The 141,299-nt window shown below is 50.3% G+C and overlaps 3 protein-coding genes and 2 pseudogenes across 4 annotated transcripts; 1 reads left to right on the top strand and 4 right to left on the bottom strand.

Moving 5' to 3' along the window:
- Nucleotides 1–22,502: 22,502 nt before the first annotated feature.
- On the bottom strand, nucleotides 22,503–34,070 carry NPC2 (NPC intracellular cholesterol transporter 2). The gene is made up of 4 exons (XM_066273590.1): nucleotides 33,892–34,070; nucleotides 28,490–28,597; nucleotides 24,922–25,094; nucleotides 22,503–23,202 (listed from the first exon to the last, which is right to left on the bottom strand). The coding sequence occupies exons 1-4, from the start codon at nucleotides 33,971–33,973 to the stop codon at nucleotides 23,116–23,118; spliced, it is 450 nt and encodes a 149-aa protein (XP_066129687.1). The 5' UTR covers nucleotides 33,974–34,070; the 3' UTR covers nucleotides 22,503–23,115.
- On the bottom strand, nucleotides 26,027–26,145 carry LOC136336814 (U2 spliceosomal RNA; annotated as a pseudogene).
- On the bottom strand, nucleotides 26,544–26,688 carry LOC136336805 (U2 spliceosomal RNA; annotated as a pseudogene).
- Nucleotides 34,071–34,362: 292 nt separating the features above from the next.
- Nucleotides 34,363–36,855, top strand: ISCA2 (iron-sulfur cluster assembly 2). Its single transcript, XM_066277660.1, has 4 exons — nucleotides 34,363–34,459; nucleotides 34,704–34,806; nucleotides 34,919–35,034; nucleotides 35,473–36,855. The coding sequence occupies exons 1-4, from the start codon at nucleotides 34,389–34,391 to the stop codon at nucleotides 35,645–35,647; spliced, it is 465 nt and encodes a 154-aa protein (XP_066133757.1). The 5' UTR covers nucleotides 34,363–34,388; the 3' UTR covers nucleotides 35,648–36,855.
- Nucleotides 36,856–37,441: 586 nt separating this feature from the next.
- Nucleotides 37,442–138,016, bottom strand: LTBP2 (latent transforming growth factor beta binding protein 2). 2 transcript variants are annotated; one of them, XM_066277658.1, is made up of 36 exons: nucleotides 137,202–138,016; nucleotides 128,980–129,050; nucleotides 114,949–115,195; nucleotides 91,998–92,188; nucleotides 89,512–89,682; nucleotides 89,011–89,217; nucleotides 87,839–88,125; nucleotides 86,703–86,805; nucleotides 76,235–76,309; nucleotides 73,000–73,122; nucleotides 69,879–70,043; nucleotides 69,428–69,643; nucleotides 68,280–68,299; nucleotides 67,092–67,131; nucleotides 66,285–66,398; nucleotides 64,025–64,153; nucleotides 63,202–63,330; nucleotides 58,721–58,840; nucleotides 53,479–53,598; nucleotides 52,310–52,432; nucleotides 51,971–52,096; nucleotides 51,409–51,534; nucleotides 50,460–50,582; nucleotides 50,236–50,361; nucleotides 49,691–49,813; nucleotides 48,874–49,005; nucleotides 48,451–48,576; nucleotides 47,800–47,943; nucleotides 46,720–46,911; nucleotides 46,530–46,613; nucleotides 45,697–45,825; nucleotides 45,209–45,346; nucleotides 44,962–45,129; nucleotides 44,359–44,640; nucleotides 42,448–42,597; nucleotides 37,442–41,997 (listed from the first exon to the last, which is right to left on the bottom strand). In XM_066277658.1, exons 1-36 carry the CDS (start codon nucleotides 137,693–137,695, stop codon nucleotides 41,852–41,854), a joined length of 5,460 nt encoding a protein of 1,819 aa, XP_066133755.1. In that variant the 5' UTR covers nucleotides 137,696–138,016; the 3' UTR covers nucleotides 37,442–41,851. The 2 variants fall into 2 exon arrangements, with proteins under 2 accessions (XP_066133755.1, XP_066133756.1); XM_066277659.1 differs by lacking the exon at nucleotides 53,479–53,598.
- Nucleotides 138,017–141,299: the final 3,283 nt, after the last annotated feature.

Genomic DNA, 141,299 nt, shown 5'->3' with positions numbered 1-141,299 from the left:
GAACTCTGTTTCCTTCACTTTCCTCTGCATCCTCCTGTCCTCCCTGCCCTCTGCCCCTCTGCAGTGGGTTGGAGAATACACCTGTTTCATCTTCTTGACAGTACACGGGGGCTGGGGTGGGCCGTGTGTGAGTGTGTGAGTGCATGTGCCATGGGCAGCTCTTGAAAGATGGAATGAAATACCAGAGAATTTGTCTAGCAAGAACTTGTTTTACTCTCTGCTAACCTTGGGCCAAACAGATGATCTTCCAAAGCACACCTGGCACCCCGCATCCTCAGGCCACAGGGCCAGACTGGCCCAGGAGCCTGTGTGTGAACTGGAAGTCCCTTCCAGGCAGCCAGTGTAATTCCAGGCCTCTGCTAACTCCCTCCAGCCACCAGAGGCCACTGCTAGATCCTACACAAGCTGAGTCACTGCACCAGCCCGCTCACTAGGACCAGGGCTCCCTCAGAAGTAGGAAGAGGCCCTGGCTGGGTAGTTTAGTTGGTTAGCACATTATCTTGATGTGCCAAGGTTGTGAGTTTGATCCCTGGTAAGGGTACATAGAAAAATCAACTAGTGAATGCATAAATAAGTGGAACAACAAATAGATGTTTCTTTCTTTAAAGTCAATAAAGAAACAATGTTAAAAATAAAAGAAGCGTGAAGGATAATCAAGCTGCTGCTGACCCCTCAGCGAGGCTCTATTTCTCCCAGCAGTAATAACTCACTTTCTGAGGGAACTCCTTTAAAAACCGCAGCCCACTAAATCCACCAGGACGCGGTCCCTTCTGTCAGCTAGGCTTTCTTACTCTCATCCCATATCACTCTACGCGTCCTCTTCTCACCTCTCATGGTCTTCCTCCCTCCAAAATGTCCCCTGCCCCCCCCACACACCTCCCCTCTGTGGCCTGATGCACTGTGACGTGGCTGCCCTTTGGGTCGTCTCAGGTGGAAGCTGTCTTGCTCTCTCAGCCCTTGGCTCAGGCGACAGGATGGTGGCCTCTGGCTCAACAAACCATGAAGCCCTCCCTCTGTCCTGAAACCCGGCTGCAGTGGTTCCTGCTGCCTGCTCTGCACTCCGCTCTTCCCTGGCGCTGGCCTGGGTCCGCCTCACTCATGGAGGGTATCCCTCTCCCTCTTCTGGGGACAGCTTTACCAGCCGAAGGCCTAAATGTCATCATCATCTGGAATGACATCGCATCTTCAAGAGCCACTCCCTCAACAGCATGGTCTCTTGCTGCAGGACCCCCCCCCCCCGCCCCAATCACCCTCAGAACCAAATTGTCTTGGAAATGCCACACCTCTGGGACATTAAATCCGAACATCCTGTGGCAAGCCACAGTCCACAACCTTTGTACTCTCCATGGCCTTTCCTTTAACTGTCCTGTGATATCATTGGTCCTCCAATTTCTTGGCTTTTTATTTTCTCTCTGTATCAGTCCCTCGTGTTTTCTCTTCCATTTTGGGTCAGCCTGGGTTCCATATTCTATTTCTTACAATAGCTCATACATCAACAGCCCACCTCCATTGCTCCGTTGTCTTTTCGTGACTCTCTTTTGGCAAAGACTCAGTCCAAAGCTAATTCACTTATTTACCTTCTCTGCACTTCTAGCTAAGATACTGGGCGCTGTCAGAGAAAAGTCAGATGGCTGCACAGACTGAGGGGACTACACAAGTGAGCCTGCATCGCAACCAGGCCTTCAAATGGCCCAGAATTTTCTTCCCCTTCTTTTCTTTTTCTTTCTTTCTTTTTTTATTATTAAGTGAGAGGCAGGGAGGCAGAGAAACCCTAATGCACCCTAACCAGGATACACCCTGCAAGCCCCCTCGGGACGTATACTCTGCCCATCTGGGGCCATTGCTCCATTGCTCGGCAACCAAGCTATTTTAGTGCCTGAGGTGAGGCCATGGAGCCATCTTCAGCACCCAGGGCCAACTTTGCTCAAGCCAATCAAACCATGGCTGCAGGAGGGGAAGAGAGAGTAAGGGGGGGTGGAGAGGGAAGGGTAGAGAAGCAGATGGTCGCTTCTCCTGTGTGCCCTCACCCCTCACTGGGACTTCCACACTCCAGGCCAACGCTTTACCATTGAGTCAACTGGCCAGGGCTTCTCCCCTTTCTTTAGTTAACTCCCTTTCTAGAGCTCATCATCAGCTCTTTCAGACCTTTCCCACTGTCTTCAGATCATCACTTCGCCCAACATCTCCCTTTATATTCTCTGCAGGGAACCTTTGGGAAAGTAAGAGACATCTGGCAGAAATCTCATCAACATCCCAACATCATACAGACTTTATACTTTCCTTCTTTGTTCTCTGCTCACAGTGGAACAGGTAGGGGTCCAGATGTCCTCTTAAGAACTTGGGCTAATTCTTTTAAGTGCTTTGGACCCTCTCCCTTTCCACCTCCCTGAAACCTCATTCAATTGATTTTCCATGTACTTCTCTCTTATCTTGCATTTCTTCCTCTCTGCTGGCTCCTTCTCATTAACATTTAAACATGTTTGAGATTTATGCCTTAAAAACAAAACTAAACAAAAAATCCTCTCCCATATTCCCCACGTTCTATCTCAGTGCCCTGTATTCATTAGTCATTGCTCGTGTAATAAATTTACCCCAACATTTCGAGATTTACAACAGCCAACACAAAACAATAGCCATTTATTACTTCACAGTTTCTGAGGATCAGGTATCTGGGATCAGCTAAGCCAGATAGATGGCTTGCATCTCTCATGAGGGTGCAGTCGAGATGGGGCAGCGATTATCTGAAGGTTTGATGGGGGCTGGAGGACCTGCTTCCATTATGGCTCTCTCCGAGGTTGTTGGTTGGGGGCCTCCGTTCCTTGTCATGTCAGCCTCATGACGTGGCAGCTAGCTTCCCCCAGAGGGAGTGATCTGAGAGAAAGTGGCTACAATGAAAGCTGCAATGTTATTTGGGGTTTTTTTTGTACTAGAATCTTGGGAATGACGTTCCATCACTTCTGCGGTACTCCATTGGTCCCACAGACCAGCCCCTGATCAGTGTGGGAAGGGACGGCGAGGGTGAGACTGCCAGGGGGTGAGGGTCCTCGGGGCCATCGTGAACACTGGCTGCCACACCTCACTTCACAGCCAGACTTACCTGTGTACACTGGCTGTCCCCACAGTTTTTGGCCATCTCTTCACTCAGACTGCTCTCACGGAGTCCCCGGTGACTTCCTCACTCTGAAATCCAATGGCTACTTCTCAGTCCTTGTCTTAGGGGCCACTCTGCAGTATTCCATCTTGGTGAGCTTCTCCTCTTTCTCACACTTTCTTCCTTGGCTCCTGTGTTTCTGTTGTTTTTACATTTTGGCCCTTCTCGATTGTAGTCACAAGCTTCTTTTCACCCATCTGTCTTCTCTTTAGGTTGCTACACCGCAGGGTTCTGCGGGAATTCCCTCCTCTGACTATCATTTGGCCCCTGCTAGCCTTATCACCTGACACTCCTGGCTTCCCCACACCCTACACCCTACCTGCCAGCCCTACAGAATGTCCGGTGGCTCCTGCCCTCTGCCCACCCCTCAGGGCTCCTCTTTGTCCAGTCTTGGACTCCTCAAGGAAAGGAGGGAAAGGCCTGAAGGAAGGAAATATAAGGCCATACATTTTTAAATGGGTGTAGTGTAACTGAGATTCGTCAGCCTCAGATGGAGAAATTTTAGGGGTGATTTGATTACTGTTTTCAAGTCTACAGGCGCCCCTTGCTTTGAGAACTATGACCACTGCCCTCTCTACTCCTAAGACCTAATAGGAAAAGGTAAAGTCTTAGTAAGGACAGAAATGACAGATCTGGGTTAGAGACAGAGACGCATTAATTGCCGGGAATTAGCTAGAGCAATGTAGAATCTGATCAGCAGATTTTTAAAAGTAGGTTAGTCTTTTGAACATCTGAGATGACTCACGGGTAGACTGAGCTCGGGCTGGGCAGGTGGATTGGGTAACCCACTACACCGAGGATCCATGGCTGCATGAGGGGCAAGTCCAAGAACTGAGTTTAGAACCCAATCTCTTGCCTATTTCCAACAGTAGAAAGTGACTGTGGCAAGCCCTCGACTGCAGGGTGGGTTCATTCGGCCGGCAGGGTCAGGGCGCCCCAACTACGGCTGCCGGTTTGCACCAATCCTGAAAGAGGCCCGAGGTCGGGCTACAGGTAGGGAGAAGTACAGTGAGGACTGAGTTGGTCTGGTATTTATAAGAACAGCACACTCTCCCGGTCTCCCAGGAACACACCTGTGCCTTTTCTTTCCCCCTTGTCTCCCCCCTAGGCACATAGGCACATTACCTTTTCCTTCCCTCTCCCAAGCTCCAAAGGCCTTTATTTATTGATTTATTTGTTTGTTTATTTATTTATTTATGTTTTGCTTTTTTAATTTGTTTCCCGAGGCTATGCAGCCCAGCTGGCTTAATTCTACTACCTCTATAACTTTCTAAATAAACTTTCTCTTATAATTTGAAAAGAAAAAAAAAAAAAAGAAAAGCAGCACAATCAGAGAGAATAACCTTGGCTAAGGAGCTGGCTGGCGCACCACCTCCTTCAGGGAGTCCTGAGACCCCCAGGCTGGCTTACTACTTTTTCTCTGTGCTCTCAAACAGTCTGTGCTATCTTGGGCCTTACATTAACTTTGTGGCACTGAGATGGTCTAAGGGTTTGTCTCTCTCTTTATCAAACTATGAACCCCTTGATGGAAAGAAACTATGTTCTATTGATTGTTGTCTCTGGGACCTGGTACAGGACATAGACTGGGCAAACAAGCCTTGACTAGCTGACCTAGGGGACAGGCCTTGGGCGACTTTGTACGACACTGTCTCCAGAAGAGACCAGGATAGCCCAGGAAAAAGCCCTGGCTTTTTGGAAGGAACCACATTAAATGACTGAAGACTTAACCTAAGAAAATCTGGGTTCAGGTCCCTGCTCAGCCACTTATTAGCAGCATGACTTGATTTAACACATGATGATCCCTTCCCTATGCCTCAGTTTCCTCATCTATCAAATGGGGGTGATGATCCCACAGATTCAGAATTGCCTTAAATAAGCTAATTATTGTGCAGGTGGTGAAAACATCTAGAGAAAAGTCCTTATGACTTATACAGAGATAAGAAGTTATTAATAGCCTCATTATTATTCTTACCCAGAATGCCTATGGAAAAGCAGAATGTGGCAGCCCCTGTCGCTACACCCCACCCTTCCATACTACTTCTGTCCCTGGAAAGCAGGTTCTTAGAGTGGTAGTCCCCACTTTGCCACTGTGGGGCAGGGGGCGAATGTCAGGTAGAGCTGCCCCCCTCTCCAGCTCTGCAGCCTGCCCTCGCTAGTGGCCCTCACCACGACACTGGCCCAGCAGCCATGCGGAGGGTTGCAGGCAGCGTCTTGTCTCCATGACTGCATTTGATGCTGGCTAAGCTGGAGAGGGACTCAGGTGACCAGTTAGGCCCAGGTGAAAGGGGAAGCAGCTTTCAGTCCTCTTCTGCATTTCTAAGGAAGAGTGAGCAGCCCAAGGAGGTTCATTCTAGCTCTTCTTAATTTCCTTCCCATGGCTTCTCCACTGCCTGCAGCCTACCTGCCTGGGGAGCGGGGAGCTGTGGCCCAGAAGGGAAACGAATCTGAGTGCTTCTCCTCCCCACACACTCCTTCCCTGCCATCCAGTGGGATGCTTGCACCTATCAGCTGGCCCATGACGGGGGAGCAGCACAGAGAAGCAGGTGGCCCGAGGATAAGGAGAAGAAATCCATGTGTGTGGGGTCTGATGGTCACCCCATCCTCCATAAAGTTCTGGAGACAACATCCAGGTTCTGCCAGCGAGCAGACTCCTTCAGTCCAGGGGTCCCCAAACTTTTTACACAGGGGACCAGTTCACTGTCCCTCAGACCGTTGGAGGGCCGGACTATAAAAAAAACTATGAACAAATCCCTATGCACACTGCACATATCTTATTTTAAAGTAAAAAACAAACAAAATGGGAACAAATACAATATTTAAAATAAAGAACAAGTAAATTTAAATCAACAAACTGACCAGTATTTCAATGGGAACTATGCTCCTCTCACTGACCACCAATGAAAGAGGTGCCCCTTCCAGAAGTGCAGCGAGGGCTGGATAAATGGCCTCAGGGGGTTGCATGCAGCCCGCAGGCCGTAGTTTGGGGACCCCTGCTTCAGTCTGTAAGCCCAGCAGGCTCCCAGCAGACCTCCTGACCTCCCCATCCCTGGGTGTTGTCTTTCTGTCTCGCTGCTTTAACCTGTGAACATCAGCAGGAGGGGCAGAACAGATCTATAGAAGTGGGGTCTTCCTGGCTTTGGGAATAATCAAAGCCCCTGGGTCAGCAAAAGAGGGGGCAGAGGAGAGATATCAGGAGAAGATATCTGATGCCCAGGAAGGCTGGCATCTGGAGTAAGGTGTCAGACAGAGGCTCCCCCAACCCTGCTCAGTGCTCTGTCCGCAAGTGGAGGAGGACCAGCAGAGGTTCCTGCCAGTTTCACGGGAATGGGTCATTATCAGAGAAGTGCAGCCTGGCTGCTCTGAGGTCCCCTAACTCAGCTTAGCTCCTCCTCCCCCGCTTGGCCAGCCAGGTCTGCTCGCTGCTGACTTAAAACGCTGCCCTGAATTCTATCTTTAGCTCTGGCTGCTGGAAGCCCAAATGACAGGCAGGATGGGGGCTTGTGCAGGGGTGGGAAAAATTTGCACCTACCAGGTTTCCTGAGAAAGTGGCACAATTGTAAGGAGCAGGGTCCATGTTGTATTTATTGCTGCAGCTGTGGCCAGCACAGTGGTGTGCATGAAACAGGTCGTTTGTTTTTCAGATCTAAGCCAAGCTACAAATTACATAGACAAACTCAATACCTGGTTGGGAAAGTCCCTTCTTGCATCCCATAATATGTGCTGCATGATCCCAGAATGCTTTGTTTCACTGACATATACATCAGTGTTCGTATACCGGGATATCTGTGTTCCAAAAAAGAGAAGCTTACTAACCTACCCCTTAGTTAGTTAACCCCAGCAACTCCCGTGTCCCCAAGCCATATGACCCCTAAGTCCCACGTTCAGGGTGCAGAACCTGGGATCCGGTCTCAGTGTTTCTGCCCTCTGCAGAGCCCTCAATAAGTCTGCTTTTGCTTTTATCAGTGTCCCTGATCTAAATTCTTTTATATCAGGAGACAAGAACCCGAACTCATCAGTAATGTGCACAGAGCTCCACCAATAGTGGTTGAATGGATGGGTGATAAAGCAGAGGCCCCCAGAGGGGAGGGTGAAAGCAAGGCTAATGGTGCATAGACCAAGTCACAGACTTCTGTGAAGAAACTCTGTATCATCTTGGGCACATCACTTCTTCACTGGCCTCAGTTTCTTCATTTGTAAAAGGAAACTAGATAAGCAGTTTTCAGACCATCTCCACGGACCATCGCCACCACCACTTCTCATCCTCCACCCTATCCACATAAACAAGGCACTCTGCTGAGCTTGATGCGGACAGAAGAGAAATAATGGATTGACAGGCTCTCCTACCCCTTCCATTGGGGTTAAGTCATTTTGATCAATTCTGGGTAGTGAGCTTCCTGGAAAGAACTCTTTAGACAAAGGGCAGTTCAGTTCCCCAAGCGCTTCCAGACTTGAGAAGCCAGAATGAAATTAATTCTTGCAGCAGGTGGTAACAACAGCCCTCAACTGCCTCTCATCAGGACTGATATGAAAATCTCTAATCTAAGCCATAAAATAGCGAGTTCCTATGCAGCCAATTCTCTTTTCCGATAAGAGAAAATGAAGTGCACAGGAAAGGATGGCAGGGGCACAGGGCAAGGGGAGGCCCTTGCAAGGCAGTAGGAGGGTGGGTTTGAAGCAGCTGACCCAAGGATGAGCCAAACCCACAGCTGGACCTAGAGGAGAGAAGAGCTGTCACGGAGCTGGCAAGACTAGAGGCAGGGAGAGTTCAGAGGAAAGAGCCAGGGGTTACTGACGAGTTTGGGCTCTTATCTCCTGATATAAAAAAATTTAGACCAGGGACACTGATAAAAAAAAAAAGGCAGATTTAATGAAGCTCTGCAGAGAGCAAGAACACTGAGACAGGGTCCCAGGTTTTGCGCCCTGAATGTGGGGCTTTAGAGGTCTTATGGTTTGGGGACACAGAAGTTGCTGGGGTTAACCAAATAGGGAGTAGCTTGGCAAGCTTCTCTTTTTTTGGAACATAGATATCCGGTATATGAACACTGATGTTCAGGTATATGTTAGGGAAGCAAAGCATTCTGGGATCGTGCAGCACTTATTATGGGATGCAGGAAGGGACTTTCCCAACCAGGTATTGAGTTTGTTTTTGTGATCTGTAGCTTGGCTTTAGACCTGGGAAACAAACTTAAAAGGAGTCAGGTTAGTTCCTGGACCATTGTTTTATAGCTACCTATTGATAATTGCCATAGTTCCGGCAGGACTTGACTCAATGGGCAATTTGTTCTGGTAGGGCTAGACTCTATGAAACAATTTTGCGGAATATTTTATTCTACCTGTTTCAAGGGGAGGAAAATGAGTCAGAGCCCTCCTCCCCTGTCTGTCCTGAGGTGGGAGGGTACCGCAGGCCTTTGAGGTCCCGAAGGGGTTCTAGTAGCCTAGTGTCCCAGGACCTGGATATCTGGGGGTGCTGGCCCAGTGAAGCCCAGGAGGAAACGTTATTAGCAAGGCACGAAGGCCTCGTGGAAAGGGAAGCCTAAGCATGGATCTTTCCATTCTTCCATTTGGCCTGCCTCAAGAAAGGAATGGGCCTGACCAGGCGGTGGCACAGTGGATAGAGCGTCGGACTGGGATGCCGAGGACCCAGGTTTGAGACCCCGAGGTCACCAGCTTAAGCATGGGTTCATCTGGTTTGATCAAAGCTCACCAGCTTGGACCCAAGGTCGCTGGCTCGAGCAAGGGCTTACTCGGTCTGCTGAAGGCCCGCGGTCAAGGCACATATGAGAAAGCAATCAATGAACAACTAAGGTGTCGCAACGCGCAACGAAAAACTAATGATTGATGCTTCTCATCTCTCTGTTCCTGTCTGTCTGTCCCTGTCTAAACCTCTCTCTGACTCTCTGTTAAAGAAAAATTAAATTAAAAAAAAATAAATATAGAAAGAAAGAAAGGAATGGGTGTGACTGGGACCTCAAGCAAGCTGCTTTAATCCTGCAAGCCTCCCCCCACCCCCTGTTGTATGGAGATAACCTTTGACCTACATCAAGGAGCTGTTCTGATCAAATCGCATTAAGATATGAAAGTTTTTCTTTTTAAGTGTTGAAACTGCTCTTTAGGTATTATTATTATTACATTTTTCTTCTACAGGGATTACTCACGGGCTAGAGGCTGTGGTTTAGCTGGCAGGTCTGTTCCTCTGGGCTCTTCCTCCTCTCTTGGAAAGTTGCTCCAGTGCAGCCCAGGGCTGCCTCTCACCCCCCTTTGAACTTCCTTCTCCCTTCCTTCTCAGAGGCATCCTCCTCCCATCCCTGTTCTTTCACTCGCCTTTATCCTGGTGTGGCTTCTGACTGAGCTTCCAATAAGACAACGTTCCTGTTTGGACTCCCTGTTCCAACCTCCCAGCTCCAGCTCATCTTGCATAGTTGGGCTGGAATCATCTCCTTCTTGGAAACAGGCTGCGTGTTCAGGTGTGCATCCCACACAAGCCCGAGCTCCTCACTGGGGACTGGCCGAGGCCCACTCGCTTCTCACTGACCTGACCTCCCAGGCACCAACTCTGCCATGGCCCCTCTGTAGACAGTCAGTTTTCTATACCCTCCTGCCTCCAAGCCATCCCCTCATCCAGTACCCGAATTTCCTCCCCATTTTTCTGCTAAATCAACCAAATACACTTTGACTAATTGGTCAAACATCTCCTCCACTCCAGGAAAGCTCCCCCAAATAACCTCATGAAATCTTGACCTCCCTTCCCTTGAACACTTTCTAGAATAGAACAGGATTGGCATCTCTGTAGTGTGTGCATATTGAGATATATGTCTCTGGGTTCTGGTAAATTCTGAGAGTCATCCTTCCCAAAGGCACCATACCTACTGGTTCCCCATGGTGCGATTGGTACAGGCTACTAATTAATTAGCAGACTCATCATGTAGGAAGATGACCCGGTCAGGCTGGGTGGTGGGGAAGATGACTGACAGCATCAGGCGTAGAAGCCACAGTGACTATCACAGCAAGACTTCCCAGAGCCTTTTCACTAAGACAGGGTCACAGGGTGTCCTCTAATGCCACTCGCAGCACTCATCATCTACACCAGTGGTAGTCAACCTGGCCCCTACTGCCCACTAGTGGGCATTCCAGCTTTCATGGTGGGCGGTAGCGGAGCAACCAAAGTATAAATAAAAAGATAGATTTAACTATAGTAAGTTGTTTTATAAAGATTTATTCTGCCAAATAGCGAAAATCTGACATAAAGTACTGGGTAAGTAATTATTATTATATGCTTTAACTTGCTGTAACTCTGCTTTATACATTTTATAAAGTAAAGTTACTTCCCTACTTTATAAACCACCATTACTGTGGAACTGGTGGGCGGTTAGAAGATTTTACTACTAACAGAGATACAAAGGTGGGCGGTAGGTATAAAAAGGTTGACTGCCCCTGCTCTACAAGCTGTGGCCGGGACTGCAGCTGAGGTGCAGACACAGCAGCCATCCCCAGAATGGAGGCTGGTTGGATCTGGCTACTGCACATTGCGAAGGGGTGAAGGTTCGGGGATAACTTACTTGCACACATTGGGCTCAGCACATAGTCCTGGCCCATTCTGTGATCTTAAATTCAGAGATGGCAGGAAGAGTGCTTTTTTTTGCTGCTAGGCCTGGCAATTTAACCCAGAGTAACCTTTGGGTGCGTTCAAATTCTGCAATTTCTTTCTGTATTGTTCTGTTTGGAAAACTACAAAGCCCACTCTGCTAGCAATTTACCAAAATAAACAAGAATTCTGCTTTCCGTGACAAAGATGGTCCCTGAATGCCAGTCTCAGGGCTGCCAGATTGCAATCTCAAGTGGGTGCAGCCAGCGCGGTTATAATGTGCAAGTGATTTATCATAGAGATGCGAGAACAGCAGAAAATGCAGTCAGGAGGGAGTGGAGAATTGTTGTCTAGTTCTTGCTTCATCTCTAACTTCTTTGACAACAAATCTCATGCTTTTGACTCTCTCTACCCCCCTTTAACCGCAGATGATTCTTGGTTTTGCATTCTGTTCTATTTGGCTCATTTTCATTTCTTTGCTGATATGAGAGTAGCCTGGCCGGCTGCTTTCAAACCACATCGCTGCCCGCCGGCACATCCCATGCCAGGTCATTCAAGACCTTGGGCTTGCGGTCGGTCTGATCCCTTCACCAGAGAGCTGCTTCTGGGGTGATTGATTCGATATTCTTTTGGAACAGTATCCAGATTACAAAGATGCAACCTTGCTCCTTCCCCTGTCCTGAACACTGAATGAATAGGGTCTCTGATTCTTTGGAAAGGTAGTGGGCAGGCTTGGATCTGACATACAGAGTTGCTGAGAAGCTGGAAAGAATTTTTCTCAGGTAGGCAGAGTGGGGGGTCTGGGAGTGGAGGCTCTGAGTGGCACCAGCCAGGGACCATTAGAGATTACATTAGGGGAGTTAAAAGCAGCAATTAAGTCTGAGTACATTGTCTCCCTCATCTCAGCCGCTGGGGAGAATGGGTCCCAGTAATCACCACTATTCCCACTGCTGCTCTCCAGCCTTCCTCACTCTCCTACTCTTCCGACTTCCTGCTTCCTACTGCCTACCCCTGAGAACTGTGCTTGTCACGGCTTTGCAATTTGGATGGTTATCTTTGCCAAGATTCTATCTACTCTGATCCCAGGGATTCCCTGGGCTGGACAGTGAGCATGTACTTGCTGTGCATGGTTTCAAGGTGCCTCGTTTTAAAAGCACACCCAGCTCTGACTTCAAGGAGCTCATAGTTTACCTGGAGTCAAGGTAAACAAGATAGCAATGGAAACATGCAGAGAAGCTAGGGAATAATTTCCTTGCAGACAATGGCAGGAAGTTCAATTCTCTTTGTACTTGGGGCTTTCATCCCACTCATGTCTCTCCCTCATAATTTCTCCCTGGAATGGTTTGGACACAACACCACATGAAGCCTCTTTATTTATAGAGTCTCTCCAAAGAGAAACAGAAATGGTCCTAACTCTCTCTGGGGGAGGGGGTAGGCAGAGTAATCTTGATAATAAAATCCAATTAATTTACAGACCAGACTAAGAATTGTTTGCTATGGAATCAGTTCAATACTCAGTGTGCAACTACTCTGCCTACAGGACCCTGTGCTTGAGAGGTCTTTACAGGAGTGGTGAGCGGTACAAAAACGAACAAGAAAAGTCCTGCTTCTGAAAAGCAGGTCCTCCATGCATTTCTGGTGATGACTTATAAAACTTCAATCATACAGAATCCTTTGGAATCTAGTACTTTGAGTTATTAATGCTTCTCAGACTCTTTCTTGGCACTACTGCTAAAATCATTAATGTCTTTAGAAGTCTCATCAGTTTTTGCCCTGGCCGGGCCGCTTAGTTGGTTAGAGCATTGTCCTGATACACCAGGTTGTGGGTTTGATCCCCAGTCAGGGCACATACAAGAATCAACCAATGAAAAAAAAAATAATCAAACAAGGAATGCATAAATATGTGGATCAACAAATCGATCTTTTTCTTTCTCCCTTCCCCTCTCTCTAAAATCAATAATTTTTTTAAGAAGTCTCATGAATTTTTATAATCATATGAAATGTATATTCTACTTATATCAGTATTGGTTTTAATATAAAATGATGCTCCAGCTTGACCTGTGGTGGAGCAGTGGATAAAGAGTTGACCTGGGACACTGAGGTCGCTGGTTTGAAACCCTGGGCTTGCCCGGTCAAGGCACATTATGGGAAGCAACTACTATAAGGATGCTTCCGCTTCCACTTCTCTCCTCTCACTCTCTCTCTCTCCTTTACCTAAAAATCAATCAATAAAAAAAAATTTTTTTTAATGATGCTTCTTTCCTCCAATCCCATTTTCCTCAAAGTCTAGTTACAACTGCAACAGTAGCAAAATGGGACAGTTATCCTGTTTTTATTTTAATCTTTTAATTTATTGATTAATTTTAGAGAGACAGGAATGGGGGGAGAGAGAAAGAAAGAGGGAAAAAGAGAAACATCAATTAGTTGTTTGATTCTTGTATGTGTCCTGACTGGGGATCGAACTCACAACCTTGGTGTATCAGAACAATGCTCTAACCAACCAAGCTACCCAGCCAAGGCTATCCTGTTTTTATGTACCCCTGCACATTATCTTATGCCCATACCTAAGAACACAAGTACCTCTGAGGGACAATTAGGGTAACAGTACTTATTTATCAATTCTCCCTCCTTCCCAGGACACCTCCTAGGTCTGACCTTGCCAGGCAGCTCCAGACTCTCAATATTCCTACCTTGATCCTCCACTCCTTCAAACCAGGAGCTTCCTAGTCCTGGGACCTCCCATCCCAGCCCACCTTCCTTTGTGCTTCTATTAGAGGAGGCCCCCTCTTTCAGTTCTGGTCCTTGTTTTTATGATTTGTATTGCTTTTAGTTTTGGACACATAACCATTTAGGCCCAAAGGCAAATAGTGCCACAAAAAGAAAGTCATTAAGTCATTAATCATTCCATTAATTAATTCATTCAAAAAATATTTATTGGCCACTTTCTCCTTAGACACTGGGAATACAGTGTTGAGCAAAGTAGAAATGTCTTCTACCCCAGTGATGTTTACAAGTTTCTGGGAGAGACAGACATGAGTCAAATCATCCTATCAGCATGGAATTCCAAACAGTGCCATGAAGGGAGAGGACAGGAGACTGTGAGACGACAGAGCCAAGTACTGGTTCTGATGTGGCCGAGGTTGTCGGGGACGGCTTCCCTGAGGAAGAGGCATTGCTGCAGAACTGTGGAGGTTGAGTAGGAATTCACTAAACGAAACTTAACTAAGTGAGGGGAGGCATGCCAAGCAGAGGGAACAGTATGTTGTTAGAGTCCCGTGAGCAGGGAACATGACCAACTTGAGGAACTGAAAGGCGACGAGTGTGGCTGGGACAGAGACACAGAAAGGAGAAGTGGGTCAGATGGGCTGAGTAGGTGGGGGCCAGAACTCTACAGTCCACATAGATACTTTTAGCTGGGTACTTATGTATACATACTGGGTATACACTTAGGGCATAACCAATTATGCTTATTTATTTTCACAGAAAATTAAGTAGGAGGAACTTTAAGTAAAAACAAATGAACTAAGATCAGTAGTTCAAGAGGAAGTAAATTCTACAATAAATATTTTCCCTCAAATTTCAGGGAACTATTTGTCGAATGAATGAAAGAATCATAAATGAAGGATGAGTCAAGACCTAGGACAGTATCGGACATCTCCATTTACAGTCATGAGTCTAGCAGAAGCCCCTGACCTGGCTCTGCCTCTTCCAGAACAAATCACCCACAGTGCTCTGCCTCTGGTTGCCATGGCATTCAGCACACATGACTGTCATGACATCATCCCACTATATTCCAGTGATGGTTTGCTGCTTGCCTCTCTCACTAGCCTCTGAGCTCCCTGAAGGCAGGGATGTTGCCTTACTCATTTTCATCCCCAGGGCTCAGCACAGTGCCTGATACAACATAGCAGGTGCTCAGTAAGTGCTGTTTGGAGGAATGCACACTGTCCTGCCCCTTGTCAGGACAAAGAAGTGAGCAGTTGCCCAAGCCTTCTATACCCTCAGGGCTAACAGCAAACATTTCAGAAGAGCCAGCTGCATGAGACATCTGTTTTGTGGTCAAACTTTAAACTTAACTAAGGTTAAGGGATCAAGCCTAGGACCTTGCTTTTCTTGTGGGTTTTTCTGTGGGTGTGTTCAGCTTATCAAGTCAACAGGAACTAAGCAGGGAAATCCAAAGGAAGAATTGTCAGTCTTCTCTGCTAACCTATGATATTAATATTCTGAGTGTGAGTAGCCTTTGTTTTTCTAACCTACAGGCACACACCTGTCATTTCCTTTTGTTCATGCAATATTTCTATGAGGTACTAAACTAACAGAGGTTAAATGATTCATCCAAGGTCATGGCAAATCAGTTAGGCCTAGAGGCTTTTCTCCTATATTCATTCCACTGCCTTCATTTCCTACCCAGCACTTTCCCTGTTAGCCACCTTGCAAGAAGACGGTTATCAGTGGCCATAGTCTGGGAGATGCTCCGGATAGTTCCCTGGGCCTTGTTCCTGCCGATACAGTTATGGTGGGAATCTGAGGGGATTCTGCCAGGGGCTGCAGAGATTCAGCACACCAACGAGGGGAGAGAGTTGGGTAAACTGAATCTTCTTTCTCCCACCCTCTCATACAATATGCAGCTACAGAGCCATGACCCAGGCAGGAGCAGGGAGGTGAGAGGCTAGAGACAGACAGCAGCCAGGAGGGAGGGGGAGCCATTTCCTCCTGAGCCCAGGGCCAGGGAGCCTGCAGGCTGGAGACAAGCTAGGATTGTCAATGAGTCCTGGGCACAGATGACAGCTGGCTTCTTCAAGATGTAAGCTCAAGTCCTGTTCTAGAGCTACCTACCCAGGATAAAGTACTATGTGCCTTTTTTCAGAAGAACGAAACCAAATCAACCATTAGCTTCCTGCCCCTTTGGAGACCAAGACTACCATAGGGTTAAGTGAGTCAGATTAAAAACCTCAAGAATCATGACATTTTTCTACATTAAAAAAAGTTTACTTTGCCTGACCAGGTGGTGGCGCAGTGGATAGAGCATCAGACTGGGGTGCGGAGGACACAGGTTCGAGACACCAAGGTCGCCAGCTTGAGTACGGGTTCATCTGGTTTGAGCAAAAGCTCATCAGCTTGGACTCAAGGTCACTGGCTCAAGCAAGGGGTTACTCGGTTTGCTGAAGGCCCGCAATCAAGGCACATATGAGAAAGCAATCAATGAACAACTAAGGTGTCGCAACGAAAAACTGATAATTGATGCTTCTCATCTCTCTCTGTTCCTGTCTGGCTGTCCCTATATATCCCTCTCTCTGTCTCTGTAAAAAAAAAAAAGGAAATAAAAGTGCTGAGTTCTAGGCATTTACATAAAGATGTAAGTGCAGTCTCTATTAATATGTTTACAGTCTAGAAGGAAGGTGAGCTGACACACAAAAGTTATACATGAAAATGAACATGGTTAAGTGTCATAAAGAGAGGGTTAGAATCTACCTTGATGGAGGATGGAGGAATCCCACTGGGAGGACCATCAGAATGGCTACCACTCTTTTTTTTTTTTTTTACAGAGACAGAGAGAGTCAGAGAGAGTGATAGACAGGGACAGACAGACAGGAATGGAGAGATGAGAAGCATCAATCATTAGTTTTTCGTTGCGCATTGCAACACCTTAATTGTTCATTGATTGCCTTCTCATACATGCCTTGACCGCGGGCCTTCAGCAGACCGAGTAACCCCTTGCTCGAGCCAGCGACCTTGGGCTCAAGCTGGTGAGCCTTGCTCAAACCAGATGAGGCCGCGCTCAAGCTGGTGACCTCGGGGTCTTGAACCTGGGTCTTCTGCATCCCAGTCCAACGCTCTATCCACTGCGCCACCGCCCAATCAGGCTGAATGGCTACCACTCTTGACTGGCACCTGGAATTAAATCTGGAGGACAAATGTGTGGCCAATGCCTGAGATTCTGGGCCACTGAGTAGTTTCCATGGCTGCAACCTTCTTTTCTTATCTAGGAGGCTAATATTAATCAGGTGCTTATTAGAGTCAGGGACTGCACTGAGCACTTTGCACACACCTCCTCAGGTCATCATGAAATCGCCCTGAGGCGGGTATTTTTACCCTATTTTACAGCTGAGAAAACTGAGGCCTTAAGAAGTTCAATAAAGAGAGAAGATCTTAAAAAATACTCATCACACACATAAAAAGATGGTCAACTGTAATTGAAAAAAAGATGCTGAATAAGTGCCCAAAGTTAATCAGCTAGAAACTGTTAGAGGCAGTATACAAAGCCAGTTTATATTAAAAAATTTAAATGTTACAGAGATCTATAAACAACTACTGTGATCCCACAGTGAAAACCTCCCCACAGACCCTGGGGCAATGCTCAGCTGCCTTTGGAACAGTCCAAATTCTGGGTGGCATCTCTGTCTCTCTGGTACCAGGCTCACAGACGCTAAAGCTCACTGGAGGGGCAAAGACCAACTCCAGGCAGGAGAAGGCAAGATTAGGAGGAAATGTCAAGACCATAGATTTCAGAATCCTGGAGACTCAGGTGAAAGTCTCATGGGCCAAACATATCTGAGATGGTCACTAACTGGATGTCTAGGCCTTTGTCTCCATCCTAAGGCCCCTAAGGGACTTCAGAGGTTTTCCTTGCTCTTACAGGTATAAATAGTCTGTGTCTGTTTCCCTGTGGTATCCAAACTTCCCTGTCTTGTGAACAAAAAAAGGGACTATGTAGCAAACCTGGGGACTCAGACCTGACAAGCCCAGTGACCTAAAGTAACCACCCAGAATTGTCTGATCATAAACTCCTAATTGGGCAGACCAGGCAGGAGTCAGGTGCCAGGCCTATAGCTTCCTTAGCAAAAGCCAGTCTACCTTAACTGAGCTCCGTTCATTGTTCTTATGCAGCTAAGATAACATAACCTTTGAAATGTCAGAGTGATTTTCTTTTCTAGACCCCTCAAAGCATAAGCACGAGACTACAGAACCCCTCATGGTTATCTCATTCCCCACACACCATCTCTGTGTGCTGTCAATGACCCACCAATGCAAAGAAGCATATGTCTATCCATTTTCTTTTTTATCCACTTCTACTGATTCCCTCACTTTGTTTTCTCCTGCTTCTTTAACTTACCACCAACGTATTTCATATAATCTGCCTTACATTTCTTTGAGACTAATGTATAAAATAAGCTGTAAATATATAAAATAAGCTGTAAAACTGCCATTTTTGGGAGCACTTTCTCTACCCTTTGTCATCTTGCTTCTGGGTATGTCCTCAAAATTTGGCTCAAAGGAACTCAATCAAAACTTTTCCATAGGCTGGGCATTCTTTTGTTGATACTGCCAATGAATCATAAGCTGATAGTTCTGACAGAGACTTAGGGATTGTCTGGCCAGTCCCTTCAATGTGTACATTCCACATTAACAGTAGCTCATGGCAGAGCCACGAGAATGTTTTCTGTGTTTCAGTAGGTCATCTAACCACGAAACAGTGATGTAAGCTACTTCCCTGGCTTACAGAACCCAGACAAGAAACTTGTAACTGTTGTGCGCATCCATGGAGAACCTCCCCTTTCTATTTACTCCATTTGCCATACCCCCTTTTGTGTTAGAGACATGTGGTTGGGTAGGGGTGGGTAGGGGGTTTGAGAGGGAAGTAATGCATTTCTCTAACGCAGCAAACAGAGCTACTTTAACTGAGCTCTGTTCATTGTTCTTATGCATCTAAGATAATATGACCTTTGAAATGTCAGAGTGATTTTCTTTTCTAGACCCCTCAAAGCATAAGCATGAGATTATAGAACTCCTCTTGGTTATCTTGTTTCCCACATTCCATTTTTGCATTGCCCACATTCCAGAGACTGCTGTTGCCTCCTGCCTCTCCTTCTGCTTCTTCACCTGGAATCCCCGGCATCTCTGCCATGTTCAAGGCCAGCAGCCATCCATTTTGTCTGCCAGGCCCTTATCGGCCTGACCCACTGGCAGTCAGAGCTGAGCTGATTCTCTCACCTGCCAGCTGCTTATCTGAGACACATACAGTGTGGAGAACAGCCTGCCATGCAGAGAGGAGCCAAGACTTTTCCGCTCTGGGCCCAACCAGATGAGGGGTGGCAGCACTGACATGCTAGGTCTGCCCCAGGACCTCCTGTCCTTACTCTCCATCTGGGACAGCAAACATCTGTGCTCTGTGGCCACCATGGGGCCGGCCATGAGCAAAAAACAGGTGGGGAATGCCTGCAGAGTGGGAGAAGTTACTGCTCTTCTGCCACCATCCTAAGGAGCTGGCCAGGCTCACCACACTGCTCACTCTCTTCCAGGACCCTCGAGCCAACAGTGCAGCCCATTTCCTGGGCTTCTACCCTCCCCTCCACTTTTTAGGAACCAAACCCCAGGTTTGGAGAGCATGGTAGGTTTCCATAGCAATGAGCCTTTTAACTGTTTCCATGGTAACCAACACCCAGACCATTTAGTTGCTAGTCAACTGACAGCTGTAAATGAATAGGCTTCAGTTTAGAATCTGAGGCATAGGCCAGGGGATTCTCTTCATAGAAAAAAATACAACCACCCTAGATATTCTTTTAGGCAGCATTTGAGGAGATCCAGTGCCACTTCCAAACTCAGGTCACATGACACTGCCCATAACATTCCCTACACACATATACACACCCCTGAGTATCCCAGGACTTTAAATCCTCCAAGCCCTATTTCCTGTTCTGTGTCCTTCCCAAAGGGCCCTCGGGGAAAAAAACAAAAATAAAACAAACAAAAAACCACCAGTTGTTCAGGTGACTATCACCATGGTGACGTTTCTCACACAGAACCCTTTCCACTATGTCAACGCTCTTGCCATGCACCCCAACCCTGTCCTCATACCAACCCAGTCATGTAAGCAACATCTGCTTTGCTGATTATCTGATGTGAATGGCTACTTCCAGGTCATCTACCTTTGGCCTCAACCTCACCTATGTCAAGCTACCCTTCCTACATCCGTGGGTGTTCTCAGAGAACAGACTGTTTTATCAACCTTTGCAAAGCATAATTAAGATCAACCTGTTTCTTTTAAAAAGTCAACTAAGATTTTGAATCAAAGAGGATTGGAAATTACTCCATGCTTTTTGCTTTTTATTAGCCTAAATGCCAGGCCTCCCACCTAGCCCTCTACCAAACTGGGTATACTAGGTACTGTATTCCCTTTACTCTGCAAATGGGGGTACCGCTCATGATTTTTCTTTATAAATAGTGACTAGAGTCTGGAATTCATGCAAGAAATATGTCTAAGCCTCCATGGCCGGCTCAGTGGACTAGAAAAGTATGAGACTGTTGGAGGAAAGAACATGACCTTTTTTATACAGCCTAAGATCTGGCGCTTCTCATTGTTCTAATGACTGGGGAGGGGGGCTGTGAAAGTGTACAGAAAGTGACCTTTCAAACTAATCCCCCCGCAGGAGCCCTAACTAGCTCACTGCTGCAGGCTCCAGCGAGCCTCACATTGGCCAGAAAAGAAGCTGCGGCGTTACCTTTCGGCTCTGACTGAAGAGTACATGCTAGCTGAACCATTTTTCTTCATTTCACATATGAGGGCAGATGTAGGAAATGCAGAGCAGGCCGCTGTTAGCCTCAGAGGAGCTCAACGACATGAGGTGTCCCTGGGGACAAGGAGCGAGCGGAGCGGAGCTCTTCCAGGCACCTCAGGCAGTTCTGCACAGAGGGTAGCCTCATTTTTCTGAGGCGACATACCACACACCAGGTTGAATTTTGATTTTTTTGATGTTTCCAGATGAAGAACGATGTCTCCTAGAATAATTGCTAACATTTACTGAAGTGATGCTATGTGCCAGGGGTCTTTCTAAATGTTTTTCATGCATCATCTCATTTAATCCTGAGCCCTACTGTTACTATCCCTGTTTAATAGCGAAGGAAACTGAAGCACCGGAGAGGTTGAAGGATTTAAATATAGCACCTCTCCAGTCCTATTAATTGGTGAAGGAATTCATACAAGTCTGATATATCTAGGGCCCATCATAGGGAGATAAGAGTAATCTGTCCTCCAGACACAATGTGATGGGATACATAAACGTTCTCAGCTAGAGTCCAGTGGTTGGGCCCTGGCCAGTGGTGCAGTGGGTAGAGTGTTGTCTTGGAGTATCAAGGTCTGCCGCTTAATCCTGGGGGCTCTGGTTTGAGCCCTGATCAGGGCACGTATGAGAAGCAATCAATGGGTGCACAACTAAGTGGAATAAGGATTTGATGCTTCTCTCTCTGCCTCCCTTCCTCTCCTCCAAATGAGGAGAGGAAGAAATAAAAAGTACAGAGGTGGAATGGCTCCAGGAGTTAGCTAGTAAATCTTGGCCTGTTCATAACTTTATTCCCAATCCACGGCTGTCCCCTGGTGGTGGAAAACTCACAAGCCAAAGAAATCCAAGATTGGTGAACTTAGCAGGATGAAAAGACCTGGATCAAATGACTTATTTGCTGTATAAACACCCTAACCAAAAAACAGATAAGCCTTTCAAGGTCCATATTACCCAGCTCACTTGTGAATAAGATTGTAATCCCTGTGACAGCTAAAAGCTGATTGACAGTATAAGTGATTAAATCAGGTAGCAAAATATATGCCCCATGATTATACTTGTACTTCAAAAGCAGGAAATTCCAAGATATAATTAATTAGCCATTACTTAAAACTTCACTTTTTTTTTTTAGCAAGACAGACAGACAGACAGGAAGGGAGAGAGATGAGAAGCATCAACTTATAGTTGTGTCACTCTAGTTGTTCATTGATTGCTCCTCATACGTGCCTCGACTGGGGGGCTCCAGCTGAGCCAATGACCCCTTATTCAAGCCATCGATGTTGGGCTAAAGCCAGCAACCATGGGGTCATGTTGATGATCCCTTGCTCAAGCCAGTGACCCCTCACTCAAGCTGGATGAGCCGTGCTCAAGCCAGTGACCTTAGAGTTTTGAACCTGGGACTCAGTATGCCAGGCTGATGCTCCATCTACTGTGCCACCACCAGTCAGGCTCACATTTCATTTTTAAGCTTCTAGGCTTTCCTTGTGGCAGAAGAAAAACTATTAAAACTACTATGCTTCAGGACAACTTGTAACCTTGCACCCCTCCCCCACCTCAATTCAGTTTCCTCGACTTTTCAGATGTTATTATCAATTAGGTAATGTTTGCTTTCACTGCTTATTTCAAGCATGCTTGGTGGTATAAGATTCTGCGCAATAAAGCAAAACAAGGTCATTTCATATATATAGGTAAGGTCTAACAGGGCAGAAAGGGGAGATAGACTCACGCATGCATCCAGGTCATGATCCATCCAGGATCCCGTTTGGGGCAGAAACTCTGCACATCTAGGACCTTGCTCGCAACCGAGCTATTTTTAGCACTTGAGGCAGGCTCCACAGAGCCATCCTCAGTGCCTGGGGCTGATGCGCTGGAACCAATCAAGCCATCGCTGTGGGATGGAAAGAGAAAGGGGGAAAGGGATGGAGAAGCAGATGGTCGCTTCTGCTGTGACATGACCAGGAATCAAACCCAGCACATCCACACGCCAGGGCGAAAAAGCAGTTTCTGAAAGAGTCATGTCTTTGCTGTACTCTGGGACCATGGGACTGGGTATCTACCTTGCATGGATCTGGGGGATATACTCTGAAAGTAGCACCTGACCTAAGCACAAATGCAGAAGACTGCCAAGTTTTTATTTATGCAAAGGGACATTTCCAGGTGTGTAAAGAAGTCACAACTTGAAGTTCAAAACAAAACAAAACAAAAAACAAACATCTGCTAATCAAGTATTGCATTTAATGAAAACCGCCTAAGACAGAAAAGGAGACATGAGAACCAGTCACCCAGAGTTGAATTCTGTCACAGACCACCTCCCCCTCCACTGAAATGCTGGAGAGCATTGTTGAAGCGGCTGAGCCGAACGTACTGTCGAGTCAGCAGGCTTGCTGGCCAGATGCACTGCACTCAATGAGGCACTTGGGAATGTAATATCCCAGGTAGAGGAATGTGGTTTGGAACCTGTCCTCCACTAGCTTCAAGGGCCAAGAACCCCAGGGCAAGTTATTCAATATCCCTAAGCAGCCTCATTTGGGTCCTGTCTGGCTGGACCCTCTTTATTCCAACAGGAAAAAACACTGAAGACAATTAAATCCATCCCTACAGTCTCTCTCTTCTTTCCTTCAACCCTTTTACAAAAGATATTACAAGGGCAGCAGTTCTGGGCTCCCAGGAAACAGGGTCTTAGATGTGGTTGGAGGCTGAGAGGCATAAAACAGCAGTCTAGAAATTCCTTTCATCTTATGGCACTGATTTAGTTTAGACTTGATTTCTCCTCCCTTCCCCTGCCCGTGTCTCTACTCCCCAGACGGACACACTGGCACCAAATGGCTCTAGTTTTCAAGCTGCACTGGGATTTCCCAGCAGAAGAGACTTTGGTTTTTGTCATCCCGAAGTTCCCACTGCACCACCAGTTTTATCTGGAGAAAGAGAAAAGAATTGGGAAAAATGAACCTGGGACCTCACATTGTCACAAACTACCTAATTCTTCCTGTGTTTTTTATTTTTATTTATATTTGTTTATTATTTTGTTTTTTTTAGAGAGAGACAGAGACAGACAGGAAGAAGAGAGATGAGAAGCATCGACTTGTAGTTGTGGCACTTTAGTTGTTCATTGATTGCTTTATTGTATGTGCCTTGACTTGGTGACTCCAGTCGAGCCTGTGACCCCTTGCTCAAGCCAGCGACCTTGGGTTTCAAGCCAGCAATCTCTGGGCTCAAACTAGCAACCATGGGATCATGCTGATGATCCCACGCTCAAGCCAGCGACCCTGTGCTAGAGCTAGATGAGCCGACACTCAAGCTGGCGACCACAGGATTTCAAACCTGGTACCTCAGTGTCCCAGGTTGATGCTCTATCAAAAATGCCACAACTCGTCAGGTTCAACTGTTTCTTTACAAGACAATATTTGAGTGATAGTGATACCCAGGCTTAATGAACCTTGTTTTATAAGTTTTTCAAGACAAATACACATTAACTACTGCTTCACTTAGTGCTCAATTAACATAGTTTAAGCTGTTTTTCAAATGTACTATAATTTACTTAATAAATAACTACCATATATAGAGTGCCTACCATGTATCAGGGCCTATCTAGACACTCTGCATATGTAACCGAGGCTCTGAACACCCATGATTATATGGCTACTCTGCAAATTAATCTACAAACCTGTCCCTGACCTTTAGGGCGTCTGACATCCCTTAAATGCAGACTCTCTACATTAGAGACTCTTCACAATGTTTTTTAAGTACTTGTCATTTCTAGAAAATAAATGGCCAGACTGCTCCTAGGTTCTATTTGATTGGAAAAAAGTAATTCCTTTACTTTCTCCTTCTTATCAAGATTTATATTTTTAATACAGGCTCATTCCAGCAGGCTCTATCCCATAAATGTTTGGTAGAAAAAGAAGTAGGTAACCCTGGCTGGGTTGGTTAGAGTGATGTTCCGATATGCCAAGGTTGCAGATTTGATCCCTGCTCAGGGCACATACAAGAATCAACCAATGAAGGCATAAATAAGTGGAAAAGCAGATTGATATTTCTCTCTCACTCTCTCTAAAATCAGTAATAATAATTAAAAAGCAGGTGTAGCAGGGTGAGTCAGGGGCAAAGGTGGGGTCAGAGTGGGGTGAAAGGGAGAAAAAAGAGTGGAGAAAGCGACCTCTCTGCTCTGGAGCTAACAAGCTACTGCTCTGTTGTTAACAGAGTAATGGAGAAACCATGATTTCCTGATGACAATACTATGACAAATCAAACCATCTGATATCTGGCTAAAATCCTTTAACACTGTTTTGGAGTCACAAGACCCACCTCTGAGTCTAGGCTGTACTATTTCTTAGCAGGGTGGACTCTGCTCATATTGCATAATATTGGAAGCTCAAATTTCTTTATCTGTAAAAAGGGGATAATATGCCCTCTACAAAGGGTGGTCATGAGACTCCAGTGAAATGCATATAAAAATGGCTAACCATTGGGCAACATACAAAGAACAAAGGGACACTAAAAACTATTTGCTGGACATCCTGACTCCTAGAAGGCTAACTTATCTCCTTCCCTCAGGCTCCTTGCCCGCAGAGATGAAGGGCTCCTGCCCCCACCTCAGAGACCTAATCTAGTCCCAGGTCTCCAGCGCCACTCACCGGGGGGTATTCACTCTTCACTGGGAGTTTAGTCACGTAGTTGTAGGTCTTGTTTTCTTCTATGGGGCAGCTGACTCCACTCTTACAACCATCGGGCTCAGGAATAGGAAAGGGAACCGCGGCGCCCATCACGATGCCATGCACCACGGCTTTGCTTCCTTGAGACTGAGTATCTAAGGGGAAAAGACAAAGAGACTCAGAGAGGGAAGGAAATAGCCTATTTCCAAACTCTAAATAAAAACCTGATATATCTCAAACAACAGCATTGCTATGACGGCAAATCATGAGTCTGTACCTTTAATTCCTAGGGTCTGTTTCTCTTTGTAGTTCTGCTTTGTACCTCTGTGAATGCTGCAGAGCAGGCATGCACTCCAAAATTTGAAAAATTACTGAATTATGCAAAAAAACAGTATCAGTGGGGTTGTTTTCTTTGCTCTTAACCCTACCTTGCTCTTTACTGCCTTAAAATTTTTTTAAAATTTACTGATTGATTTTAGAGAGAAAAGAAGGGAGAGAAACATGATTTGTTGTTCCACTTATTTACACACACATTGGTTGATTCTTGTGTGTGCCCTGACTGGGGCTCAAACCTGCATTTTTGGCATTTCAGGACAATGCTCTAACCAACTGAGCTACCCAGCCCGGGCTCTTTGCCACATTTTATAGTTTTTCAGGAGAATCAGACCTACTTGGATAAATAACTTCTTTCAATAAAGTGACTGAAATTTGGCCATACACTTTCTTTTACTATTTATGTTGGCTTCTGTCAGAGTATATTGTGTATCTTTAAGAATTTTACGAGACTGGTCTCTGAATTCTCAAATACTCTGGCACAAAGGATTCCACGAGAAATTACAAAGGAAGTACTAGGCACTGTGGAAAGAAGGAACGAGTCTACACAGACATGCCATGGACTGTGACAGTAGAGAAAGAGGTAAGCCTTTATAAACTGGTCAAGATTAGAAAGAGGTAATTTTCTTGCTAAGTTCTACCCACCATATGACGAGATGGGCAGGAGGAAGAATAAATATAATAAAATTGGGGTAACCGGAGTTAGGAGCCGTTAGGTTACTCTGGAGATCTGAAGTATTGGCTCTGGTTTTGGTGTGTGTGCACCGTTCCCGGAGGTACTGCGATACCGGGCTGATGCACGGAGTGGGTGGAACAAGCTCCTATTCCATCTCCCTGCTCCAAAAAAAATCCATTTAATGTACTAGAAGATGTATCAGGGGCCTGACCTGTGGTGGCGCAGTGGATAAAGCGTCGACCTGGAAATGCTGAGGTTGCCGGTTTGAAACCCTGGGCTTGCCTGGTCAAGGCACATATAGGAGTTGATGCTTCCAGCTCCTCCCCCGCTCTTCTCTCTCTGTCTCTCCTCTCTCTCTGTCTCTCTCTGTCTCTCTCTCTCCCTCTCCTCTCTAAAATGAATAAATAAATAATAAAAAAAAAGATGTATCAGATATTAAACTGGTAAGAACAGCCCTAGATATTAAACTGGTGGCACAGTGGATAGGGCATTGTCCTGAAGCACTGAGGTTCAATCCTAGGGTTGCAGGTTAAAGCCTAGGGTCGCCGGCTTGATGTCGTTCAAGCCCAGGTTAGGGTGCGTATGAGAAACAATCAATAGCTGCACAACTAAGTAGAACAAAGAGTTGATGCTTCTTTTTTTCTCTGTCTCAAAAACAAACAAACTTATGATTATAAATAAAAATAAATTGGTAAGAACAGATACTATACTTGATCTTAGCCAAAAAGCCGAGAAGTGATGGGCTCTGTTTCTTTCTGCCTGGGTTGACAATTATTTTTGTTTAGAAAGTACTTCTTTTTAGCAGGAACAATGAGACCAGGGTATCATCCAGTAGAGAAAACAACTCTAGTACTTAGAGCTATCTTTAGGCTTAAGAGCCAGGGATGCACACTGACCGGGTAGCTCAGTTGGTTAGAATGTCGTTTTGATATGCCAAAGTTGTGGGTTCGATCCCTGGTCAGATGGGCACATACAAGAATCGACCAATGAATGCATAAATAAGTAGGATAACAGACTGATGCATGCTGCTCTCTCTCTAAAGGCAATCAGTGATTTTTTTAGAAATGTAGAAAAAAGCCCTGGCTGGATAGCTCAGTTGGTTAGAGCATCATCCTGAAGCACAGAGGTTGCTGATTCGATACCTGCTCAGGGCACATACAGAACAGACTGAAGTTCTTGTCTCTCTTGTTCTCTCCCTTCCTCTTTCTAAAATCAGTAAAATAAATATATTTTTAAAAATGTAAATAAAAAAAATAAAATAAAAAGGAACAAGAGATGACAGGAACTTTGAGATTTCTTTTTTGGGGGGAGCAGTGAAGAAGGAAACTTTATTCAGAACAAAATAGCTCAAGTGTATACAGCATGGCTATGAGGCAGCCCTGGGGCCAGGCCCCGCTCTGCTAAGTGGCTCTGCTCTGCTCCTGCTGGTCTGGTCTGCTCTGCTCCTTCAGCTCAGCCAGGGAGACACTTTCTTCAGCCGTTGTGGAAAAGGAAAGGGCACTCTAAGACAGCGGTTCTCAACCTGTGGGTCGCGACAAGAGGATCAAGATAGATGCCCTTTCCAGAAATAAAGACTTTGTATTTGTCTAGATTCCTGGAAATCTGAAGGTAATGAATGTAGTATCAGAAACCAACAAGTCCTAATAATATTTCTTCAAGTTGAAGAAAGTTCTGAGATTTCCTGATTGCTTCTTGGATCCCCAGTGAATTCCCTAATCCTTAAGGGGCTAAGTATTAACTGCTCTTATACTTTGAGGCAGAATACAGACTTAGTAGCTGGAAGGTATAGTGCTTAAAATAGTATTTTGGAGGAGTTCCAAGGTCTACAGAACTGGGGTCTATACTGATACTCTGCAGTTTGTAGCTAAGCAGAGCTGACATTCCACAAAAGCCTATTGTGCAATATAGTGCAAAAGAGGACATAGAGAAGCCCAGTTGTCCTCTCTCACCTGTGAACACATGGACGTCTCTCTTTTGCTTAAAGGGAGTCTGGATGCTAGCAAAACAGGCTGTGGGAACTCTGTATAAGAAGCTGTCTAAGCCTGACCAGGCGGTGGCGCAGTGGATAGAGCGTTGGACTGGGATGCGGAGGACCCAGATTCAAGACCCCGAGGTTGCCAGCTTGAGTGTGAGCTCATCTGGTTTGAGCAAAGCTCACCAGCTTGAGCCCAAGGTCGCTGGCTCGAGCAAGGGGTTACTTGGTCTGCTGAAGGCCTGCAGTCAAGGCACATGTGAGAAAGCAATCAATGAACAACTAAGGTGTCACAACGAAAAACTGATGATTGATGCTTCTCATCTCTCTCTTTCTGTTCCTGTCTGTCTGTCCCTATCTATCCTTCTAACTCTCTTGTCTCTGAAAAAAGAAAAAAAAAAAAAGAAGCAGCTGTGTAAGGGTATAGTGAATCCTAGCTTTACACAGGTTGGAAGGGAAGGCACAGATTTCTTGACTGCAGTTCCCCTGCTCCGCATTTCCATGCTCATTCCAATACTCGAGATTGATGTTATGCTTTAAGATAATTTCAAAGAGCCACATTTACTCACAACTGGTGAAGGTGACATTGACAGTGTATGACTGTCCTTTCTGCAGATGGCAGGGCTGAACAGGGCATGGGATCACATTCACTTCCTTTATAACTCCAACCCCGGAACCTGTAAAAGAAGAAAAGTTGAGTTCAAATAGGTTGTCCCTACCTAGTGGAAAGACACTGCGCTCTCCCAATTACGGTGAGCTCTTTCTCCTGACCATCAGTGGTCTCCAGGAAACCGTTCATATTTGATGAGAGAATTAAAACACAGCCAGTTCCCCTAATCTGTAACCCGAGAGGGCTTCACCATGGAAAATCATTCTCACCCCCCTCCCCTTTCACCCACACACAGGATTTTAAAGCAGCAAACATATCGTACAAGTGATGGCTCAAGTCCCAGCACTTATCTCCATTTGGAATCTTGACACGGGCTGCTCCCAAACTGTTCTCTGCCACCATCTTCCAATCCTGTCCTGATACCTCTCCAAATTAGTGGTCTCCAAGCATAGTATACCTCACCAATGAGAACAACTTTAAGTACTCATCGGCAATATATATATGGAGTATATGTATACTCCACTTTGGACACCTATGTTCTTCAAAATAAGTATCTTTGAAGCAGAGTGTGTGTCCTTTCTTTCTTTTTTTTTTCAACTTTCTTTTTTTTTTTTTTCTTTCATTTTTCCGAAGCTGGAAATGGGGAGGCAGTCAGACAGACTCCCGCATGCGCCCAACCGGGATCCACCTGGCATGCCCACCAGGGGACGATGCTTTGCCCCTCTGGGGCGTCACTCTGTTGCGTCCAGAGCCATTCTAGCGCCTGAGGCAGAGGCCACAGAGCCATCCCCAGCGCCCGGGCCATCTTTGCTCCAATGGAGCCTCGCTGCGGGAGGGGAAGAGAGAGACAGAGAGGAAGGAGAGGGGGAGGGGTGGAGAAGCAAATGGGCGCCTCTCCTGTGTGCCCTGGCTGGGAATCGAACCCGGGACTCCTGCACGCCAGGCCGACGCGCTACCGCTGAGCCAACCGGCCAGGGCCTTCTTTTCTTTTTAATTTATTTATTGGTTTTAGAGAGAAGGAGGGGAGGGAGAGAGAAAAATAACAACTTGTTCCACTTATTTATGTATTCATTGGTTGATTCTTATATGTGCCCTGGCTGGGGATCAAACCTGAAACCTTGGCATATTGGGGACACTCTAATCAACGGAGCTACCCCACCAGCCTCCCCCCCTATTTTCTTTTTTTTTCTTCTTTCAGCCCAAAACAGGACAAAAGTGCTTTTTGTTCACGAAAAATGCTTGACCAAAGAAGGTTAAATACAAATCTTATTAATCCCCGTATCTCATCCAGGCCCCTGACACTGGACAAGTGGATGAGAGAGAATGCAAGTGAACTGCTGGTTAGCACTACCTGTAACAGGGTAGGCTTAAGCTCTGCAACTCAGCCATCGCTGGTGAGAGGAGGGCTCTGAGACCTGATGCCTAGGCTGGAAATCTCACTGGCTTCATACTTTCTATGTAACCTCAAGGCAAGATACTTGCCCTCTCTGGGGATAATAATAGCACCTATTTCATAATGTAGATGAGCTAACACACATATAGTTCCAAATGCTTTGAACATAGTAATGCTACACAGTAGCCCCCTTCTCTGTGGTTTTCCCTTTCTGTGGTTTTAGTTACCTATGGTCAACTGTGGTCCAAACAGATTAAATGGACAATTCCAGAAATAAATAATTCTTAAGTTTTAAATTGTGAGCGTGATGAATCTTGCACCATCCCACTCAATCCCGCCCAGGACATGACTCACTCCTTTGTCCAGCAATGCATTTAGTAGTTGACTGTTCCAGCATTACAATGCTTATGTTCAAGTAATCCTACTTTAATAATGGTCCCAAAGAAGAGTAGCAATTCTGGCACTTCAGATATGCCAAAGAGAAGCCGTAAAGTGCTTCCTCTACGTGAAAAGGTATGTATGTACAGGAAAAATAGTATTACAGTGTGTCCGTAAAGTCATGGTGCACTTTTGACCGGTCACAGGAAAGCAACAAAAGACGATAGAAATGTGAAATCTGCACCAAATAAAAGGGAAACTCTCCCAGTTTCATACCTATTCAGTGCAGTTCGATGTGGGCTCATGCACAGATTTTTTAGGGCTCCTTAGGTAGCTATCCCGTATAGCCTCTACAGACTCGTCACTGACTGTGGCCTACCAGAACGGGGTTTCTCCACCAAACTGCCGGTTTCCTTCAACTGCTTATCCCACCGAGTAATGTTATTCCTACGTGGTGGCGCTCTGTTATAAACGCGCCGATATTCATATTGCACTTTGGTCACGGATTCGAATTTAGCGAGCCACAGAACACACTGAACTTTCCTCTGTACCGTCCACATCTCGACTGGCATGGCTGTGGGCTGCTCCATTGTATACACGGTATCACGTCATCATCTGCACATGTGCACATGCTGCCGCATCATCCTACAGAAACTGGGAGGGTTTTCCTTTTATTTGGTGCAGATTTCACAATTCTATCGTCTTTTGTTGCTTTCCTGTGACCGGTCAAAAGTGCACCATGACTTTACGGACACACAGTATATAGGCTTCAGTACTTTCACAGTTTTAGGAATCCACTGGGGGGGTGTCTTAGAATGTATTTCCTGTGGATAAGGGGGGGTTACGATATAAATGTTCACTTCTATTGTCACCATACCAGGATTCAGTCCATAAATTTAATCTGGAATAGCTGCTCCTGGGTTGGCTATAATGTTTGCTTTGGACACACAAGGTGGGTCTCCCATATCAAATATACTTTTTGGGTAGAAATTACAGATCCAGCTGATAGAATGGATTCTGTTTCAAAAATAGGACCCATCTGAAGATAAAAAGGAACTGAAAGGTTGAGAGCACGTTATGTGCTTTGTAGTCACTAAGCCAGCTCCCTCCTACAGGACATGAACAGAGAAGCTCTGGTGGATGCCCTGTGCTTTTCAAGCGTGCAACTGCTCTTGGGAGAACAGGTTCATCTTACTGACCAACACTGCTCCAGCGAGCTCTTTAAACACCTTGTACTCACTTATGCCCGGCTTACTTCTCCATCATGGCAAAGTTCTCAAACTATATACTCAAGAATTCTCTTCTCTAAGCACTCTGTTCCACTCTGTTCTATCTTCCATGGAGACGAAAAAAAATCCAGAACTTTAACCAACAACCTACTGAAAACCAGTGCTTATGCTCAAGTTTCCACATCTGGCTTCTACCTGCTTTTTTTCAAGGTTGGGTCACCTGATCTAGAAGGAAATGAGTCAAGGGTAGTACTTGTAGCTCCTTCATCCAGTTTTTTCGGCTGACAAGAGGTTCTTGGACTTCCAATGTCAATAGAACAAACTCCTCAATCCTAACCTCCAGAAATTGCAAAACTAGTTTGCTTGGCCCTATTTCTCACTTGAGGCAATGCCACTCCAGCAAAAAGGGGGTGTATACCGGAACTCAAAAAACTTTTGATGTGGGCACTGAAGTTTTTACATTGCATTTCCCAACTCAAAAGTAAATTGGAAATCTGTTAACTGAAGCCCTCCTTATCCAAAGTTTTTTAAAAAATAAATCAATCTTGTTATTTATTCATTTTTTTTTAGAGAGGAGAGAATGAGAGAGAGAGAAAGAGAGAGAAAGGGGGGGGGGAGCAGGAAACATCAACTCCCATATGTGCCTTGACCAGACAAGTGCAGGGTTTCGAACCGGCGACCTCAGCATTCCAGGTTGACGCTTAATCCACTGCTCCACCACAGGTCAGGCCCAAAAGAGTTCTTGCCACAGGTGTACACCTGCTTTTTCAAATGAATAGAACAATGTCTGCTAGATTTAGTTTCTTTCTTTTTTTTTTTTAATGTTTCCACTGACACCCAAAGTGGCTCAAAATCACTCACTAGTTTCCTACTGTTTATTAGCTGAGAGCTTGGGCAAGGTACTCTATGTGCCTGTTTCCTCATCTGTAAAACAGATTGTGAGGGCTGAGTGAGTTAATACACTGTCTTTATCCAAATGTTGGCCACTAAATTTAATGAAGGGAAAGGTGGTAACTTGAGGTGATAATAGCACCTTTCAAGTGCCAGTCTCCATCTGTGGAACAGCGTTTGTTAGGTATTAACAGGCCAGCCATCTTTATTCCTTAATCTGTCCCCTGGACCCCAACTTTGCTTTTGCTTCAATATGAATTTTTTGTGTGTGTGACACAGAGAGAGAGACAGAGAGAGGGACAGATAGGGACAGACAGACAGAAAGGGAGAGATGAGAAGCATCAATTCTTCATTGTGGCACCTTAACTGTTCATTGACTACTTTCTCATTTGTGCCTTGACAAGGGGGGGTTACAGCAGAGTGAGTGACACCTTGCTCAAGCCAGTGACCTTGGGGTCATGTCTATGACCCCACACTCAAGCCGGTGACCTCGGGGTTTCAAACCTGGGTCCTCCATCTCCCAGTCCAACGCTCTATCCACTGTGCCACCACCTGGTCAGGCCAATATGAATTTTGATGACATAGTGGAAAGAGTATTTATTCCCTCATTTACTTTTTCAACAAATATATTTATTGTGCACTTACTATTACTTGTAAACTGGATAAAAAGGAGCAAAATTCTGCTGTGTGACTTTGGGCAAGTTTCCTAACATTTGAGGAATTCCATGACTGACTACATGATCTCCAAGTTTGCTTCCAGCTTGTAAATTTTAGAAAAATCAGTTTCACGCCTCTTTCATTTATCATTAAATGTCTTCACTTCAAAAAAGTTTGATTCGAACAGTTAATTCTACAGACTTGACTGAACGACCTCACAATTTCTACACCCCACCCCTGGTACTTCCCAACAAAGATTCCAACCATAGCGGCAACAGGGGGTTATGTGTCACCGGCTGCGATCACAAACACGAGTTATATAGATAAGAGGGGTCATAAATTCCATAGCCCAAGGGACACACTAACGGAAAGAATCATGAAAAAGAGAAATGACTTTTCACTTGGCAGCAAAAGGTAAATTAAAAGAAAAAACAAACAGAGTGGGATGAGAGGTCATCCAACATACAAGGCAAAAATGAAAGTTCTGCGTCGCACCTCTCACCCCCCGCGCTGCCTATGGACCTTCGGTTGTCTGCCCTACACACTTTAGTAAACTTTAGCAAAATGTCCATCCATCCCCAGGAATGTCCAGAGACCACCACACACTCTTTCCACGGGCAGAGGAAAAGTCTGTGAACTGTAGAGTTTCCTCAAAGCCGGCACCTTCACCCCTACCCGAGCCCACCCACGGGGGTCCAAGGCTGAGCCTGGCCACCGACGAGGCCCGCCCAACCTAGCTCGGGGTCTCAGCGCCAGGTTCCGGCGGAGACTCCCACCGAGAGCGCGGGAACCTCAGGCTGGTCCGGGGCTCACCGCAGTCCTTGAAATGCACGGGCTCCGCCAGGGCGTAGGCGCTGAGCGCCAGGAGCAGGAACGCGGCGGCCGAGAAACGCATCGCTGCTAAGGAACTTCCAAGAGCAAGGAAGAAAGAAGTTGCCGCAGCAGTCACAAAATAAACCTGCCGGGGCGGGGTCGGGGAGGGCTCAGTCAGGCGACCGGAACCAGTAAACAAGGCCGAGTCCTGCCCTCGTCCCGCCTCCGGAGCTTGTCGGTCTCCGCCCACCATGGTCACTTCACTGCCCCGCCGCGGGCTGAGATACATCTCGGGCCCCGCCTCTCTCTTCAGCTCTTGGTTTTGTTGCTGCGCCCTCGTTTCCGCAGTGGGAGCATTTCTAGCCAATAAAATCCCTCTCCTTCTCTCACCACCCTATAGGCGTGCTTGGAGGCGGGGTCTCTGTGGGTCCCGCCTCCCGAGGCTCACGAGGAAAAGGGGATTGGGGCGACGCGAGGGGTGGGGTTTGAGGGGGAAGATGGCGGCCGCCAGGGGTTTATCCCTAACTTCGGCGGCGCTGAGGGCGGTCGCCCCGTGGTGGAGGAACAGGTACCAGGCCTAGAGGGCACTTGGGAAGTGTGTTAGGTTTTGCGCCTTCCATAAATAAGTGGAAACTAAGGTTCGCGGGAGAGGTGAGGGTGTGGCGTGAGGCTGTCCTGTTGGAGTTCGTCAGGTTTGGCCTGAGGCAGTGCAGGTGGATGGATGGTCGTCAGGTTTGGCGTGAGGCCGTCCAGGTGGGGAGTCACCAGGTGCCCCCTCTTCTCCTGGGCTCATTCTCCTTTGCGCGCGACAGGCTCCTCGCGGCCTACGCCGGACCCCGGGTGCATCGGGACGTTTCGTCCTCCAGCGCTGAGGTTGGCGAAGGGCAGATTCACCTCACGGACAGCTGCGTCCAGGTAAGCGGGTCAGCGGTGCCCGGACTGGAGTCGGAAGTGCAGGGACCTTCCTTTTCTCCTCCTTCTTCCTCTCCTTGCCTGGCATTCCTGATCCCCTCTTCCTGCATTTCAGAGGCTTCTGGAAATCACTCAAGGGTCAGAATTCCTCAGGCTGGAGGTGGAGGGAGGTGGTTGCTCCGGATTCCAGTACAGATTTTCACTGGATACAGTTATCAACCCCGACGACAGGCAAGGAGGAAGGGGTGGATGCTCAGAGAATGTGCGGGAGGGATCAGAATGTCTCCAGGTTAAGGTGCACTTTTATTCCAAATTTAAAAGGTTTGCTAGGATGCTTAACACCACCCTTCTCTCACATTGGGGATACAGCGAGGATTTGTTGTCTTGATTCACAGTAACTAAGTTATAGGAGGAAAGTTTGCCTGCCTGGATCCATAGGGTAGTTGATAGAATTAGGATGGACTAGATCCCAGGCCTAAATCTCTCTTAAACATTTACCAGTATTCATTCTGTTGACTCTTTTTGCCTCAAAATCAGCACCTTTTGGAGGTAAGGAATGCTTCCTCTATTTCAGATAACTCAGGATGTGCACCTCTCACGTCAGGGCCCAGAGGGTGTCATATTTTTGGTGTTTATGATATTAATGTTTTTCTTCTTTTTTTTTTTCAGGGTATTTGAACAGGGTGGGGCAAGAGTGGTGGTTGACTCTGATAGCTTGGCCTTCGTGAAAGGGGCCCAGGTGGACTTCAGCCAAGAACTGATCCGAAGCTCATTTCAAGTGTTGAACAATCCTCAAGCGCAGCAAGGCTGCTCCTGTGGGTCATCCTTCTCTGTCAAACTTTGATTAGATGACAGGTGACCCAGAGATTGCTACCATTGGTACCAATTAGAAGAACCTGGGATTAGTAGGATTTTGGTGGTTTTCTTCCTATCATGTACCTCCATTAATTTTATTTCCCACAATTTAGGAATGTTGTGTTTTGCCACTATTATTCTCAGAATGTGAAGCTTTTACTCCTGACTTAGTTTCTCCTGCACAATTCTAAGGCCAAGGCTCTAGATCTTGTTACCTAAAATTTAATAACTAGTTGAAACCCAGTATAATCTGTAGAGTCTCCAAGAGTCCAGAATTTGAGTTACTTTTCTGGCCTTCAGAACTGCTTTACAAAAGTGTATAGTTATGTATAAAAGCTTCATTTTAAAGAAAATCCTTGTTACTTGTGTTTTGGAGTAGAGTCACAGATTAGGAAGCTTGAACACTCATCAGTAGGCCAGAGACGACGAGAAAGGCAGATGAAATGTTCTCGTTTTCATCTCACCCTTCCTAAATGTGCTAGTTGATTTGTCCTTATTTTTTCTGCTGCTCATGCTCTGCTTCCCAGTTGATAAGACTTTTTCTCACACTCAGGAATCTTCTGGGTTCACAAAACCAAAAGCCCATCACTCAGAAAACGGACCTAACACCTACTGAAAACTGAATCACTTGAAAAATAACCTCTAAACTCCCACAGACATTTCAAGATTCTGTGGTCCTTTACTGACTCAATCTTTTAAGGATATGTTGCTTCATTTACATTATGGTGTAAACTGTTTCGGTCTTATGTATAGCAGGAACTGGTCCCTTTGTTAGAATAGATAGTGGATACTGTAATTAGGGATCTTCTTTTAGGTGGGATTACCAGATAAAATGCAGGATGCCAGTTAAATGTGAATTTCAGGTAGATAATTTTAGTATAAGTGTGTCCCAAATATTGCATGAAACGCACTTATACTAAATATGATTTATCTGAAATTTAAATTTAACTGGGCATCCTATCTACTTGTTATACCTGGAAACCTTACTTAGGATCACTGAAGGAAAAGTGTTTTAAGCCACAGGTTCTAATGAATTTTAAAGTACTTGTTTTGGGTATGCATTTAGATAGGCTATAGAGCTAGAAATACACTGCTCGCAAAAATTAGGGGATCAGGGAATGTGCAGATACTCCAGTACTTCCAGCCTTTTGTATAGTGCATTTTCACTAATGAAATAAAAGTTGGTTTTGCATCTCATTTGCATTATTGAATAACTTTCTTTGACTTGTCATTTGCTTTTCTGATGTTTAATTTTAAAAAATGCTTTTTTTTTTATCACTTCATATTCATTTTGAAATATCCCCTAATTTTTGTGAGCAGTATAGTTACGGTAAGTATATGACTGCTAGGGGAGCCAGAACCGCATGGACAGACAACTAAAAAAAAAAGACGAAAAGACCACCACCATGACATGATTTATGAAAGCTAATGATGGGGGAACCACAACCGACTTGATTCTGGAAGAAAAAGGTAGTTAAACCTGTCTTTTTTCTCAAGAGCCTAAAAGTTTACTATGGCAGAAACTTGTATTTCTGGATTGGACTAGAACATTTCTAGACTGGATTAAAATTAAGGTTGTTCAGTAAAAAAATTTGCCATTAAAAAAATGGAAAGAGTTCAGAGACAAAGGATCTGAGATAGAAACCTAGATGTTTACATTTTAACTCTGGAAACTCTAGGACTTAGAGAAAACAAACCTCATGTGGATACAGTGCATACGGAGAGGAAAGAAGGAGGCACTCGGAAACCTGAGCAGATTTCTTAGTAGATTTTCATGGAAGGAGATATAAACCAATCCACCGTGGAAGCGTCTGTTTTGCCGGCAGTAACAGCCTAATAATGTTCAGTTCAGGCTCAGCCTTTTTGTCCTCCTCAAAAAGATATTTTGCTGCACTTTAAGTGTTAGGAATATTCTTCCAGAATATTTTTGTGGGTTATTGATTTGATGATTTAAAAACTCATAGTGAGCATCAGCATAATAGTTTTAGTAGCTAAATGTACCATCCAATTGTGATCAATTAGGAAGGAACAGGGTCCCTTGGAATGCCTGCGTGTGAAGTACCTACTGTTAATGGGGAAATGGAATTTTGTGTTTGGAAAGGGTGGATTTGGGAGAAATCACCTTATGTTACACCACAGACTTGATGGGGGAACCTGAAGTAATGAGAAGTTTCCACTGGAGGTGGGTGATGGCAGACATTTTAAGAACACAGGACATGGGGAAATGATAGTGTCAAGGTGATAGACAGTTGGCAGTTTGCTTGGAATAAACAGTAAACTGTGAAACAGGTTTGAGATCTTTTGCAGGCACTATCTGACCAGATGCTTCCTGGCAGGCAAGAAAAGCCAGACATTTCCACAAATTTTGCTCACTGCAGATTTGTTTGGGAAGACTTTATACTCTTCTAGTATCAATTGGAGGATTTTTTTTTTTCTTTTTGCCTCCCTTTCAAGAGGAGGCTATCAAGACCCTGTTTGTTGTGGAATTGATGTTACTGAACTGTATATGCAAGCTAGTGAGTGCCACCTTTGTTTTAGCAGAACAGGGCAGGAACCACAGGCAGAGAAGCCCTGGCTCTGCTTTATGTTGGGTCCAAAGAGGGGTCCTCTTGGTCAATGTATACATATTACCTTGATATGGAATAATGCTTTAGTTGTATGACTGACAGTGACTAGTAGAATGGAAACTATAGGTGTCTAACCACCCTTCGTTTCTTTCATGTTAGGAGAATACAGGTTCAGAAGTAAGAGATTAGGAAGGACTACTAAAGTAGGTGTCCAAGAAGATGCTTTATTTTCTCTTCTGAGAATTGAACCTTATTCTTTTGGTCTTTTGTTATATGTTGGCTTTAATTGTAAAATATAGTCAGGTAAATATAGAAATAAAAGGAACATTTAAACAGTCTATGGCCAGCAGCTGTATTTAAAAATATTTTATTTTTTTGAATAGGCAATACATATGGTACAAAATTCCAAGAGACACAAAAGGGGATACAATGAAAAGTGTCCCAGTCCTGTACCCATCCACCCTGTCATCCTCCCCACAATTTACCATTGTCTCTTAAGAATTTAGCCCACAGATATAATCCCATAGATATAAAATAACATTTGCACAAGAATATTCATTATAGCAGTTTTAATAGTAAAAGATAGGAAACAATGGAAATGTCCACCAGTAGGAGACTGATTAAATAAATTATGTTTTATCCATTCAATGGAATAGTATACATTTATAAAGCAGAATGAGACAGCTCTATGTGCAAGTATGAAGTGAAAAAAGCCAAGTGTAGAACAGCATGCATAGTATGCTGTTTGTGTTTTTAATACATGGAAAATGTGCATATGCATGACATATCTCTGGAAGGGCAAGCAGGAAGGCAGCAAAGGTTAGGAACGGATAATGAGGACAGCATTTAAGAAAGCACAGTGCCAGCAGAGTATATTGAGGAGTGGTAAGACATTCTCTGAAATACAGGGTGGAAGGTGGAGTTAGAAGATATCCAATTTTCTTTCCCCTTTAGACAAATAGCAGCATGTGTTACACTTTGTTATACAACCCTCCTTTCCCCCTCCATCTATTTTGGATATCTTCCCAGTAGAGGTCTGCTTTACCTTCCACTAATAAGAGGTACTTAGGTGAGACGTGGAAGGTGCTGACTGCAGACTGACCTGGACAACCACACCTTCCTTAGACTTGATGTTCTCATTCAGATATGTAGAGCTTCGGTTCACCAGCAGTCTCCTGAAGTTACCTGATTTGGGGCTTAATATCCTTCCTTGACTGTTCCTCTAGCACTTGCAACAATTTTGTAAGAATTTATTTTTCTGCATTTCTGCTAAAAATACTGAAGAGTTATTTTGGATATCTTAACAAGGCATTTAGAGTCACTTTTTCTTTTAAAGGCTCCATAGCAATGAATTGTTTCTAGTCTTTTGCTATTACAAGTAATGCTATAATAACCTCTTAACATACACCATTTCACATTTGGTGAGACTATAGCTGAAGATTAAATTTCTACAAGTGGAATTACTGATTCAAAGAGTAAGTGCTTTTATAATTTTGAAAAACATTTCCATATCCTCTTTAGAAGTTATATCAATTTATGCAGCTGTCAGCTATGTATGGAGTGCCTCTTTCTCCAGATGCTTGCTAACTGACAAAGTGTCTCCATGTGGTGTAACTTGTATTTCTTTTATTATGAATGAAGGTCATGGCCATGGCTGTTTGGCTCAGTGGATAGAGCATCAGTCCAGCGTATGGACATTCTGGGTTCAATTCCTGGTCAGCGCACACAGGAGAAGTGACCATCTGCTTCTCTCTCCCTCCATCCCCCCTTCCCTCTTCCTCTATCACAGCCAGTGGCTCAGTTGGTCCTAGCATCAGCCCCAGGTGCTGAGGATAACTCAGTTGGTCCAAGTGTGTCAGCCTCCGGCTCAGTTGATTCAAGCATTGGCCCAAGACAGGATTGCCAGGTGGATCCTGGTCAGGGCACATGTGGGGAGTCTGTCTCACTATCTCTGTTCCTCTAAAAAAAAAAATTAAGGTCAGAATATTTTCATAAGTTTAAGAACTATATGCTGAAAACAACTAGTATAGTGACCTAGAGCAAATTGAACGGTGTGTTTCCATTTCCTTATGTCTAAGTTGGGAATAAAAGTACTAAAGAGGATTGTTGGATGAATAAATGAAACGTGTATAGCACTCCACACTGCCTAGCACATAGCAAACATTCAATAAGTTATGTGATGGCTGACAATCAGAGCAGCAGGTAGGACAGGACAGATTAAATTAAGAAAATAGCATTCATTTCCTTGTCTCCAGGCACAGGGAGCCTTGTTCATTTACATTGCTGTTCATCAGAAAAAAAAAGTCAGAGCTTTTCTTGTCTTAGAAGAGGAAAGAACCTTTTCCCATTGGAGCCCAACCATAGGCTATTGGCAGAGCTGGCGAGGGTTAGGCACAGCCTCCTTTTTAATATTTAGCCTTAGCCAGCACGGTGAAGAAATTTGGTTTCATGTGAAACAGAAAAGCCCAGGTCTACATTTCTTTCCGCGGTGGTTCTAAATTCCCCTCTAGCCAAGGCTGGAGTGGGCCTCTGCTTGTAAACTCGGAGGAATGCCAGCCAGCCATTTTATGAAGGAAGAGGGCAGAGGTTTCTGAGGAGAGAGGTGAAACAACATAGGAATTTTGCTTCTAAAACAAGATTACCCTGTACTTCACAAGCTAGAAAATAGACCTCTTTATTTTTAGCACATCAAACTGGTGTCCACAAAAGAAGAGCTCAGGAGAAGTTTATTTCCTGTAAGAAGTATGTCGTTAGTACAGGTCTTCAGGGACAGGCCCCCTGTCTTGCAGCAGCCCTTGTTGCGGAGGAGCTACCACTGGATATATTCTGAATGTTTAATTACTCAAAGATACTGAATATTTTCTTTAGACTTGTATAAAGCCCTGGCTGCCCCCCCCCCCCAATCAATTTCCCATATTTTTAATAATGGCCCTCATGCTTTCTCAGGCTCCTTGCTCCTCTTCATTTGTGTTTCTTACCCTCAGCAAGCTAGTATTAGTTTTGCTTCTCTGAGATGAGGGGATCTTCTTCCCCTCCCAGGGCCTCAGAAGTGGCCACAAGATGACGTGGCAAACCCTGGTCTAGACCAGACTGGCCAAGTGGCAGTGATGGTTCTCGGGAGGAGGTTTTGGAGTCGCTCCCCAAACGTTCTCCAGTTCCTTTTTTGCTCCATAGATTCTGAAAGACCATTTGAGGACAGATGTAGCCTCTGACCCAGTTTTAGAATCATCAGGATGATAGGTGGATCACGGCTGGAAGAGGGTGTCTGCAGTGTGAGGCCGAAGGACCTTGCGTGTTTGCACAGCTTGAGGGGGAGAATGAGGGCTATCCTTTGGTAAGCACCCCATAGCAAGGTCAGGACAGATGGCAGACTGGGTCTCATGGCCAGTGGCTGAAGCATTAAAGCATTTGGTGGTGTCTGAGCCAAGCAAGGGCATGGCGGCAGTGACGAGCTCACAGCCCAAACCTAAGCTGGGCGAGATGAAAAGAAGGCAAGGCTGGCTGGGAGTGGGGCTACAGGGCCTCCTGCCTGATGTCTTCATGTTGTCTTCCCAGCTAGGAAGCGTCCTCGAGGCCCCCTGCCTGAGGCCCATTTCTGGGTACCTGCCCACACTGACCTCTCACTGCTACTCCTTGGCAGTGCAGTGGGGGGGCCCCGCCTCGGCCACATAACCTGGGGAACAGTGGCAGCGGTAGGAGCCCTCCGTGTTCTCGCAGTGCCCATGGGCACAGAGCGCAGCAGGCCCATTCAAGTCATCACACTCGTTCACATCTAAGAGAAAGGAAAGCAGGAGAGAGCTGGTGGGAGCTGAATGCCCTCTGGCCTCTTGCTTCTGGTCGCTAAGCCCTGGCCCTGGCCTGGAGTGGAATCCTAGGTATGGCAGCCAGAGGCTGAAGTAACTGCCCTAAACTAAGGACACAAAGCTGACGGTAGGGAGCCTATACTGTGCCCAGGAGAGTGATCAGACTTGTCCTGGCCTTTTTTTTTTTCTGTCTAGACACCTCCATGGAAAGGGCTTTCCTAACAAAGCATTTGACCTTTCAGAGCTTTCTTACCACCCGACCTGGTGCTGGGTGCCCTCATCAGGGGCAGCAGTGGATATCCCAGCAATCCTGCTTGGTCATGCACCCATAAAGCAGACAATGGGTCAGCCTGGCTTTTCCACACACAGCCATCAGGGCCAGTCTGCTTCCCAGGCGTTCCCACTGATGCGAAACTTACCCACGCAGGCCATGTGGGCCATGTCCAACTGGAAGCCCTCAAAGCAGTCACAGGTGTAGCCCTCCCGCACGCGCACACAGCGGCCATTCTCACAGCCGTTCAGGATGCCGCACTCCTCTGCCTGAAGCCCTTCGAAGCCGGCCTGGTGTTCTGGTGGGAGGAAGTCAGAAGAAAGCTGGGGCCTGCACCCCCTGGACCCTCACCAGGGTCCACTACAAAGGTTTGCCCCAGTTGAATTCCTGGGGTTAGGGGGAGGGTTATAAAACTCATACAGAAAGATGCTAAAACAAAAGGCAATATTCTTTTTAAAATGAGTCATTTTAGGTGGGTTAGACCTTTAAATGAGGCCCCTGAGAAAGCTGGGATTCACTGCTTTCACAGTGCCAGGGCTCCTCAGCAGTGGGGTGTCTATATAATTTTGGTTTTGTGGTTGATGGGAGAATGTTTGGTAAAAACTTTACTTTTTTTTTTTTTTTTCTGGGAGGCAATTGGCAGCAAAAGTGGGTTACCCTCACTCAACACAAAGCAAAACTACCAGATCTGCCAAACCCTCGTCTCTCTAAGCAACTCCCACCCCTGGAAAAGACCCCATTCCTGACCCCAGTGCAGTCTTTATCAGTCTGCCAAGGTAGCTGTGCCTATGGCCAGTAATTGCAGGCTCCAGGCCTAACTTCCTTATTTGAATCCAAGTCCTGCCTGATCAGGTGGTGGAGCAGTGGATAGAGCATTGGACTGGGACATGGAAGACCCAGGTTCAAAACCCCAAGGTTGCTGGCTTGAGTATGGGGTCGCTAGCTTGAGCGTGGGATTATAAACTTGACCCCATGGTTGCTGGCTTGAGCCCAGAGGTTGCTGGCTTGAAGCCCAAGGTTCTGGCTTGAGCAAGGAGTCACCCTGCTGTAGCCCCCTGGTCAAGGCACATATGAGAAAGCAAGCAAAAAACAACTAAGATACTGCAATAAAGAATTGATGCTTTTGGCCCTGGCCGGTTGGCTCAGTGGTAGAGCGTCGGCCTGGCATGTAGGAGTCCTGGGTTCGATTCCCGGCCAGGGCACACAGGAGAAGCGCCCATCTGCTTCTCCACCCCTCCCCCTCTCCTTCCTCTCTGTCTCTCTCTTCCCCTCCTGCAACCAGGGCTCCACTGGAGCAAGGTTTCCCCGGGCACTGAGGATGGCTCTGTGGCTTCTGCCTCAGGCGCTGGAATGGCTCTGATTGCGGCAGAGCAATGCCCCAAGATGGGCAGAGCATCGCCCCCTGGTGGGCATGCCGGGTGGATCCCGGTCGGGTGCATGCGGGAGTCTGTCTGACTGCCTCCCCGTTTCCAGCTTCGGAAAAATACAAAAAAAAAAAAAAAAGAATTGATGCTTTTTATCTCCCTTCCTGTCTGTTTGTTCCTCTCTCTGACTCTCTCTCTGTCTCTGTCAAGAAGAAGAAGAAGAAAAAAAGAATACACATACTAAATGCTGGGGTCATTGTCACTTACAAACCAAGTCACCACACAGGGCCTTTAAAGTGATTAGAGATCCTTAATTAACATTTCAGGCCACAAGTTTGAACTTGCAGAGCAGGTTATTCTGCATACTCAAAGTGGAGAGGGAGAAGAAATGGACAGTACCAGAGTGTACCTGCTCTCTCTGTCCGCTTTCACTCTCAACTTCCTGCCACAGGGCAGCTTCTGAGGGTGGGCAGTGGTGTCCTGTACCTCTGTGTCCCCCGTGCTAGTTTATCTGGGGGAGTTGTTGGGGTCTGACTTGGGCATTTGGAGTTGTATCTGCAGTGACCCATGAGAGGGCTTGGTGCATCTTTCCCCTTTCCTGTCCTCACCCTGCTGGCAGCGATTAGCAGGTGGAGGAGACGGAAGTGAAACAACTTTGGTGCCCACCTCTTCCCTATTTTTGCAGCAACACAGACCTGGATGGCTGGCCACGTAGTGGGGCTGCAGTTCCGAGGGCTGCAGGGGAGACTCTAGGCCTGGTGCGTGGTCCCCTGCGCGGCTGGCTGTGTTCGGGAAGGGCGGCTCAGGGACGGTGTCCTCAGGGCCCAGGTAGTTGTAGAAGGGGGCCCCATCTGGGCCATAGAGGCCGTAGTGCAGGTCATCGGGCCCAGGGCCATACTCATAGCCTGGCCGGAAGTGGACCCCAGCTTCCCGCTCTGCTTCAATCCGGGCCACGTTGCACAGCTGAGCATAGACCTCTGTCAGGGAGGAGGGAGAGCAAGCTGGGCCCAACTCCTGGTAACTAAAGCCTGGTGTGCTATCCCCTGGCCCAGTGCCCCAGGGAGAGGGAGCATGTGGGACTGGTGCCCTCCGAGAGTCCCTGGCAGGGCAGCTGTCCCCAGCTCACCCTACCGCCTGCCCCACTTGATCCCCAAACAAGACTGAGGACAGGGGCACTACTCTGATACTCACTCCTGTCTATATCCCCTCCTTCCAAGGTGAGGGCATTCTCGACCCTGAGGCCCAGCCCAACTCTGCAGGCGTCTGCCCCGCTCCACTCGCCTGGCCACCCCTCTCACCAGAGCTCCTGGGGGGGCACAGAGCACACTGCTGGCTCCAGGCCTCGCCGTCCTGGCAGCAGCATTCCGTGTAGGTGGTGCGGCGCCCGTGCAGGGGTTGGCTGCACACATAGTTGGTGACTTTTTTCCAGCAGATGTCCATGTGGATGTCGTGGTCAGGCAGGTCCTCTGGTGGCACAGACAGAGACATGTGAGCCCCCTGTCCAGGCGCAGCGCCCCGGCTGCCCCCCACCCCAGGCCCACGGACCCATGCTGCTGGTGCTGTTCACGCAGCGCTGCTGGCTGCGGTCCAGGGTGAGGGGAGGGCTGCAGAAGCAGTGGAAGGAGCCTTCCGTGTTCACACACTCGCCGTTCTCACACGCCATGTCCTGGCACTCATTGTGATCTGTGGTGGCAGGAAGACGGGAGGAATGTGTGGGCACTGCCGAGGCAGCCTGCCCGTGGTCTACCTTCATCAAAAGGAATTTGCTTGTAACTGACATCGAAGAGGTAGCACCCTTCTCCCCCTCCCCTGCTGCAGCCCAGCCTCAGGCCCCTCCCCAAGGATACTCTCCTCACAGGTCCCCACGTCCAGTTCCTGACATCCCCACAGCTCCCCTCACCTCAGACCTGCCTGCTGCAGCTGGCATCTGTCCCCAGGAGGGGGACTCCCAGCAAGAAAGGGGCTGGCTGGCAGGGCTGGGTGAGCACTCAGCGGTGCCCCTGGGGATGGGGAGGGGCAGAGTGTGTCCTCACCCTCACACTTCCTGCGGGCGGCATCATAGTGGTAGCCAGGATTGCACAGGCAGATGTAGCCAGGAACCGTGTTGAGGCACCGGCCGTTCTGGCAGAGCCCAGACCCGAACATCACACACTCATCAGCATCTGTGGGAAGGCAGGGCGGTGAGGGGACAGTAATAAGCAGAATGAGGCAGTCCCAGACAGAGACTCAGGACTCTGAAGCCAGACTTGCTGGGATCGAATCCTGGCCCTGCCATCTGCTAGTTGGGTGACTTTGGGCAACTTGCTTAAGTTCTCCTTGCCTCAGTTTCCTACCTAAAAATTGTAGATATGACTACTTAACCTCTTATAGTTGTGACGAGAATGAAAAGATTAATACATTGTAAGGTGCTTAAAATAGTGCTTGGGACACAGCAAGCACTTGAGGAAAGCTACTTCATTTTCTGTTATTTCCTTCTCCAGCTTTAGGGTCAGGGCACTCATACCTACACTACCCACGTTGAGCATGACTTCCCCAGTCACTGGCTCTGTAAGTGAGGCCAGGGCCCTAAGCAGCAGCTCTGGCCTCTCGCTCTTTCCCTATGCCTGTGACTAGCTAATGAGGGCATCATGGTTTGCTCTTGGAGGGTTCAGCTGTGGGGGATCAGAAGAACCAAGGTGGGGTAATATGGACATTCCTGGAGGCACTCCAGTCAGAACTTCCAGCCAAAACTCTGCGGGTCGTCAGCCCTAGGACAGGAATGGGAGTCTGGGACAGCAGGCAGCGTTTCCCAGGGGACTCCTGGAGAACCAGGCTGGGTCAGCTCAGCTGTGTGGAGCCCGGGGAGCAGGGTTTGTGAGGAGGTTACCTGTGTATGTGGTCTGTCCAAACATCCAGGCTCCTTCCACAGGGATGTAGCCTTTACCACTAGGGCAGATCTCACTGAATTCAACTGTAGGGAAACATTCAAGGTCAGAGACAGGAGGGTTCTGCCCCCATTCTCTCAGTGTGCCCTACAGAGCGACCCTGAGAGGATTTGGGACCCCTAGGGGCTCTACCTGAGTCCTCAGCTGGGCACAGGTCACAGGCGTCTCCCCAGCTGGCACCCAGGGTACAGCAGCACTCGGCCTGCGTGGTGTTCCGGCCCAGGAGGCTGGAGCAGGGCGGCTGGCCTTCGTGCCCAGAGTAGCATTCCATGCGGATGGGGCCTGGGACGTGGTCCTCTGGTGGGGCCTCGGGGATACTCTGACCTGTGTGCGTTAGATGCCCCTATTATCGTCTGTTCATGGCCCTCTGGGACAGCCTAGCCATTACAAATTTACCATTTATATACTACTTTACAGGGTACAAAGTGTTTTTATCTATTGTATCTCACGAGAAGTTCTCAACAACTCTGTGTGGTGTGCATTATTATATCAGTTCCCTTTACAGACAGGCCATGGAGACTTGGAAGAACCAAGCGACTTGCCACACCACCAGCTATTCAGTGGCACAGCAGGGGTCAACCCCAGGTCCTCAGGTGCCAGAGCCCCTGCTCTTTCCAGCGTACCACCCCGCCTTCAGCCATTCCAGTGGGGTACCCCCAGTAATAAGAGCACCCCTCTGCCCATTCCTCTGCTTCGCACTCTACCCCATTCACTTCCACCCTTCCTGTTCTAGGTCCTGCTTGCTTTTCCCAAATCAGAGAAGATCCCTGAGTACCAATTCAGCGTGGGGTGAGAGGCTGACCCCACAGCTCTGGGGTGGGGTGGGAGAGGGGAGTTCGGCTTAACTCTTCCTCCAGGCCGCCCTCACCCAGAGGGTTCCCTGGGGTTGGATTGAGGGTCCCGCCAAGGCTCGATCTGTGGCCCCTAGGGCCATCCTAAATTGGCTTCTGAGCTTCCTGAGCCCCTGTAGGGTCCCTCTCAGCCCTGTGGCCTCTGGGCTCTTTCCTGGCCTGGAGCAGACCCCCCCCCCCCCGTCTTGACATCTGCTGCACTCTCAGACTCCTTGCCCCTCCACACTTCATTCCTAAGCTGCACCCCTGCCCACCGTGCCCCAGTCCTGGCCCGGGCTCCCTCTCAGGAGCTGGAGCAGTGGCGGAGTGAGCCATAGAGTGGTGGTACCTAGCGGCTGGGAGGAGAACAGAGCGTGCTCACCTCCGCCCCCTCGCGGGCGGCAGCGTCCCTCCTGAGCGTCGTACTCCTCCAGGTCGCTGGCGCAGAGGCACAGGAAGGAGCCCTCCACGTTCTCACAGAGTGCCGCCCCACACACGGCCAGCATAAGCTCACACTCGTTCACATCTGACAGACATGGGGACAGGCTTGTGGGTGCAGAAGAGGCAGCCAGCCCCTGCCCTATGCCCCTGCCTCCAGCCTGGAGGGCACATACTCATCCCTTCAAAAGAAAGGTCTTGGGGGCAGAGCAGAAGTGAGTATGAGTCAGCAGGAAGGAGGGACAGATGACAGAGGGCATGGGGGGAGAGAGAAGGATGGCAGGCAAGGGTCACTAAATGGTTCCTCCCTCTGCACATTCTCTGAACCAAGGTGTCTCTTGAGACCCTGGGGTCTCTAGAGAAGTGTGGCGCCCTCATTAGTTTGCCTGCTCCCCCTGCTGGTCGAATGTGGCCATGCTTCCCCTAAATCTCCCTGTCTTGCCCACTCTTATGAGGACCCATTATGGAGCCGTGTGACCATGAACATTTCAGGAGGAGGGTCCTGGGACAGCCAAGCTCTGTGGAAATGGGATAAAGGGCCCAAGGTCCTCCTCCCTCCCTGGCCCAGAGCCTAGCCAGCCTTCAAGCTTCTCACCAACGCAGTCCCAGCCGGAGGACGAGGTCTCAAAGCCCTGGTCACAGAGGCAGCGGAAGGAGCCCTCTGTGTTGTCGCAGAAGCCGTGGTTCCCACACAGGGTATCGTTGACACACTCATCTATGTCTGTGCGACAATGGAGACTAGAGTATAGGGTGTGCTCTCACTTTATTTGCTGGGAATGTTTATTTATTTGGTCTATTAGCACCAAGATTGGTGAAAAGTAACTTCTAAACACAGGACAAGAAAGAACTCTAACATTCCTGTCCAATTTTTGTGCAAGTCCTGCTGTATAAAAAATATACGAACTTTCAAACAGCTGCAAAACTAGTGTCCTCGGGACAAAATAGTTTGTAGTCGGACACATGAAAATAGGTGTCCCTATTTTCCGCCCTCCCGCCTCTGACTGCCCTCCCTACTCACCAATGCAATCTCCCGCTGGGGCCGTGTGGAAGCCAGGCTGGCAGCCCAGGACACAGCGGTAGGAGCCAGGGCTGTTCTCACACCTCCAGGCCCCACACACCGGGTCGCCGTAGTCCTCACACTCGTCAACATCTGTCCTCAGAGCCACGAGAAGGAACAGAAGTGTCCAGGTCACTGCTCTGGCCCCACCTCACTGGTATTACAAGGCTATGCCCACAACCTCCAGGTTCTTGATTTGTTCCAAATTACTGTGATCATCTCAACCCCAAAATATCAAGCTCAGGGTCGTTTCCCCTGACCCAGCAGGGATGAACGTCTAAAAGACAGCTCGATGCTATTAGGAAAGCATTGAGCTCTTAGCCGCCTTTCTCCCACCCCCTTCTCCCTATAGCAGAGCACTTTATACTTTTCTTTATAGAAAACCTTCACCAAAGTGTATTACAGGGAGTTATTTTCATATCTGTCTCCCTTGCTCAATTTCAAGATTGCCCATAACTGTCTGTTTGTCCTAGCAAAAGACATTGAAACTAGCAGGTGTTTAATAAATGTCTATTGAATCAGTTTGGCTTTAAAAACTAGATGGTGTGCTCTGCTAGCACAGGGATGAGTATTGTGTTCATTTTGTCATCCGCGCACAGTCCCTGAGTCAGCAGAGGCTCAGTAAATGTATTATCCATTGGGTGACTGATGTGCGGAAAGTGCTCTGCTTCCTGGAAGCTGCCGTTCCTGGTCCCAGTGAGTGGAGGACCAGGCTGGGGTGGAGGTGGGCGGGAGTGGGCAGAGCCCTGTCCCCCCCCCCCCCCCCGGAAACGCTTACCCACACACTCCCCGCTCTCTGGGGAGGGCTGGAAGCCAGTCTCGCACAGACAGTTGAAGGAGCCCTCCGTGTTGACACAGTTCCCTCCCAGACACCGGTCTGTGACTGCACACTCGTCCACATCTAAAATGGAGACATCTGTCAGCAGCCCCAGCCATGGGTCCCGGGGCTCGGGGCAGCTTCCTGTGGGCCCCGAGTAGCTCATAGGAGGGCCAGGGAGTGGCTCGGGGTAGGAAAGGGCTGAAGATCCGAGGAAGAATTCAGAGCTGGAGATCAGAGGCCAGGCTGAAGGGAAGAGCCCTTGAACGGGGGCTCTGCCAAGGGGAGAACGATGACACTCAAATAATTCAAAGGGTGCATGCCTGCTGTAGACATCGTAGAGGCCCTGGGGAGAGAGTCCCTCCCTGAGACTCAGCCCCTCTCCTTACTGTCAGCCTCCCATTCCCAACCCCGGGTGGGACCAGGAGCATTTTCTTTCAGTACTCTAGACAGAGCCTCTAACGCCCCCTGCTGCTGACAAGACCATGGCCAGGCTGACTCCTCACCCTGGCAGCTGGTGCCTCCCTCTGCGCTGACAAAGCCAGGTGCACAGAGACAGAAGAAGGAGCTGTGGCTGTTGAGGCACTCGCCATGGGGCGCGCAGTGTGCCTCTCCTACGCACTCGTCCACATCTGCAAGGAGAAGACAGGCAGCGGTGTCCCCTGTGGATGTTCCGCCTCCCCACACACTCACTGCCCCCTGTCCCTGTGGGGGGACCTAAGCCGCTCACCCTCGCACACAGTGCCATTGGCCAGCTGGAAGCCCAGGGGACAGAGGCACTGGTAGGAGCCAGCCATGTTCTTGCACTCGCCCCCAAGGCAGTTGCTCTGGAGGTCTGCACACTCGTCCACATCTGCAGGGTCACATGGGAGGAAGGAAGCCGATGGCAATAGCTCCCAAGGACAGGAACCAAGGGGGAGGTTCCCAGAGGGCCTGGCACCTGCCTGAGGAGTCTGGCTCCATGGAGGCATCACCCCCTTATAAAGCAGCACTGCGTGGAGAGGCTGGGGAAGGAGCCTTCGGGGAGCAGGATGACCGATGCTCCCTCCCCTCTGGCCCCAGCCCAGCAGGCTCCCCTGCCTCTTGGCTGGGCTTCCCCAGCTCCTCAGACAGTGCCCACCTTGAGGACACTTGGCCCTCTCAGCAACACTGGCCTAGGCTGACCAAATCACACTGCCCTTGTGGCTGAGATGGCTTAGATTTTACTGAGAAGCAATAGGAAAATAAATGGGAAAGAAACCAAGGAAACAGATACACAGAACTGAGAAGATAACAGAAACTAGATTCTTCAAGTTGGCCTACAGGTTTCCTGGTACAGCCAGTGTTTCTTAAAATACAGCTCCAGCACCCACCCTATGAGGAGCCCTTGGGGAGCGTGTCAGAAAACAGATCCCAAGTCCGTTCCTCCCCCAACGGCCTGCCCCAACAGAGGTGAAGTTAGCAGGTTTGGGACAAGGCCTAGAAAGCCACACTATCCTGGCGGTGCGGCTACACACTGAAGCTTGTGATCCAGGGGTGTATTGGTTCCTAAACCCAGACCTGTACGTGTCTGCAACTAACCCAGCATTCGAAGTTGGCGGAGGGGCCTCTGGTCTGGGAACAGCCTCTGCTGTGTCCTGGCCACTCCCTTCTCTAAGGGTGAGAGGCTGGTCTTCCTCATCTGCCACAAGGGCTCTTACCTTCACAGGTGTGGCCTTGGGGGCTGGGCTGGTAGCCCTGGTCACAGTCCCTGCAGGAGAAGGAGCCGGCAGTGTTGGTGCAGACTCCTGAGGGGCAAACTCCCGGGAAGGCGCATTCATCTAGGTCTGGGGCAGATAGCAGCTGGTCACCTGGGGGCTCGGGAGGGCTCCCTCTACCTGGGGAGGCAGGAACCTCCTGCACTTCTGGCCTCCCTCTCTGAGATGGTAGAACTCTCTCCAGACCCCTGCCTGGGGAGGGGCAGGCCCTGGCTGTGGACCTCTAAAGCGACCCTGGCACCCTTCCCTGGAATGCTCCTTGGGCAACCTACTGTAAGCTGTCCTCTTGTCTCTGTGGCTCCCCTTTGCTTCTGTCCTCACTTCTAAACTTGGGGATTATGACAACAGATCTCTTTGGGGCCAAGTCCATGTATAGAGTCCTCTGGCTTAGGCTGGAGACCCTCAGCATTAGCCCAAAGGTTGGGGACAAAGCGAGTATTCTTTGGAAGGTAAGAGGGCCTATATTATATTCTTGGTCCCTCTCTGCCACCACCCCCCTGGTTACCTTCACAGGCAGTGCCGTCTTCATTCACCCAGTACCCACTCTCGCAGGCTGAGCAGGCGAAGGAGCCCTCAGTGTTGAGGCAGAGGCCTGTGGGGCACGAGGCCCGGCTGGCACACTCATTGACATCTGAAACAGGTCATTGAGTTCTGTGTGGGCCTTGGGCAGCAGAGACTGACAGGTGGGCGGGGCTAGGGGAAAGGAGCAGTCTCAGCAGTGATGTGCGTTGGGCAGAACAGTTAGGGATGGGGATGCAGGGACCAGGTTGGACTGGGGGTGTGCGCGGGGGGGGGGCGCTGCAGACGGGTGTGTTGTGGAGGAAGGTGCTTCAGCACCTTGTACCTTGGCAGCTCTTCCCATCTGCGGTGACCTCATAGCCCTGCTCACAAGAGCACCTGAAGGAACCCTCCAGATTGTTGCACCTTCCATGGGAGCACACCCCGGGGCTCAGACACTCGTTCACATCTGGGGGAGGCAAGTCCAGGAGAGCGAGCTGGCCTCCTCTCCTTTTGAAAGCGCCGTTGTCAGGCTAAAGCATCTCTAGTAGGAGGCCAGGAGTCACCCTTCAGAGGACCCACAGGCCACTCTGGGAAGGCCGTGATCGCTCCTGCTCCTGGCCCCACTCACCCACGCAGGGCCGGATGCCTTCCCCACTGAGCTCCTTCATCTCTCTCTAGTAACACCAAGGGCCCTGCATATGCTCTAGAAAGGGGTGCCAGGTCCCTCATCCCTGAGACTGGCTTGGCCCATCCGAGGACACCCAGAGAGAAGTGTCCCAGGCCCTTGACTCCTTACAGTGGCTCTGAGCCCCTCTGGCTTCCTACCTGCCAGCCAGACTCACATTCTCAGCCTCATAAACAGCTTCAATAGGTGAGTGGGCAATGAGAAGAAAGGCCTAGCTATGCCTGGATGGCTGAAGGGCAGTGCCAAGGGCCTGGGAAATGTCTGCCCACTCCAGACCTCAAAGCGTCTATTCACAGCTCAGTACCCCCAGCATTCTGAACCCTGGGCCCTTCTTCCTGCGGGGGCTTAGAGGAAAGAACATTCCTCCTACAGCTGACAAGCAGGCGCTCTGGTTCAGTTAGGCCTTGCTGCTTAGACACTGCTGATGGGGTACAAGAGGACTAGAAGGTCCTCCTCCCAGGAAATTCAGGCAGGGCCTGGCTGCTAGCTCATGCCACCAGAGTCGGCCTCTCCCTAAGGCGCTTGGCACCTCACTCCACCCAGGAGCTAGCCACAGAGGCTTCTGGGACCTTCGCCTCTAGCTCCTGAATGGATATGACCCAGGAGCCAAAGCGGCCCCTGCCCTGGCTGATTCAGAGAGCCAGCCCTCAGTAACTGAAGCACACCCATCTCATGCCCAGCGTCATCTGGGAAGCCAGCTGGCTCATGAAGAACAATGGCCTCCAAACCACTTCCCTCTGCCCACTTCTCTCTCTCCCTGTGTGTGGGTGCAACCAGAGGTCCCAAGGCCAAATGGTCCTCTCAGCGCCTTGGCAGGCAGCCCTCACCTACGCAGCTCCCGCTCTGGCCCCTGTAGCCCTTCTCGCAGGCCAGGCAAGTGTAGGAGCCAGGGGAGTTGACGCATCTCCCATCAGGGCAAGTGTCAGGGTGACGGCATTCGTCGATATCTGCAAAATAACAGCCGCCGCCTTGGTCATCCTTGGGGACCAGAGCGCTCGGTATGTCTGTAAGACAGCAAATCCTGACCCTGCCCTTGGCTGGGGAGAGGGAGGAATGTCAGTTTTCCTACGGACGGAAAATAGGAAAAAGTGAGTATTGTCTTGTATTCCCAACTCCACCTCCCACCCGCTGTCCTGGACAAAGAGGAGATGGAAGCACTTTAGTAGGGAAAGTCCCTGGGTGGGCGTGAGAGGCTGAGGTGACCGCCAGCTGTGTGTGTGTGTGGGGGGGGGGGTGAGCAAGTGCCACTTCATGAGCTGGACTTCTGGGAATGGCCTTCGTATCTCCCTTGGTGACCTCCTGTTTTTGTTTTGTTTTGTTTGTTTGTTTTGTTTTGATTTACAAGTGGTGATAATTACTGGGATTGTACGTGCTGGGCCCAGTAGGCCTCAGAATAGATCACCAGCTAGGTGATGAAGGCAACATGGGCTTCCTGCACCAGAAACTGAGGACGGAAGATGACCAACGGGCACTGAAGATGGTCTTGGATGTGGCCAAGACCGGCCCCGAGGCTGACGCAGAGCTAAGGGTGCACACTGGCAAGGTTTCTCTGCTGTAGAGAAGACTTTTCTTCCAGCCCAGGCCCACGGAGGGCTCCCAGCACCCACTCGACTGAGATCCAAAAGAATCCACAAGAAAGAATGAGCTTGAGCACCAACCAGACAAGCAGGGGAGGAGGGGACCCAGGAGGGAGAGGAGGAGAGTGACAACAAGGAGGATGGGGATCTTGCTTTCAGGAACCGCACACAAGTTTTTCCTGATGTGACCTGGCATTGTGGGGAGCCCCTAGCCAAGGCCCCAGAGGATCTAGCTGAGTTAGGAAGGCCATGACCCAGGAACGGAACTCAGGCTGGGGCTGCGGGAAAGCACTGCATCTCCCAGACTGAGCTCCAGAGGAAACAACAGATTTTATTTATCTTCTTCTTCTTTTTTAAATTGATTGATTTTAGTGAGAGAGGAAAGGAGAGAGAGACAGGAATATTGATCTGTTCCTGTATGTGCCCTGACAAGGGATTGAACCGGCAATCTTGGTGCTCTAGGACAATGCTCCAACCATCCAAGCTATCTATCCGGCCAGGGCTGTTTTAGTCTTCTTAAATGGGTAATTGTCATTGTCTTGGAGGAAGTCTACCCACTTAGGCAGAGTCAGAGGCCCTCTTGCTCAGGAGGAACACCTACTTGGCCTCATGGGAGGAAATATAGGAGGCCGAGCCAAGGGTCAGAACACAGGGTTTCTACCTGGGACAAAAGCCAGAAGATATTATTATAGAACAGGACACAGGCCCTGCCTTGGAGAGTGAAAATGAGTCTCCCCAGAGATTGTTAGCAGGAGACAGGACACATCAAAGCCCTCTGTCCCAGGGAACCAGGGCCTTCTCAAGGCTGAACTTTCACCCTGAGGGTCCAGACGGAGAGGAAGACATTCACAGGGAAGGTGGTTAGTCAAATGGGTATCTGCCAGAAAACACAGAGAACTCCCTGGGACACTGAGATAAGGCTCATCTCTGGGAAAAGGGCAGCCCAGAGCCTCTGGTTGGGTGTGGTGACACCAAGCCGAACTGTTCTGAGGGTTTCTGTAAAAACAGAGATGGAGAGAATGAGACAGAGATGGAGGGAATGAAGGATTTAAGACCACCACTGCCTGACCTGTGGTGGCGCAGTGGGTAAAGCGTTGACCTGGAAATGCTGAGGTCGCCGGTTCAAAACCCTGGGCTTGCCTGGTCAAGGCACATATGGGAGTTGATGCTTCCTGCTCCCCCCCCCCCCTTCTCTCTCTGTCTCTCCCTCTCTCTGTCTCTGTCTCTCTCTCTCTCTCTCCTTTCTAAAATGAATAAATAAATAAATAAATAAATAAATAAATAAATAAGACCACCACTGTGGCCACCTAGGAGACAGCAGCCGGCACCATGGCCTGCTGGCATCGGCCGAAGTACGGGCGGTGGGGGGGGGAGGCTGGACAAAGCCATTGAGAATGATAAGCCACCTGCTTCAGAAAAGTGAGGTTTTGGGGATGAAGAAATGAGGAACAAGGAGCAGACAAGGATCCTCCTCTAAGACCACACTGAGAAACAACAAAGTCTCTGGATCTCTACCACAGGAATCAGGCTGTGTAGCAAGGAGATTAGATTTGCCAGGAGCAAAACCCCTGAGGTCTGTCCTGCCCTGAATTATCTGGACACATCTATGGAGGCGGTGCACGAGGGGGTCTCATGCTGAGGGTTAGGAGACTAGTGGCCCTAATGCTGTTCACGAAAGTTCTAGCTCTTTCTGGGCCACAGAAGGCTTGTGCCTGCCTCCTGGTCCCTTGAGGTTGGGTGGGACCGGGGGACTGGACATGTGTGATTAATGAACCAAAGCCTTTAATTGAGTGTGGCGCTGCCGAGTGCTCTCTGTTCCACGGAGACTGCCACATTCAAGACACTGGCTGTCCCTCCTGCCTGGTTCTAGAGCTGGGCAATGTGGGGCGGGACGCCCGGCTGACCCACGGTGGACATGCCGCATCGGCCCGATAGAAAGTTTGTGTGTTCTGAGAGCATTTGCATAGGTTATCAGTTTGGCTCAAATAAACTTATAAAATTATTATTTTTTTTAAGTTGCTGTATTCTAAGTCATTAGGCTGGGGGTTGTTTGTTAATGCAGCGAAACCTAGTTTATCCTGGGAGACCCCTGCTGACTTCCTTCCTCAGAGCCCCCGCCAGCGATGACCGCTCATGAGAGGTTTGGCTGCCTGTGGCAGAGTGAAGGCAGCAGAGCAAAGCAGCCCTTAGTCTCCACCTGAGCCAGGAAAGGCCCCTTCTGAATGGGAGCTATTTGCTAAACCAATCAAAAGGACCCAGATAGACTGCATGAAGCGGAAGCAGGCCCTGGTAAAGGCACCGGCTCTGCTGTCACCAGACATCACGAGGCTGTTCCACCGGTCCTTTGGTGCCTGGAGTGCAGCTAGATTTTTCTGCCTAGTCTAGGGCTTGAATTTTGATCTCAGATCATGGTAGGTCTGGGTAGGTTTCCCTGGTCACGAGGGCGAGAGCTGTCATTTTTATTGCTGTATTCCTGTGACTGGAACACAGCTGGCACTTGGCCAATGTTTGTTGATCAAACAGTGAGACCATGTGACTAAATATCTGAGGCTGCCGCAGAGACCCCAGGAGACCCATGAAAACAGGCATTTCAGGGACCAGCTCTTCAACCAGCTGTCTATATGGAGAGAATTCAGGAGCTCCTCCACCAGCGTTTAGCCTTTGCACGAGGAAACAGAAGGGCACCCGCCTCTCTGTTCCTTGTGAGAGCACAGGGTGGGGAGGGTGCTCAGTCAGGGGCCAGAAGCTAAGGTGACCTTGGATGTGGGTGGGGGACAGCAAAGCCCTGGCAGTCTGCAGGGCAACAGCCCCTCTCCGTGGGAACCCAGAGTCCTGGTATGACAGACATGCCATTGAGACTTTGGATGGGCTGCTGTCCAGACCACTCAGGCCGTTCACCAGAGACTCTGAGTTTCAGTGGAGAGAGTGGTTTCTTAGCTGGAAAAGGAAGAAAGAGGGAGAGGAAGTTGACTGGGCTCCCGGGGTGATGGGCCGGTCTGTGGTTACTGATGGAAACCTGGAGACGTGTGCAGGCTGCATCAGTCTTTCTTTCAGCAGGTTCAGAGTGCCCGCCCTGGGCCGGGAGCTCAGCCTGACCTCCCAGCGGGACGTGCGTCTGGAACCTTTCCTCCGGAAGGGCATGGGAAGTCTAGATTTGGATAAGAGTGGGGCCCTCAGCTGGTAATACCTCCCCGTGTTCACCGAGCATCGCGTGTGCACACAGTATGGCTTGATCTAGCGAGGCCCTCACAAGAGTCTCTGAAATGGGCACGATGGTTTCTATTTTCAGACATTGAGACAAGAGCCAAACACAGGTCTGTCTCTGCCAGAGCCTGCGATCTTAACATGAACTAGGTAGGATAAATCTGATTTTTTTAATGTCCTAGTGTTGGCTTGGTTCGTGTTCTTTAGTGTAGTTTTTCTTTTTAATAACGTCTAAGGTAATATTCATCATGTTGTGATGTTTAAACGAGGTAATTAATCTACCTGGTATCTAGCACAGTACCTGGCACACAGCAGGCGCCCTTCACATGCTAACTGCCTTCACTCTCCGTTCTCCCGGAGATGCCAGGCTGCCTGTCTCCATCATGACAATAAAAACAAGGGGCTCTGGCTTTCATCACACAGGCTTGAGTTTTAAAGGGGGAGCATCAAGAGGTAGGCGTTGAGAGGGGAAGGTGACATGCGGGGTGGGGCTGCAGATAGAATTTTCTGTCCTACAACCAAGCCACCTTTTGCTAGAACCTTTTAGGACTCTGGACTTTGCTTGTGTGGTAGTGGCATTGGGAAGGGGGGCTCACCCTTCACAAATCCCACAAGCTCATCCACAACACTCTCACTCATTCCAGGCAAGTTCTGGCTAGGAAAACCTGGGAGCTGGGAGGAGACTGGGCCTAACCTCTGACCTGGGGCAGGATTTCCCTCCAGAGAGAGCCTGGGTCTACCCTCATTCATTCCTGTCCCAGCCAGTCCTGGGAGCACACAGTGATAGGGCTGCCAGGAGGTGGCGCCATAGTGGCAATTTCATGCCAACTGGCAATGTGTCAGCCATCTTTTTTGGCCTGGAAAAGGTAGCAAGAATTGGGGCTCATTCATTCATTCAATTAGAATATGTTAGCGGTTTCCAACACACAGATGATTGTCATGGGCCATCTAGGATATGGTCCAGTCCTAAGGGGCTCACAACCTAAAAGGTTTAGCAAGAAGGCAGAAGAAGAGCGACATGGCTCAAAGTGAGAAGCACAGGTGTACTGAGGCATGTCACCGGGGCCTCACGTACATAAAGTTGCTTGTGTTTTCTGCTTCAGAGGCTAGACAGGATACCAAAATATCATTGAGGGGATGGAAGGGCTTAGAAGTTCCAAGACAGGTCTCTGTCCATAGGCGTGGGCTTGGCATCAAGGGGCCCAGTCAAGGACAAGCTGGAAGGGGAGTCAGAGGCAAGCAGTGCATGGGGAGGGACCAGTGCATGGGGCAGCACCCAGTTCCTTACCTTGGCAGAGTCCCTTCCTGACCATGACGTAGCCCTGATCACACTCGCAGTGGTAGGAGCCCTCTGTGTTGGTGCACCGCCCCCCGCGGCACGCCTCCGGCTGCTCGCACTCATCTATGTCTGCAATCACATGGAAAAGGCTGCTTGCACTTATCTATGTCTTCAGTCACATGGGGCCAGCCCTGCAGGGGGTCCTGGGGCATCCCTTCAGAGGCCAAGAAAAAGGACACCCATGCTCAGGCCCAGGAGGAGAAGGCATCCTTGCTGTGGCTATGATTGGCAGGGGGTTTCTATGCCAGGTCAGAGACTGACCTAGCTCAGGCCCCTGCCAACCCCTGAGTTCATTTCTCCCAAGAAAGTTACTTTTGGGGCCCATGGGGACCCTCACAACTGTCTCCTCACCACAGTGCAAGGGCTGGTCTTGAGGTCAGGTGGCAGTCCATAGGACATGATCTGAGAAAGCCAACAAAGTCCCCCTTCTGGCCCCAATACATCCCCCGTATTGGTTTGGTCCTAGAGGTCTTACAGACCTTTTTAAAGGTTAGGGATAGTAAGAGACAGCATGTTGGGCAGCTGAGGAACTACCAGTGAGGCTTATTCCATTGTCCCAAAGCGCACTGGTGCTCCATGATGGCTCAAAAGCCGAACCGTGGCCACGCCACTCTCTTGCTTAGCCCATACCAGGGTTCCCCACAGCTCAGCCTGCCTCACACGGCCTCTAGCCCCAGGCCCCAGTCTTGCTATATTCCCTGATCCCCCCTGGTCCACCCTCTAAGCCACTGGTCCCCAACCTTTTTTGGACCACAGACCAGTTTAATGTCAGATAATATTTTCACGGACCAGCCTTTAGGGTGGGATGGATAAATGTATCTCATGACCGAGACAAGCATCAAGAGTGAGTCTTAGATGGATATAACAGAGAGAATCTGGTCATTAAAAAAAAATAAAACATCGTTCAGACTTAAATATAAATAAAATGGAAATAATGTAAGTTATTTATTCTTGCTCTGCGGACTGGTACCAAATGGCCCATGGACCGGTACCAGTCCGTGGCCTGGGGGTTGAGGACTACTGCTCTAAGCCTTTGCTCACACAAATGCCTCTGCCTGGTTTGATGGCCAGCAGAGTTCTCTCATTTTGAAGACTAGGTCAATTAATCAACTCTGTGCTGCTCTGGCCATGCCCCACTCCCTGCTCCACAGTCAAATTAGTGCAGGTCTCACCTTTGCCCCCATCCCCAGCACTGGTTCAAAGACTTCACAGAGTCCTCGTGCAGATTAAGTGAGATGAAGGTGAAGAGATTAGCTAGGGCTTGTTTGGCACAAGGAAGGCACTGAAGAGATGTCAGCTGTTGTTATTATCACTATAGCATTTAAACGACCCCATTAAATCTAAACTCCTCAGCTGGGAAAGTAAGATCTTTTATGAGCTGCCCCCTGCTCTTACCTACGTTTCTGCCCCCACACACCTCCTAGCTTCACCCACACAGGAATTGCTTCTGAGCTTCTGCACATGCTGACTCCTTGCCTGGAGTGGTCTCCCAACCCACCAGCAAGGCTGTCTCTAACTCATCATGCAGGTGAATCTGACTTCCCTCCAACCCATATGGCTCTTCCCAGAGTTCCCTTAGGACCCAGCCCTAACTGTTCATTTACTTGCTTTTTGCTCCCTGACTACCAAGAATATGCCTTATCATCCTAGTGTGCCCAGTGCCCAGCACAGGACCCTAAAAGTGTATATTACGTCAATGTAATGATAATAATTTGCTTGTGGACAGTGTTTTCCTCTGATCAAGTACTTCATAACACTTTAGTACACAGCGGAGTCCCAGTCAGAAGGTGTAAAATGCATACTCCCAGGCTCATACCTGGAGATTCTGACCCAAGGGTCCTGGATGAGTCCAGGAACCTTCATTTTAATAACTCTCCAGGCAATTCTGAAATAACTGGTCCTCACTTTAGAAGCTCTAATCCCAATGGAAGAGAAAAGGGAGCTCAGAGGCAGAGCCCTGTGTGGGACCTGGAGGAAGGGTCCACAAACTGGTGGAGCAGGACTACTGTCTGATAGATGAGGCTGGGAAAACTGACGTGCCCCATGGAGGAAAATGGAAATGGGAAAAGCCGGCTCTTAACATACGTACAGAGATGGACTCCAGGTGAGTGAAAACGTCGCGAGAGGCAAAGCTACAACTCGAATAAGTGTAGGAGGCCTTGTGACTTAAGGGTGCGAAAGGACTTCTTAAAGCCCACAAGCATAAAAATAAGGCAAAAAGGTGAATTTGCATACATCAGAATTAAGGATTTCTGTTAAAAGAGGGCATGTGAATAAGGAAAATGAACAGAGGACAAAATGGGGGAGTTGCAGTATCTAAACGCAGCAAGTATCTGGGATACAGAAGGAACTCCACAAGACCACCAGGGAAACCAGCTACCGCCATTGGAAAGTGAGCGAAAGACGGGAACAAGCAATTTCCAGGTGAGGAGACCCACAGGCTAACAACCTATGAAGAGAGATACTCATACTTACTACTAAACTAACCTTAATGGTCACATAATTTATATTAATCACTTAGACTTCTATTATTTGAATTCTAGAAATTATCAACTAATGAAATAATCCATAAAGTAAGTAATGAAAATAGTGAGATTTTGTTTTACGAGATGGGTCAGCTTCGGACAGCGGATGCTCCCCTGGATGAGACCTCACTGAGTGGCAGCCAGACCCCACTGAGAGAAGTCCTGACAGCTGACCCTGAGCTCCCTCCTCCTCCCCCAACTGTGGGGTCTGGCAGAGACATCCCAGACACCCAGGCTGGCATGCAGCAGAACCGCTTGTTTGGGCCAGTCCTGGCGACACCATTCCCTGCAGCAGCCACTGCTGGTCCCGGGCCAGCACTCAGTGTCTCTGGCCCACACACTGGCCAAGGCCTGGGAACCCAGAGCAGCCCCCTGCCCCCAGGCTCTCCCCTCGCTAACTCAGCTTGTTTGGAGCACTGCTGCCTGAGTCACTTCCTTGAAAGCCACTTGACCGAATCACCACCCTCTGCTTACAGATCCGCAACTGGCTGGCACTGCTTGCGGGACCACGTCCAACACTCCAGACTGGCAGGCGAGACACTTCCCAACTGGCCCTGGCCCCTGCCCCCTCCTCACATGCCCCATGCTCCAGTCACACTGGGTTTATCATCACTTCCAGAGTGTGCCAGGCTTGCTCACTGCTCCGCTCTCTGCAGAAGTGGTTCTCTCCCGGAAACAACCCCTGCTCCCTCCAGGCCTTCATTTCGCTTGTAAGGGAGTGTGTTGTTGGAAGCAAACCATGGTTTGGGGCCGAAATGACTTGGATTCTGTTTCCAGCACTGCCACAACTAGGTGTGAGGTCCCTGGGTGTTTCAGTTCATCGCTCTGAGCCTCAGTTTGTTAAACTATATAATGGGTATAAGTATCTCTATTGCATGGGCTTGGGATGATGAGCTTCATAAATAAAGTACTTAGGACAGTGACAGTGTGCAATAAGTGCTTGTTAATTGGTACCTATAATTATTCTGCCCCAGCTCAAACACCCCATGGGGAAGCCTTCCCCCATTCTTCCACATAGAACTGTCATTTCCTCATCTCCCGGGGCCACCATCAGGCTGTCCCCAGTGCTTACACAGTTCCTGGCACATAGGTGCCCAATGCTTGAGTGCTGAATGAATGATGCCACCTACCATTAAGGTAGTGGTTTGTCTTCCCTACTCTGCTTCCCCCCACAATCAGATGAGGGGGCCTGGGTGGCTTTGGTCTCTGCAGATCAGATCCTTGGGGGTTAGAACCCAAGGGGACCCTGGCAATGGGAGAATACACAGCTCCCTGGCTGCCCCAGCCAGAACCACAATGTGAGCCCGAAGAAAGCAGTGCCATTCTCCAGGTGAAGAGTCCAGCTGGGTTACGAACCTTAAGGCCCTGCTTGGAAAGTGTTGCACCATATTCTCTGTGAACTCTTCTGTAAAAATGAATGCAGCACAGTACGATTGCTGCGTTTGGAAGGGTTCGCGTTGGAGGCACCCTTACCCATGCAGAGCTTCCTTGGGAAGCTCAAAGCCTCCCGAGCACCAAGCCGCAGAGGACCCATGCTCCTCCCACAAAGGCATGCTTCTCCCCTGTCTGCCAGGACTCCCAGTCGGCATCCTCACGGGTCGCCCTCCTTACCCAAAATGAAAACAGCTCCTGTCACTCAGGATTTGGGGACCTGGTGTTTAGTCCTCCTCTCCAGCCGTGTCCCTGGACCCTCACACTCTTGGCTTGAGCCACAGTTCCCTGAAGCCTTTGTGAACATTGCTGCTTTGTGCATTTGCACCTCCCGAATTCGGTGCCAGGGTAGGTCGGCTTCCTGCCAAGTCCAGCTCAGAGCCCTGGTCTTGGTTCCCTGGGCCCCTGGACTTCCCACCCTGCAGAGCTGTGACTGAGTACTGTGAACACCTGAATCCCAAGGCAAGGGCTTACCTTGGCATTCCTGTGTGGTCCCTGCGGTGGCCGGTGTGTAGCCAGGGTAGCAGAGGCAGGAGTAGGAGCCCACGTGGTTGACACAGCGCCCTTTGCCCATGCAGGGGTCCCTCAGACACTCATTGTCATCTGAGCAGAGGAAGGTAAGGAGAGAGATCAGGGAGGCTTTTCTTTGAGTGCCTGCCAGCAACCCCCCCCCCCCCATGCTAAGGGCTGGACAGGGGCTGATGCCATGGGACAAGGAGGGGACGAGGGAGCAGCAGCCAGAGAGATGCAGTATCTCTAAGGCCAGGAGCCATTACGTCAGTCCATTGGGCCCCTCAGGCACCAAGGGGCTGGGGCTGCTGCCACACACCTCTTCCCTGCCCCAGAGTGGGTGGGTCTGCTTTCTATAATAATATTTGGGGAGGGGCAGGAGGGATCAGGCCCACACTTGATTTGTCTTGGCCCCAATCCTCTCTCCCATGGCCCTGGTGGGGACATGTATAACGAGGGCAGACCTTGATCCTCTCTGCAGATGGCAAGATGGCCAGTTTGAAGCGAGGGCTGAACTCAGAGCCGAAGGCTCCAGGTGCCATCAGGGGTCCCTGGGGTGGCTTCCCACTCTCCTGAAGTCCTGGAGACTTATCAAATGCTGCTCCCAGAGATTGGTCTCCCCCAGGTTAAGGTCAGCTTTGTCCACAGGGACTGTGCTCCTCCTCAGCCCACTAAGCACACGGCACTGCTTAGACCTTCTGCTGCTGGGGCTCTTGACCCTGTCCCCTAGCACCCTGCTCCCATCCACCCCAGAGCCTGAGCGAGCTCAGGACTCCCAGGTGAGTACCTGTGCAGTAGGCCTGGCTGGGGTGCAGCCGGTAGCCGGGGCTGCACACACATTTGTATCCATCTGGGAGGTTCACACAGGTTCCAGGGCCACAGATGTTGGTGGCTCCAGCAGCACATCTGTCAATATCTGTGGGAGACAGAGCAAAGCAGGGGTTATGGCAGGGTGACGGAGGGACAAAGGCAGTGGAGCAGGGTGGGAAGCGTGAGGGAGCAGGAGACAGGGGCCTCAAAGGACACACAGAAGCCTCATCCCACCCTTAGCCGGGCCCTCCCACATCCACATATATGGCATAGCCGGTATAGCCTGCCCCTCCCCCACACCTCTCCCAGGGCCCTGCGCCCCACCAGGACGGAGCTCCCAGGAGCACATCGCTCTGACCCATACCAGCAGATCCCAGCAGCCCACGTCCTGAGTCCCAGCAGGGCCTGCCCTGCGAGGCCTCCCGCCTGACTTTACACTGAATACGGGCCTGGCTCTCACCATGCTGCCCAGTAATTCCCTTCTCTGGTGAATCCTGCCCTGTTTCCCACAGACAGAAAGACAGACAGACAGACAGACAGATCTGGCAGGCAGGGTGTTTGGGAAGAACTGGCAGGGGAAGCAGGGACAGGGGCTGGGGACAACCGAGCAGGTCCTTGAATGCCACGTTGCGACACAGAAGCAAGGGGGTCATGCAAGGCGGGGTGTGCTCAGAGCTGCCTCAGAAAGACCTCTCAGCTTGCCGTGCGCCTTGCTCAGAGGGGGTGGCAGGGGAGGCACAGGGGTCCTTAGAAACCTGCCTAAGTAATTTAAACAAGGACTACTCTGGGTGGTGGTAACGGGGTGAAAAGTGGGAGACAAGCGCTGAATTCAGGGACAGTTTGGAGACTCACCAGGACTCAGGGCTGAGGCTGCCTCAGAGCAGAGACTCTAGCTTTTTTGAACTGTGTCCTCAGTGCTAGAAAATTACCTCGCACTTAGAACATGCTGAATGGGAAAACCACGGACTGGATGAATGGCGCATTTGGCCTCTGTGTCCACTCCAATGTCTTAGCGGGAAGCCCACATACCCTGGGCTCCCCCACCCTGCCCCAAGAGAAGGGGTGGGGGTGTAGCCTGTGCTGGGGCGCAGTGGGGCTTCAGCGCACTAGCTAAATTGGACTGAATTGAACATGTACACTGATCTGTTTGCAAGGCTACCCTGTCACTGGCCTGGCTCCAAGTATCGGCCTGGAGGACCCCCAGCCAGGTTCTAAAAATCCTCCTGGAGGGATGAGGCTGGGGGATGGCAGGGAAGACGGGGATCGGGCAAACGGCTATTGGTGGTGGCTGGGGGGGTCCTGTCCCCCTTAGAGCTGCGACTGAGCCTGGGCTGTCAGAGACTCGGACTCCTGAGCGAGCCCCGTGCCCCTGCTCCTCTCGCCTACCGGAGGGAGGAGATGAGCAGTGCGCTGAGCCCGGAGGAGAGAGCTGCTGGTAGAGGCAGCGGGGTGCCCTGGCTCAAGCCCAGGAAGACAAAACCCGACCCCCACCCCCACATTCTCCGGACTGTTCCACCGGACTGCAGCGTCTCTCCCTTCCCTTTGCCAGACGAAATCCAGAAAGACCCGTCTCCCCCAAGATGGCCTCCATCTGTGAGGTTAAGAGATCAGCAAGCCCCGGGAGAGGGCGCGTGTGAGGGCACACACGAGAGCACACAGGAGCTCACACGTGCACAGGGAGCAGCAGGGTAACACCGGCCTGGCTCCTCTAGAGCCAGGTCCCCGAACAATGAGCCTTGAGAAGGGCACATTCCAGGGCAAGGTGGATTTGCCCGGAATCTCCCCACATTGCACCCCCTCGCCATTGTAGCCACAGGCTCCCAGGCAATTAAACAACCTTGAGAACCAGCACCGTTTTCCTTCCCGAAAGCCGACCCCCCCCATGGGCAGGAGGTTGCCCGCTGCCAGGGCACTCAGGTGACTCAGAGTCAACAGCCTGGAAGAGCCAGGCTCCTGGGGGCTCTCCGCGCTCCCTTTCCTCTGGAGCTCCCCTGGATTCTCCTGGAAGGTCTCTGAGGAAGACCCTCTCCCAAGGCGTCCCTAGTCTTTCCCTGCCCTGGCGGGACCCTTGCTCCAGGAAGGACTCCTGGGTTCACTAGGCGCGCTGTGGTCTCTGTAAGAGGCGGTCAGGGCACTGAGCTTGTGTGAGGCTTCACTGGACACTGTTAGTTCATTTGGTTGAGAAACCCTGGATTCGGCTCTGGGCCGTCACACCTCCCAGGGCTGCCTGCAGGTACCTGGGAGGCCCAGGGTCACCAGCACGTTGGTCGGGGTGGTCACTTGCTCTTCTCCCTGGTTCTCTGGAATTCCTTGTCCAGGCAGCGGTGGCATTGGCCTCCCTGTGGCATCTCCTGCAGGGGCAAGAGAAGAGAGGAAGCAGGTGGGCATGGCCCCTTGGCCTCCCGCCTTCCCACGTGGGACAGTCCTCCTTCCACAGTTGCTGGCAGAAGCCCCTCCCTGCTGTTCTGAAAGCCAGGCGTGGAGCCTAGGGCAGGTCACCCCTTCCTCCTCCTAGCCTCCTGAGGCCTGACCTGGCCCCACATGCAGTCAGATAATCTGCGAGCTCACTGGGTCTTGGAGCTCATCCAGTCTCACACTCCACTTCACACGAGGGGAGACTGCAGCTTGTAGAAATGACCACGTATCCAAGGCCACCTAGCTTCCTGGACACAGAGCCAAAGCCAGGTCTTCTGGTTCCTGCTTCAGCATTCTTCTTCTGTTTGCAAAGCGCTTTACAGTTTGCAGAGCTCTGCCGTGAACGTCAACATCTCATCTGCCTCGAGAGGCAGAAGGGCAGGTGTTTGTGTCCATTGTAGGAGGAGAAGAAGCAGAGCCTCTGACCTTGCAAATGTCCTGTCCCCAACCCCAGCTCCTAAGGTATATGGAGTCCACAGAAAAGCCTTCACATGTCACACTGTCACCCATGACCTCATCTGATTTGAGCCCCATGTATTAGCTCATGCATGCTAACTCCACTACTAGATGAAGATCTCCCCTTTCTTCCCTTCTCTGTTACCTGGGAGTCTATGGGAGGATGGACTCACCTGGGACCCAGGGAGGTACTTGGGTAACACTGGTTGTGACCTGCACAGAAATAAGAGAATGTTTCTCTGTCTCCCCCATGACGCACTTCCTTCTACGAAGCTTCCCATCCAACTCGCTCCCTCACTTTTTCATTCATTTTTGGTATTGAAAGTTCTTACTACATGCTGGGCATTTTGTGAGGCACTTTATGTCCACCTATTAGTCAATCTCCACTATCCTATGATAGGAAGTTGAAATGATTAAATTAACCGATGTATATAACGTGCCAGCTCAGGGTCATATCAGCAAGTATCGTATCACTGCTGCGACCTCAGACGCAGCAACAGAAGCTCCAGAGGTTAACTAGCCTACCTAGTGTCACAGGGCTAGTGTGGCGGAGCTAGGACCTCAGGCCACAGCTGCAGTCCCTCATCACAGCTGAAGACAGAGGCAGATAAGCCACAGGGGGCCAAGAGGATCGCAGAAGATGGCAGAGGATGACAGACGAGCATGGCTCAGGACTGTGAGGACGTGGAAGTGGAACTTCGGTCTGGGAAGAAAATGTGCTTTTCCAGAGGAAGGAGCAGCTCTTCAGAAAGACAGTGCTGGGGACAGTCAGGGATGCGAGCTAGGGGGTGAGGGGAGGAACTGGCAGACCAGCGAGGGAAAAAGCAGATTCACTCTCCTGGGATGTGTTTCTAGGAGGACACTCAGTTCTTTACAGAGGACTCCTGGGCACAGGGAAGCGGGTAGGATCCCTTTTCTCCGTGAAGTGGATTGAGGCTACCCACAGCTCTGCCTCTATTGCCCCATGAGCCACACACAGAGGAGACCTTGAGGTTTAAGCAAATCAAGCTCAGAAGGTGCCAAATCTGAAATTGATCTAGAACCAGTTCTAGACCTCGCCTGCTTGAATGACAGACAGCCCAAACTGACAGGACACAGTCCTACTGCTGTTCTGAAGGGGCCCCAGACCGTCCCAAGTGAGAAAGCATAGAAGCTACTTGATAAACAATAGCTGTTGCTATGACTTCCTTTCAGATAAAACTGGGTCTTTGGGCCCATGTCAGTACCTCTCCAAGTGAAATCCCGCATACTCTACACCGCCCCCCCCCCCCGCCCTCCCTCACAGGACACTGCGCCGCCCTCGGTGGCTACTGGGTCTCCCTCTCTCCATGCTTGTCCAGCTGGTAGGGGGACTCACTCACCTGGCCAGCCTGAGAGCCACCTGGGAAGGAAAGGAGAGAGCATGAGCCCGGTGTGTGTGGGGGGGTAGGCTGGCTGCCTTCTCCCCTCACCAAGGCCAGGGCTGGTTCGGTCTGCGACCTCCTAACCTTGTCCCCCTCAGGTCAGCAGTGGAGAGAGTTCGAGCCCTTCTTGCCTGACTTTGTCCCTCCTACACCACTGGGACTGGCCACCGCAGATCCCAGAATCCCAGGAGGGCCTACAAAGTGTCACTTGGTGAAAGGAAACCGGCTGTCCTTTCAGGTATCTCATGACAGGAGCCCCACCCCACCTGGGCCAGACCACCCAGTGGGTGCTGGAGGTAACCCTGCTCCTCACACTGTCACCTCCCCCCTCCCAAGCCTCCCAGTCTCATCAGGTCACTCCACCCCTCGCCCCTGGCTATGGGCCAGGCCCGAGGGGAACAGTTCTGGGAAGGAGAGGGCTTGCTCCTGGCTTGGCCGGTGTCCAGTTCCCATGACAACTAGGGCTCTGTCCTGACTTCCCTATCTGTCTGTCCCAGAGTCCTGGAGCAATCACGGCCATCACCTAGTTCTCCCGGTTCTCGTACGCCCTTGGCCTCCGCACTCTGTGTCACCAGTAACCGGGCATGCCTCCTGCCTGGTTTCCCAGGGCACCTGCCAGGGGGCCTCGAGCCCAGTCTGCTCCCAGCCACATGCCTCCTGGGCCTGCGGCAGTTGAGCTGGAGTTAGTGCTCTGACTCTGAGGCCAGCACTGGAGATCCGGAGCACCCAGACCCCCCAGGATCCACCTGCCAGCGCCCCAGGCTTCGCGGCAAGCACCAGCCTCAGAGGCTGCACGGCATGGGGCAGGGGGCAGACAGGCATGGTCAGCTGGGGCGGGAGCTGCTGACCTCCCCCACCTCCACCAGCGACTCCCTGGGACGTGGGCACCTTTGACCCCACATGGGAGAGGAAGCGGGTGAGGCCTTCCTGCCATGTCATGGCCAGCAGAGCAGGTTCCCAGGGCTGGGTGTTGTGCTCCAAACCCCCTTCCCTAAGGCTCCAGAGACGAGATGCCATGCATCCAGGATAAAATCCCAATGGCCCTTTGAGGTATTGTAATCCAAGGGGAAGGGGAATCTCTTGGGCGTTTCCCCCAGCCCAGAAACCTGTGTCAGGGATGGTCTCAGCCTCCAGCCAGGTGCTGGTGGCCTCCCGGAGTGGCTGCTTCTCGGCTGGCCTGGGCAGGGTCCCATCGCTCTTCTGCCCTTGCTCCCTCGAGGGCCTGGCCAGCTCCTCCTCCTCGGCTTTCCTCATGGTCAGGCGGATGTCCGAGCTCGAGTAGGTATAGCCGTGGCCGGCAGGGCAGATCTCCCTGAAGGCCTCTGCAAGTGCAGTGGTCAGAGGACACGCTGAGAGAAGCAGGGCCCGCCCTTCCCTCCCTTTTGGGTCTAGGCTACTGTGGCAGCAAGGAGGAAGGGACCCCAGGTTGGGTTAAGGAGTTGAGCAGGAAGGAAGATCAGGGTCTTTGGCTTGAGGTTAAGTTCAGGTGAGGGAAAACAGCACTGGGTTAGAGGAAGCCCCTTAGTGGCCAGAGCTGAGAGGCAGACGGGGGGTTACCTGTGCCAGGCAGGGGGCATTTCTCACACTTGCTGCCCCATGCTTTGCCCACTCGGCTGCAGCAGCATATCTGCTTGGTGATCTTCTGGATCAGAGGCAGGGCGCAGGTGCCGGGCCCCAGTGACCGATAGCACAGTCCCTGCTGCATGGAGACAGCCTTGTCCGCTGCAACAGACACAGGGGGTTGTGGGTGGGCGGCCGGGGGGAGGGAAAGCGCAGGCGAGGGAGCAGAGGGTGGTGTGGCCGGGCGCGTGCACTCGGATTGGCCGGGCCTGTGTCACAGTCTGGAAGTTTGGGGCCCTGAAAATGCTCGTGACAATATTAGGAGGATCAGTTGAGTGGAATGCATCAGCACCTACTCACATTACATGTTTGAGGGGACCGGACTCCCACCCCCACGGAGAACCTGAGAGCAGGAAATGGGGATGCACCTGCTTGTCTCCACGTGCTGAGTGAGATACACGTGTTTACCAAAGCCCATCACGGGTCTGGGCCTAGTGGGGAGCAGTGGGCTCTGAGGGCCACAGTCTCCTTGGGGAAATGAGACAAGGTGAGAACGAAAGGCCTGATGGGGAACTTTCAGGACAGGGACCTGTCATCTCTGTACCCCAGGGACTCCGCACAGCGTCTGATAAAGGCCGATGCCCGGTACATGCTGATTGGATGGATGGATGGCCAGATTCATGGATCAGAAGCCAGTGGACCACAGTGAGTGTGAACTAGGCTGGTTTCGATATATATATAAATATAATGTAATAACAATGCCACTGCCAGTGTCCCCTTGCTTGCACTTTGACAGTAAATATTACAGATTATTTTCTTATAGATTACCTCAGCAGAAGATGAGGAGGCCATGGCTCATTGAAAGAGACTGAAATCTTCAGAGGGCCAGAGGAGGGTGAGCGGTGGGGTAAGAGGGCCACACTCAACATTGAGGAACTGGTGACTCTGGGGAGTCCTGGTCAGGACTCAGCAGCCCAAGTTCAACTCCCTGCTCCATGACCTCCCAGGCCTTATCTCCTTTGTGTGTGAAATAGGGTGGTGATGAAAATCCCATGGGCGTTGGTGCCTGTATCTCTGCCTGTCCCTTGTATTCTGGTAACAGCATCCCGGTTTTCTGGTAAGATCCACCCCTGCCCCCAGTCTTGGTCCCCCACTTCCTGGTTGAAGGAGGGTAGTCCATATCTCTGGTCACAGTGATTGAATACGGATGGACACTTGATAAGTAGCCCAATGATGATATTGGGCTAAATAAAGTCCCAAAGTTTTGGGACTTTCCTGGATTATTGGAAAAGAGGGGTTTTTATTTTCTGATTTTTGTTGTTGTTGAGTTTGTAAGGCTGGGAGGATGTAGACCTGGAATGTCTGGGGGGTACCTTTGAAGGAACAAGAAATCAACACCAAGGAAAGAGAGCAAGAGACATCCTAAATATTTGCCCCAAAGCATGGGGCAGCAAGTGTGAGAAATGCCCCCTGCCTGGCACAGGTAATACCAAGGAAATGTTTTTGCTTGCAGTGGTTTGAGTTGGGTTTCTGTCACTTGCAACCCAAAGACTACTGACATGTAAATCTTCTCCACAGTGATATATGAGAAAGGGCCTTGTCAAAGGTCATATGCTATACACAGGTCAGCTATCAGCCAGGGGCCGTGAACCTGGGTCTTCAGGTTCAATCTCTGCCTCCAGCAGCCACTGCCCTTGGGATACTGTAGGGAAGAATGTGGCCCCTTGGAGCCCCAGGGCGAGGTGACACAGCTGGGAATGTCAAGAGGCTTGCCCAGCCCAGGGCAGGCACCCTTGTAGCTGGTCTTCTAGCCCTGGTCAGGTAACAGGAAGGAGGGCAAAGCTCCGAAACGAAGGGGAGAGAAACGTAGTGCTTTCCCCTCCCACCTCCAGGGAGATGAATCATCAGGGGAGGCTGGAGGGAGGGAAAGAAAATACTAAGGAAGGAGGAAAAAAAGAACACCCAAGGGCCACCTCTGCTTCCCTGTATTAAGTATCTCTTTCTGGCACTAATAAATATGTCACCTCAGACATTAAACACACCTGCCTAGTGAAGGAATCTTAAGTGGGGGTGGGATGGGGAGAATCAAGGCCTTGATTACATATCTCTGTCACCATGAGGTCTTCCTGAGAGCAGCCTGACATGTCCTTCCCACCCTGGGCCCCCTCACTCTCTCGGTGACCCCTCTTAAGACTTTTACTATCTCCTCTCTCTGGAGACACACACTGGGTTGGGTCCTCCCTCCACATGGGGTGCTCCCTCTGGATGGTGCTGGAGTCGTGCTCATTTTGTGGCCACCTCAGACCTAGCGCCTGGCGGTTGGCAGACCGAGGGCTTTAGTGGCCACAGGGAGCTCTGCTGAGCAGGGGTAGCCGGCCTAATCTGGGCTGTCACTGGGCAAAGGCCAGTCAGGACTGGCTTCATTCAGCTCTGGTCAGGCCTCCCTGCCCCAGGAAAGCCCCGTCCGGGCCTTGGCGTCAGCTCTGCCTTCTGGGAGCTGTCAGCCTGGGCCTGTCCCAGCGGGAAACCACAGAGGTCACTGGAAACAGCTGCCTGGCTGTGCACGCACATGCACACACACGGGCACAAAGCTAATAAGACTCACGCACGTATGTGATCACGTCTGTATGTGACGCAGAACCACAAGGGCCCAGAGGATTACGGAAAGGCCGGGGCTGGGCCGCCGTGGTATTCATGCTATAGTCGGGCCCCTTTCAGAAAGGCCTGCAGCTAAGTGAGCAGGCTGCTAAGCTCAGCTGCTGGAAGAGGCAGCTGCCGCTCAGCCAGCAGTTAGAGCAGAGGCAACACATATCCCCCCACAGTAAACGGGGCCACAGACAGGACAGAAATACTTAGAGAAAAAAAAATGAGAGTAGAAAATCCCAAACTGCAAAGTCCCCAAAGAAATGCCTAAAGCCCAAGGTGAAGTAGCAGTTGTCTGTCCCAGCAGGGGACAGAACCATTTGTGTACTCTGGGCCCAATTCCAGGTTGAGTAGCAGACACTGGGCCCTGGGATAGGGTCTGGGGGAAATTTCTGCCCCAGACCTGGCCCATGGACCCTGAGAGTCCCAGCTTGCTTCCCAGTGTTCCCCACCCCTGCTCCTCACCAGCACTCACACACACAGCGGCTCCTCGATGGATCCAGCATGAGGCCAGGCCTGCAGGTGCACAGGTAGCTACCCCTGGTGTTCACGCACTCTGAGTCCTTGCACAGGCCCAGGGTCAAGCACTCGTTGATATCTGCAGAGTTAAAGGAGATGACCATGTACCCGCCGCACTGAGGCCTGGTGGAGGAGAAGGGCTGGGGCAGAGATCTTCAAACACTTTCTCCAAATTAAAGGACAACAATGAGAGAGCTGCTATTTGTTAAGTTGATCCCACTCTCTGTACCTCAATGTCCTCATCTGTAAAATGGGGATACTAAGAGTAACTACCAGAGTCTTGAACAGGAGGACAAAATAAGATAAAAATGGCAGATCTCTTGGTCCTGTGACTGGTAATAATGATCATAATAACATCAAAAGCCAATGTTTACTGAGTGCCTAATGGCATGCTAGGTACTTTACATGTGATGTTTCATTTAATTTTCACAAACAATTTTATTCAGTAGGTCCACATGACCTTATTTTCTAGGTGGGAAAACTGAGGCTCCAGGGGTGACTTGCTCAAAGTCACTCAGCTAGAAAGTGACACGCTGGGATGCAAACAGGGGGAGCAGATAAGGGGGACAGCTGGAGTTGAAGGGCAGAGAGAGGAATTCCCAGACGCTCTTATTCAGCTTTCCTTGAGAGAGCCCGAGTCGTCTCTGCAGGACCCCCGGACTGGGGACATGTGCGCAGCGAGCGGCAGGATGGAGGGGCCCGATAAGGAAGAAGAGGCAGGCACTGGGAGGCTGAGGGCTAGGAGGGCCCGTCTCCAGGGCCTTCGAGCACCCCAGCCTCAGGCAGGCCTCATCATGCCCTGCCACCAGTGGCTGCTCCAGCTGCTGTTCCACCAAGAGAGCCCCCTTAGCTCCCTCCGGGATCTCAAAAGTGTGTCACACCACAGCTTCTTCCTGCCACGAGGAGGCCCCAACTCTCACACTCCGAGCTCCGAGAAGTCAGGGCCCCTCTTGCTGAGGGTCCCGTTGTGGCTCGGGGTGGCAGCAACAATGGCAAGCAGGAAGATCTGTGAGGGCCACCCACCTCTGAGGCCAGGAGGTGACACAGGGCAGCCCGGCCTCATCAGAGCTGGCTGCTCACCACGGGCTTTGGGGAATTTGGCACTGAGCACAGGAAGAAAGGGCTTGAAAGATGACCCAACTTCTCGTCAGGACTCCCTACTGGGAAGGAGAGCTGAGAAGGGAAACTGGTCCATGTGCCTCCGGACTGTGGCCAGAGCGGTACATCTGAACAACAATCTGACTCACTTCCCCTGAGCTTGAGAAGCCTCCAGGCCCCCTCTCGCCCCCAGAGGCAGCCCCTTCCCCTGACATGGTAGCCAAGGCCCTCCACCGTGTTTCTCCAAAGCCTGTGGGCGATCGGGAGGCTCCGATGAGAGCCTGGGGTGCCTGAGTTCTCTCCTGTGTGTACCCAGGCCTGGACTCCCAGTCAGCCCAAACTACTCCTTCGCTCACGCTGTTCCCAGTGCCTGGAATGTCCTCTCCCCTTAGCTGGCCAACTCGCCACATTCTTTAAGTCTAAGCCAGGTATCCCTTGAAGACTTCCTGGATTCTCCAGCCTGGGAAGGCCCCCAGCATGTGGTCCCATAGCACCCCGTCTTCTCTCTGTCCCGAGCACTGCTACCATTGTGTGCAATTATTTAGGTGTCTGTCTTCATCTGGGGCAGCAGCCATGCCTTACCCGGCCCTGTGTACTAGCACCTGCACAGTGTATGCAGCTCACAGCACCCCCACATTACTCTGTGGATGTAGAAGAGAAGGATGGAGAGAGGGGGAGGTGGGCACAAACAGATGCAGAGTTGCGTGGGTCCCTTTGCAGACGTGGACACCTGGCTACAGACACGTGAAGGGTTGGTTTCGGGGGCAGGGCCCTCTGGGGAGGGCCCTTGGCGTCCTGTATCTTGGGGGCTCAGTGGATAGAAGACAGAGCCCATTTGAGATTCTGGAAACTACTTTAACCTCCAGGCTGGGAAATCTGCCAGGAGGAAAGGCCACCGGAGGCAGTTTAGCTATGAGCAGCCTTACCAAACCCTTCAGGGCAAAACTAGACATCTCTGCATTACCGCTGTCTGCTAGGCCCTCAGCACATGGCCCCTGAGGCTGCCCTTTTGCTGGTCCAAGCACCTTTTCTTATCCACAGGCCAGAAGTCCTCCGTGGAGCCTGGCTCCCCACAGGCGCAGAGCCCAGCCACCCCAGGGCTTCCTCGGAGGCCATCTAGGTCTATCCCCTGTTTCTAACCCAGCTTCACCCCAAGTAGCCACACAGACAGCAGTACGTCCAGTTCTCAAAGCTTTCCGAGGCGGAAGCCGCCTCAGTTCCTCACTGACTTCTGCAGCCTCAGAAGCCCCTCTGGCTGACAGGCCCCACTCGTATCAACCTCTCACCAGGCCTGCAGCCGGCAGAGGCTCCTCACTCAGAGCCTGAGCCACCGAAGGCAGCTGCTGCCACCTCGGTGAGCCCTCTGAACCCTCAGCCATTCTGGTCTCACCCCCACCCCCACTGGGATTCCCTGTAGTGACAAAGCCATAACTGAGCCCCACCTCCCACCCGCTGTCTCAAAGTGCCCCTGGGCCTTGCCCTTTGGGGGCTTTCTCATCCAGAGCACCCTGGTCCTTGGCTGGCCTTACAGAGCCTGTCAGCCAGGCCAGCAAGGCCAGGGTTTGTGCTCTATGGTCCCCCCTTCTTCCCCTGTGCCCTCCGCTCTCCTGCTCCTGGCTGTGGGCTGAGGTGGTGGCGGGTGTGGGGGTGGGGGGACAGCTGAAGGTGCTTGGTGGGTAAAGTCCAGAGGTCCGCACTGACTCAGGCTGCCTCGATCTCCCAGCCTAGAGTCAAAAGTCTCCCATTCCAGGGAGATCAGCCCCAGGAGGTGAGCGGATATGCGGGAAACGGGGTGGTACTTCAGACACGGCATCACACATTCCTACAGAGGCACCTGGCCCTGGTCCGGGAAGGGGCGGGTGGAGATGGGGAGGCCGGGAAGAGCTCAGCCACCAGGTCCTTCCTCAGCTCACTGTCACTGTGCCCTGACCTCCTCAGGCTTCCGGAACCAGCAACCCCCAGAGCTCCCCCAAGCTGGGGCATAGAGGGGCCCAGTGGAGACCACGCAGGCAGCATCACCAATGATGCGGGGAGGGTGGGGGTGTCCGTCACTTCCCTTCCCCAAGTCCAGCCTTGGCCGAGGTCATCCTTACCTTGGCAGTGAGTGAGGTTTAGTCTCCTGTACCCCTGGGGACACTCCAGCTGGCCATTTTCAATCACTGGGGAGTCTGAGGAATAAAAATAGGGACAGGTCTCAGTGAGAGCCCTCGAGCTCCTCTGTCACCCATGCTGGGAAGTAGGGGGCCGTCTGGATGGCCAGCCCACTCTGCAGCTGTGAGGCCCTTCTCCCCAAGCCATCACCTTGGGCAGCTATGCCCTCTTGGCTGAAATCCTCTCTCTGACTCCAACCAGGCTACTCAAAGTCCACCTTGCTCCTAATAAAAATGATACTAAGTAACTATATCTTGTATATAATTATAATATTATAAGAGTAGTATATATTTATATATATTGTAGAGTATATTTTATACTGTATCAATGTAATACGATATCAGACAGGATTGAACATATTTTATTACTTTTTTAAAAAAAATTTAGTTATAGATGTGCCAGAAGTTGCAGAAAATAGTACCCGAGTGTCCATCACCCAGTTTCTCTTAATGGTTACCTCTTACGTAACTACAGTTGCTTTATTGGTTTTTAAACATCTGATACAACAATTCACACCCTGGCTAAGGTCAGTCTATTTGGATACTCGGTTTTGATGCTGCCGTAGCTGACAGTTTCCTAGATCAAGAGGGAGGAAACTCATCAGTCATTGCACTTATAAAGCCAGGACATTTATTTTTCACTCACATTCACCAACCATGGGATGCTGTTGAAATCAAGCTTGTAAATTTCCACTTTCCCATGGGGGGGCAGCGATTAGTTGTTCTTACCGATTCTAAGCTAGAAAATTCCAGTTTCCAAGTGCACAAATGGAGATGGTTTGCAGCATCTCATAATGAGGAAATAATTCTCAGGATGTCAGTGCTGGTACATCTCCTGCCTTGATTTCACAACAATTCCCTTTACTTTTCAGAGAAATGGAAAACTATCTACATGAAAGAAAACCAGGGAAATATCTCTGTTACTTTGGAGGGACAAACTCGTATGTCAACCTTGTGGAAAAGCTCTAGCAGGTAGCGTACTACTGACAGCCTCCTGTCATCACAGAAAAGGGCAGCAAATGTGGAACACCCATCTCTTCTTTAAAAAAGAATAGCTCCTCTTCAAGTTTGACAATTCCTCTACCAAGAAGGGCATAGCCAGCAATTCTCAGAGCATTCAAGGGGTTTTCAAAGACACTATTTCAACACAAAGCTCCATAAAGATACTGTCACACTTTTAAAGGTGTCATTTTGTAAAGTTAACTGCATGTGACCTCCTGTTGCAGTTGGTCTTTTTCTTCCATTGGCTCCTTTGCGGCCACAGCTTGCCCACGAGGGCTTCGGCGAGGGAACTGCGCCTCCAGTGCTCTCCAGTGCCATTGCTGGTCGTGGCATCGGCGGATGAACTTCCACAGCTGTTTAGTAACGCTTATTTTATTCTAGAAGTCATTTACCATTGAGAATACATGCCCTCTGGTTCACCCTTTCTTTGGCTTACAAAAATAGAGTTCTACAAAAATATATTTTATTGTTGAAATACAGTCTTGCAAGTACAAAAAGACGTTAGAAATCCAGTACAGCAAAGTTTGTGTCTTGATGTTTCTAAATTTTTTTTAATCAATACAGCTTTGACTCTGTCATTAGCTGCTATCTCTGGGCACCTTAGGCACTTAAGGCAAAGTTTATTATTAATAGCACATGTAAAATATAATTCGTGTGGCTTTCGTGATCATTTGGATCCTGGGCTTCACTTTGGGTCACATCTGAGAGGTCATCATTATTTTCACCTTGGACTATGGCTGATTAATGGTAGGAGACAAGTGTTAACTTTGTTGTTTGTTTGTTTGTTTATTTATTTATTTATTTTTAGTGAGAGAGAGAGAGAGAGAAAGAGGACAGACAGGAACAGATAGACAGGGAGAAAGATGAGAAGCATCATCAATTATTTGTTGTGGCACTTTAGTTGTTCATTGATTACTTTCTCATATGTGCCATAATCAGTGGGCTCCAGCCAAGCCAGTGACCTTTTGCTCAAGCCAGCAACCTTGGACTCAATCCAGTGACCTTTGGGCTCAAGCTAGCGACCATGGGGGTTATATCTATGATCTCATGCTCAAGCCAGCAACCCCATGCTCAAGCTCATGAGCCCACACTCAAACTGGCAACCTCAGGGTTTCGAACCTTGGTCCTCAGTGTTCCAGGCCAACACTCTATCCACGGTGCCACCACCTGTTCAGGCTAGCTTGCATTTTTAAATGATTACTTGCAATTATGTTATGAGTATGATTTTAAATTCTATTTCTTTGCAGGGATTTTAAAGAGTTGCTTCTCCCCTTGGTGATGGTTGCTTTGGTTAAAACTATACATATACATAACTGAAAAACCCCATAAGCCAGGCATTGTTACATGTTGTATGTTGTGGGACACCCAACAAACACGAGAGGCGCCATCTTTCCTTGGAACCCCACTCTTCCCTGCACTTTGTATGCCAAACATGACAGGTGACAGTCTGATACATGGATCACATGAGGACATAAATTAGTAAAGCTCAATTTTTTAAGGTTAAAAGGATGAAAATTTGTTCCTGCTGTGGAAGGTCTTGCTCAGGATTTGTATGCTGTACCTCCATGGGGACTAGGCTCCAGCCTAAAAGCACTTGAGCTGTGTGATTCATAGCGACGGGGAAAGTTAGGTGTCACCACCCCGGCACCCAAGCCAGGCACGCCTCTTGAGTGCTCCCAACACGCGCAGGCCTTCCCTTGTCATAGCACTTACCATGACAGGCTGTTTGCTTGCCTATCTCCCCTGATACAGCATAAGCTCCATGAGGGCAAGGACCTTATGGAAGACCACAGGTCTTCTTCATTGTTGCTATGTCTCTAGAGCCAAGCATAGCACTTGGAACAGTGTAGACAGTCAAAGTGGAATGAATAATAACAGCACACACTAAAACAAAACTCACTATGGGCCACACCCTATTGTGAAAGCTATACACAGATTAATTTATTTAATCCTCATAGCCCTTGAAGGTAGTTACTAAGATTATCCCCATTTTACAGGTGAGCAAACTGAGACACAGAGTGTTTAGGAAACATGCCTAAGGTCTCTCAGCAGGTGGTTGGAGATGAGATTGCGACCCCAGGCATTTGCCTCCAGAGGATAGAGTCTGAACCATTTCTCTCTACTGCCTCCAAATAAATAAATGGTTGAGTTCATAGCGAGCCTTAGGAGATGTCTAAGATGAGAACCCCAGGGTCCTGAGGTCATAGGGAGACACCTGCCCGCAGGAAGAGCATCGCCCTTTCTGGGAACCTTCCCTTTCCCCTGTCCCGCTCAACTTCTCTCCCCTTTTCTTCTTTACAAGAGATTAGGAGAGTGAATGGGAATAAAGAAAAAGACAAGGATACCCAGAGGAGTTCAGACGAACTAATTAGATACTGGGTAAATGTTCCACAATGCACGTAATCAAAGTGCCATGCAGAATCAATAAAGGAAATGGTGACGAACCTGTACTACCCCTCATGGCCTTGCAACCGGCTCGGGGATCAAAGAGTAGAGGATTTGTAAGATCTGGAGGGAGAGAGAGTGGCTGCTAAGCTGTAATTTCCACAGGTGCTTCAAGGAGATACTTGGAAGCTCCAAGTGACCTTGCAATTGGGACTCTTAGACTCAAAGAAGCTAAAGCAGCTCCTGAGAGATCAGCTGGGATCAACCCGAACACTACAAAATGCCCATGAATCGCAAACGAGTAAGAAAGCCTGGGCTGGGAGGGTCTGGAACTCAGGTCTCTGGCCTCTGACCTGGGCCTTGTCATTTATTGCTGCACCTTGGCTGGGGCAACTCCGGGAAGGAAGCAGAGGGCCCCTGGCTGCAGGCAGCCCCTGCCCTGCTAATTCCCCGCCTCGGCTGCTGGGAATCCCAGGAACGCCTCAACAAGAGCAAACTAATTGCTGGAAACAGTTTTGGCCCTGACCTGATGACAGAGCTCAGGGAAGAGGAGGTGGAGACATCAGTCTGGCCACAGGGCTGTTTACAAGCGATGCCGAACTCAGCCTGTGATGACAGATGGCTGCAGCAGGAAGATGTGGAGGGTCCCCCGCCACACACCCTCTGCCCAGAGAACACACACACTCACACTGCAGATGAGGCTGAGCTCAATGTGCAGGGCACATGGCAGGCTGGAGCTGAACCCCCAATTTGCAAACCTCAGGCAGATGAGCTGGAGAGAAACTTCTACTTTCCAGAGAAGGTGAAAGTGTGGGTGCTGGGGCAGCCAGGCTGATATCTAATTCCTGGCTCCAGTCTGCAGAGCTGTGTGACCTGGGACACATTTCTTAAATTCTTTTGGTCTTAATTTTTCTCAACTATAGAAGTGGCAACAGAAATTCAGTTCCCGTGTTGTAAAAATTAACTTGATTGAAACAATCAATGGCAGTCTGAAGCTAGCATGATGCTTGCCACAGCCTCTAGTGCCCCTCAAGTCTTTCTTTCCTCCTTCTTTCCTTCCTTCCTTCCTTCCTTCCTTCCTTCCTTCCTTCCTTCCTTCCTTCCTTCCTCACAATCTCAAGGATAGTTAGCTGGCCTGCTGCCTCTCACTAGCTGTAGAGACTTGGGCAAGTTACTCAACCTCTCTGAGCCTCAGACTTTTTAAATTAGTAAAATGGGGATGACAGTTCCGTCCTCCGGTGGTTATTGTGAACACTGAACAAGCATGTAAAACTCTGAGCACAATGCTTGTCACATGTTGGCAATTTTCATCATACTCATTATTCCAGACTTTCCTCCTTGGTGAAGTCCTGATGGATCCTCCCAATAACTGTAGAAATTCCCTCCAAAGTGGGCTCTGCCTGCTTCCTCGGGGAGGCATCAGAGCCGACGTGGGCATCTTAGTCACCACAATGAGGTGGAGAGGGGTCTGTTCAGACCCTGGCTCAGACAGGTGCCACGCAGCCCCCGTCCCCCTCTCCCTTCCTGGAGCTCTCCCGGCCAGAGATGCCACGTGTCAGGGACACCCACACTTGTGTAGGGAGGGTGCTGACATGAGTCCAGGCATAATTCCCAGGATGCTTTGAGTGAGTTTCTTGGAAGAAGTTCTCAGAACATCCCTAAGCCAAAGAAACACTGTTTTCAGCCCAACAACTAAAATTATGAAAATCCCTTTTTAAGGGCAGGAGACTGGGCATGTTCCCCAGAGTCTCAGAGAAGAGGAACCCCACCCAGCACAGCTGTTTCCCAAGCTGAGGTCGTCTAGTTTAGCAAATGCCGGGGCACAAGAAGTGGCACAGGAGGCAGATTAGAAAGCAGTTAGAAGCAGAGGCCTGGGGTCGTGTAGACCTGAGCTTTCAGGCCCAGGTTCCTTATCTGTAAAATAAAGATAGTTAACACCCAAAACTCTTAGAAATATTGTTAGAATATAACAAAATAAGGAAGCACTTAGCATGGTGCCTGGTGCTTATGAAGTGTTTTGAACAACAACGACAGTGATGATAATGTCACTGCTCCAACCTGGCCTCATGTCCAAATCACCCTCATATACGTCCATCCTCCATCAGGGGGTAGCATCACAGACCTGTGCCTGTCACATTCCCTGTGGGCCAGGGCCCCGACAAAACCAAGCCAAATCCAAGCTTTCTTTATACTGCGTGTTTCAAATAAATTTTCAGATGTATATATAAATCTCCATTTCCTCAAAAGTTAATTTTCTTCCCCAACTCCTTCTACAAACCTTCTACTACGGCAGGCACACTCCCTGTGGTGGGGAGCTCAGGACTTCTGGGCACAACCCATTATATTACTGGGCAGTTGCAATTTTATTTTTATTTATTTTTTAGAGAGACTCAGAGAGAGGGACAGATAGGGACAGACAGACAGGAAGGGAGAGAGATGAGAAGCATCAATTCTTTGTTGTGGCACCTTTGTTGTTCATTGATTGCTTTCTCATATGTGCTTTGAGGGGGGAGTGGGGGGTTACAGCAGAGCAAGTGACCCCTTGCTCAATCCAGCAACCTTGGGCCCAAGCCAGCGACCTTAGGCTTCAAGCCATTGACCTTTGGGCTCAAGCCAGAGACCATGGGGTCATGTCTATGATCCCACACTCAAACCAGCGACCCTGCGCTCAAGCTGGTGAGCTCATGCTCAAACCAGATGAGCCCGCACTCAAGCCAGTGACCTTAGGGTTTTGAACCTGGGTCTTCCGCATCCCAGTCTGATGCTCTATCCACTGCACCACTGCCTGGTCAGGCTGGGCAGTCGCAATTTTATAAAAATTCAGTCTCATCATGGCTTCTTCTTTTTGTCCTTGTTATAGGAGTTCCACTCAGCTAGTCTTCAGAGGGCTCTCCAGAAGATTGTTCTATAATTTAGTTGTAATTTTGCCGTGGTTATGGGAGGAGGTGAGCGTAGCATTTACCTACTCTGCCACCTTGACCAGAAGTCACAGTTGCCGTTTTTAATAAGCTGTTCCTTGCAGTCAGTATTGCATTGGGCTCTTTTTACTGGATACTTCTACATATTGGCTTTTGCCTTCCTGAACTGCATGGAACAAGCCTACTCACGTCTTCCTGCAACAATTTGTCAGTACATCTCAGTGAACTCTTATGCCAGGGCTGCGGGTTCCTGCCCTGCCTGTTTATTCATCCTCAATCTACTGGAGAGACATTGTCTTTCATGCATGCATAACTCATGAAATACAGTCTTGGGACGCATCCTCCTGTCTGTGGAATTATGGTGTAGGGTCCTGATGTTCGTTGTCTTCAGGCAGACCCAGGCCTCCTCAGGATAATTAGGGAGATCTTGGTCAGCTGAGAATCAGGCACACTGCGGTATTCGAACCTTGGTGCCACTTGTTCTGACTATGCGACCATGGGCAAGTCCCTCAGCCTTCTCTGAACTTCATTCTCCTCATATGTCAAATGGGAATAAAGCAACCACCTTACTCGCAGGTGGTTGTAACCATTAAATGTGATCATGCCGGTGGTGAGCCTAGCATGGTGTAAAAGTTCAGAAACTGGTAGCCATCCTTGCTTTTAAGAGGCAAAGCTGCAGAATTCTTTGAAGGGGCAGAGCAAGAGTCAGCTCTCCCCAGAGACACAGGGAAAGGCCCGGGGTCTGAGGTGAACTCATCTCGTGCCAGGTGGATGGAAAGATGATCTCATGGCAAACAGCTGGAGCCCCTAATGCAGTCCTTGAGCTGTGTGCCAGCCCTGCCTGCCCCAGCAAAGGGGCCTGGGGGTTGACACAGCCAGTGCCAAGGCTGATGGAACAGCAGCCAACTTTCCAGTCAACCCAGATGTCTGTCTTTCTCAGACAAAAATGTGGCTTCAATCAAAGTGGCCTTTGAGTGCTCTTCCGACCCTGGCTGGGGGACTTCGGAAGTTCTGAGTGGGGACCTTTGGTAAGGCCCACAGTGTCAGGAAGGTCAGCTGCATCTGTCAGTGAAGGAGAAGAGGGGACCACAGGCTCACCTGGGTTGACTGAGCCAGCTCCCTGAGAAAGAGGGCACTAGGGATTTTTCTGGAAGAAAAGAAATTTGTCTATGCCACATAACTGAAACTTCAAGGCTGTCCTTTTTCCATGTCAGAAATAGCAGCATTCTGTAGGGACCTTCTTCAACAGTCCAACACAGAGCCTCACAAGCCGAAGGTGATTTAGGAAAACAAATGAAGTCACACAGCTCCCTGGCTGCTGGCTGTATGACTTCTCTCGCCCCTGATTTCGCTAGACCAGTGGTCCCCAACCTTTTTTGGGCCATGGACCGGTTTAAGGTCAGAAAATATTTTCACAGACCGGCCTTTAGGGTGGGACGGATAAATGTATTACATGATCGAGATAAGCATCAAGAGTGAGTCTTAGACAGATACAACAGGGAATCTGGTCATTTTTTAAAAATAAAACATCATTCAGACTTAAATATAAATAAAACGGAAATAATGTAAGTTATTTATTCTTTCTCTGTGGACCGGTACCAAATGGCCCACGGACCGGTACCAATCCGCGGCCTGGGGGTTGGGGACCACTGCGCTAAACCACCTCTCTGGGGATGACAAAGTCCTTCCTTGAGGGGCAAAGTCTTATTTTATCAGAAAAATAGAGGCTCAGAGGGACAAAGCCACCAGGGTTGAGAATGTTCTGGAACGCAGAAGTCTTGCCCACCATTCCCAATCTCACCCTGTAGCTGGCCTTTCCCACTCTCACTCTTGCACAGTAGCTGGTTTGTCACGCCTTCTTAAAGAAACATCCCCCAACTGGCCGCAGCTAGGTGTGTGGCACCCTGTCAACACAAACAAGGCTCTCATCTCTCGTCCCTTCTCTACATAATGCCCAGCTGCACTTTAATGTGTTTGGAATGTTTATGTTGCCCTGCTTTTTGTTGTTATGTTCTTTAGTGTGCTAGAATGCTTGACATTCCAGGGTCTGCACCCTGGTGCCCCTGCTTGCTGAGTGTGCTGAACACAGCAGGGTGGGGGCAGGTGTTGAACAGAGCAGTGGGGGGAGGCGTTGGGAGGTGATACCTGGGACAGGGAGGGGAAGAAGGCTCTGCCTTGGGGGTGCTGTACTCCAGGAAACATTGCTCACTCTCTTGGTCTCACCTGCACGTGCAATTTCCTTGGCTTATTAAGCATTTACCTATTTCTTTGACTGGCTTATGCTGATAAATCATTAGATCTCATCCTGAATGTCACCTCCTCTAAGAAGCTTTCCCTGATATACCAGTTTGAGCTAGGATTTCCTACCCACAGGGAATAGATGTGCAGGTTGTGCAGTGCACAAAAGCACCACAGTAAGGGGATCGTTGGCATCCTAGACTTGTGTATTTGTAAAGGCTGTTTTGAGCAAATGGAAGGAGGACCTTTCTCTAATTTGCACAAAGGTGCTATAGGACCTGTCATTGTTCCCAGTTTTGCCGCCTGTCCCCACTGCGTTGGGCACTGTCTAGTCATTGCACTAGCTCTTCGATGGCCAGTACCTGTCTATATCCTCCTTCCCCCACTAGACTGTAAGCTTGGAGAGAGGAGGTACTGTTTTTATCTAATTCTCAACTGTCTGTTCAGGGCCTCCACACTAGGGGCACCTTAAACTTGCTTCATTGATGTAAATAGTTGTTGACTGAATGGAATGTGGGGTATGGAAGTCTTTAGGGTCAGAGGGACCAGAAGGAAGGAAAACAAGGGAAAAAGAAAAGTGGCAAAAACATCCCTGGCCTGTAGGGGGAGGTGCTGAGCAGTCTGACACAGTCTTCCAGGTTGGGCAGTGGGTCTGTTCCCTTTTTGGAGAGATACCATCCAATAATAATATTAATATAATAGCTACCATTCATGGACCTAACACTAAGCATAGGCATCATCCCAGTTACTCTCCACTGCAGCCCTACGAAGCTGGCACTACTGTCGTCTGCATTTTGTAGATCAGAGACGGAGCAGAGGGGTCAGTGGGCAGAGCTGGGACTGATGCCTGGTATGTGCTGGACATTCAAGTCTGGAAGCTTAAAACAACTTTTTGCTGCTCCACCAAAAATTCTATTACACTGTGACACCATCCACACTTATTTTTAATTAGGAAAATATGGTCACTGCTCCAAAGTCGGGGTCTGAAGTTAAGAACAGCCCTGCCCCTCCCACCTTTGGGCTGCAGTCCAGGCTCCCCACAGAGCCGGTTCACTGGGCCGGGTGCTGACAGGCATAAGGAATACACAGCAGGCCCAGGCCCAGGAGTGAGGCCTGGAGGGGAAGTCAGGCTGAGCGGGCAGGAGCCATACTCAAGGCACAGGCACCTCATCACAGCCTCCCGACTGCAAGATCAATGCCTATGAGAGCAGCGTTCTGCTTACTCCTGAATTCTCGGTGCTTGGCACACACACGAGGCACCCGGTAAGTATTTGCTGAGTGAGTGAATGAATGAATAAATATGAATAAATACATATTAGGTTTTCCCACCACCCAAAAGAGGGCAGGGAACTGCATTTTCCATATCCAAGGCTGAAGACATTCTGGGACAGACACCCAATCCTGATTCAAAAACTGGAAGCAGAAAGCAGGGGGTAAGGAGAAGGCCTGGGGGCCCCTCCAGGGAGAGAATGAGGGAAACACGGAATCACCAAGTCAAGACCCCTGGGTCCCTGGTGCCTGGGCAGGGGGTATATGGAAGGGGGCAGAGAAGTAGAAGAGGGCCAAGCATGGAATGGGGTCCCTAAAATCTGAGCAAGAACAACTGCCAAGAGGGAGGAAGCTCTCCCGGGCAATCAGACAGAGCAGGCAGGCCAGGCTGCACTAGCAGAGGGTCTGAACTGTCTGGGTCATCAGGAGCCTCGGCCACCAGCCAGAAGCACTCTCAGAGCAGATCTGGAAAGGCTGCCCAGTTTGCCAACCTGGTCTCTGGGACCCTGGTGAGAAATGGGTGGGGGGTAGAGCAGAGGCCACTGGGAGACCTGGGAGAGCTTCCCACTCAACCCTGGATCCTGGCACCCAGCACTCACCTGGTCTGCGCAGGCATGGGGCACACAAGGTCACCCCCCAGAAGGCCCCCACACTGCCACAGCAATCCTCTTGGGTAGTCAGCTCCAGCAGGGGGTTGGCACACTGGAAAAAAGGCCATGGACATGGATCACCACTCCTTTCTTCCCCTGCTGTGCACAGAGGTGTCCCAGGAAAGCCTGAGACAAAAGCTCCTTTCCCCACAAATCTTGCCAGAAGATACTCCCACCCAAGGGAGGGTGGGAGAGTCAGCTGATGTCCCGGAAGGAAGCAGAGAAACCAGTCCACTCAGCCAGACCTTAAACTTAAGGGGTGGGGACACAGCCCGGGCGAGATAAGATCTTCTCTGTGCAGACTGGCAAACTGCCTCCTTCCATGTCCCAGCCCACAGATGGGGGTCCCAAAGGGTGGGCTTTCCTCTGTCAAACTCCAGGGTCATCCAGAGTGCCTGTGGGCATGGCCGAGGCTCAGGGACACCACCAGCTGAGAGGCCAGGGTGGACTCAGCGACCCTATCCCTTGGCTACTACTCCTCACCTCCTCCAGTTCCCTAACCTCAAGAGGGATTTAAGGAAAGTGCAACCCCGAGAAAAACCATCCTGGTTTTGGTTTCACCCTCGTCTTAGGTGGCTGGACTCAGAAAAGCTCACCTGATTTTCCGTCACTGACTGTGGACGCTTCTGGAGAGGGAGGGGAAAGTGCCTCTCACTGCACGTTCAAGGTTTTGGGATTTAACCTGCATTTGCTAAATTCACATCTGTGTCCCTAATTTCAGCTGAATTCCAAACTCTTTCTCGCTAGTTCTTATAGCCCCATTGTCCCTGTACCAGAGGGTCCTAGACTCATCTCCAGGAGAGCCCAAGGTTTCCTGGGGCCGGAGGACACGGGTGCCCCTCCAGGAGGAGTCTCCCCGTCCCTCTTCTGTGTGCATTGACGGGTACCTGGTGGAGCCCAGGAAGGAGGCCCCGCCTCTCTGCACTCAGGCACTTTTATGCTTGAGTTTTCCCATCTGAGGAATGGAAGTCCCTGCGGCCACTCACAATTCACAAGAACAAGGAGAGAGAGAAGGAGGAGGGGCAGAGTGGGTGACGCTCGCTCTCTGGACGCTTCCAGGGCTGAGGCAGGAGCTGCTTTCTCACCTGGCCATTCACAGCGCTCAGGTAACACCGGCCCAGCAGCCCCTGAAGTCTGGGTGCCGCCGGGGGCAGCGGCCGAGGGGCCTGTCCGGACCGCGCGGGGATGCTGTTGCCGTTCCAGTGGCTGTGGCCGGGGCGGGCCGGAAGCCGGGGCGAGGGTCTGGTCTCCACGCTGTTCTCCTCCGGGGCCTCCTCGGCCTCCCCCCGCACTCGAGCCACCTGGTGGACCTGCACGGAGGCCTCGGGCGGGTGGTGAACGTGCACCTTCACCAAGGAGGGGTTCACAGAGGCTGGGCACAGGGGCTGGGGTCAGAGTTGGAGAAACAGGGCCCCACCCTCTGAAGAGTGCCCACCAGCCCTGGGCCAGGGGAGCCCCTGGGTGTGTGTCACCTCCAAATTCTCCCTCATTTTTCCCCTCTCTACTCAAACCCCAGCACAAGTCCCCAGCGAGGACAGGATGACACTCAAATCCTCCACTCTGCCTCTCAATGAAGGACCTTCGTTAGCAACTTCTAAACTACCTTCCTGATTGCCCCTTCTCCAGGATCCTGTAGGATCCCTGGGCTCCAGCGCAGCTGAGCCTGCATGGTCCCACCTCCATGCCCTCACTCACACCGGTCTCTCCCTGGGGAACCCCTCCTACTCCTCCGCTTAACCAAAGGCCACCCATTGTTTAAGGTCTAACAGAAGTCCACCTCCTCCAAGCAGTCTTGCCTGATCACTCTGGGCTTAGGGGGTTCTCCATCCCCTGACCTCCTCTACTTTTGTGCTTTTACTTGGCACCTAATAATGGAAGGCAGGGGAAATGAAGTGCTTTATAATGTTATTCTCTTTCCTGTTCAGCCTTTCTCCATTGCCCAGGTCCATGGGTTCCTCGAAGGCAGGACCCAGTCCTTATACTCTCTGTCTCATGCATAGCACCCAGTAGGGGGTAAGGGCAAGTATACTGCTGAATTCGGATGGAAGGGCAAGGAGCAGTTTAGGCGCTAAAGGGCTAAAGCTGAGAACTGAGGGCTGAGGAGAAGGAGGGAGGTTTGCCTGAAAAGAAAGGCCTGGGGCCAGCTTGCTGTTCCCTCCTCCACCATGCTGGCACCCACCCTACGGGGTGGCCCCCACTCTATGGGGTCACTTAGTGCACCCCTCCCCCCAGCCCACAGCCCCAGCCCTGTACTCACCCAGCTGGTTGGAGAGCGGCAATGTGAAGGTGGACTGCCTCAGCGGGCCCTCCAGCAGGGCCCTGTGGTGGGATCCCCTTCCTGCAAGCTCTCTGTCCAGCTGTGGGACGGGCAAGTGACAGAACTTCCCGGTGGAGTTGGTGGGGCACCAGCACTCGTCCCTGCCGATGCATCGGCCTCCATTCAGGCAGGGGATCTGGCAGAAATCTACAACAGTGACCTCAAGGTGACTGGAGGTGGAAGAACATAGCAGCGCCCACCATGTCGCTTGTGGGTGACAACACAGAAGCAGGGGAGCAGAACTCCAAATCTGCGTGGCTAGGTGAGCCCAGCATTGCCTGAAATGCAGGGACTTTCCAGGAGGCCTGGAGTGAAGAGGGGTTGATAATAACCCATATTCTTGCTGTTTTAAAGAGCCCTTTCAAGCCTTTCCTCAACCCCACAATAACCTGGGAGACAGGGCCAGCCGAGAACTGTCGTCTGAGGGCAGAAGGGACTCACAGATGCGGAAGCCAGACTTGGGGTCATGCCCATGACCACCCTGGCTGTACAGGGTGGTGGTGTCGCCACGCTCACAGCTGTTGGCACAGTGCCCATGGGCACAGGTCTGCTTGCAGATGGTCGGAGTGAAGATGATCTTGATCTTCTTGATTTTTTCCGTGAGGTTCAGTCCTGCAGAGAGAGGGCTTGGGTCCAGGGGGCAGGGCTGAGAGGCACAGCTGTGGCCTCTGGAGGCTGCTTAGGAAGGCTCACGGGACCAGGGGTGAATCCATTCCAAGGGCATTTGCTAAGTACCGACTGGACACAAGGTCCCATAGCTGGGGCAGGGTAACCCCTTGAGGAGTTCACAGAGCAACCTTTATCGAAGGACATCAATGTGCAGCCAACTAAGCTCATGCTTAACACACATGAAATCTCAACCCTTTTAACTGAATATTATTTTAATTTTTTAAGATTATATTTATTTATTTTAGAGAGAGAGAGAGAGAGAGTGGGGAGGAGAAGGAAACATCAACTCCCATATGTGCCTTGACCAGGCAAGCCCAGGGTTTCAAACTGGCGACTTCAGCATTCCAGGTTGATGCTTTTATCCACTGCACCATCACAGGTCAGGCTGAGTATTATTTTAGGTTGAACCATTAGAAGTTGACATTTTTGTAGGTTAGAACAGTGGATTGTTGGCAACCAACCTACATCCAACCTAATATTTCCATTTTACAGCTAAGGAAACGGGCTCAGAGAAAGTTGGGTTGCACACAGTGCGGTTGGGCTTTGAACTGAAGGGCAGACAGAATGCAGCTCAGACCTGCCGGAGGGGAGAGCTTTCTAAGAGGTGGAGGGAGACGGAGCCTGAAAGAACCAGAGACAGCTGGGGGAGGGGTGCTGGTTACCAGAACAAGGATCAGTACTCTTGTTGGTTGGTGGTGGGAAGTCACTGAAAAATCTCAGTATGAGACCAAAGCGGCAATGTGGGGGGCATGGGCTGAATGCCCCCCAGCTGAGTGTGCAGGTGGAGGAGGGGAGGCAGGGTGGCCCAGTGGGGAAGTCAGTGCAGCAGTGCGAACTGAGGTCGCTTCACTTAAGAGTGGTTGTGGGAAGCTCAGATAGGGAAGCTGGAAGGCAGAGGGCTGAGGAGGGAAAGTGCAAATAGTCCATGTGGACCACCTGTCCAAGAAGCTTGACTGTGATAGGAGAAAAGAGAGAGAGAGCCAGCCAGAGGAAAGTGGAGAAATAACTGTGTGTGTGAGAGACAGAGAGAGCTGTAAGCCAGTATATACGCGGCCAGGAGAGGGTTGGGACAGGGACAGGGTGAACCGGGAGGTCAGAGGGAGCCAGGGGAGGACAGTGTGCCTGGGCTTTCCAGAGGGATCGAGACAGGAGGTGTGTCTGCCTTAGACAAGAAGAAGGACACCGCCTCTTCAAATGACGAGAAAGGAGGTCATCAACCATAAAAATGAATGAAGTGCTGACACATGCTACCACATGCATAAACCTCAAAGACATTACAGTAACTGAAAGAGCCAAGCACAAAGGCCACACACTGTATGATTCCATTTATATGAAACGGCCGGGATATGCAAGTGTAGCGAGGCAGAAAGTCCATCGGTAGGTCAGAGGCCGGGGGAGGGGAAATAGGCAATGATGGCTTAGTGGTTATGAAGTTTTTTGTTTTGTTTTTTTTTTTTTCTGAGTGATGACAATGTTTTGGAATGAGATAATAGTGGCAGTTGCATCAAACTGTGAATATATGGAAAACCACTGATGTGTACACTTTAAAAGTAATGCTATGTTATGTGAATTTCACCTCAATGTTTACAATGGAAAAGAGAGAAAGGAAATCAGCTTGGGCAGGGATTGAGATAAGGGGGCAGTGTGTGCTGTGGTGGGGCAGGTGGGCAGGGAGGGAGGAGCTCTCCAGGGGGTGGTGGGCATGTCCATGTGCCGAAGGGATGGGACCTGGAGGAGTGGGAGCAGTTGGAGTAGCTGCTCTGAGAACGGAGAGTATGTCCAGGCAGACGGGAAAGTATTGCTGGGCAACGACCAAGCTGTGAATCCACGGGGACCCCGGTTCTCTCCTCTGGGAAGCAGAGGCCCAGTCAAAGGTGCTAAGGAAGCGACTGGTCGGATTGGTTCAGGAAGCTTGGGGTTTGCAGGAAGGGTGAGTTGGGAGGACTGGGGCCGGGGAGCTGAGGTTCATAGCTGGACGTGAGGAACTTAAGGCAGGACAGGTGTCAGATGGGGCAGAAATGGAGCAATCAAAGCCCAAGGGTCTCAAAGAGGCAAAGTCCCAATCAGCTAGTTTGTGACCCCTGGGGCCTGGCACAGAGCAGGTATTGGACAACTGTTTGTTGATTGGCTGAAAGCATGAAGACCAGGTGACAACTCAGCCCTTCAGTGAGAGTGAAGGAGAGAAACAACGTGGGGAGAAGAAAATCAGAGATTTAGATGCCCTGCTCTTCTAGGTCCCCGAGACAGGGCATCCTTACCCCAAGGGGATGACTGGAGGTCCAGATATGCTGCCTGCTGGGCACCATCCCTTCTCGCAAGGCCTGGCCCTATGGGCAGGGCATTAGAAGTCAGCTGGCCATTGGCTGTGGTGGCCGGGTAAAGTCGGACAGTCCTGGACAGCCCCACACGCTGCTGGGAGGAGCGGGTCTGGCTGAGCTCACTCAGGGTCCTGCGGAAACAGCCGTGACATGGGGGTTTGCATCAAAGGGCAGCGTCTCTGTGCAATCCCTGTTCAGGACGCTCATCCCCTGCCTGCACCAGGAGAGCGCTCTCCATTTGGCTGCTTCCTTACCAATTCCAAGAAAACAAAGGTACCTTGAAGCAGGGGACTGAGCCAAGAACAGCAAGCTAGTTCAGTGGGAGTCCCAGTTATATGGAATAGCCAGGCTTTGGCTGGGTATTCTGGGCAAGTCACTGAGCTTCTCTGGACCTCAGGACCCTTGGCTGTAAAATGAAGGTATTAGACTAGTCCCGTGGAGCTCTAACATCCTGAGTCTTTGAGACTCTTATGGAGCAGCCCCTGGCCCAGACCGAGTCCTGTGCCTACCCTCTGCCATGCCTTAATGCAACCCTTCAAACACATTACCCGTAGCATAGGTGCCCAACATACACACGTGCACAGACTGATTCAAGGGGTAGAGTCTAGAATATTTCTTTCATTTATTTTTATAAAAAATATATAACAATAATATTCAAGGAGAAAAAAAATGAATTCATCATCCCCCACACCAATAGAACAAATCATTTTTCATATTTCTTTTCAACCTTTGTTGAAGTATATGCTGTTAAACTATTGTCCGCATCTGTAGATATATTTGAATTCTGATTTTTCACTTAACATTAGATCACCCCTTATACAATTGCATGATTTCCATATTTATTATCTTAATTGCTACATAACAGTCTATGTTAAGATGAATCGCACTTTATTTACACATTCTCCATATTTAGATTATTTTTTATTTTAATTTTAATTTTTATTTATTTATTTTTTTTTCATTTTTCTGAAGCTGGAAACAGGGAGAGACAGTCAGACAGACTCCCGCGTGCGCCCGACCGGGATCCACCCGGCACGCCCACCAGGGGCGATGCTCTGCCCACCAGGGGGTGATGCTCTGCCCACCAGGGGGTGATGCTCTGCTGCAACCAGACCACTCTAGCGCCTGAGGCAGAGGCCACAGAGCCATCCCCTGCGCCTGGGCCATCTTTGCTCCAATGGAGCCTTGGCTGCGGGAGGGGAAGAGAAAGACAGAGAGGAAAGCGCGGCGGAGGGGTGGAGAAGCAAATGGGCGCTTCTCCTGTGTGCCCTGGCCGGGAATCGAACCCGGGTCCTCCGCACGCTAGGCCGACGCTCTACCGCTGAGCCAACCGGCCAGGGCGATAGATTATTTTTAATTTTTAACTGTGAACATTTTCACTCATGGCTTTTTTCTTCTGTATAAATATTCCTTGCATATAGGGGGACTCATTATACTATCCTATTTTATTCTCTGTGTTTGAAAAATTCTAATAAACATTTTGAAAAGGATTATTATTTTAGGATTAATTTCCTGGACTAGAATGACCGTATCAAAAGTTTATAAACATTTATAGCTCTAGGTCCGTGATGGCGAACCTTTTTATTATATAAAAACTGCCCACTTTTGCAGTGCTGGTCAACCCACTAGTGGGTGGGAGGGACCAGGTTGACCAGCACTGCAAAAGTGGGCGGTTTTTATAAAAAGGTTCGCCATCAAGGCTCTAGGTAGACAATTGCATATTTAGTATAAATGTGTCCCTGGACGGTTGGCTCAGTGTTAGAGCATTGGCCCAGCGTGTGGAAGCCCCAGGTTTTATTCCCAGCCAGGGCACACAGGAGAAGCGTCCATCTGCTTCTCCACCCTTTCCCCTCTCCTTCCTCTCTGTCTCTCTATTCCCCTCCCACAGCCAAGGCTCCATTGGAGCAAAGTTGGCCCAGGCGCTGAGGATGGCTCTGTGCCCTTCACCTCAGGTGCTAGAATGGCTCCTCTTGCAACAGAGCAATGCCCCAGATGAGCAGAGCATCGTTCCCTGGTGGGTATGCCGGGTGGATCCCAGTCAGGCACATGCGAGAGTCTGCCTCCCTGCTTCTCACCTCAGAAAAAAAAAAAAAAAAAAGTACAAATGTGCCCCTTAGAGTGCAACCTCGCCAGTATAGCATATTACTAATTTTTATACTTTTCTAATTAAAGAAGCATAAAATAAAACTTCAATGTTGCTGTTATCTTTTTTTTCCCATCACTTCTGAGGTTGAAATTTTTTTCATACACCTATTTACCACTTGTGAAAAGTTTCTGCTCTTGTTCTTTGATATCTAAACTATTCAAGTTACTTGTCTCATAAATTTGAACAAGTTCCTCATGTGTTTATTATAAGGCAGGTCATTCTACAAGGCAGCCTCCACTGTAAATATCTGCAACTGTCACAGTGTACGTGAACCACTGCCTACCTGATGGTGTCCAGACTGTGGTGGGTATGAGCACGCTGTAGACACATAGACACTGAAGCTGACACAGTAACTACTTGCTCAAGACTGTTCAACCGGTAAATCAAACCCTGGAATTCCAACTCAGGGCAGTCCAACTCCTGTGCCACCCAACAAACCAGCCCAGACCATGATGAAGGCTTAGCCGAGAAGCATCTACTGAGGTCGGGGGGGTTCTCCTTCCCCCAGTAGGCCCCACCCCTCGCCTCTCCATTTGGAGTCCTTGCCCAAGTGGGATAAGGTCTGAGACTCTCCCATCACCATTCCTACTCCAGTTCTGTTGGCCTTGGGTGCCCAGGCCCTCTTATTCTTTCCTGGAAGAAACCAAATCAGAAGAGATGTCAGAGTCCAGCACCCTGAACCTCTTCCCAGCCCTGTTGGCCCAGGACTTGGCTGCTGGGAGCTTCAATGTTGTTCTTTCTCCCAGTGTCACCAGCAGCAAATCCTCCTCCTGATAGGCCCCTCTTCCTCACTTGCTTCCCGAGTTTGGGAGCTGGAGTGCGGGAGAGGTCCTATTAGCCTCCTAGAAGCCCTGGAAGCAATACTGAACCAGAATAGGGAGCCCAGAACTCAGGCACCTGCTTCTCATTCGCAGGAGAAGGCCAGCACAACCATTTGCAGTAGGAAACACAAGCCTTTCGACAGCTTCCAAGAGAGTGCCTGAGCTGGTGGGTCAGTGGGAGTCCTCTCCTGGTGGCACCAGGCTGGCGCCATGGCTCAGCCTAGAGTCAGCACCCTAGAGACGTGAAGGGAGTAGCTCATATTCTGCCCAGACCACCTGGCACTTCGTTAAACTTGACCCTGACAAAGAGTTCTCCAACCTGGTCAGGTGGTTTGTTGTCATTGTTGTTCTTATTGTTGCTGTCACTTGTTTCTCTCTTTAGAGATTCTTGAGTTCAAATCTCTTCAGGGCCACCTGAGGACCACTGGGAGAGCCACCAGCTTGCCTGGAACGTACATCCCCACAACGATGCCACTCAGTTAAATGTGATGTGCCTATACTCTGCCCAACACACTCAGGTTTTTAAACAGTGATGGGAAAACAATGGGTGCCCTCCACCCCACCCACCTTCACCCTTGCCTGGCAACTCCACCCAGTCTCATTTACATATGGGCTTCCGTACACTGTTTTGTTTAATAAGCATTCTGCTGCCAAAAAAGCACTTAAAAAACAGCGTTACAAGGTGAATAAAACAGTTATAGCGAACATTCATTGAATGCTGAGCCAGGTGCTTAAATGTATCATCTTATTCACGTTATTTTGCGGAATGAAAAAAGTAAACTGCAGAATAATGTGGGTGGTATGATTCTAGTTTTGTGTTTTAAGAAAAAGCTTCTTCTCCCACCCCCATAAATATTTATACAGGCCTAGGAAAGGTCTGGAAGGATCTGTAAACAGTGGCTGCCTGTGGAGAAGGAAAGTGCCTGCATGTGTGTAACTACTGTTTGAAATTTTATATGTTCCTATATTTGTGGGGAGGGGTAGTAAAATATTTCACCGAAAACATGCATTATTTTGTAATAAAAATAAATTTCTATTTTCCCCAGCAACTCCATTTTCTAGATAAGAAAACTGAAGCTCAGAAAAGCACAGTAAACGTGTGTAGATAACCTGGATCCAAGGTGGGCTCTGATGGCCTGCAGAGGTCTGGGAATTCAGGTAAGAAAGACTATGAACAGCCCATTTAAGAGATGGGTAGAATTTTTATAGCCTAAAACGAGGAGGAAGACATTCCAGATAAGAAAAATAACATTAGAAACTGCATGGAGGTGGGAAGCACGGACCATATTTAAGGAAGGATAATGAGCACAATTAGATAAAGCACAGAACTGAGGAGGGGAGAGAAGGGGGATAACATCCACTCAGTGCCAATCAGGTCATGGGTCTCGTGCTGCGTGTTTTACATAATGTACCATCTACTTGTCCAAACACCCTTATGATCAAAAACCTCCGTTTGGCCAAAACCACTTTAAACAAAGTAAAAAGTCAAATAACAAAATGAGAAAAACTGTGCAACTCGTGTCATAGAGAAAACACCAATTTCCATAATGTATAAAGAGCTCTTAGAAAGAAAAAAGACAGATCAATATAGCCTTAAAAAAATCAGCAAAGGAATATGAACAGTTCATAGAAAAAATGTTTCTTAAACTCATGAAAATATGCTCAGTCTTTCTCATTCTAACAGATGTGTAAATGAAAACTACTCTGAGATAGCGTTCTGTAATCATCAGACTAGCAAAAATCTAAAAGTTTAATAAGTGCTTATTATTATTGATGATCTCTATTATATATAATAAATGATAATATATAATAATATGATATATGACATATTATAGCATATTATTATTATACAGTATTATATAATAGATGATATTATTATTATTAATGAGATTGTGCCCAGTCACTCTTAGATATTGTTGCTCAGAATATAAATTAATTCAGCCCTTATGGACAGTAATTTGGCAATGTTTGCCCACATCACAATGCATCTATGCTCTCTGCCCCTCCAGTTCTCTGCCCCTCTGAGACTGCAGCCAATACACCTGCTGTCGTGGGTGCTGCGGCCACCCAGCCCAGGTCCCCTTTGCAGCTGGCACACCTTCTATTGGCTTTTTTTGAGTTTTGCTCTTGGCTGATGGCAGCCATTTGACAGGCTCCTCCCATTACCATGACCACTAAGCCAATGACTGCCTGAACCAGAAATTCAAAAGCCCTCATTACCTCAAGGTAGGATAACTCTGCAAGCCCTACCCCCCTCAGCCAGGCCAGGGCTTGCTTTCCCCAGGACAAAGTCTTGCTTGGCTCTCCCCACCTTCCCATCCTGCCTCCCTCCCTCCTTTAGCTCTCCCCCAACAAATCACCAAAATCCATTTCCCCGCTGTGCATCCAGGGGAATCTGACCTAAGACACTTGTAAATGTCAAAAATAATGGATGGACAAAGTTATTCATAACAGCGCTATTTTGTAATAGCAAAATATTTTGTAAAGACTAGAAACAACTTAAGTGTTCTTCAGCAGGGGGTTGGTCAAACAAGCCAGCATACATCCATAGGACGGAGTCACACGCCCATCAGAAAACAGCAGCTCCTTCACACCCACAGGGAGAAGTCTCCGAGATACAGTGAAAAGTGAAAAAACAGCCCCAGATCTGGCCCACTGGCTCTTTTTGTACAGACTGTGAAATAACAATAGGGTTGTTATTTTTTTACATTTTTAAATGGTTGTAAAAGAATCAAAGGAAGAAGAATATTATATGACATGAGAAAGTGATATGAAAATCAAATCTAAGTTTCCATAAATAAAGTGACTTGGAGCACAGCCACGCTCATTGTCTGAGACTGCTTCTCCTCAATGATGGCAGGGCCCAGCAGTTGCAGAAACCATATGTTGTTCAAAGCCTAAAGTATTTACTATCTGCCCTTTTAAGGAAAACGTTTGCTGACTCCTAGTGTGGGACATGTAAACTTTTGTGTAAAAATAGAGCAAATAAGGACACCTGTTGCATTTATTTATTTGCATTACTCATGAAGCAACCTTGGAAGGATGCCCTGGGAATTAATAACAGTGGAAAGTGGATGAACGGGGAATAAGCCAGTGCTACAATGTAACGAATGCTTTTTCTGAGCCAGCCTCTGTGCCAATAATACATTATCTCATGCCCGTCTCTCTGTAACCCTAAGAGTTACTCCTTTCCTCCCCATTTTATAGTCAAGAAAACAGGGCAGGGAGGTTCTCTGTGTTGCTGAAGGTTGCAGAACTCCCAGGTTACCAAACCAGATAACTTTACCCTAAGGCCACCTAGCATTTGTGATTTCTTTGTCACTGTTTTACAGATGAGGACATTGAGGCTTTGAGGGGTTAAGAAGAAAAAGTCTGATAGAGGGCCTGGAATGTGTGTGTGTGTGTGTGTGTGTGTGTGTGTCTGTGTGTGTGTGTGTGTGTAGACTATACTGAATGGGTAAAGGGGAGTCCCTGGCGACTTTGGAGAAGCCCATCCTCTTTCACTCATTCAAAGAGCACCCATTGAGTGCCTGCCACGTGCCAGGCACTGAGATCCAAGGATGGCAAAGACCCTCTTACCATCTCTGCTCCAATGGAAGCTTGGCAAAGGGACTAGTACCCAACAAAGGTGGAGGGACGCAGTGGGAGCCACAGATTAGCCGTGAGATATTCGTTGCCTTCAAGTAGGTCTCGAACATGATAGGACAGGCCTTTTTAAAAGATAATTACTCTGGTGAGATTCCCTGTTGTGGCTGGACCAGATTAGGGAGGGCTGAAGGCTATAGGTTCAAGCCACAAGGACCAAGGGTCCTTGCCCAGAAGATGGCATGGATTCAAAGGCTATTTTAGACATAGAGAATTCCCAGCTGTGGCTTACACAAATGGACAGAGCGGGTTCCGAAGCCAAGATCCCAATGTAAGAGATCCAAGCAACGGCTCAGTTTTGGACATGATGAGTATTGAGTGCCTCAGACAGATCTGCAGATGGAAACACCCAGGAGGAGACACTCAGACAGCTGGGGTGGGGGTGGGGTGGGGAGTCATGTGTAGAGGTGGCAGTTACGGAGTTAAGGAGGGATGATATCACTCAGGGAAAGTGCGCAGAGCAAACCACACTTCAGAGTTCCTTCCACTGTTGGACTGAGGCGTTAAGTCTGCGAACACTTCCCACTATCAAGGGAGAAATGTGTTAATGAGCAGACAGTCTCAGTTTTGAGTTACGCTCCCATCAATTCGTCTCTGACCTTCGGCACTTGCTACCACTTGTCTGCTAGCACACGATAAAACAAATGAACAAGCCGTAAATGAATATTAATGAAAAAACGTGGCAGCAGCCACTGTACTTCACTCGACAGTTTATTCTACTCATGCGTGCCTTAGCCGGGTTTTTTATTTTGCACGTACAGACGATCGTCATAGTTTCTGCTAATAAAACTGTTCCCAGCTCTAATCATGGAATTAATTACATTGATGGTTTATGGTATTTCTTATGAACTCCAGGTGCTCTGACACCTGAACACTGAGAAATGTAGGAGTAGAGAGAGTAAAGAAGGGTAGGGGGTCCGAGGAGGGGGCACTCACTCTTTGGGCAGACAGAGGACGAGGCTGTGCAGGTGCCTGAGAGGGAGCAGACAGAGAGGTAGCGGGGGGAACAGGAAGAGAGCACCAAGACAGGAGTGTTCCCAGAACTCCATCTGGCTTCTGGCTGAAGGGACAGAGGCTGCTCCTTCCTGTGACACAGGTGAGCATGCCCCAGTGCCTCCCAGGTAGCTCCGCCTCCCCTGAGAATCTGGGCACAGGCGAGGCAGGGGGGAACCCTCACAGAGGTCTGCTCCGTCTGTCTTCCCAGCTGGCCACGCGGGCTTCATGCCTAGGCCACAGCCAGGTGGCCCTTGTACCAAACGTCCAGGCACCCAACACGGTGTTGCCCCAAATCCTGCCCCAGCCCCTGCCCTGTCCCAGCAGGGAACAAGCGGGTACCCAGGCCTGCTGGGGGAAGGGGGGGGACACTGTGGCTTTGGCACAGGGCCAGGAGCCTGCTGAGTCTGGGGGTGCAGAGCTTGAGGGATGAGCAGGGGAGACCCAGGCTGGGCTAAGGCAGCAGCCGTCACTCTGACATCAGGGGGACCAGCTTGGGGGATTCCCAGGTGTCACTGCGGGAAGGGGAGAACCTGAACCATTTTTTATTAAAAAAAAAAATACTGAGGCACAGAGAGGTTAAGGAATTTGTCCAAGATCATTCACCTAGAACTGTACTGCCCAACAGAGCTTTCTGTGATGAGGAGATGCTCTGCAGCCTGTGTTACCCGATACATTGACTACTGGCTGCTTGTGGCATTTGAGCACTCAGAAGTGCAGCTGGTGTGACTGAGCAACTGAGTTTTACATTAAATTAAACTTAAATAGCCCCATGTGGCTGGGCACTACCACATTAGATAGCATTAATAAAAATGGAAGAGTTGGGATTTGGACCCCAAAAGTCTACCTTGGCCCGTAGCTACAGGGTCAGAGGGCTCCCCTGACTCCCTCACTGCATTCTCTGTCCCTGGAAAACGTCACTCCCACCCCAGGCATTTGGCTTCCCTGCCTGGCTTGCTCTTGGGGAATCAGTGCCCTCCCAACGTTGCTGTCCTGATCCCAACTGCATTATCTTGTCCTCAGAGTTCAGAAGGGTTGTGGCAGAAAAAGAGACTGGATTTCCTGAGGACAGACCCAGGGTCATGTCACGGGGGAGCAGTTTTCAGCCCAGCCTGAGGAAAGACTTCTAAAGAAAGAGCCAGAGTTGACCAGCAACGCGGTGGCCCCTGAAGAGGCAGGAGCTCCCAGTTCCTGGAATCGTGGATCCGTGTTCCCGTGTGCCAGAGAGAAATCACAGGCAACCCTGCTCAGGGTGGGGCTCCAGACTGATGACTTCTGAGAGACCAGGGTGGGGAGGTTCAGTGGGCAGTGCCCAGGGGACCAGCCCCACCTGCTGCCAGAGACACTGATTCAGCATCGTCAACAGCAGCACCGTCCCTCCCTGGTGTCCTCCCGAAAGGGCCCAGAGCCTGCTGCCTTCAAGTGTCCTGAGATTTGTCCTGCTGCTGATCCTGCTGTGTCCACTCCTGCAACCCCTCGGCCTCACTGGTCAGTCTGAGGCCCTGCCCCGCCCGGCTGCGTGTGAGTCACATCCCCCTGCTCTGAGATCACATCCCCTTGTTCTCAGTTCTAGCTCTTTCTGTGACCACACTTAAGTCTGAGGGTTCTGGAGCTCTTGCCCACAGGTCCCAGGGGATGCCCCCGGCAGGCTGCAGGTGCAGGTGGGAGGGGGCAGAACCCTGGGGCAGGGTCTCCTGCCCAGACCACATCTTGCTCTGCACAGGAGGAAACACAGCATCCCTGTTTCCTTGCAGGTGAATTAGAGGCAGAGGTGGGCAGGAGCTTCACATGTCTGGAGGAATGTCTGGGGGGCACTGAGGCCTGACCTGGGGCCTGACCCCTGCCTCAGAGCAGTCCTGAAGTGGGTGCTGCCTCAGTCTCCCAAGGGTCCAGAGGCCCCTCTGAGCTTCATCACTGGGTGAGTTACAAAGAAGCACATGGGAAAAGGAAGTGGTGGGAGAGGTGAAGCTATTGAATGGGAATGAAAACACAAGCCAGGGCCTATGGACACCTGACAAGGGTTCCAGGAGACTAGAGGAGGAGCAGGAGGAAGGAGAGGAGAGACCTTTAGGCTGAGGGGATAGAGCGAGGACCATGTCCCAAAGCCAGGTAAAGCTTGGCATATGGGCATCTCACCACGACCATGAGATGCCCACCTCCTGAACCCTTAAGTTCTCAGCTTATGGCCTTCGGGACCCCTCTACCCTCCATAATGTGCCCCCCACCCTTAACACATGTGCGCACACAGGGACTGAACAGGCCTGCATTACTGGACAGCAAACACAGGCCTATGACTTCAGACGAGTTCACCCGACTTCTGGACTTGCCTGGACAGGCGCATTGCAGACAAAGGCAGCAGGGGGCCTGGTTCAAGGATACACTCTTCAGGATGCAGCTAGCTTGCTCTTCCAGGAGCTGGAACTCTGCACCAGGGCCATAAACAGAAGATTTCTACAAGAACTGGGACTTGTTTCTTGAGAGGTCTTCACTCAGTAATGCAGCAGCCCAAAGCTACAACTGATTACATGCTAGACATCAGCTACAGCCATATATCACTTTTTATTTTTGTGAAGCCCTTTACATTTGATGCCTCACTTGATGAATGAAACAACTGCTCTAGGAACTATCGTTCCCCATTTTGCAGAAGAGAAAACTAAAGCACAGAGAAGCTGTTATTCTGCCCACGAGTCCCCCAGCAGGAAAGCGCTGCTTGTGTCTCAGGGCCTGAGCTCTGTCTGCCTTTGGCAAGTGACATCCTCCACCCTGATGCTCACTCACCCTCGGCCATGACAGGAAACCCCACCAGGGCCAGACATATCTTCAAGTGGTCTGGGTAAACTCAGAGTTTCTAATTATCGCTGCTGCTTTTCTGATAGAAACAAAAGGCTCAGATAACCTCAGAGTCTGGGGACAAATAAGAGTGGGTGCCATTCATAGAACATCTAAAATGTGTCAGACGTGCCTGACAGGTGGTGGCATAGTGGATAGAGCATCGACCCGGAAAGTGAAGGTCTCCGGTTTGAAACCTCGAGGTTGCTGACTTGAGCACAGGTGATCCAGCTTGAGCGCTGGATCATTGACATGATCCCAAGGTCACTGGCTTGAGCCCAAGATCACTGGCTTGAGCAAGGGGTCACTGGCTCAGCTTGACAATTCTGGCCACAGAATGTCTGAGAAGCAATCAATGAACAACTAAAGTGCCACAACTACAAGTTGATACATCTCACTCTCTCCTCCCTCTTTCTCTCTCCCTTCCAGCTTCTCTCTCTCTCTCTTTCAAGTAAATAAAATTTTTAAAAATTAAAAAATAAAATCAATTAAAAATTTTAAAAATGTGTCAGACATATTTACATATTAGTAAATCCTCCTGCCTTTTTTTTTTTCTTTTTTAGTGTGAAAGAGAGAGAGAGAGACCAGAAGGGAAAGAGATGAGAAGCATCATTTCTTCACTGCGGCACTTCAGTTGTTCATTAATTGCTTTCTCATATGTGCCTTGACGATGTGGGGGGCTCCAGCCAAACCAGTGACCCCTTGCTCAAGCCAGCGACTTTGGGCTCAAGCCAGCTACCTTGGGCTCAAGCCAGTTACCTTGGGCTCAACCCAAAGGCTATGGGGTCATGTCTATGATCCCATGCTCAAGCTGGAGACCCCACACTCAAGCTGATGAGCCCACACTCAAGCCAGTGACCTTGAGGTTTCAAACCTGGGTCCTCTGCCTCCCAGGCTGACACTCGGTCCGTTGCAGCACTGCTTGGTCAGGCTTCTCCAGACGATTCTGTAAGGTAATGATGTCATCCCCATAGTAACAGATGAAAAAACTGAGGCTCGTGAGGTTTAAATCATTTGCTCAAGGCAGCATAGTTGTTAAGTGGTAGAGCTGAGATTCAAACCCAGACTCATTGAAGCATAAGACATAAATGATTTCACAACTTCCCCCCTCACACACTACTGCCTGCTGTGGGAGCTCTGACCTTGACCCAAGAACGCCAAAGAAAGAGATGTGGAATGAATTTGTTTCCCAAGAGTATGTCTTGGCCGGAGTCTCAAGGAGACACCCCCACTTGCCCGCGGTACCCGATTCCCTGGAGAGGCCTCTGCTGCAATCCTCGCCCTCCACTCAGTGCACCTGTGGGCGGACATGTTAGGCAGCGGTCAGGGGCTGAGGCTGGGAGGGGAACGCAGTGTGGGTGACCTGCTGGAAGCAGGAAGGTGGTAGCTCCAGAAGTTTTGATTTGCAATCTTCATTTTGCAAGGAATGGGGATTTTACTTTTCAAAGAGCACTGGACTTCCTTGAATTTTAGACCTTTCACAAATATTTTTTTTAGGAGAAACCCCCCCCACACACAAAATGCCTGTCACAGCTACTCACTTCCACAATGAATCACGGACACAAAACCACAGCTATGTGACCAACAAAGGAACTATGTGTTTTCACATTTTGTTATTGGAAATCATTTAGCAATCTTCACTATGTCATCTTCAGACAGACAGACAGACAGACAAGCATTAAAGCAGCCAATCCTACAACCGTGGTCATCTGATGACTGCATTTAACCCACTTTCCTTTTCTAATCCTTTTCTGGGAAGTTATTCTGCAAGACTTAACTCTTTATCCTCAGCCCCACATCAGAGGGGGTTAGTGTGAGTGCGTGTGCATGCGTGCATACAGGTGAGCTGGTGATTAGGGGAGGCTAAGAAGGAATGCTAACATTTTGACTCAGTGTTCCAAGTGGAAACAAATGTACATTTCAGAGTCCCCTTTCTATTACTGTTATAATACAATCCTCCCTGTGTATCCATATGGATTGGTTGCAGGACACCTCCCCACACATACCAAAATTCATGAATGCTCCAGTCTCTTGTATAATATTGTGTATCATTTGCATATAACCTATGCATAGTCTCCCATATACTTGAAATCATCTCTAGATTACTTATAATACCTATTACAATGTAACTGTGTAAATAGTTGTTATACTGTCTTTTTTAGGAAATGATGACCAGAAAAGAAGTTTGTACATGCCCAGTACAGACTCATAGGCCTAAACATAGCGTACATGTCAGCAACAATGTAACATTTTTTTCTAAATGTTTTCTTTTCTTTCTTTCTTTTTTTTTTTTTGCATTTTTTTTTTTTGAAGTTGGAAACGGGGAGGTAGTCAGACTCCTGCATGCACCCAACCGGGATCCACCCGGCACGCCCACCAGGGGGCGATGCTCTGCCCATGGGGGGGCGTCGCTCTGTTGCGACCAGAGCCATTCTAGCGCCTGGGGCAGAGGCCACAGAGCCATCCTCAGCGCCTGGGCAAACTTTGCTCCAGTGGAGCCTTGGCTGTGGGAGGGGAAGAGAGAGACAGAGAGGAAGGAGAGGGGGAGGGGTGGAGAAGCAGATGGGCGCTTCTCCTGTGTGCCCTGGCTGGGGATCGAACCCGGGACTCCTGCACGCCACGCCGACGCTCTGCCACTGAGCTAACCGGCCAGGGCCTCTAAATGTTTTCAATCCGTAGTTGTTTGAATTTGCAGATGTAGAACCCACTTTACTTTGCTAAAGTAATTTTCACATGGGAAGCTTACAGTGCCTGTTCTGACAGCAGTAAATTAGTTAAGCAGCGGTAGATTTAAATATCGCATAACTGGAAAAACTACTGGACCCATAAATCTGAAACTTCCTCTACACTGTGAATAAGGGGTGAAACTCGAAATATATTTGAAAACCTTGAGATCAAAAGGAAAATTCACAGGACCTGAAAAATCTCCATTATGATTTTTGAGGCATGATCTCTCAGCACAGTTTTGAACCCACACCCCTCGTCTCTCTCTCTTTCTCCTTCTCTCTCTCTCCTCTCTCTCTCTCTCTCTCTCTCTCTCTCTCTCTCTCTCTCTCACACACACACACACACACACACACACAGACACGCCAACCCAGAGGGTGGCATTAGCTGAGCAGCCACGGTCTGCACAAAGCAACCGGATGGGACAGACATTCCCTGGGGCATCTGAGAAAGAGTATTAACTGTCTTTCCATTCCCTTCTTGCTTCATGTCTCCCTTTTCCCTTGCAAACAAAAATCCTAGAGGATTAGGTCACTTAAATGCTATGAGTACAACCACAAGCTTGAAATGTTTGTTGTTACTATTTTTTTAAAGCTGGATGCTGGAAACTGCATACATTAACGTTTTAATGACCCAACAGGCTCCCTTGCTCCTCACACGTGGCTGTGGGGAATGCTGCCCCAGGCTCTGGCCAGGTTTCTGTAGTTTTCTGGAAAAGACACCAGGTGCCATGTCATGCTCCACCCAGTCTTCTGCAGCTCCCATACCAGGCTTGCTGGTCTGCATTCACCTGAGTTCACCTGCTCTCGGAGCTGTTTAGCAAAATGGCTGCAAGCACGGGTTCTAGAGTCCTGAGCAGAGCTGAGCTGGAATCACTCGGCCTGGGATTCCTCACTGCAGAGTGGGGTAAAGGAGTCTCTCCCATAGGGTCATTCTGGGGACTGGTCAATATGCTGGAGACCTCCTACTTTTCCCAGCCCAAGTGGGACCCAGCAAGGAGCAGAAGTATTGATCCTCTCTGCTCTCTCCTGACCAGCCACTGTGGTGGGTCTTTGACCTGGAGGGTTAAGAAAGGGCTTCCCTACACAGCTGCCCCTCCCCAGAGTGACCCCCATCCGTTGTCTTTTCCCCTAACTCTGTCTGTGTCCTTGCAGGTCAACCCTTTATCAAACTGTCCTCATTAAGTATGCCATCTGTTTCCTGCTGGGACTCTGACTGATACAGATAAGATCAGCTATCAAGTACTGAGCACTTAGCTATGTGGCTTAGCACTTTATTCACTTTCTTCTATTTTATTTTGATAGCAACACTGTATTTTATTTTATTTTATTTTGGCCAGTATTAGCATCCTTAATTTATACTGAGACTCAGGGAGATGAAGAAACTCATATAATATCAAACAGCTAGTGAGCAACAGAATCAGATGAAACTGAGGTCTGACTCATGACCCACGCTCTTAACCGCTATGCCATACTGTCCCTAATATTAAATTAGAAGGTGCCTGTAAAGTGCTTCGCACAGTAGGCCAGCTGACTCAATAATGCTCATAAATGGTAGGTTAAAATAACAACCCCACCATACTCAAAAAACCCACAGTGCTCAGTTTATTGTGACATAACCCTAACCCAACCCTAACCACAACCCTCAGGTTAAAACCTCACTAATACCACACTAAAAATACCCTAACCACCACCCTATTGTGAAATAGAATGCCACCTCCATTATAACCCTAGTGCCACTCAGTCCAGACAGAAACATTCAGCACTGTAACTACAATTCTAGATGTCCCGTTATGCTGAGGCTGGGTCAGGGCTGTGGTGAGCACAGGGAGTCTCCCTGCATCTTTGGTCCCGGGTGCCTGCCCCCATCCCAGCGGCAGGTGGAGCCGTGCACCACGCTCCCTTTATACACCATGCTTGGGATCAACAAAATTGGCCAAAAGACACTTGTGCAACATCCATTTCCTGCATGTCACTGAGCTGGTAACTTTAGTGTGAGGAGGAAAAGGAGAGGAGTGAGGAGGGCAGAGCATTAATTAGTACAGTGCCGGACACACAGAGCAGGTGCAATGGCCCTGTGGACGGTGATGATGAAGAAGGAGAGTTAGAAGAGGGAGAGGCTCATAGCTTTTTCCCATCACATCGCTGCAGCTGTGGGCAGATAGGAAGCCAACAGCTCACACCTCAGAGATTGTAGAGGGCTGGGCTGGAAGTCTCCCTCTGGGACCTGACCTAGGGGAGGATCCTGATACTCCTCAGCTCTGGGAGAATCCTGGAAAAGGGAGTCATTCGGTCTTCATCAGAGATCTTGGGTCTGTCTCAGCCCGTCTAGGCCAGATGTCCTTCAAGCTTAACTAGCAGGGAGGAAGATAGGCGGAAGTCTGCAGGAAGCAAACATCATTTCCCCTGAATCTGTCCACTTGCTCTGTGTGGGGGGCAAAGGAGGAGTTAGAAAGCCCCAGGCCCCTTTCTGCCCTGAGCACTTCGAGGCCTGAGCTTGCAACTTCATTAACCCAGAGGTGTGCGCTGGGCAGAGTATGGCGGAAAAAAGAGGCTGGGGGCTCTGTGGCACGGAGAGAGGCACATTGGCCCTACCTTCACTGCGACTTGTTGGGACCCCTAGACCTAGAGTCAGAGCATAGCCAGATTGTGTGCCCACCTGCCTCTGTCCAGAGCCGGTGTCCTTTTGTTATTCACACAGGTCCCTAAGCTCCATGAGTCTCAGGCATTTGGGTGGGTTGGAGAGGTGCACATTATCACTCTGCAAGGTCCCAGAGGCCCACTTCCCTTTTAGAGAAACCTAGAAGGGGCCTCAGCAGCTAAATCCAGCTAGAGAGGGCTGCCTTAAAGCCACACGCTTTGTGGGGGAAAGGGGAGATACTTCCCTTTGGGAAGAAGCCAGGTTCAAGGTCACCACAGAGAGCTGCACAGGCTGCACACTGCACAATTCTTGGGGTGTCTGTCATAGAGACTATGAAGTGACAGTCATCGCCTGGTAACTGAAAGGTCCGGCATGGAAGAGCCCATCTCTCCCATCTCATTGGTGGGAATGGACTGCTTCCAACTCTACTGGGCAGAGATGGGCACAGTTGGCAGGGATTGAGTGCCAAGGGGCCCTGCACAAACCCTAATGTGGCCCCGTCTCCACCTCCAGAACAGTTTGCAAGCAGCAGGGAGAGGGCCGTGGGCAGTGAAGGAAGTTCTTAGCTGAGACACAGATCTCTTCTACTCTTTCAAAAAATAAAAAACCAGCAGCAGGGCTCCTGTGGCTTCAGACTTGGGACAATAAAACCCTTTCCGTTTGTTCTGGCCAGAAGCCCAAGAGTGATCATGTCCCTCTGACTACTACCTCTGAGCCCTCCCTCTTCCAACCCACAGTCCCAGAGGAGGAGTTCCTGGGACTCTTCTAGGGTCCAAGAGATGGAGGAAGCTGGGAAGAGGCCCTTCAGAGCTGCCACCCCAGACTCCTGGCACTTCTAAGGGTCTGCTAAGCCCTGCTCTGGCTGCCCTGTAGTCACCCTTAGGAGAGGAGTATGGCCCTCAGCCTGCCCTTGCTCCAGACCCCTGTGGCCAAGGGCACAGGGTGGGCAGGCACCCACCTGTTGGGAGCGCTGGGAGAGCCCCTTCCTGATCAATGACATGCCAGGGTATGGGCTGAGTGCAAGCTCAGAAGGGACAGATCTGAGACCACCATCTGCTCCAGGCAGCAACTGGGAATACACTGCGGCAGAGATGTTCATTCATTAGCTATTTACTGTGCGCATACTACACGTCGGGCACTGTCTGGGAGCTTGGGATCATCGGAACAAAACAAGGATCCCTGCCCTCGAGGAGCTCAGATGATAAATAATAAATATCATAAGCAAATTATACATCATGCCAGAAAGTAGAAAATAAAAAGTACTGTAGAAATAAAAAGTGAGTCAAATGAGGGGACTCTTAAGCTGGAGGTTTACAGGTCCAGGGTCATTCAACGGTTGGGTACTCATCTAAGAGACTATGACAGGAAGCACATCTCCTAGTGTTGTGCACAGCAGCCAAGGTGAGCCTCAAGGTTAAAACCTTCAGAAGAACCTGACCAGGCGGTGGCGCAGTGGATAGAGTGTCGGGCTGGGATGCAGAAGGACCCAGGTTCGAGACCCCGAGGTCACCAGTTTGAGCACGGGATCATCTAGTTTGAGCAAAAGCTCACCAGCTTGGACCCAAGGTCGCTGGCTCCAGCAAGGGGTTACTTGGTCTGCTGAAGGCCCACGGTCAAGGCACATATGAGAAAGCAATCAATGAACAACTAAGGTGTTGCAACGCGCAACGAAAAACTGATGATTGATGCTTCTCATCTCTCTCCGTTCCTGTCTGCCTGTCCCTGTCATCCCTCTCTCTGACTCTCTCTCTGTCTCTGTAAAATAAATAAATAAATAAAATTAAAAAAAAACACAAAACCTTCAGAAGAGGTCAAGGAGGGCCTCAGGGAAAGTAGCCCGCTCTCCTGTAAGAAGTAGAAGCAGATACTGCAGCCCAGCGTCAGGACTGCCGAGGAACAACAAGAGCAGCATTTGCAAGGCTCTGCCCAGTCCACCAAGAAATCTCTCACCCACACCGTTTTAGTTACTGCTCACAGCATCCCAGTAAGGAGAGAACTAGCCTTTCAATTTTGCAGACAGAGACATGAAGGCTTAGGAAAGTTACGTGCCCACGGACACTATGCCAGCTGGAAGCAAAACTGGGTCTCCTAACTGTAAGTCTTTCCAAAATAGTGTTGTCAAGGGTTAGGAAATTCTAGAAAAACCCCAGGGGGCAAGCGTGGGGCTCAGAGTTACAAAAACAGAATGAGAAAAACAAAGACTAAGAAAAGAAAAAAGACAAGAAAAGGAAGGAGGGCAGTCAGCTCCCAGAGGTCCCAAAGGCTTGACTCAGTCAGGATGACAGGGTTGAGTCAACCTTGCAGGGAGGCATCATGACACGGCAGGAAAGATGTGGCTGCTTAACCCCGTCAGAGCCTTGCTGGTGAGGACTTGAGGCCAGACTGCTAGGGACAGCTAAGGTCCGCCCTGGTGAAAGGCATCACATGTCCTTGTCACAACTTTGGAAATGGATAAAGGGGGAATGAATGCATTTCACCATAGGAGATGTTGAATAGACAAGCCAGAGGTCACCATCTGAGGTCATTAACTGTTGACCTCAGAGAAGGTCCATTCTATCCCTCTGATGTACAAATGGGGAACTGTAGCCCAGGGAGGGCAGGGGACTTCCCCAAGTTCTCCTAGCATGAGTTGATCTCTCATTATGTCCCAGGGGTATATTAGAGAATGGTCTTGGGTGCAAGGGACTTCAATGAGGAGGAGGGAGTGTGGATAAATGGCCTCACCTCTCTCAGCCTCGTCAATAGAACAGGGACATTGGGAACCCACTGCAGGGAGTTGTGAGAAGTCAGCGAGACAGTGCGGGCAGACAGCCAAGCCCATTCACTGAGCCCATGTTTACTCAGCTCAACTCCGGGCCAGTCTTATTTGAGGTGCTGGAGATATATCAGCCAAGAAAACAGATAAGATCACTGTCCTTCTGCTAACAGCCTCAATAAACAAGGAAACGGACTCTCTCCTAGAGCCTCCAAGAACTCAGCCCTGTGACACCTTGACTTTAGCCTGGTTAGACCCATGCCAGATGTTTGACCTGTAGAACTGTAGGATACTAATTTGCCTTGTTTTAAGCTGCTAAATTTGTGGCAATTTGTCCTTGCAGCCATAGAAAACTAATATGGAGGGTACAAAGAGATGGCTTGTGCAGAGAAGCTGCCCTCTGGGGAAGCAGCCCCTGAGAGTTACCACCCTGGGGTCCACAACCCCCCGATGCCTCCCTGCCACCCGTTTGCCGTGCTCAGCGCCGTCCTCGAGGCCCGTTGATGCTCAAGTACTGACTAAGCATGCTTAGACATCCACAGGGGCCAGCCTCTAACTCTCAGGTCAGGCTAAGAAGCAAACCCAGTGGAAATCTTTCCCATTCTGAGAAATGTATGATACTTCCCCTGGTAGAACAACCAAGCCAGACAAAGCCACCACTGGTGCTACTGCTGCATCTGCTAGTCACACCTCCCCTGAGGCCGGGTCTGGGCTCTGACTTCTCCCAGCGCAGGTCTGCACACACACATACATACCCCCACACCCCTCCACACATAACCACACCTGGTTTTCTGTCTGCTCTTTGCCACAGTCTTCTGTCCACCCAAGTCCCCAAGGCAGAGAGAACCAGCTGCTGATGGCTAACATGTACTGAACACTCATTCAAATCAGGCACTATACTAAGTGCTCTACGTGTATGATCTTATTTCATTCTCTGCAATTCTATCAGGTAGAGACTACTGACTTGGAGAGGTTAGGATGCTTACCCAATGCCGCACTGCTGGTGAGTAGTAAATCCAAGACTGGAACCCAGGATTGTCCAAAAGCCCAAGCTAGGACCCCTGCTACTCAAGGTGTGGTCCATGGACCAGCAGCATCAGCGGCACCTGAGACCTGACACTCACCCCAGACCTGCTGAATTCAAAGCTGGGTGTTAACACGTTCCCAGGTGGTTCACTTCCATTGCAGTGTTGAGAAGCACTGTGTAATAACAAGTTCCCAGGTGATTCACTTCCCACCGCAGTGTTGAGAAGCACTGTGTAAAACACCGTTTTCTAAGGTCTGCTGGTTTCAATTGTTATAACCACTTTCTTCCCCAGTGTCTCAAGACCCTTCCTCAGCTTCCTGGCTTTTGCTCCCCAGGTGGGGCGGCCCTCTGCTCAGCCTTGGGGAGCAAGCCTGGACCTGGGGCTCAGAAAGAGCAGTCAGCCCAGGCCACAGCTGGACAACATCAATCCACGTCTGGCTCTCCGAAGGGCGTGCTGCCTGCTGCCTGAGATTCTCCTGGCCCCTCCCTCTCATTCTTCCCTCTGGGACACAAGTTTGTTGGCCTCTGTCTAACCCTCTCCTAAAGGGGGCCTCTGGCTGTCACCGAATCACTACAGTATTTCCCCCTCTTGGACATTTTGTGTCCCTTTCTCGCTCCTAGAATGGCCCTGAGTAATGTCACTCCCTTTCACTGGACACCAAGGGCCTGTCCAAATTGCCATCAGGAGAGGCAAGCGGCTGCTTGGGAAACCTGGCTAAGCTCACAGGAAATGTCTGACACCGCAAGGCAAGCAGGATTTGGCCTCCCAAAGCAAAACACAGCTGGGCTGACAGTGGGCCACTCGGACTTCCCCGGATTTCATGGCACTGAGGTCCCAGGGCAGAGAGACCGGCTGGCTTGAAGGCTGCAGCTCATTAAAAACATCACAGTAGTCGCTGGCCAGGGAGCCTGTGAAGCTCAAAGAGGGTGGCCCTGCTGCGGGCAAATAGACCTCACCCTAGGCCTTCGCCCTCCAGCACCTCCTGCAGATACGAACCTTCGAACCGTCACTGGGAGAGCCAAGGCTCCCACAGCTCGTCCTCCCTTCCTCCCAGCTTCCTCCTCGCCCCAGCCTCATTCATTTACTCATTCATCTTCTGTTGATTGAACACCTGCAGTGCCCGGTACCAGGGCCACGTTCATGAATGGGCAGGACACCGCTCCTGGTCCAGTGAGCAAATAAACCGACCACCCCAAGGCAGCACAACAAGTGCTACAGAGGAAGGCAGGGAGCCTCAGCCCCTCCTGCACTCTGAGCAGCACAGGAGGGCATGCCCTCCGTTCCAGGCCCAGCTTGGACCAAGTGACAAAGTACAAATACAGACTGAGTGCTTTTTTTTTATAAGCTAGGACAGTGGGAGGAGCTGCGGGGAAATCCAGGGTGTGAGAGAGAGAGTCCCTGCCTTCCAGGACGCAGACCACACAGTCTGACTGCAGACACAGTGCGCAGACCCTCAGGGGTGCGTGCAGGGGGTCAGATAGCTGGTCAGATAGCTGGGCAGACATGATGGGCAGGGGAGGTTGGTAGGAAGCGGGGATGGGCCTTGAAGAATGTGAGGAGCAGGAAGGGCTGGCAAGATGGGGCACGGGCTGTCAGATAGCTCTGACTCGGGGGTGCAAGGGCAGAATGGCCTGCCAAACACCCACCCTCACACACATACACACTCTCACATACTCACACACACACACACACACACACACACTCACACACTCCCTCTTTCACACACTCTCACACATACTCACATACTCACACTCTTACACACACATACACTCTCACACACTTTCTCTCTCTCTCACACACACACTCTCACACACTCACACACACTCACACACACACTCTCACACACACTCACATACTCACACTCATACACACACATACACTCTCACACACTTTCTTTCTCTCTCTCTCCCCCACACACATACAGACACACAAGATCAGCATTATGAAATGACTGAATCAAACAAGCCAAAGAGAGCTTGCAGGGAGAGAGCCCAGCTGGAAAGATACAGCTCCCACCCTGCCCCTGGCAGACCCTGGAGCTGGTATCACTGGGGCTCCTTCAGGTGCCTTCCCACCACCTGACCCCCAGCCAGGACTAATCTGAGCAAGGCTCAGGCCCTGCCCACCCACCCCCTGCGTGGTTCACCTAGGCACTTGGCTCTGCCCCTCTTTCTGCCCCAGTGTCTCTAGGCCTTGGCCTAAGGGTTTGGCTTTCCTGGTTTCGACCTTGGAGCTCCCTAAGCATCAATCTGAATTCATCCTTCAGCTCTTTCTGCTCCTGGCTGCCTTCGAAAACCACCTGCTTGGGTGGTTGGCGCCTGGAACCCCACCTCACCAGGACCATCATCAGCCCAGCCCCGTCTTCAGAGTTGCCGGACAATCTCAAGCTCCTCTCCTCTCTCTCCCAAGCTTTCCTGCTGGGGGCCTGACCTAGTGGTCGGTCTCTTCCCCCCCACCCCGGCTCTCCCGGCCTCCGAAAGGGCAAACCCTTTTTTCCCCTTAGCTCAGCAAGACAAGGTTGCAACATTTCATAAAGAACTTCCAAATTAGAAGTCGAATGGAAAAACTAACCTGAAAAACCAAAAGGAAAACATAGCCCTCTAGAAATGGACCGGTTTACAAAGTTCAGATTTCCTGTCCTGAGCTAGAAAAAAAACTCTAGCCAGCTTGGCTGGCAAGCACGCCAGGAAATCCTGCCCTGGACCCCTCCCTTTGCCCACTTTCCCTCTGTCTACCCCCCCATGCTCCTTCTCTTCCCTCCAAGGAGAGAGGTGGTGCGTTGGGTGGTGAGTGAACTGAACAGGTTTTTTCTGGCCCAGGAGTCCCTTCCTGCATCACAGAGACCACAGGTGGAGAAGGAGCAGGAGAAGGAGAGACATTCATAAAGAGTGTACCATGTGCCAGGCACTGTTCTAAGTGCTTTCCTTGTACTAACTAAGCTAATTCTTAGGACAATTCCATAATTATGGTGATCATCACTGTCCCCACCGCATTGATGAAGAATCAGAGAGGTACCCTGCCCAAGGTTACCCACCTGGGAAGTGGCGATGCCAGGATTAGCACCAAGAGAGCTTGGTCTCAGGGACATGTGCTCGTCAGCTTTCTTTGACCTTGCCCCTTCCTGTCCACCCCAGCCCGGCAAGCCTATGCCAACCCCAACACCTGCTCTCCTGCACCCACCGCTGGAGGTCAAGGAAAGGGGAGAACAGTGGGGGAGGGGAGAACAACTTCAGCGTCCTCCAAGATCGTCACCAAATGGCCCTGAGGAAGGAGGTTCAGGCCCTCCATCCTCCCCAAGGAGGGCACTTACCTGGCCGGTGGCAGCTGGGGTGTCAGGGGCTGTGCTCTGGCTGCCATGCTCTCTCTGGCTCCGCTGCTCCTGCGCAAGTGGGGTGAACCCTCGGCCGAGCGTCGGGGGGCTGGCCTGGAGTTCTGGGGGTCAAATTCCTCGTCAGGGATGACTTCCTCACAGCGAGCTCCGCGGAAGCCGGAGCGGCACACGCAGAGCTGGGGCCGGCTGCAGGAGCCCCTGTTCTGGCACGGGGGCTGGCACACAGCTGGGGAGACAGAGAGAAGGCTGAGGGCAGGGGCCACAGGCCAGCACCCACCTGTCTCAAGGGCCCCCGGCCTGTGCTGCCTGGCCCCTCCACTCCAGCAGGAAGCCAACTGCTGGCCTCCAGAGACTCCCTGGCCCCTTCTCTCCTTCCCTCCACGCACAGGCCACAGCGTGAGGCTTGCCCGTCATCTGAGACAACCAAAGACCGAGTGACCAGCGGTGTGGTGCCGCTCACCACCGCCACCTCCAGCGGAATCTCCCGGCATTGTGTTATACACTCAACAGTCTCCTTCTTGTTGTCTGCCTGTCTACCAGACTGGAAGTCCCACAGGCTGACATCAGACATTTTGTTTTGTTCCCTCCTCCCGTAGCTCCAGAACTTGGAATAAAGACTGCCACACAGTAGCTTCTCAATAAACACTGAGTGAATGAATGAATGAATAACGAATGAGTGTCTTTTACAGAAAAGGACTCAAAGCTGGCCTGAAAGTCAGGGGTTTGAGTTGTTGGAGGGTTTCTGTCTTCCTCAAGTCATGTGATCTTGACCTTACTGAGCCTCAGTTTCCGCATGAATCACAGGAGGGTGGGCTGAAGAAGTTGGGGGACCCTGAGGGCATCTCAAAGGCATCTTCAGCATGACAGTCTCTCTTCTTCTTCCTCTTCTGAGAACCTCTGATCTGAAGCTCCCACCTTGCTCAGCAAGTGGAGGAACTCCTGACCAGGAGCTGGACGGATTCTGTCTCCTGGGCCCTGGGTCCAGCCTGGGGGCAGAGTGGAGCTGAACGGGACCCCTTTCTCCAAGCCAGTACTGTGCAGCGGCCACTGGCCACGGGGACCATGACCTCTCCCTCCACTGCCTTTCATCACCTTGCATCAGAGTCACCTCCAGTGACCAGCAGCTAAGGGAGAGTCACATGCAGGCCCACACACTGGAGTGAGGGGCCTGGCCCACCTCTCCCAGGACCTGGTGGGAAGTCAGGAGCGCATAGTAAGGCTATGCTAAACCCTAAACCAAGTGTCATACATTTGTTTGACAAATACAGTATTTGCTGAGCCCCTACTGTGTGCTAGGCACTAGGGACAAAGCCTTTGCCCACATGGAGCTTGTAGTTGAGTGAGGAAGACCAATAAGAAAAAGAAAACAATAGTATAATGTTGTTTCAGGCAACATCATGGGTGATATTCAGGCACTTTAGATGGGGGAATAGGGCAGGACTGTCTGAAGAGTGAGATGTGACTGGTGCAAAGGAGGTGGAAGGACGAAGATATGGGCAGACTTAAGCAGAGGGACAGGTAAGTGCAAAGCTCTGGAGGCTGGAAGAAACATGGAATGTTCTAGGAGTTGTTAGAGGTCCAGGGAGGCTGGGGTCTGGTGATAAACGGAGTGTGAGAATATTCAGCGAGGGGAGCAGAGGCAGATCTCACAGGCCCCACCTGAGTGACTGCCTGCCAGGTCCCTGTCACCACCACCACTGGAGACTGGCCTCACAGCCAAGCCAGGGCCAGCAAACGCTGGGGAAGGAGGTGTGTCCAGGCCAGGTCTCCACCCTGGGTTTTTAGGGGGGAGTCGAAAGAGAAAATCTGAGAGGCTTACCACGTGGACCATGAAGCTGCATCACTCCAAGTCCTTCAAAGCCACACCTCTCTACTGACAGATACCCAAACCTTGGTGTGGGTGACAGGAATGTCATGCAGCAGTCTCCCGGTTTAGGTGTCACTTCCTCCTTTGAGTGGGTGTCCTTGCCTCTAAGATGGTCCTTCAAAACCAATCTAACAGGCCCTGGCCGGTTGGCTCAGTGGTAGAGCATCAGTTCGGCGTGTGGAAGTCCCGGTTCGATTCCCAGCCAGGGCACACAGGAGAAGCGCCCATCTGCTTCTCCACCCTTCCCCCTCTCCTTCCTCTCTCTCTTTCTTCCCCTCCTGCAGCCAAGGCTCCATTGGAGCAAAGTTGGCCCCAGCGTTGAGGACAGCTCCATGGCCTCTGCCTCAGGCGCTAGAATGGCTCTGATTACAGCAAAGCAATGCCTCAGAGGGGTCAAGCATCACTCCCTGATGGGCATGCCAGGTGGACTGGTTGGATGCATGCGAGAGTCTGTCAGCCTCTCCCCCGCTTCTCACTTCAGAAAAAATACAAAACAAAACAAAATAAAAAACCAATCTAGCTTCCACCTTTCCCCTCCTGGGCTCTGAGCATGGTCCATTCTTAACTTTAACATCTTCCATTCTCTAAACCCCAAACTCGTGTCTCACAGCGACTCACTTACTTCTGGTTCTGCCTTACTAACACATTCTTGCAAACATTTAGTAAGCACCCTCTCTTGGTCATACTGGGTGTTGGGGGTGCAAAGACAACCAGACTGGTCCCTGAGTAGAGGAAGCTCTGCCCAGTGTGGGCTCTCATAACCAGGGAAGGCCCTTGCCACACGGGGAGTCAGGTCCTCAGTGCAAACCAAGCTTTGGTTGGTATAATGAACAGCTCATGGAAAATGGGTAGTTGGGGTGGGGACTATAAAAATGGCGTTTAATATGTATATATCACTGTGGTAAACACAAATTCTTAAAGGTTTCCAAACCAGCCAGATTTGTTGGTGGAAAAAAACCCACTTGGGAAGATAACTTTTCTGGATCAGATCTTCTAAGAAAGATTTTCCAACGAGTTTTAGGTTTTCAGAGGTGTTGAGCCAGCCCTCACGGGCTTCATTTGCATCCATTCTTGTATTGTTTTCAGAAATCCCAGCAAGAGCCGATTTCCTCGCTCAAACGCTTCAGTCTTGTTCTGAGCTAAACCTCTACACTATGGGATTGGAGCATAAAGCCCTCTCCTCTCTCTCCATTCCCCCAAATTCACCCAAAATGGCCGCAAGCAGTGGCTCCAACTCCTTGTCTATGAAAGGGTACATTTTTATGACAGTTTTTTTCTGGTCTGCTATAAAACAAGGGAAATGAAAACAGTTTCCTGAGTTGTTTTGTGATAGTTTTTGTTCCCTTATTTACAATTAAAAAAAGAAAAAGAAAAAGTCTTTTATTTTGAAATAATATCTTTTCTACTTTTCTCGTGTGAAAGTGTTCTTTTTTTAATTAAAAGTGATGGCGCATGGTAGTTTGTTCTAACATCTGCACTTGGCAAAATGGAAAGCTGGCTACCATACTTTGGTGCCGAAGATGTTTTTGGATACTTCACAGCCAGGAGTTTGGGAGCCTTTGGGAAGGGGAGGCAATAGTGGTCACATGTCCATTTGTTTAAAGGAGACTGAAGCAAAACATTCCTCTGTCAAATGAGCACTGGTTTCAAAACTGAAGTATCCGAAAGGAAATCAGTCATCCCAGAATGGCCGGTGGCAGACCTGCTGTGCCACACCGTTGGGAGAGACAGCTCCGACCAGCACCACGGGAATTTTAAGAGAGAAAACTCCCCAACGTGGCGGCCCGGGAAGACTTCTAGAGCCTCATCCCTTCCATTTTCCCTCAGGAGCAGAGATTGTGCCTTACACTTGAGCAATCGCCCCAGGATGGGGGATGCGGCTTGAACGAATCTTTGCTGGCTGATTACTGGTGATGTGTGAGGAGGCACAATGCCATGATGCCCATGTTTAGCCATTGAGGACACACCCCACTCTACCCCCTGTTGAAAGTTGGCACCCTCAGACAACCGGAAGGTGATGCTGTCACCAGCCTCCCTGTGCTCATTCGCCAATGCCCGTCTTTGGCCATTCACAATCAGGGCTCCTCCACACTCCCCTGGCACACCCTCCCTCGCTGAGGCTCGGGCATGTGGAAAGTTTCAGCCTGGGAGTTCAGCTCTGCGGAGTGAGCAGGATGCCAAAGGAGAAGGGGAATAAAAAGAAAACTCTCAACATTGCTTTGAAAGTAAGAAATAGAAGGCATTGTTCCTCCAGCCCCCTACCTTCTGGCTGTGCCCCTTCTACCTTCTCTCTGCTCCAAAACAGTCAAGCAGAGGTTTGCTCAGATTTTCCACACAAAACCCCCACCTTTGGGAGGAGACCAAACTTGGAATGGGCAGGCCTGGGGGAGATTCTGGAAACAGCTCCCATTGTTTGGGCTGCTCCTACCATGCGCTCAGAGCCCCTGCAATCCACTACTCGGTAGCAGTAAGAACACAAGGTTGGGAGTCAGCAGAGTTTAATGTGACTCCAGCTCAGTCACACCTCAGCCGTGTGACCTTGGCCAAGTCCCATCTCATTGAGATTCTCCAGCCAGTGCTTCAGGTGTCTCATCCATAAAGTAGGTCTGATCTCTGCCCCAAAGGGTTCTTGTGACTCTCAACAGAAATCATGGATGTGGAAGTACCTCGCGCGCTTTAAAGCTGTGCTGTCCAATGTACTCTAATGCTATGCCATGAGCTGTATGTGGCTAGTTAAGATGAGATTGGTTAAAATTCAATAAAATTTAAAACTCAGTTCCTCAGTTGCACTAGCCACATTTCAAGGCCTCCATAGCCACATGTGGTTCATGGCTACTGTGTTGAAACGAAAGACATAGACTATGTCCATCATCACAAAATGTTCTATTAGACAGCACTGCAAAGCTTTTAAAAAAATCCTGCCGCAACCCCAACGGCAGAGGCAAGAGGGCTTCTGAGCTCCACTGTGACCCTTCTCCCGGAGAAAGGCGGAGTCCACGCAGGCTCCAGCTAGAGAGATGGACCAAGCCCTGAGATCCAGAAGGCAGGACTGCTTTCCAGGTGTTAAGTTCAGCCAGTCCCCTTCTTACCCCCTTCTCTTCTGATGACAGTTCCTCAGAGACACCTCCTCCCTTCATCTGTAACCCCTAAGATGAGGCACTCACTTCAGAGTGGGCCCCGTAGGCCTGTGCCTGCCTCCAAAGTCTCCAATGCCATCCCCTCTTGTCTGGAAGATGAACCTCAGCTTTAGATCAGACTCTGGGCCCAGAACTCCCATATCTGAAGCTCAGTTGCTCCTCCATTAAACCTCCACCTTCCCCAGAGGTAGAGCATCGGCGCAGCGTGTGGAAGTCCCAGGTTTGATTCCCGGCCAGGGCACACAGGAGAAGCGCCCATCTGCTTCTCCACCCCTCCCCCTCTCCTTCCTCTCTGTCTCTCTCTTCCCTCCCTTTCCGGGCATCCCTCCACCTTAGAACCCCACCTGGAGGCCTGTTGTTGTTGTTTTTTAATGTTTACTATATTTATTTTAGAGGGAGAGAGAAGGAAAAGAGGGAGAAAGAGACAGAAACATAAATCTGCTTCTGTATGTGCCCTGACCAGGGATCAAACCAGCAACCTTTGCGCTTTGGAACAACGTTCTAACCCAACTAAGCTATGCAGCCTGGGCTGGAGGCCTCACTTTGCCCCTACAATTCACTTGTGGGGAGTGGGGTGGGGAAGGGTCTTCCTGTGGCTCTGAGCTGTGTCTCCCCGACCTTGACCTTTGCTTTCCATGGAAAGGGGATCCCTGAGGCAAGGAAATCTTTGTCTGGATCCTACACCTTAGAATCCACCTGGAAACTCATCTTCTCCACACCCAAGCTCTGCCCCAGGTCTGTGTCCTCAGGCCCCATCTCAGCCCTGAGCCCCTGGGCAGTGGGAGAAGGCAAGACCTCAAGGACTCACCCTGCTCCCACTGCAGCTGTGCTGGGGCCGCAGCTAGGACGGCTGGAAACAACACTGGGGCTCAGGGGCCAGCCAAGCGCCCGGCTCCAAAATAGCAGTTGTGTTCACATAAAAGCCTCTAATGAGAGAAAGATGCCGTTCTTGGCCCCTCGCGCACTCTCTGCAGACACTGTCTGGCAGGCTGAGTGGGCCTCTACCGTTTGGCAGAGGGAGGGGAGGAAAGGGAGGTGTGAGTCAGACCTTGGCCCCCAGCCCCTCTGCATGAACCGCCCTGCTAATTGCATTAACAAATGCCTAGATGCTGGGCCAGTTGGAGGCCAGGGCCAAGGAGCAGCCCCAATTCCCACGGGTTGTAGCAGGCATGAGGAGGGGGGACCATGGGCGGGGATGTGGCCCAGGGCTGAAGCATTCATTGGTTCTTCTCCAGCTCCTGCTCCAAAGCAGAAGAGTCACAATCCACCCTGCCACAGCCCCAAGGGCCTTGTCTGGAAGGAGGCAGGGTTTAGAGGCCTTAGTACCAGATGGGGTCCCTGGAGATGAGAGAAGGATGGGACGGGGTCCTGGGACAGCCCCCATCGGGGACAAGTTTGGGGACCAGTCTCTTCTAGGGGAGCAGCTCCAGGGCATGGCAGAGAGTTGTGTGGCTGACAGAGAGCCAGCCAAGCCCCCTAGAGCAGCACCAGCTCCGTGCCCAGGACCCAGGAAGGTTGGGAGGGCAGGGCACCATTCCTACCTACAACTCAGCCCCGGCCAGGGCAGAAGGGTGCAGGAGAGAATGGCCCTGCTGTCAAAGAGACCTGCATCTGAATTCCAACCACATGACCTCGGGCAAGTTTCTTCACTTCTGTCCTGGCCAGGTAGCTCAGTTGGTTAGAGCATTGTCATGATATGCTAAGGTTTCAGGTTCAATCCCCCATTAAGGGACGTACAAGAAGCAACCAATGAATGCATAAATGAGTGGAACAACAAATTGATGTTCCTTTCTCTCTCAAAAAAACCTAAATAAATAAATAAATTTTTAAAAAACATTTCTTCACTTCTGCAAGCCTCAGCATCCTCATCTAAAAAATTGTTGTGCAGCCCTGGCCAGTTGGCTCAGTGGTAGAACATAGGGTCTGGCATGTAGAAGTCCCAGGTTCCATTCCTGGCTACAGCACACAGGAGAAGCACCCAACTTTCCTCTCTCCTTTCTCTCTATCTCTTCCCCTCCCACAACCAAGGCTCCATGGGAGCAAAGTTGGCCAGAGTGCTGAGGATGCTCCATGGCCTCCGCCTCAGGCGCCAGAATGGCTCCAGTTGCAGTGGAGCAACGCCCTAGATGGGCCTAGCATCGCCCCCTGGTGGGGATGCCGGGTGGATCCTGGTTGGGCGCATGCGGGAGTCTGTCCGCTGCGCCCCACCCCTCCAGCTTCTCACTTTGGAAAAATACAAAAAAATAATAATAATTTGATGTGCATCTGACTATTTACCCAAGATGGCGATCAGGACAGACACTGTCCTCTTCTCTATGTACCTTTCAACTTAGAGAGACTGTCACAAAACAAGTGAGCAAGTAAGCAGAAGCACAGAAATCGGGATATGAGTTACGGCGGAAATAGTGGGGGCGGGGGGAGGTCCAGAATAGTGAGGTTGGTGGGGGCAGCTGTAGGCTGAGTGGTTCGGGGAGCTCCTCTGAGGAGGGGAGCTTGAACCAGAGACTGGAAGGATGACGAGGAGCCAGCCTCGTAAAGAGAGAACAAAAAGCAAAGCAGCAGAGCGGCACGTGCCACAGCCCGGAGGGAGCACGTTCCAGGAGCCCAGGCTGGATTCCGTGGGCGAGGGGGGTGAGCGCCGAGAGGCAGGCAGGAAGGTCTGGGCAGGGATGTGCTATGATCTAATTTATGAAGAGAGAGGCGGAGGGTAAGGAGTGCAGGGGGTGAGCAGTCAGCCGGGGGCTGCTGTCACCCAGGAGAGGGTGCTGGAGCCCTAGACTAGAGAGGCAGTAGGAGAAGCAGGCAGCTTCCCCAGAGACTTAGGGAGTAAAACAAACAGGGCTCCTGCCGGATTGGATATAAAGCCTGAAGGGGAAGAAGGTGTCTCACGGCCCCCAGGTGTCTGGCTTAAGCATTCAGGTAGATGGGGATGCCTTTTAACAGGGTGGATAAGACCTGCCAGGGGAGTTGACTCAGAGGGAGGGAAACCACGAGTTCATTTTGGACAAGTTGGGGTGGTGATGTCTGGGAGGCATCAAGAGCAGATGTCGAGTAGGCAGCGGGACAGAGTAGTCTGGAGGTCGGGGGAGAGGTCTGGCTGAAGATATATATAAATCTGGGCGCCGTCAGCTCAGAGACGATGTTTACATCCATGGGAATGCATTAGATCATCCCAGGAGCGGTGCAGCAAGCAAGCAAAGAAGACCCAGGACTTGGTTCTGGGAAGCCACGTTTAGTTGTTAGAGGAGAAGCAGCAGCATGGATACAGGAGGGACCAGGACAGAGCATGACATGGTGGCCATTCACAGGGCAAAAGGGGGTGAATTGTTAGCCAGGACAGAGCATGACATGATGGCCATTCACAGGGCAAAAGGGGGTGAATTGTTAGCCAGGACAGAGCATGACATGATGGCCACTCACAGGGCAAAGGGGGGGGGGTGAATTGTTTAGCCTGGTCCCTAGCACAGAGCATGGCACTATCATTGTTGCATATTAATTATTTGGCATGGTGCCTACTGATGCTCAGTAACGGGGAGGAAATAATGTTTGGCTTTGTTCCCATGGCCTGCTTTTGGTGTGGGGGATTTGGGAGATCGAGGGAAAGTCCTGAGGCAGCCCCAACATTAAGATGCTGGGTAGAAAAGGAGAAGCCAACTCAGGAGGCGAGAAGAGGCAGCTGGGGATGGCAGAAGGAAACTCCTCACCCATGTGATCATTCACCCACTTGCTACCTTAACAAACATGCTCTGAGTAGGTAGAGAGGGGCAGCACTGCCGTGCTATCAACAGGACACAGCACCGGCTTCAGGAGGCTCCGGGTGAGAACATCTAAAATTGATCTTCAGGAGACACACCTGCTCACCAGGAAGACCTAAGGTGCCCGCAGGTGGTGGGGAGGGAGATGGATGGTCTCTTGCCAGGACTGACCCCTGCATGTCAGCTGGGTCTCTCTGGGGTCATGTGGTTCTTCCCTGTAGCCCCTTCCCACTTTCCTCTCCACCACTCTGGCTGCCGGTGGTCCGTGACCAATCAGTAAAGAATCAGCAAATTGCACCCTGCCCTGACCCTTTTCCTGAATATTTGTTCAGTACTTACCATTACGAGGCTCTGGACTAATTTCTATACATGTATCTCTTTACTTCCTTCTTATAACCACTATAAGTACTATTCACATCCTCACTTGACATGTGGGGAAACTGAACCTGGCATTAGCCAAGTAGTTGCCTGAGATCACCATGCTAGTAAGTGATGGAGCAGGATTTGAACCCAGGGAGTCTGGCTCCAAAGTTAGGGCTCTTACTCTTTGGGACGAGGTCATTAGAAGGCTGGGATAAATGGGCTCGGGAAGCCCCCTCAGGAAAGCCAAGGCGAAGCCCAGATCGGGAGGGTTAGAGTCCTTGTGGCACTGAGATAGGACCAGAATGAAAGCCACGCAGAGGCTCAGGACTGAGAAGGCAGTAGCAAAGGCCCAGGCCACTCCAGATCTCCTGTGGGTCCCCTGAGTACTGTGGGGAGTTCTTAGGAAGGGCTGATAGACCTGGGGCTGCAGAAGGGCTCATCTCAGCACAGACCTGGGCTAGGCCCTGTGTTATTCAGTACATACTTACTGAGCCTTTACTTTGTGTCCAGTGAACACTTGCTCCTGAGCAGCATGCTGGGGGCCAGGAGACACTGCCCCTGTTCTCAACATCAAGGCCAAACGTGGATAGAGCACCTGGAACATGCCAGGCCTTGAACTGAACATTTAACGCGAGTTATCTCATTCATTCCTTAAAACCAACTATGTGAGACAGAGACGAATACGAGTCCCATTTCACAGGAGAGGAAACTGAGGCACAGGGAGCTAAGCATCTGGTCCAGTCAGGTAGCTAAGTGGTGGAGCTGTTATTTAAACCCAGGCAGCAGCACAGTCCCCTGGATCTAAACTAAGACAACAGCTCACCTTCCAGGCTCTGCTGGTTCCCAGCTACAAGACTGAGACAAATAGTTAACCTTGTTTGTAAATGGGAATAAAAATCAAGTCTAGTTCACAGGGTTAAAAGTTAATAATATAAAATCCTGACCCACAGTAAGAGCTACAGAGTGTTATTATTATTAATCTCCCCAAAACAATTCTTACCAGTTTTTATACCCACACTATGGATGAGGCTCTTTGGCAAAGAGGGCCAGTCACTTGCCTGAGGACCCAGTACTGGAACTCACACTCATCGTTCCTTGGATCTGGCACCAGAATTCAACGCACATGCTCTTAACCTGAAGCCTTATGTATGACTGGGGGTGTAGGGGTGAGTAATCCACCTAGCCCCCTCCTCAACAGCAAGGACTCCTTCTCCCCTCCACAGGACAACCCCAGCCCCTGTGCAGCTAGGCTGGGATAAAATGAGAATTTAAAGAATTCGTCATTGCCCCGGCTGGGTAGCTTAGTTGTTTAGAGTGACATCACGATACATCAAGGTTGCAGGTTTGAGCCCCAGTCAGGGCACATACAAGAATCAACCAATGAATGCATAAATAAGTGGAACAACAAATCGACGTTTCTCTCTCTCTCTCTCTCAAGTCAATAAGTAAAAAATTTAAAAGAATTCTTCAAATCCTCTTCCCATTGTGTGTGCATGCATGTGTGTGCGTGTGCGTGTTGATGTGGTGATGAGGACAAGCCAGTCTGGAAGACTGGACAAGTCTTCCAAAAGCCCTAACTATAAACAGGACTCACTCACCCACACTTCCCAGCCCTACCCTCAGCCGAGCAGGCCGGGCAGGCCCCAGCCCACAGCCTCCACAAATGCCTAGACACGTAAACCACATGGCAGATCTGGCCATGAAGAACAGAAGCCACCAAAGAACAGGCAGATACCAACATGAGAGGAGAGAGGGCCCAGCTTGAGATCCCATCAAGGGGGAAGGAGGAGCTGTAGCTCCAGCAATGGCCACCTGCAGACATAGTGGCTCCCCAAGGGCCAGTGACTGGGCAGGGTGAAGGACAGGGCCTGCCGGGGGATGGGTTGGTATGTTACAGCAACCTAAGATTCTGTGAGAGGAGGCACGAGGGGTCCCCAGTGGGATTGGGCTATCACTCCCTGCTCATAGGCTGTGGCTGAACCCACAGATATCTGGGAGACACCAGGGCACAGACTGAGTCTTCACATGCTTCTGGGACTAGACTTCATTCTTGGCAGCGGGAGGATGTCACACACATTTTTGTCTGCCCTCCTCTGCTGCTGGCTGGGGAGTCACCCCATATGTGTGAAACTGCTAGGACAGTCCTGAGCATTCCCGGGGCACTGGTGGTCTCAGCTCCAGGCAGAGGGGCGGCTGTGGGGAGGGGAGAGGGAGTGGGAAAACTATTGGGGTGGCAGGAGCGCCAGCTGACAGGACATGGAGCCAAGCGCCCTACATTCTACGGAGCTCAGGACCCAGCCATCCAGGGCCAACGCCCCGCTGCCCAAGTGGTTCTTGTTAGGCTCATTAGCAGAGAAACAGCAACAGGCAAGCAGCATAGGGCCCAGCTAATTAGCACAAAGACCTTCAGTGGGCAAGCCGACTTCAAGCGGGAAAGGCTGATGCCCACTGGCACTTCCTCCAGGAGAAGTGCCAGCCTGCATGCGTGGGTCGGGGGATGACCAGGGGAGCAGCAGCGGAGAGGGCCCGGAGGGAAACCACAGGGCCTGAGGACCCCCGGGGTGGAGTGGGTACTGGCAGCGTGCTGGAGCAACCGCCTGCTGGGTCGTGGGGGTGCACACATACATGGGTTCTGACAATCTGCAGACTCACCCAACTTCAAGTTTCCAGTGTCGAAACTCCAGTTTGGCAGAGACTAGTGCTGGAAAATCACGTGCGAGTTAGGAAGCAGAGAAGCTTCAGGGCTGGAGGGCCAGAGCGAGGCCCGTGCCCAGACCTCTGGGGCAGCTGGTGAGAGAGCCACCCCCTCTGAAGGCACCCTGCTCCAGCTTCAACTCAAACCTCAGCAACACTGCCTGCTAAGCTGGCTGGAACTTTCTAACCCTCCTCCCCACCTCTAACCCCAAAGCCCTGCCAAGGCCTCCAGTGTCGCCCATGGCCCTGCAACTCCGAGTGTGGTCCCTGGACCAGCAGCAGCATCCCCTGGGAACTAGTGAGAAGCAGACTCTCCAGCCCTGCCCCAGTCATGCGGAATCAGAACCTGCACTTAAATAAGATCCCAGAAGATTCCGGGGAACTTCAAAATTGAGCAGGACAGCCCCCAAGGTAGATCCTCTGACTGACCCCAAACTCCACTCAGTGTCTTCAGCTCTGGCCAGAATCACCTAGAATGCTTTTTTTTTTTTCTTTTACAGGAGAGAGAGAGAGAGAGAGAGGGAGAGAGAGAGAGAGAGGGAGAAAGAGAGAGAAACATTGATCTGTTCCTGTATGTGCCCTGACTGGGGATTGAACCGGCAACCTCTGGCTTCGGGACAAAGCTCTAACCAACCAAGCTATCCAGTCAGGGCTAGGGTGCTCTTTAAAAAATGCCAGAGCTTCTGCTGAGCATAAAACGAGCTGACTACCCACATCCCTGGCTTCTCTGCCCAGGGTAGCTGCTGATTTTGAGTCCCAGATCCTCCTCTCATGAGGTGTGTGACTTGGAGCTCGTCTCCACTTCTCTGAGGCTCACTGTCTTCATCTTTAAAATGATGAGGTGTCCCCCTCCACTCCTCCCCCAGCCACAGAGGGCCTGTCTTCTGAGAGTCCACTCTAGTCCGGGGTCCCTGAAAAAGAATGAGTTTCCAGGCAGACAATCTGCTTTGCTGTCTGTTTCTGAATTTGGGGTTTTTGTTTCTTTATCTGGAGACGCTCAGAGAGGCCCAGGATTCTGCCTGTGCAGCATTGGCTGACTGGGAAAGGTCCAGGCCGAGACAGAACCAAGGGCTTGGCGAGCCAGCATTCCTAGCCCACGGGATTGGATGCAGCCCCATGTCTTCCCTGTCTCATCTCCACGGCTCCAGCACTTGGGGTAGAATATCCCTGGCCATGTTTCCCAACTGGCCTGAGCCTCGGTTACCTCATCCGTAAATGGGGATGATCTATGAGTGCTCGTGCTGTAGAGTTATTGAGAGAGTTAACTAGGATAATGTATGTGGAGAACTTAGCACGGTGTTGGGAATGTAGTTGAGCTCCAGGGATGAGCTAGTAGTGTAGCAGCAGTAGTGATGTGGCAGTAGTAGCAATGGTGGTAGTAATAATAGTGACAGTACCCTGGAATCAGGTTACCTGAGTTCAAATCCTGCCATTTCAGGTCATGTGACCTTGAGCAAGTGACCTATCTGTGTCTCGGTTTTCTCATCTGCCAAATGCACAGTGATACTACCTGTCCCCCGCATGGGAATGTACGTGCACCTTGCGCCCAGTGAGTACCGTGTGGGTGTTGTCCATTGTCTCTGTCACTGCCTCTGACACCATCCATGGAGGCTTGGGCACGGGGCCCCAGCTCCCCCTGCCCCACTCCTTGGTTCCCATGTAACGAAGATGACCGTTCTCTTCCCTCCCCACCTGGGCCAGCCTGCCAGGCTTCAGAGCAGTCCAAGGGAAGTCTGCCCCACCCACGGGGTGGGAGCCTCAGCTGACCAGCCTGGCCGGATGCCTGACAGAGGCCAGGACAGAGGGTGGCTTCCCATTACATGCACTATGAACGTTGCCCCGGAAGTGTGCAATGCAGAGGCTCTGGGCCAGCCACATTCTACAGACCATGGGGGCACAGGGGCACCTAACAGACCCCTCAGACATGGCAAGTGAGGTGTCAACACAGTGGGCAGCAGGAAGGGAATGCAGGAAGCTTTAAAAACATAAGTGGGGCTTTTATCTGAGAAGCTGTTTTCAGTTGGAGGCATGTTATAATCTCCTCCTCTCCAGGGCATACTGCCTGTACTGCAGAGAGGACCTGCACCCCCAGGAGGCCAACTGGGGAGACACTTCTGATCCAGGCTCTGGCACCCCCGTGCCCCGCCCAGTTTGGAGGAGAGAGAAGGAGACCGGTAGGGGCGGGGCCACTCACGTTTGATACAGTGGTTGGTGCTGTTGGCTGTTGTCCATCCCTGGCAGCACTTTCCCCCGCAGACGTTCCTCCTGCAGAGTCACCAAAACAAGGTCAGGCACAAAGATGCTCAGGGAAGGGCTATTCACAGGGCCCCTCTGATGGTCCTGCCCCCTGCAAGAGAACGCTGTCAGGCTGGCAGACTGTCCCCTTATCTAGGGAGGCTACACGGCCTGCGGTACGCACGCTGGGACCCTGCAGATCTGACACTGAGTCCTGACTCGGCCATTCTCTGCATGACGTCAGGAAACCTCTCTCTCCATCTGTACAATAGAGCAGTGGTCCCCAACCTTTTTTGGGCCACGGACTGGTTTAATGTCAGAAAATATTTTCAAGGACCAGCCTTTAGGGTGGGACGGATAAATGTATCATGTGACCGAGACAAGCGTCAAGAGTGAGTCTTAGACAGATGTAACAGAGGGAATCTGGTCATTTTTAAAAAATAAAACATCAGAGGTCCCGGGTTCGATTTCCGGCCAGGGCACACAGGAGAAGCGCCCATTTGCTTCTCCACCCCTCCGCCGCGCCTTCCTCTCTGTCTCTCTCTTCCCCTCCCGCAGCCAAGGCTCCATTGGAGCAAAGATGGCCTGGGCGCTGGGGATGGCTCTGTGGCCTCTGCCCCAGGCGCTAGAGTGGCTCTGGTCACAACATGGCGATGCCCAGGATGGTCGCAACATGGCGACGCCCAGGATGGGCAGAGCATCGCCCCCTGGTGGGCAGTGCGTTGCCCCTGGTGGGCGTGCGGGGTGGATCCCAGTCGGGCGCATGCGGGAGTCTGTCTGACTGTCTCTCCCTGTTTCGAGCTTCAGAAAAGTGCAAAATAAATAAATAAATAAATAAATAAATAAATAAATAAAACATCATTCAGACTTAAATATAAATAAAACAGAAATAATGTAAGTTATTTATTCTTTCTCTGCGGACAGGTACCAAATGGCCCACGGATAGGTACAGGTCCACGGCCCGGGTGTTGGGGACCACTGCAATAGAGAGCCCACTGGGGCAGTAATGACAGTGATCATGAAAATGATCAAATAGCAAGCTCAGAGAGGTCCAGTCACTTGCCAAGGTTTTAAACCATGAGAGCCAGAGCCAGCTTTAAACCTGAGCTGGCCCAACTCTAAGTCACACTCCAGTTGTGCATAGCTTCGTACCAGAAAATAAGCACCACGGTCCTTGCCCAACAAATGCTGATGATCCAAGGGGAGCTGGAAGATACACATAAAGCTGTCTTAAGGACATACAAGTGCATCACCTGCCAACAATGCACAGTGGGAGGAGCTTTAGCCCTCAGCAGGCTAGTGCACAGGAAGACTGAGCACTGGGCTCTAGAATTTCTGTTTAACAGGGTGGCGAGCTGATAGGAAGGTGGGGCTGGGGACTTGGGTTGAGCTGCCTCTGCAGAAGGAGCGCTCTGTTCTAACTTGGGCAGGCTGATGGAACTTACTTCACGGGACACAGTCCTCCTCCCAGCTACTCTTTGGTGCTGGCGCTGAGGACACCCTCAGGAAATGCTAACCTGCGCTAATGGCTGGGGCTCACCCAAACTTTGCTTTCAGGTGTCTGGTGAAGCCCCCTGAAGCACCAGCCCTGTCTCTCGATCTAAAGACCCAAATGCCCGGACCTGGATGTTCCCTAGAAGGGAAGAAGACTTCTGGAGGCCTGGCTCCTTGGCTCAGGCGGGCCTGGGTCTGGCTTCGTGGAGCCCATCATGAGCATCAGAAGTGGACTGCTGAGCACTCACGGACACTCAGGGTGAGTGCAGTGGCAGAGGTTACCCTGACAGTCAGGGCGAAGGGCAGGGCCAGGGCCATCTCTTGCCATCTGTGGCCAGCATGGCAAGCATCTGGTCCCGCTTAGGAATTTGTTTGACATTTGAGTGGACCCCAAAGCTCGTGTGGTTTTGGAGCCTTACAAAACATTCAAAATAAATTCCTGCAGCTTGAAAAAGATGAGGCTCATTCCTAGCCCTTTGGCCCAACCTCCCAGGGAGCTCCCAGAATGTCCCCCCAGGCAAGGGCTGTGCCATTCTGGCCACCTCAAAGCCTCTCTGGACCACTGCTTTCGGCAGCTTCCTGGCCCCATGATGGCCTCCACTCCATCAGAGCCCAAGCACCGGGCTCTGGAGAAGGGGCTGGTTCTCATACTCAGGGTATCTGAATGTGTACCCTGGTGGAAGGGGGCACTGCCTACCCATTTGTAAGTCATTACCCCTGTGATGGTGGCAAGGCTTTTTAGAGGCCTGGGAGCTCTGTGAAAGAAAACAGAACACATTCCCTGGGAGTGTTCTAAGAACTAGGGCCTGTGGAGCCCAGATAGCAAGAACTGAGGGGCCTGCCTGGCTGGGTGGTTATGGCATGGAGCCCTGCCCAAGGAGGCGCCCTGAGCCAGCTGTCGCCTCAGATGACCTGAGGATGGCTCTGCAGCTGACTGTAGGAGGGCAGCAGCTGGACCTCCCTTGGCTGCCCATGGTGGAACCCTCAGGGCCAGCAGGGCCACAGTGAAGACTGACCAGAATCAAAGGCTGCCAGACAGTGGGTATGGGGGAAGCACCCTGGGACAGGGACGTTACTCAAGAGGGATTCGGGTTTTCAATCAGAGGCCTTTCTAGACAGTATTAGAGTCTTGGTAGAGGCCCAGGGAGGTAGCCAGCTGGGAGATGACCATCCAGTGGGCTCTGTTTGAGAGCTGGAGAGAGCAATTAACCTGACTAGCTGGGGCATATGACTCAGTGGTCTGACTCCCTGGAAGGTACCACTTAGAGATCACACAAGCCCAGCTTTCCAGATGACACCACTCAGCAGACAGCCCAAGATGCAACATCATTGCCCAATACTTGGGCATACTTCTGGCTAAGAGCTTGGGACAGATGCTGTTCCACTTGGAACAAATCTCATCATACAAATCCTTTGATTAAAACCTCCCATAGCTCTCCATTGGCCTCTACAAAGCTAACCAGGGCCCTACCTGACTCTGTAATCTAATTCTCTCCATCACTCCTCCCTCATCGCCATGACCATCCGCAACCAGGGCTGTGGTTCTCCAAACATACAAAGTTTGTCATCCTTCAATTGTATTTTCTATGATCATTTAAAAAAAATTTTTTTTAAGTGAGAGGAGGGCATATAGAGAGACAGACTCCCGCATGCACCCTGACTGGGCTCCACCTGGCAAACCTCATCTGGCGCCGATGCTCAAATCAGCCAAGCTATCCTCAGTCCTTGAGGCCAACGCTTGGACCAACCAAGCTATCCTCAGTGACCATGGCTGAGGCATGAACCAATTGAGCCACTCACTGGCTGTGAGAGGGGAAGAGAGAAAGAAGGGGTAGAGGGTGGAGAAGAGAAGCAGATGGTCGCTTCTCATGTGTGCTCCGACTGGGGATCAAACCCGGGATGTCCACATACTGTATGATCACATTTTGATGCTTTTGCTTAGGCTACTCCCTGTCTAGACTGCCTTCCCTCTCTTCTTTGGCAATTAAAATCCTTCCATGCCAAGACTTGCAAATCAAATCTTACCTCCTTTGTGTAAAACCTCCCCTGACATCTACCCAGCCTTCCCCATTCTCCATTTCCTGTCATCTTTTAGTACTGATTGTCTCAGGATGTTGGTTGCTTGGGTCTCTGTTTGACTACCTTGAGGGTTCTTTCTTATTCCTCTTTGTGCCTCTAGAGTCTAACACAGTGCCTGACACATGTAATAAATTTAATACTTCCTTGTTTCACTTAATCTAGTGTTTCCCAAAAAGCAGATGAGCAGTACTGAGAGCAGGGAAGTGGGTTTTAAGATTCCACGATCACAGCATTCAACAACTCTGAGTCACATGGTGATAAAGTGATTCCCATTTCAGTCATCTTTCCAGTCTGGTTAGATCAATGAAAAAGAAATCTGTCTGAGGTTGAAGCTGCAAGCCTGGTCCTTCTCCTAACACTTTCCTATCCTCCTTTCCAATAGGGAGAACACACCATGGGATTGAACTTCTTAAGATAATGGTGTCTGAATAGAATTTGAGAATATTTTTTTTATTTCAATTTTCCTACTGTTATCTTCTCTTCGTGACAGGTGGTACTATTTTCAACTTATGATAGTGATACAAGATTTCTTTGAAAATAAATTTATGTAGAAAAAATAAGTCAAAGACTATTTATAATAGCAAAGAAACTGTAGCACATTTCAGTGTCTAAAAACAGGAGGATAGATAAATAAACTGTGGTATATTCAGACAGTAAAATAATATACAACAGTTCAAATGAGTAAACTTGGGCTATTTATATTAACATGGTTATATCTCAAAAATCTAACAGAGGGGAACAACTGGTAGAAAGATAACACAGTATGACATCACTTATCTATGTTTAAAATACGCAAAACAAATTGTTATTTTATGAATGCATGCATCTGTAGTGGTACTATAAAAACATATGTTGGAATCATAAGTAATTTAGGGTAGGGATGGAGGCAAATTTACAAAGAAAATTTCAATTTAAAAAAATCAGAGGCAGCCCTGGCCGGTTGGCTCAGTGGTAGAGCGTCGGCCTGGCGTGCAGGAGTCCCGGGTTCGATTCCCAGCCAGGGCACACAGGAGAGGCGCCCATTTGCTTCTCCACCCCTCCTCCTCTCCTTCCTCTCTGTCTCTCTCTTCCCCTTCTGCAGCCAAGGCTCCATTGGAGCAAAAGATGGCCCGGGCGCTGGGGATGGCTCCCTGGCCTCTGCCCCAGGCGCTAGAGCGGCTCTGGTCGCGACAGAGCGACGCCCCTGATGGGCAGAGCATCGCCCCCTGGTGGGCGTGCCGGGTGGATCCCAGTCGGGCGCATGCAGGATTCTGTCTGACTGCCTCCCCGTTTCCAGCTTCAGAAAAATACAAAACAAACAAACAAACAAAAAAAAAACCAGAAGCAAATGTGCCAAAATATTAAGATTTGATAAAACTGGATTATGAGTTATATTATATCTAATACCTTTTTGTGTATTTGTACAAAACTTCATAATATAAAATACTTTAAAATAAATAAAACATAAAATCGTGTTCTTTTAACAGTATATAAATTTAAAGAAAACAATACAGCAAGAGATAAAAGAAAAAATATTAGCCCTGGCCGGTTGGCTCAGAGGTAGAGCGTCGGCCTGGCGTGCGGAAGTCCTGGGTTCGATTCCCGGCCAGGGCACACAGGAGAGGCACCCATCTGCTTCTCCACCTCTCCCCCTCTCCTTCCTCTCTGTCTCTCTCTTCCCCTCCCGCAGCCGAGGCTCCATTGGAGCAAAGATGGCCCGGGTGTTGGGGATGGCTCCTTGGCCTCTGCCCCAGGCGCTAGAGTGGCTCTGGTCGCAACAGAGCGACGCCCCGGAGAGGCAGAGCATCGCCCCCTGGTGGGCAGAGGATCGCCCCTGGTGGGCGTGCCGGGTGGATCCCGGTCGGGCGCATGCGGGAGTCTGTCTGACTGTCTCTCCCCATTTCCAGCTTCAGAAAAATACAAAAAAAAAAAAAAAAAGAAAGAAAGAAAGAAAAAATATTATGAAAGAGGTATGCCTTGAGGCTAGTTCAAGAAACCCTGAATTTTGGGAAACAATGGCTTAAAAAGTCTCCTACTGACTGTAAATGTCATTAGTGCAGAAATTGTGTCTGCTCTGGTTTGTTGTGTGCAATAAATCTCCACTACATTTCAAGTTCCATGAGGACAAAAACTGTGTTGGCCACTGCCTATCCCCACCATTGAACATAGTGCCTGGCCTGTTGGCAGCCTTCCAAATACTTGTTGAGTGAATGAAGAATGAATGAATGAATGAATGAATGAATGAATGAATGAATGATCCCCAGTAGTACTAATGTAATTCCAAGCCTCACCAGCAGGTGGCACTTGGTCCTTGGCCCTAAGGAACAGGCAAGGCAATTGCCAGAGAGATGGACCTGGCCAGGAGCCCTTAGCAAGAATGGACCTGGGTAGAGAGAGCCCATTAACAAGATTGCCACTCAATTCCTTCCCAGCTGATTGGAGTGGCTGGCTAGAGTGTCAGACAAACTTACCCTTATTAAAGCTGCAGAAAAAAATCTGGGGAAGAAGCCAAACCCAGTATGTAATATGATGTATGCACCTGCATATAGCAGGTGCCCGTGAGTGGCACCCAGCCCACGTACTTACACACCTGTGCATATCTGACAGCCTTATTGTGGTGACAATCTGCTTTGCTCATCACTACCTAATTTCATGACTTCTAATAGTGCACCCTCCCAAGCCTGCCCTCTGCTACCCCACTCCCTTATCTCCACTTAAACGCCTACACTGTGAGCTCCTCCACGATCTTGCCTAACCTACGCTCCCAGCCTCGCCCTCATGGCTGCACTGCACACAGGTGCAGTCCTGCCCCTAAGCCAATGCCAACAGTGAGAAGTCCTTGTCCTTGGGCAGTGCTATACCTCTAGGCCCCCCTCCTGCCACCTCCCCTCTGCTTCTCCATATGCTGCCCATTGAGTGCCAGGGGCTCCAGCTCACAGGGCCCCCTTGTCTTCAGAGCTCCTCAGCACAACTCTTCCATTTCTTCATACTTAACAATAAGCTTCAGGTACTGGAGAGCACATTCACTGGTACGTATCTGGTCATTCCTCCAACTTGATTATGAGTAATTGAGTTGCTCTCCCGGCAGGAACAGTGCCTTCGTCTCTGGGACCCGTCCCCTATCCCATGCTCCCCACACTTTGCTCTTAACAAGCATGCATTCACTTGCACAGGTTAGGAAAGGGGGGAAAAAAAAAAACTTAAAACATGGCAGATGCCCCATTAACAATTGTTGACTGGTTTTGTGTGTAAGCCACTTGGCCGAGTGCATGGGTCTACTCTCCGCCTGCTTTAAGCTGGGCCTTCCACGGGCAGCAGGGAGCTCATTCACTCATTTAACGGGCACTTGATGAGCGCCACACACATGCAGCACTCTTCCGGGCACTGGTAACAGAACAGTGAACATAACAAGGCATCTGTTTTCATAGAACTTACATTAGCATGGGCTGGGAGACCAGACCATAACACAGAAACAGAAACAAGTATTATATGTCACATAGGGAGTAAGTGCTATGAAGAGAGTAAAGCAGGCTGAAGGGAGAGGGAGGGTGGGGCAGGAGCAGTCAGAGGAGGCCTCTCTGAGCAGAGGTCTGAAGGAAGCAAGGGAGTCCTGCTGAAGTGTGGGAGGCGTGCCGCCGCCGCCGAGGCCGTAAGAACATCCCTGGGCATAGAACCTGGCGTACAAGTGCCCTGCCTGCTGTGCACGAGGACTAAACCCAACTGGTAAATTGGACCCAGGCCAAGAGGGCAGCCAGGTTTCTTCCCGACCTCTCGGTGGTGCCTCCACCCAGCCCTGCACCGCCCAGGGCTCCCGGGGCCCTCATTCTAGAGACACCTGATACACGCAGCAAGGCCCAGCGCCTGGCAGCCAGGACGCTTCCCGACTGAGGAGCCGCCCCACGCCCCCGGCAGGCAGTGGCGGTGGCGGAGCAGAGGGTGGAAAGTAAATCGCAGGGCTGGGAAGAGCCTTAGCCCCGCAAAGTGGTTGAACCGCGCTGACACTTAGCTGCGCGGGCGGACACGCAGACCCTCTTCCTCACCTCACCACTGACCGCAGCCACACCGGGCAGGCTTCCTGTCCAAAGTGCCCCGAGCCAACGCCCACTCCCACATCCAACCATCAGTGTATCCTGGCCGGTCTGCGCCCAACCAAACATTTGTCCTCGTGTGTAGGTTTCGCTGCTAAGCCTCCTTCCCAGGGATGCATCCGCCTTCGCACTCTGGAGTCCCCGACATCCTCCACCTATCCGTGCTTCGCGCCGGCTCAACCTCCCCTGGGTCTGAAGTGCCTAGAACGCCCGCCCCGCCGCCCCTCCCGGCTCCCTCTCCGACCCTGGCTGCACAGGTTAGCTGAGGGCCGGCAAATGCAAATACGCATTAGGTAAGGATTTAACATCGGGTCTCAGCGAGCTGGTACGAAAGAGTGAGGATTGTGTTTCTCTTTCCCCTCAACTTTTCTGAAAGTGGGTCAGATCTCCAAGCCTGGCTCCGAACTCTTTCACCGCAGCCAGAGGGACAAAGGGCAGAGCCTGACACCCTCTCTTCTCGCCTGCACATCCCTCCAGGAATGAGCGCACAGCTCCAGCCCTCTTTCCCCACAACCCCCACGCTTCCCTCCCCAGCGCTCACCCGGTGAGCCGTCCTCGCGGCGGGGTTGGGGGCGCGGTCCGGGGCCGCTGCAGGGTTCCGAAACGCGGGAGAGCCGGGGCGGCCAGTGCCCGATGTGCGGGCTGCTGCTGGCCCAAGCGATTGCTTCTCCAAGTCTGCGCAGGTGGCCGGAGTCGCCGTGGCTGCTGCGCGCGGGGCGGCCTCCTGGCCTCCGTTTCGGCGGGCCTCCTGGGGCTCCCCCAGCCGGGTTGGGTCCGCTCCACGGGCGGCGAGCCCGGGACGGGCGCGTCTTGCTCCCGGAACAGACTGTATACCTTGGCTGCAGCCGCTGCGGGGTGGCTGCCCCCGGGGCGCCACAGCCGACTCGCGTCCCTGCCAGCCGGCTCGTATCTTCCCACCGGGTCCCTCTGAGCATGACCCATGCCCAGGAAAAAAGCCAGTGTGAGCGGCAGAAAGCTTCTCCAGGGGGTCCACAGGGCGGGCCCCGGGCAAGGGTTGGTGGTCGGCGGCCTCATAGTGCCGGGGGCTACGGCGCGAGCGGTGCGCGCGTGGAGCAGTCCGGGGACTGGCCGTTGGTGAGCCAGGCCGCCCGCAGGCTGCGCTCGGGTCCCCTCCTGGTGGCCCGCTTCTACTCGTCTAGGGGGCCCCGGAGTCAGACTGCTGTCCGGGCTCTCCCCGGGGCGAAGGCTGGGCGACGAAGTTGCCAGGGGCTGTGCGCCCTGAGCCTGGCGAAGGCGCTTGGTCTGCAGCTGGGCGCGCACCGCTGCTTTACCTTCGCGCCTTCTCCGCGTCGCTGTAGCCTTCCGAAGGGGAACTGGAGGGTTTTTATTTTTGGAAACCTCTCCCTGTTTTTTCGTCTCTTTTATCCACACAATGCCCCCTCCTCGGAGGGACAGCTCAGCCCCCTCATTACGGGAGAGGGAGAGAGGAATTCCAGCAACACCCACTTTGGCACCGGGAAGCGAACGGGCGGCGAAGGGGGTTAACCCGTGAGTAGCTGAGGATGGCGCAGGGCTGACCCGAGGGTTGGTACGAGACATGACGACGGCAGGAACAGCGGCACGGGAGCCACCTTCCGTCCTGGGCAAGCTCGGACTGCTGATTTGTCTTGAATTTATCACCTGCCCCTGATTTTGCGGACAAACTCCGGGCTGGATCACCAAGACTACAGCCTCAAAGGTCTGAGGAAGGCCGGAAGAAGTACCAAGAACATCGTGACAGAGACAGACCCTAGGGACGGACGTCTGGTTCCTTGGCTTCTCGCCCCAGCCACTGGGGGGCGTACGCCCGGATGCAGGCTAGCTCTGGGACAGCGCGGGGAGGTCTGGAAGTTCTCGTGAAGGAAGCGCTGGAAGGTCGCCTGGGAGGGACGCGCGCCCTCTAGTGGAGTTGACTGTGTCCTTGGCCATCCTGCAGCTGTAGAGCAACCTGCTGCAGCCAGCTGCCTTTGCTCCCCTGTTCTTGTCTGCTTCCTGTTGAGTCACGGTCGAGCCTGATGACTGGATGTCCTCTTTTTCACAGAAGGTAGACCTGGAAGGTCTAGAATAAGGTCATTCAAGGAAACAGCGTATGTCCAAGAGGGGAATGAGATCCTGGCTTCCTGCCTCGGGTTCAGAAGTCCATCACGGCTGAAGGAATTTCCCCCAAGGGAATCTAATTTGCCTCTGATGGATCCTGTGCTCACATCTTCTTGTGTTGGCAGTGAAGGAAGAGGGGTGCAAGAATGCCATTTGCCGCCCACCTGAGTACCTCCAACAATTAGCTCATCATTCACACCCATGGCCCCTTGTCCTAAGTCTAAAGGCCTGGCAACCATGGGTGCATTTCTGTAGCCTACTGTTTCCTAGAGAGACAGAGCAGTTTGGCAGGGACCAGTTGGCAACCTCCCACATTACACAAAGGACAGGCAGTTTCTACCTAATATTGGAGCACAGCTCAACTCCTGACCTTCGCCTTTGAAGCCTTGCATGACTGGCCCCCTATCTGATCGGTCTCACCTTTTGCAGGAGCACTCACCACTGCATTGCAGCTTCATTGCCTTCCTCCCTACTCCTCGAACAAGCCAAGTTAATGCCCACTTCCTTGCTGCTGGAACTCTCATCTCCAAGCTGTTTATAGGACTAGCTCCTCATCGTTTCTCTTCTCAACTCAAACATCACCTCCCGGAGTGCCCATCCCTGACCTCCCCAATCTAAAGCAGCCTTCCCATTCCCAAGTCATTACTGTTTTTTCTTACTTTTTTTTTAGATTTTATTTATTCATTTTTATTGGAGAGAGAGAGAGAGAGATGGGAGGAGCAGGAAGCATCAACTCCCATATGTGCCTTGACCAGGCAAGCCTAGGGTTTCAAACCGGCGACCTCAACATTCCAGGTCGACATTTTATCCACTGTGCCACCACAGGTCAGGTTCTAACTTTTTTTTACAAAAGGTTTTATGTATTGATTTTAGAGAGAGGAGAGAGAGAAAGGCTGTGGAGGAGCAGGAAACTTCAAATTGTAGTAGTTGCTTCTCATATGTGCCTTGACTAGGCAAGCCAGGGACTTCTAGCCAGCGACCTCAGCATTCCAGGTCCACACTCTATCCATTGTGCTCCCGCAGGTCAGGCTCAAGTCATCACCTGTTTGTTTATTTATTTGTTTGTTTGTTTATTTATTTATTTATTTCCTGAAGTGAGAAGCAGGGAGGCAGACAGACAGACTCCTGCATGCACCCGATTGGGATCCACTTGGCATACTCACCAAGGGGCGATGCTCCGTTGCAACTGGAGCCATTCTAACACCTGAGGCAGAGGCCATGGAGTCATCCTTAGTGCCCGGGCCAACTTTGCTTCCATAGAACCTTGGCTGCGGGAGGGGAAGAGAGAGAGATAGAGAGAAAGGAGAGGAGGAAGGGTGGAGAAGCAGATGGGCACTTCTCTTGTGTGCCCTGACTGGGAATCAAACCCAGAACTTCCACATGCTGGGCCAACTCTCTACCGCTGAACCAACCGGCCAGGGCCACATTTAAAAAAAAATTTATTGATTGATTTTAGTGAGTGAGGAAGGGAGGGAGAGAGAGAGAGAGAGAGAGAGAGAGAGAGAGAGAAACATAGATTTATTGTCCTACTTATTTATGCATACATTGGCTGATCTTGTATGTGCCCTAACCGGGGCTCAAACCTGCAACCTCAATGTATCAGAAGAATGTTTTATTCAACTGCACTATACCCCCAGCCAGAACCTCAACTCATCACTTTCTAAGACATCAACCTGTTTTATTTTCATGACTCTAATGACCACTTGAAATTGTTTTGTTTATTCATTTACGTGTATAACTGGTTTATTGGATGGGCTAAACCTGAAGATATCAGGTCTTAAAGTTAATCACGCTTGACCAGGCAGTGGCACAGTAGATAGAGCATCGGACTGGGGTGCAGAGGACCCAGATTCGAAACCCCGAGGTCACCAGCTTGAGCGTGGGCTCATCTGGTCTGAGTAAGGTTTACCAGCTTGAGCCCAAGGTCGCTGGCTCAGTCTGCTGTGGACCCCCAGTCAAGGCACATATGAGAAAGCAATCAATGAACAACTAAGGTACTGCAACAAAGAATTGATGCTTATCTCTCTCCCCTCCTGTCCCTCTCTCTCCCTCTCTCTCTGTCTCTCAGTCTCTGTCACACACAAAAAAATTCTTAAAAAAAAAAAAAGACAATCAAAAAACAGCTACATTTTCCCCTCTTGCTGCCTTCCACCATATTATGGTGAATTTTCTTTCCCCACTCTTAATCTCAGAGCCTTTGGCTTGCCCTTCCATAGCAGTCACAAGAATAGTTTCATTTCTATAATTAAGACCAATTTTCAGGCACTAAAAAGTCTGGTCCTGTCCAAATCAAATCCTTATCCAATTTAATCAATCGCAAATCCAAGTCAATACTCCTCCCTGCCCCCATGGGACTGTCCCTGGCTTGAAATCCTATAGTAGAGAGAGAGGAGTATGGTTCATTTTTCTGACCAGCTTTTCCTGAAATGGCTTTTCTGTATCAGGATCAAGGGAGAGATATTAGAGGACAAGTCTTATGTGACAGGTGCCCTTGACTGGCAGGTGCCACATGCTGGCTCTTTTATGGGCACATTTGTAGATT

This window comes from Saccopteryx bilineata, chromosome 4 (assembly GCF_036850765.1).
Source record: "Saccopteryx bilineata isolate mSacBil1 chromosome 4, mSacBil1_pri_phased_curated, whole genome shotgun sequence".
NCBI lineage: Eukaryota > Metazoa > Chordata > Mammalia > Chiroptera > Emballonuridae > Saccopteryx > Saccopteryx bilineata.
Note: the sequence above shows the minus strand (reverse complement) of the source record. Positions and strands in the feature narration are given on the sequence as shown.

Bases quoted from the DNA above. Each gene is read 5' to 3' on its own strand.
- NPC2 (XM_066273590.1), bottom strand. From the start codon at position 33,973: ATGCGTTTCTCGGCCGCCGCGTTCCTGCTCCTGGCGCTCAGCGCCTAC. The intron at 28,598-33,891 runs GTGAGCCCCGGA...CTTCTTTTACAG, and splicing joins CGTGCATTTCAAGGACTGCG to GTTCCGGGGTTGGAGTTATA. The intron at 23,203-24,921 runs GTGAGTGGCGCT...CTCTTTCTCCAG, and splicing joins TGAAGAGTGAATACCCCCCG to ATAAAACTGGTGGTGCAGTG.
- ISCA2 (XM_066277660.1), top strand. From the start codon at position 34,389: ATGGCGGCCGCCAGGGGTTTATCCCTAACTTCGGCGGCGCTGAGGGCG. The intron at 34,460-34,703 runs GTACCAGGCCTA...TGCGCGCGACAG, and splicing joins GCCCCGTGGTGGAGGAACAG to GCTCCTCGCGGCCTACGCCG. The intron at 34,807-34,918 runs GTAAGCGGGTCA...CCTGCATTTCAG, and splicing joins TCACGGACAGCTGCGTCCAG to AGGCTTCTGGAAATCACTCA.
- LTBP2 (XM_066277658.1), bottom strand. From the start codon at position 137,695: ATGAGGCCGCCGACCACCAACCCTTGCCCGGGGCCCGCCCTGTGGACC. The intron at 92,189-114,948 runs GTAAGTGCCCTC...CTGTTTCCGCAG, and splicing joins CCCCAGCTGCCACCGGCCAG to GACCCTGAGTGAGCTCAGCC. The intron at 51,535-51,970 runs GTAACCAGGGGG...TATCTGCCCCAG, and splicing joins AGACGGCACTGCCTGTGAAG to ACCTAGATGAATGCGCCTTC.